Below are 144,179 nucleotides of genomic sequence, written 5' to 3'. Positions count from 1 at the left end.
TCCACTGAAGCAGGATATAATCTACATCAAAAAATAGCCAATAGCAGATGGTGAAGATGATATCAGTAGCATGGGTATTACCAACTTTTTGGCCTGAGTTTGCCATTGTCTTCTTTCTAAATATAAATTTACCATCACCAGTTAATTCCGGACCAGTAGCTTACTTGTGTACTATTTATCATGCAATTTGTCTTTCCTGGTTTAGTACCTGGATCCAAATAGCAGATTGATAGCCTACATCAAATTTATTTTTGGGGCATATTACACTCGATCGAAAAGTGTGAGCGAAAAGAATATAGCAGCGGGTTAGGCCCACCATACTAATCTAACTTCTCGCCAGAGGCCTAAATTTAACAAATCCCTGTCGTTGGATATTTTGTAACCTTAACATACACAGTAGAATCAGGTATTTTTGTCTTATCCTGGCTTAGTCTACACATAGTGGTTAAAGGTTTAGAATCTAAACCTTTAGATGACGTGGACGGATAGGCATGGAAGCAAATCTTCATGCCCATCACGCTAGCGATCAAGCGTGTTGCCAAAGATAGGCTACAACTAATGGTTCCAATTTGGGACACAATTTTAAAATCTGGGTAATTGAGAAACAAAGACAATGTCGTCTACATTTTTGAGGAGAGTTCAAGACAACGTTTAAAATCACTCCAAAAGCAGTGGATTTAGAAAAGGTTTCTGCTCTTTCCACTCTATTGCCTATCTTTGGTCGACTGTTCCGTGTGAGTGTAATATGAGTTGAGGTAGGCTACCACACACTTCCTAATGGCTGCCGAAATTTGAGATAACCTGTAAGGCATCGTCTTTTCGTTTTTAGGGATCAGGTTGAAGATTCAAATCAGGTGAACGGGAAAGCAAGAAATTCAGTCTTTGGATTAACCTTCAAGGAAAACGACATTTAATCATAAGCACTTGGATAAGCTTGGTGATGCCAAAAAAAAAACAAAAAAAACAAGAAAACTTTATATTATGCCGTATATTGTGCTAACCTGAAAGCATATGTAATCGCCGGGCATGTAGGCTGTGGGCACCATCACCATGCAAAGATGACGGATGAAGTTCTCTGGGCAGCCTGCAAACAATTCCATGCTATGAACCATGTCCCCGCAAATTTGACTGAAGATATCAGCTTGTAAACTGAAATTGAAAAAAGTGTAGATCTTATCAATTTTTTTTTAGAAAGGTGAGAGTTGAGGTTTATTTTGCAGTTAAATGCACTCACTCACTAGGGGGAGAGTGGTGGGGCACAACTGGACAAAAATACTATAACAGAAACCCCGTCTTTATTAAAAGTCCAACAAAGTTCAACTTTTTTACAACAAAGTACCACACTGAGACAGTTAAACAACACTTCAGTGATGCATACAAAATGCCATAGTTAATTGAAAATAGTATTGTTTGTGTCCAACTGTGCCCCGGTAATAGGGCACAATTGAAACTTTAAACCAACACAAAAGTCATCAAGGAATAGACAATGACTGTAACAAATAGTATTTACTTGTGAATAGCAGTAGAATAAGGGACGTAGCCACGGGGGGAAGGTGGTCTGGAAAAGCAATCGACCTCACCCTCCTAAAATTTTATTTTGTCCCCTCCGAAATGAGTTTGCTATTATAGCGTTTGAATGAGATTTTATAGGACTACCATGAAATATCAAAAGAACTATTCCTACGGTTTGACCACGCCACCACTACCATATATAAGTGTGTTACTGTCCAATCAGAGCCACTTCAATTGTAAGCTTACTCCAAAAACTGTGTCCAATTATGCCTCTTACACCAATATCGATTCAAAATTGGGCAGTGACAACCTGTTATAAAAGCCAGCTCAAGTCAAAGGTAATCAAAAGACACTTCACTGTAGCCTACATGGTTTGGACAAAAAGAGAAAGAAACCACAATTCTTAGCCTACTTTGTATAATAAAAATTACAATTGAAACAAAAACCGCAAAAAAAGTAGCCTACTGTACAGTTGCTAAAAGACTTCCCACAGTCAAACTCAACACATGGCCTACACAAACACTTGGGATTTTCATAGTGCAACAACTAATGAGAGACTGATTTTTTTGCCACGGCAAGGACTTCCACACTTTCCAATTTTTTCAATAAAACGTCCAATTAATGCGTCCAATCATGCCCCACTTCTAGGCAAGTTACATCATCCGACCTGCTCCAGGTGAAATGAACTTTGCAGGCTGCTATACGTGTCGCATGACCTTGTCACTTACGATATCACAATGCACACATTGAATTAGCGTGATAAGAAGAAGTTCAAAAACGTATGTAGCGTATAAGCCAAAAGCGGATGCAGTTTCGCATTCCCATGATTTACAAGCCCTAGAGGGCCTAGTCGAACATGCATTAAAAAGAGCATTTCCTTTTAACGTTCAGATTTTGGTTCGAAACTTCAATGCATGGGTCATACAAATTTAAGAATATTTTTTCGTTGCAAACATACACCTGAACGAAAGATCGGGAAACAAAGTCATGACATCAACGCCTTGGTTCTTCATCCACATGTACTCGTAATAATGAACAACGTGGTAATACAACTCGCTGTTAAACTTGTGGTCTTTCATGCAACGCTTCACAGCCTGCGTGTATTACAAGAGGTGTAAAAATCAAGTTATTTTGTCATGACAGTGATGATTGATGGTAGCTTGCCTATCAGAATTTGTGAACTTGTGTGAACGCGTGACTTCGTGAAGAAGCTTCAAGATCAAGCGGCACTGGTTCGACTCTCGGGGTGTGTGCTTAAGCAACGCATTCTAAGGACTGCTCTCCATTCAGCAGCATGTAATGGGTGGAATAATTTCCCAGCACAAGCACTTCAACAATCGGAAACTTCATTCTGTCAATCTCGATAACCGGTCAGCTGCGTCAGTGGTTCAAAGCCTCTACAAGTATGGGAAACTGCCAGGAATAAGCTCTCAAAGAAGCTTCCCCAGTCCGAGAATAAAGATTCAATCAAACAAACAAGTGTAGCCTACAGGACAAGAGGCCTTTCAGAGATATGTTTTACACTTTAACACCCAGTTGGCAGAAGCAAATTGGACTCGTGTAGGAACATTATAGACCAATATAGATTATTATGTTATTTTCCCATGAGTACTGAGTAGTTCACACTAATCTCATCTGTTCAAACCATCACAAATCAGTTAATTTTGTGCATTGTCATGATTTCATTTTATCACTCAAGAGCAGTGCTCTTCTATAGGGGTTCCGCGGAACATGTAGTGGGGTTTGTGAGTTTAAAGGGTTCCCAGTTTTTTAGGAAAAATGATTTCTTGTCTCAGTATATTGATGCGTCATTCTAAATTAATGGACCACCACTCGCAGTGACGCATTCACACTCCAAGTTATACAAGAGATTGAGTGCAGCTAACAGCAGAAAAAGAAACGTTGACAATTGTTGCGTCACTTGTTCATTGCTATGCTATTAAGAAAAACGTTATTATTTTAGACTAATATGATTTTTTATCAGTGAAGGTTCCGTGGCAAACGCGAAAGTACATCATGATTTTCGTAATGACAAAAAGATTGAAGAGCGCTGCTCAAGCGTCAAGACTGAGCATACCTGGTCAAATCTGTAGGCACTGTTTTATCTTACTCTTATTATGTCCAAAATAACAGATAACCAATAGCTTACGGGCAGATCCAGGAAGGACGATTTCAACAAAACGCAATGATGAGTAGGTCTGAAATAATTCGACCTTGCAAATACATAGTAAATAATGTTACTTTTCATTGTTTTAAGGGGGGAGATTGTCTCAATCGCCTCCCTGGATCCGCCAATGCCATAGCTAGTTAGCTATGTGGGATATATAGCCCAACGTCTGTTCTATAACGGTAGATTGCAGTATTAATTAAGCAATCAACGGTGCTCACCGATACGTTTTGCTTGTACCAGACCCTCAATCTTTCGTCATTTGCTAAAGTAGCAGCTGCCATGCCAAGCACGTAGCCGATCATCACCTTCCCAACAATCATCACAAAGCAAGCGTAGAGCATTTCAGTTCCAGTCAGAGGTTTAATGTCACCATACCCAGTGGACGTCATAGTGGCGACTGCCCAGTATAAACAGTCAACCAAAGGAATGAGTTGGAATCCGTAAATTTGATTGTTGATATAATCTGCTCAACACAAGGAAATATTACAATTAAATGCGAGAGCAGTTATGCTGATAGTGCCGCTACTGTACTGTAAGCTAAGCAACAAAGCACGTTACGGCGTGTTCAAGACAAAAAAAGTTTCTGGTGCCTCAGAAGTTTCAACGGCTTTAGGGTGGTGAATCCGAATATGGCATTATTTTTTTTTCAAATTTGCTCTACTTTGAAATATTCTAGTTCCAATTTTACAAATATCTGATAATAGAAAACAGCCCTGACTGTGATTGCGAAACCATATTGTTTGTTTTGAATCGCTTGCAAAACTTACTCGTTCCTCCTTTGCCTATCCAAGTTTCATCTTGGCATGATCCATAAGGACAAGCTAGTCCGTACCATACGCTGCTGAGAAGGTTGATTGAAAACGCAACAAATAGCAAGGATTGATACAAACGGACTATGAGTACGCTGCAAGTGGAACACATATTGTGTTAATTTCATTGTGGGGATCTATATTCTCAGACTCAGAGAGCTTCTTTGAGAGTTTAGTTCTTCCAGTTCCGCTCACTTGTAGAGGCCGTGAACCACTGACGCAGGGCCGTCACCGGTCTGACAGAATAAAGTATCCGCTTGTTGAAGTGTTGCTGTATGTGAGCTATTCCATCCGCTTGGTGCCGCTAAATGGAGAACGGTCCACAAACGCGTTGCACAAGCGCTTACCTCGAGCATAGAGACTGCGCTGCTTCATCTTGACCACTGAGTTATCAGGGCAACCGCATATAGACCTACAGCTGTTACTCTTTACTGCTTCCTTACCAACATGCTATAGGAACACGAAAACGGTTTGTCTATAGCAGGGGTCATCAACTTTTTTTGCATGTGGGCCACTTTGGCACTAATGAGAGCTGTGGCGGGCCGCACTAATAAAATTTTAGGTACGTTGACTCTTATGCTAGAAAAGAACGCATTTCGTACCCAGTATCCAGCGTTACATGCTGTTAATATTTATCTTAGAATACCGCAGCAACAACAAAATTAGTCGAACAACGCTACTGCCAGGCCAAGCTCCCTTAACAACACTTTTGACTTCTTTAACAATGCCTAATAAACGAGGCCACTTGTTTTGCGCACTTATAGCGAGGCGAGCGGTTTCATAGGAATATTCATCGTCAAGCAAGAGTGGTGTTGTCACTTTGCTTCACAAAAGATGTCTTGCAATTGACAGTTTCAGTAAACAAGGAAATGTTGTCACAATAGTGACCAATTGATTACGTACTTCTCCGCTTAGCAACTTGAACTCATAATGGCAACTTTCGTAAGGCCGTGTACGTTGTAGTCTACACCTTCTGTGTGATTGCTTCATTGCATATTAGACAGGTTGCTTTACTTTTGTTAGAAGAAAAAAAATAATCATTCGTCCAACTTTTATTAAAACTTCTGCGTTCTTCAGGTAATTTACTCTTCCTACTGTTAGACTGCAACATTTTACTGCGGGCCTGCGCAACAGTAGCCTAACTATTCAACTCAACAACACCCACTCTACCTGTGCCCGAGATTTCCAAAAAAATCAAAATGATTATGACGCTACAAGGAGTTTCGTCCATGTTTTTCAACTGCCCGGAAGCATCATAGTTCCACTTTGTACGCGTTTTAATCAACCACTGGGACAGTGTGACTGGACATCGCATTGGAATAACATTAAGCGACCCCCACCTAGAACTACAATCTGATTGGTCGGCCGGTGGAATCGTATACAAAGCGAAAATATGCTTTCTGGAAAGTATTTTTTGCCTTCATGCTCTTTAACTCCTCAAGAAAAGTATTTTTGGTTATACTTGTACGCTGATAACTTCCGCGGGCCGCATGCTGCCCACAGGCCGCCAGTTGGTGACCCCTGGTCTATAGGCTACACTACAACTACCACTGACAAATGAGCTACAGGCTCATAACGCAACACCAAATGCATGGGACACTGATCTCATTCTGTTTCTAGGAGGGAGGGGGTTTAATTTTAATTTCAACTTTAGCCCAGATTTTAGGATAAAATAGTATATTCTGAGACCTCTGGTATAATTTTTTTTTGAAATTTTTGCCCAAACTACCGCTTCCCACTACCCTGACAATTACTTTTCGCGTTAAGTTGCCTTGTATTGTATGGACGTATTTTTTTGTTTTCGTGAAGTGAAGAGCATGAATATTTCTGTATTATTTGCGTGCAAATATATGTAAAATCTACTCCAGGTCAAAGTCTCTGAAGGTAACATTTTATTGTTTATAATAGGCCTAGCATATTCTCCCAGAATAGAAATAGCCTACTTTCGGACGAAGAATAATTCCCCACAACAAACGTCGGATTCTTTTTTAGGTTTTTAAAAACCTACATTCATTTTACCATGCTATATGTTGTAACAAAAATTACTTTTAGACACTGTAAAAAGTGACAAGGTCCAATGTAGATCAGTAGGCCTAACGTATTCAAATTAGTTATGGTTGTAACTGTTGCTAGAAGAGTTAGTGATGGCAATCGCCTTCTTGTAATTATAAAACAAGTCAAATGTTCATGTATGGATATAGGGTCAAGCTAGTCAATAGCCATCGCGGGCTGGGCTATGGATATTGGGTCAAGCTGGCAGGTCTTCCATAGCTACAGCCTACTGTACACTACAGGTTAACCAAACGCGTGGACCCAAAGTTTTCCATTTTTGGTTTGTGGGACAAAAACAATCTGGGGAATATGGTAGGTTTCAAGAAAAACAGTTCATTCATTAATGTTGCCTGGAGTAAATTGTGAGGGGATTTAAGGAAAGACCTTCTGAAAGTTCACTTCACAGTGTTGGCGCATTGTCTTAGTGTCCTTTTGATGGAGGTTTCTCTACAACCACCTCTAAAGTTCATTCATTGACCACTAGGCCTACAACAACTTTACACTCAATATTGCTGTTGAAGCATCTTGAGCAGCAATTGTCAGGCTGAGGTTCTCAATTGGTAATTACAGCGAGGGTAAGTCGATCTCCGTGATTAAACTGAAACCAGAAGATAGATTAGACAACAAGATGACAGGGTTTAGCACAGAATCTCAGAATGGAAGCCTAAATTGAAAATGCAAAGTAACTTTTTGCAGAAGGCAGCCAAAGACGTTTTATCAGTTATCATAACAAAACAAGCTAATAAATGCAACTTTATTTTTTTAATAGTTTTTGGAGATAGGTTTTGGTCAATTTACGGCGACTTAAATATAACTAGTTTCACACAAACTGTTTGAATGTATGTCACGCTTTTACTAGGGATGGCAGAAGTCCCTAGCTTATATTCTACTGTCCCTAGCTTTTACGCATGTGCATATAGTCATGCGCACAAATTAAAATGATCACTTTACCGTGTTTTACGATGAAGCCAAGATCAGAAAACTGTTTACAGTTGTCTTGCAACATTTTTAACATGTTTTAGTACAGTAGCAAACAATGTTTGAACTTTGAATGTCATGAACAAAAATTGACGTCAATACAATACAAGGCAATTTTATGCGAAAAGCAATTTTCATGGTGGGGGGGGGGGGGGTTTTGGACGGAAATTTTAAATTTTGTTTACCAAGTGTTTTAGAATGTACTGCGGTATCCTAAAATCAAGGCTAAAGTTGAATTAAAAAAAACAAAAAAAAACGATTAAACTCCCTCCTACTGGTACGTTCGTTTCAACTGTTGACACAAAAGCATCAATTCTCTGTTGAAGATAGGCTACTTAGCAACGCTCTTTATACCTCAGCACATCTGAAAGGATATATAAAAGTTTAAGTTTGAGTGTTGCTAAAGATAATGCACTCTAACACATAACCTAACCTTTGGCTTTCAAACTGAGTTATTGCAAACAAACTTCTACGTGTTTAACTATCAAAACACAGCCTACTATACAAAAGAGAGAAAATTTTTATTTCGTCTGTTGCGAGTAGAGTACGGTACGATTATAAACAGCACGAATAAAATAGTATCATAAAAGGCTAGATTCCACAAAAGACAAAAAGCAGTGAAAGCCTAAACAAGACTTGTGACGAAATATTGAAGTAAAGTTTGGTAAAGTTATATAAAAAAATCAAGTGTAATAGGTCCACCAAGGCTGCGCAGTCGTGCGAAAATTATAGGCTACCACTCTGACCCCTCGGTTTATCACTGGGCGACTCCGACTTTAGTGTGGCCAGATTTTTCTTTAATTTTTGTCTATTTTCATATTTTTAAAATATTTCACTTAACTTGTGATTGAAATTGAAACGGCGACTTTCACAAAAAAAACTGACAAGAAAAAACACATGTGTTTTCTGTAAAGTTTTAGAGCGCAAAACGGAGAACAAGAAACAGTAGGCTATTTAAAAAAAAATTGCAAACAAAATTTTTATTGTTCATCGTTTTGCATCCAGCCGGAGTCGGCTTTTTTTAACGACTCCTATTCCGAACATGCCCAACTCCGACTCTACAGCACAGGAGTCTACAATATATCAGTAACTTGAATTCATAAGACCTGATATTTAGCAATCGACTTACTTGTTTCTGATATCTCTTTCCCAAGTGCCGAAAATGCAAACCAATCTGTACATGCGCAACATACGGTTGAGCCTTGAAAAGCACATCAGGGAGAGGCGAAGTCTGAGGTTAGAAGGAAAAAGTGCGAGAAACTCAAAAGGAGCGTTTGCGATAGCATCAAAGAGGAAGAGATCTGACGACTTTGCATAATGAAGGCGGATGACCTTAAGGCTTTCCACGTTTGTACTAAACTGATCGATGAAGCTCACGTGATAGCTGAAGACCATATCTAAGATGAACCTGCAAGAATCAGTACAGTCGTTTAATAATTTTATACAGAACGTTTCAAAAAAATAAAACAATATTTCCTTGTACACAAAGTATTAACCAAAATTGATTTAAGTTTTGTCACCCTGCAACATTTGCCGCAGCAACATATTTACAATGCGAAACATTATTGCTTCAACTCATCACTGCTTCACACAAGAACACAGCCTTTATCATGTTTGAAGCTTTTCGTATAATTTGACTTAAAGTGGAACTCAGGTTTCTTAGATTCAGCTGACACGACCCTAACCAGTTGAACATTGAGCTGGCCCACCACGCTTGAATCTTTTTGATAGTTTCATATTGCACTAAATGCATGTCTCAACATGCGTGGTGCCGGATCAATTTAATCATGTGTTTATGTCAGAAATGTCCAAAGTACGGGTACCCAAGAAGTACAAAGTACCCCCCTCACCCCACATTGTAATATCAAAACTAAAGCTGAAATTTGAAGCCAAAATTGTTGAACGTATAATGTGGGCTCAAGAAGAGTGAAACGATTACCATGCCCAGAAAGCTTTGGACAATACTGGTTAAAATACAATCAAGTTGGATAAAGCTTCTGCTACCCAATTCACGCCCGAAATTGCAATCAATTCACGCCCGAAATTGCAATCAATTCACGCCCGAAATTGCAATTCCTCAGTTTCAACTTTGGTTTAAAAAATAAAATTTGAATTATTTCAAAGGCGGTAGCGCATTTGCAACAAGCAGCAACAGAATCTCTTCCTTTATGGGGAAATGCCATGGTTTCTTGGCCAAAACAACAGAACTCGTTATTTTTACATTGATTCAACGTTTGCAGACGTTAAATCAATGTAACAATGACGGATTTTGCTCTCTGGGTAGTGTGATGTCAGCTAACATAAAGGTATCGATGATCTGTTACCATGCGTCCATGATGTAGCCAACGGCGTATAGAAGAGGAGTGTGGTTGAAGAAGCAGACTTGATAAATCGATATCGAACTGGATGCAAAACCTAATAGAATCGTAGTGTTTTCCCAAATAAAAGCGAAGATTGAATCTTTGTTGATGACTCGAGGCTGAAACGTGCAGTGACGTAAGCGTACATGATGACGTTTGCCTTCTGGATTACTTTACAACTGTTAAAGCGGTTGACCAAAGGCTTGTAATCCTATTTCACACTAAGTAACCAAACTGTCAATATGTATTGTACATAGTATGTAGGTTTGTGATTCGGACGATGTATGGACTATGTGGTTATGTTATGGCACAAATGTAAGGTAGTTACATCTGCAAGGTGACAGCGAAATTACAGTCTTGCACGTCAGGCATTCAATTCACAACAGAAGTTACATTGCTGTAAGATTACAAGGCGGTTATTGGCTGATCTTCCTCCGAAGCATTGATAGTCTTGTTTTAGTAATAAAATACAGCCTGCTTGCTTATCACCACATTAAAACAGAAAAAAATTAAAAATTAATTAAAACTCCACAATAAAAGCATCGCTAGCAAAAACCAGGCTATAGCATCAGGGTTGTAGAGTAGGGTAACAACGTTAACAACGTAACAACGTAAACAAAGTAACATTTTGGGTGACTCGTTTTTGAACTTTTTTTTAAATTTTCTCGGGGTAGTGGGGAAATGGTGCCAATGAGTGAGAAAAAACTCATGATAAAATTTGAGATACGTAACAAACTGTTTTCAGCCTCCTCATGGGGCTCAAAAATCGAAAAATTGGGTCAAAAATGCAATTTTTCTAAAAATATTTTTAGTTTGGGTAGATACAATATTGTTTAGATATATTTTAATTAATCCAAGCAAAAAAAATTGAATTCATTTAATTACTATTCCTTCAGCTTCCTCACAGCTTCTTAAAATTTCCATTTTGCTGAAAATTTCGCATTTTTGTGGGTGGTTACATAATACATAATAGCGTTAGACATTTTGCCAGCTATAAAACGTCATTGTATTTCTCTTTATAGACCTGCCCTGAGCTATTGCGTCATTTTTTAATGAAATTGGGTTGATTTGGTAGGAAAAAGTGACGTCTTTTATTTGAATTTACGTCACTGACGAAGTTTGTAGTTATGTAACCACAAACAAAAATGCGAAATTTTCAACAAAATGGAAATTTTGCTGAAAATGAAAAAAAAAAAAACTTCAATTTTTGAAGGCTGAAAAAAAAAAAAAAGGCTGAAGACAATTTGTTACGAATCTCAAATTTTGTCATGAGTGTTTTCTCACTCATTGGCACCATTTCCCCACTACCCCGACAGAATTAAAAAAAAAGTTCAAAAACGAGCCACCCTATTGTAGAGTTTCAAAAAAAATTGGAAACCTTTCTTGTCCAATCAAGCATTGTTCGAGTGTTAGGCCATAAAACGTTCTATTTGTCAGCCGGCGACCTCAAATTGAAAGAGAAAACACAAATCATCGTCATCGAAAGTGGAAGACTCGGAATTCGCGATTTGGCTGATTTCAGAAATGAAAAAATCGCTACGGAACCTATAAATATTTTCCTCTGGCTATATTCCCACTTCAAGTGGGGCCGCTTGTGCAGATATTACTCTGTCAGCAGCATCTTCTTCCTTCACTCCCACTATTTCCATATTTTCAGCCACACAGTCTCTCCATCTAATTTTCGACTTTCCTCGCTTTCTTTTCCAACTTCCAATTGTCTCATTCTTCTTCCGGCATAGTCTTCGTCTCATTTTACCACGTGACCCAACCATTAAGGCGTGTCTCAGCTTATCTTTCCGTTCTCCGACTTGCATTCGTTTTCTGATCATTTCATTTCTCACTCGGTCCTGCTTAGTCAAACTCAGAGACCATTGCAGTATTTTCACCTCAGCCACTTTCAATTTCCCTTCCTGTGTCTTCGTTAGGGCTAGCGACTGCATCCCATACAACATGGCTGGTCTTACTATTGTTTTATATATGAATAATAATTATTAAAGATAATGTCAAATATATAAAAACAAAAAATCAGCAACCTGTATAAATCAGTTTGTGAAGCCTTCTCTTGCTTCATGAGCCAATCCCGACAGATGTTTATAGGTAGCCTACATCCCCTCGTTTTCTTAATACTGTGATAGTTTTATTAATGGTCGCTCTATAACTGCTAAGGTCTTTTAGCGAAAGAGCTCATTTTCAATTTTATGTCAGGTTTACGAAGTCATCACATTATTACCCGACTTATTCTCACTGCGTTATACAAAAAAGAACACAATCGGTACTGCTGTTTTAAAGGTTTCGGTTTGACCCGACCTGGAATCGATATCAGACCTACTAGCACAAGACAAAGGCGAAACCTCTCGGGCACTGAGTTGGTCTTCTTTTTCTTATAAAAATAAAGCCTGAAGACAATAGACGCCGAGTCCGTAAGTGCAAGTCTGCTTATACACAACTGAACTTCTTCATGCGCTATAATGTTACTTACCATTAGATGATATTTCCTTTCCTTTTTCACATTTATGTTATGTAAAGAGCTAAACTGCCTGGCTAACATACTGGCTTGATGCTCGTAAGTTGCTGACCTGGCCCCATGCAACTTTCGGTCCTAAAACAAAAAAAAAGATTTCAAACAAAGTAACATCAATCTTCAAGAAAGATATAAGAATAAAACAGCAAAAACTAAGCAATAAAACCCAGAGCAGGAAAATACAAAACAGCAATATTTTAGCTAAACCATCAACAGATCGTAATGGAAAAGGATCAAAATCGTACTTGACACCGTATAGTACAATCTCGACGGACGTTCGATTCCCACTCAAATCAAGGTCGTCCACAATTCCCATCAAGTCAAAAGTTCGATTCCCGCTCAAGACAACTTGGATATGCACCACTGATGTCCCAATAGTAGTTTCGCATACGGTACTTGTAGAGGCTTTTGACGCAGGGCCGGTTACCGAGATTGGCAGAGTGAAGTTTTCCGATTATTTAAGTGTTGTAGCCGGGAAATTATTCCATTCACTAAGTGCCGCTGAATGGAGAGCAGTCCTTAACGTGCGTTGCTCAAGCGCACAGCCCGAGAGTTGAACTTGCGCCGCGTGATCTTGAGCCGGGTGCGTAACCACTGAGCTAACGGAGCGGACTCGATCGGGGCCTTAATTACTTGACCAATTTTTGAAAAAATTCAAATTAGCAACACCAGTTAGTTTGTGTTTTTGGTTTCTTTCATAATTATAAATGAAATTTGCCGTAAATACAATAGATTCTCCATTATCCGAGGTTTTCATTTATTTGTTGTTTGAGTAAGGTCTGAAAAGGCGTTGGTGGATAAACGTTGCGACGAAGGTTGGTTGTGAAGAGTGTGGTTATAAAGTAACACAGATGTATGATGTCTGCGAAGTTGACAACCGACCGTTTCATCATATTGTACGGAAACGCTTACTCTACAACTTACTCATCAACAAATAGCCTACCTGTGCTATTGCTGTCATTTTTTCACGAAATTGTGGAAAAACATCTAAAATGGCATCCAAGTCTTTTTTCGAGAGAAGGTTCAGCTCACAGTCTGTGATTGCTCTGATGGTCTTGCCTCTCGGAACGGCAAACAACAAGGCTACCTAAAACCGTATTTCTGCGAATGTCACGAAACCATGTTCAAAGCATCTTTCCGAATAATGTTTATCTCGTAAACGGATTGATTTTGTCACGCTAACAAATGTAAGGCCTTTTATTACGTGGTTGACTCATTGGTTCAAGCTTTGCAAAACTTTAACTTTCCGTTTTCTCAAAAACTCTCTTTTGTGTGAAAAACTCTCATTTTCGTTTACTGTGGTGGATGAAAAAGTCACTAAAAATACTAACAGTGAAGAATCATGAAGCAAATCATCATACCTCACCAAAGTGCTGGCCAGGTCCAAGGATCTTGATTGTAGTTTTATCGTCATCGTCCAATATGGCTACACTGCCTCGTTGTATAAAATACATTTCATTTCCAATGTCATTTCGTCTGAAACAAACCACAAAATGGAACAAAAATTCACAATCTCGTATGGCAGTAGTTACATATCAATATTTAAAGGAGTGATTTTTAATCTTTTAATATGCGGAGAAAAACCTGATGACATTCAATTATCCTCCTTTTAAAAAATAAAAAATGACAACTTGCAATCAGTTGATAAAACTACACCAAAAGCGACGTCATAATTTACATTCCAATGCTCATTAAATTATAAGAAACCCTGGCTTAGACCAGATATTTTTGAACTGTCCTTGAACTCTACGTCGGGAGTTCGCGAAAGTATTTTGAAATTATAATGAACCATCAATGTTTGATGCAACTGAGTAGCCTCTAATTCTAAGCTCCTTTAATTTTTCGACGACCAAGCATAGCCTACCAAAGCTTGGTTTGGTTTTGAATCTTTATCTTCGGACTGACAAAGCCTTGATTGGTTATTCCTGGTAGCTTCGCATACTTGTAGAGGCTTTTGACGCAGGGCCGGTTACCGAGATTGACAGAGTGAAGTTTCCGATTGTTGAAGTCTTGTTGCCGTGGAATTATTCCATTCACTAGGTGCCGCTGAATGGGAGAGCAGTCCTGAAGTGCGTTGCTGAAGCGCATACCCCGCGAGTCGAAACAGAGCCGCGTGTTGTTGAGCCGGGCGCGCAACCACTGAGCAATATTTCTCGTCGGCGTGTGAGAGACTTTGCCTTGTTTGTGAAAAAAGTTTCAAATACCAATGCAGTGGAGAGATGTTGGCTTGTAGAAGCCAGCGACCAAACATGGCTTGTGTTTCTCGGCAGTCGAGTGTAGCAGGAACTCAGCGATGGACACGTGTTTCGCCCATTGAGTGTTCAACTGTTTTATTTGCATCAACAGCGCACGGGTACAAAGGATTGACACGGCGAGAGAGCACAAACAAACATAGCCAGCTCGAAGACTTTCAGAAACCGGCCTGCCACACCCCGCGGCGGCGGGGAGCGGCGTGATTTAGGGGTGACGATGCACCCGGAGGGGTAAGTCCACCAGCTTAGGTCGCGGGGGCCAGGCTGGGGAGTCGAGGTACCTGTGGAAGGAGAGTGTGGATCGAAAACGTTACATGACCCGTCCGCAAATTTAGAATGGCGGAGCGGGCCAGGAAGACAAGCTCTTTCTGCATAGCCCAGAAAGATGGCCTGCGACGGCCGGGCGACCCGTCGCGTGTGGACGCTGGAACCGGCAGTAATTGACCGCCGGGCGGCGCCCACGTCTCCTTCACGCGACCTCGGCGCAGGTACTTGACTCTTAAACCTGGTCTGCCAGTAGGCAGAGCAGATAAAATTGGGGTCTACCACGAGGAAGACAGTCAACTATTTAAAGATAATTTGGCTCTCGTGGCAGACGAAATTCAAATAAAAATGTGGAGCAGAGGCTCGATTAATCAATAGAAACAAAAAAATATAGGTGGGAATGTAATACATACTCACTGGAGAAGAGTAAGCTTTGATTCGGCGAGCACGGATGTGCGCTGGCCAGACGTTGAGGCAGGTTCGCCCAGCTGGGTCGGGGAGGCTAGCGATCAAAACCAGAGGCACTGATAGGCTACATTACCAGGAAAAAGTAGAAAATTGGGGTGGAAATTTTGAGGCTGCATCGAGTTGATCAGGGGATCGTGTTGATCAATGCGTTGAAAGCAGAGCGAGGTTGATCCGAGCGGGCAAGAACAGCGTTACAAGGCGAAGGCAGCGTAAGATAATTCGAAACAATTGATTGATTAATACATAGAGATCTAGTGATGATTGAAGTTACTAAATTGCTGTTAAACCAGTCTCGATTCACAATGTGCATGAGACATTTTATTCCTTTCCTTTGTTCATTTTTGAATGCTTGGGTTTGATGAGATTGGAGTCAGTCAATTGAATTCTTACCTTTGTGGAAAGAAAACAAGAAGCCAACTGTCGCCAAGGATATGCACTGTTAAAAAGGAGCGATCTTCCTGGCGTCAGCACTACCTGACTACTCACTATAGAACAGCGAGCATTGTGTTTCGCTAACCATACCGGTGTAGCCTCCACACTAGCCATCAAGACTTTTCCAAAAACATGTGTTTCTCGGCAGTCGAGTGTAGCAGGAACTCAGCGATAGACACGTGTAGTGACTGACGAGTGAGTAGTCAGAACTATGTATACATATATGTATACATGCATACAGAACTATTTTATTTGCATCAACAGCGCACGGGTACAAAGGATTGACACGGCGAGAGAGCACAAACAAACATAGCCAGCTCGAAGACTTTCAGAAACCGGCCTGCCACACCCCGCGGCGGCGGGGAGCGGCGTGATTTAGGGGTGACGATGCACCCGGAGGGGTAAGTCCACCAGCTTAGGTCGCGGGGGCCAGGCTGGGGAGTCGAGGTACCTGTGGAGGGAGAGTGTGGATCGAAAACGTTACATGACCCGTCCGCAAATTTAGAATGGCGGAGCGGGCCAGGAAGACAAGCTCTTTCTGCATAGCCCAGAAAGATGGCCTGCGACGGCCGGGCGACCCGTCGCGTGTGGACGCTGGAACCGGCAGTTCCATCTTTGGGATAATTCCCTAGAGGTTAACAATCACTTTTCTAAGGATTAAATCAGTGCAAGAAACGTAAGCAATCAACCAAATTTTAAGACATTATAAGTTTACTTTTACATACTGGAAGTTTACGCATTAGAAAAACTGCTTTTCCACTTTGAGATGGAAGAAAATTTTGACGAGATACAAGCCAACAACATTGGTATGTAAACTTACACCAGGTTGAGCAAATCACTGAATGCAAGCTAACCCCTGGTAAGACAAGGTATTTTGTTTCGATAGTGGCTATTCCATACATTAATGTAGCCTAAGTATCCTTGACCCTTGGTGGTCTAACGCCTAATTATCCTCGTCTTGTGCAGCTTGCGTTTGCAATAGCCAGTTTCTTAATTGAAAATGAACATATTTGGGTATTTAACTATTTATACATTTAAAGATTTGATAAACAGGCTACTCACCACACTGACAATCAAAGTAAAACTTTTGTTTGATTAAATACTGTTACGACAAGTTTCATTTATTTTATGAGCCCTTTTCAATGCATAGAATAATTTGTCTAGATTCAACAATACCTGCAAACAATCCCCTTCTTCATATACAGAGCTGGTGTGATATGTGTGGACAACAATCTGAAAAATCCTTGCGTTTCTTTGTCAACATATGTGCCTTCATCAAATGCCTCACGAATCATTGGGCCGTACATGCTTTGACACACACTGGTGCGCAATGAGGGTGGCAGGCCGGTGAACAAGCGATCGGGACTCACACCACCAGTTCGATCCCACAAGTAACAATAGTAGTCAAGAACCTGGGTAAAAAATGGCATAATATTTAATCTTGGTTTCTTTCGGTCTATGTACACTAGTCTCCTATCGTCACTGTTATGATCCCAACCAAACTCAATTCATCAAACTAGGTAATAGTTTTACAAGTTGTCTCTAATATCGAGGAAGGATAATAATTTTTTCAATGACGATGTCTAAACTAGGAAATCTTTGTCTTTTTTCCACTGTTTTAAACGTGAACCAAGTATCTCAGCTTTGCCCTTGGTTTACCTCAAATCTCGCCCCAAATCATTCAACATGCTATAAAGTATAATCAATGTGTCCTTTTAAGGTTGCATCTTGAGCAACTGAGAACAGCAGTATCATCACTACTGTTTTGAGAGTTCATTGAAAATTATTGTTAGCATTGTGTTTCGCTGACCATACCGGTGTGGCCTCCACACTAGCCATCAAGACTTTTCCAAAAATATGTGTTTCTCGGCAGTAGAGTGTAGCAAGAATTGACAGCGATAGACACGTGTTTTGCCCATGAGTCTGGGCTCATCAGTATCGCACCACTAATTCATGCCACATAGTTCTCAACCGCTGCTTTTCCTAGGCGACAGTTAGTTTAGTTGTTTTCTTTTCACAAAGATAAGGATTCAATTGATTAACTATATCAGCGACTATTTGGATTCAGCGCCCAAAAGTTACTTTAAAGCGCTCCTCAGATTACCAGATATAAAGTTCTTGTTGAACAGGGAAATTAAGCAGCTGAAACACTGTGTACCTGTGTGCACTGTCACTACATTAACACTGCCATCGACAAACGTTCTGGGCATTGTGATCGGACACATGCGTCTCATACCATTAAAAAATCTCCCTATTCAATATCTCTTAGTCTTGAAATTAATCATTCGAAAGCGAGTACCTGTTCCTGAGTATCTTTGTTCACTTGATACACTTTGAAGAACTTTCTGATATCATCCAGTCGTACTTTATACATTCCTCGACGTTTGTCGTCTGTTTGTACAGCTGCAGCCAATGCTCCAAGAATAAATGAATAAAATACCGTTCCAAAAATCATTGCCACTGTGGCCAGAATCATCTCAGCTGGCTGCCGCGCATGAATGTCACCATAACCAACGCACACCATGGTCGCTGTGGCCCAGTATAAGCTGATTATATATTGGTCGAGGACAGATTCTACAACTCTCAAGGTTGGAAACTGGTCACTTGTTGAAACCGCGGCAACCCATGAAGCGTTGTGACAATACGTAATGGCACCGGAACCATTTAACATGATAACATTCGGTCTCACTTGAAACTGTTCCTCTCTCTGAAATTGTCAATGTTTAGATAGGAAGCGTATTTTGCATTTATAAATTTTCTCTAGAGCAGTTTACATTGAAAAAAATACAGTCTAGAAGTCGAGCCATACATAATTGTGAAATTGCAATGAAAGCAACTACAGTCTTGCAGGTCTCTCTATCTCAAGGGTAGAAAATCCTGTTCACTCCGATAGCTCAGTAGATGGACACCTGGCTTTGTGAAGACAAAAATGACAAAACCAAACAACAATCGTTCAACTTCCGGGGTGTGTGTATATAAGTTAATCACTTCAAGGAAAGCTCCATTCAGTGGTATCTGAATGAATAAAATGGTGTATAAGCAACATTTTAACAGCTAAAGCATCTGTTTACCTCGGTGATGAGGCCTGTATGAGGGGGTTAAAGAACCTGCAAGTATGCAAAACTGCGAGGGTTAAGCTTAGGATCGTACTGTATTTTCCAAGGTACACAATCCATCAACAACGCAACTGGTGGTCTACCACTTCTAGACGAAAAAAGTCTTAGAAAATAACTAAAGTAAGATAAAATTATTTACATTATAACTATCGGGAGGGCAAGCGACCAAGAAAAGCATACATGCAAACCAATGGTGAGCCACAAATCCACACATTGCATATCTGGCTGCTTTTATCCAACCATTCTCAGACCGAATCCCCGACAACCAATAAGCGAAGTATCCTCGGAGCTAAATATTTTATAATTTATTATTGATAAATATTTAGTTGCAGAAAATTGCGATCATATCGTCACTAAGTAGATTAAATAATTTACGAGAAACAACCCCACTAACAAGTGGACTACCATATCGTTAACAATTGTTGTCGAGGACCCCCAAACTGCTGATAATGGTAACTTTAGTCAAACAAGAGCATGACGAATTGCAAAGCTAATTATATTCATAATATACTAAGCAATTGACATCTGACAGAGATAACGTGACATAACACAGCATACAAGCAATAATAAAATTAATTTCAAGGTTTAAAAAAATTCCCACTCCTGAGTCACGTAATGTGGGTTCGACACGACCTCAAGTCATAACAAATACTTTATAAAATTATGCTGAATTTCGTTCTTGCTCAACACTATGCATTGAGCAAATGAATCAAAGTAACAATGTAGGCTACTCATTTTGATGTTGAGGAAACTTAAAAGCACATATAAATATTCAGTAGTCTTCAACAGCGCAAGAGCTTGATTGAATAATCTTAGGCATGCTTCTACCTTGTATATCTGAAGCAATCTTGTAAAGCGGAGTGACGCCAGCAGACGCCATTGTTGCTCCGATTCAATGTCGGGGTCTCTCATGTAAAGTATTAATTCAAATGGGAACCACGACAGGAAATCTACAAAGCAGCTGGTGCGCAGGTATTGAAAGGCCGTTCGCCCGGGATGGGTAACCAGAATACCAGCGTGATTGAAGTAGGCGGTATGAGCTTTGACATACATGTCCAGCATCGAACAGACATCGAGAGCATATTGTAAAAATATCAAGGGAAAGTTTCGTGGTAGAAAAGCAAACTGAAAAAAAAATTGCGATTAATTTTCGATAACACCTTTTGTATTACGTAGGCTACTATAGTAAAAAATGGCCATGATGCAAAACAAGTCAAACTTTGAAATAGCTTCAAATGTGAACATCGTAATTGTTTTTTCACCAAAAAATATCAAATTCAAGCAACGCTGATTCAGTCTTCTTTAATAAAATCGCCATAGTTTGATAACATATCTCAGTTCGAAAAACCATATTAAAAACGGTTTAAGTAACCAATTATTCAATCAAGAAAACCGTCTTTGTTTTAATTTATTCAAAATCTTTGTATCAACAGTATTTTGCATGTTTAGTAGTAATAAGAGTAGTGTTTTGTAACACACCTGAAAAGGTACGATGAATACTGTAACGAAAATTTGGAAAACTCTGATCGTCTCGTAGGTTATGTAACCCGTGCTGAGTGGATGGAAAGCATAAGGGAGCAAAAGAAAAGAAAACACGTTTGAATAAGATCTTGACTCCGGGATATCTTTTTCTGACTGTTTAAGTTTTTTAAAAGTAGAAATTTTCTTGCGCCTTCTTGTGTATATTTTAAATTCCTCATCAAAGTACTCTATGTGATAGGAGGCTGGCATCTTTTTTCTGTAAACATTTTTACAAGTTAAAAAATTATGTAGTTTTTACTCTGTGAGTTTTTATTAAAATAGAAGTCAAGCGACAATTAGACAATTTAAAAAAATGCTGCACTATTTCGAAAATAGCTGAAAACTACAGTTATCTTTAAATCATCGACTCTTTCATGCAGTTGTCAAACCCATTTCAATTAGGCCGAAGTAATAATACCTTCATTCTTCGTACACAAATAATATGACAAATAAAAAAGAGAGCATTATCCCAAAAGGCTGAGTAGGCCTACGTAAATAGCCAACAAATCTTAAAAGGGCAGGTATCTCTTTACATCTAACTTTTGTTGTGCTAAAAGTCGTATAGGTTTATTATGATCATCATCATAATCCATCGTCGGTTTGTTCCCCACTAGTGGGGGTGGCCGATTGTTTCCGCACAGCAATTGTTTTAATCCCTTTTCTCCATTTCAAAAATTTTCAAAACTGGAAAACTTGATTTAGATATAATGATAGGTTACCTTAGTAAATAAAATGCTAAAGATTAAAAGAAACTGCTGGCCACCCTACGACAATAAATATGTTGTTTCAAGTCTGACAATTTTTTTGTTTAAAAAGTTCCGGTCGGCTTGGAGCTGAGGAGTAAGCTAGTATGGAAGAAATCGATGACGCAATATGTGATTCCTGAGTTAATTGCAATATCTCATAGCCACAGTCTTGGTTTTAAACATACTGTGAAAATAGAAAGTTTATTAAGATTTTAGGATCAAAGTGAGAAGTTTTGGAATTCGAGACAGTGGTCCTTCAGGATAAGCTGTTTAGGGCGTGGGGTGTACAATACATCAGATAGAAAAGTACTAACCTACAGCGTAGCAAATATTGGTATATACTGTATTTATGAATTATTTTGACGAGAACGTCATTGTCAGAAACAATTCGCAATATTTGTTAACAACTGCACTTGCTCTTGTGTTAAAGTAAAGTATGCCTTAGAAAATTAACCAAACGGAAAAACAGATTTGCGACTATATTTGTAAGCACTGTTCCATAAAAAAAAACATTGCAAAACACTTATTACCTAACTTAGCTCGCATGAAACCTTGTTTAGCACAACAGTGAATAAATTACAATTCAATCATCAAAATACTTACGCTTCTTCTGGCGGTGTATGGATGCATGCTTTGGTAACCTCCAAAACACGATCTCTGTAAGCCTTGTCTTCTTTTATTTGGCGCATTTGTTCTTGCAGAAGAGGAAAACTCTCCAAGACTTCATCAATGTTTTCTCGTTGCAAAACCAGCAACTCACAAGCTGTTTCAGCAACAACGGTTCTCGGTGAGCTACAGCTAAACAGTACCTAAACATATTACAAGTATGAAAGTTGTTAGAACTAACCTGATGTTGAAGCAAAACACATTTAAAAGTTAAAGATGTACTGTTTTTGTGTGGGTCTAAATGGAAGATATTGGTGCTTCTGATCGACATATCTTGCACAACATGAAATTGACAGACTCCTTTCCTCTAATCAGCAATATCGATTCGTGCATCAACAGTTTTGTATGAAAAACGTAAGGTCTATAGTTTTCCATCGTTTGGTTTGTGCTCAATGTTCCCTCCTGTCGGCTAGAGCAGAAGAGGACAAAAGAACCTTTAAAATAAAGAGAAACTGCCGTTCTAGGTTAGGCCTATATACTTAGTCTTTCAAAAATGAAAATTCTAAGCAAAGCATACGGCATGTTATAACTACAGCGACCAATAGGCTAAACGTAGGCCTTGTTCAGCAAACGTGTGATTCTACAACAATAACTGAAAACCGATGTGGCTTTGATTTTGAACTAGACTAAATTTAGCCTATTTTATATCTTTTTCAAATGATAGTTTTGGGAATCTGAATTGCCAAAGTGTGATCACTGAACCTCAAATCACTTTTAAATACCTATTACCTAGTTTCACTTACAAAATGACAAATCGTTCCCTGTTACCAGTATTGTTAGATGCTTTTCGTATTTCCAACACGTGCCAAAAATCCAGTCCATTATTTATATGGTAAAAATAGCACAAAAGTAACTCAAAATATACACAAAATTGTATTTATTAACTACTACTCAAATCATCAACTATCACCAGCGATTCTGACTGTTATCAAGCACAGCAGATAGGCCTACAGTCAAATTTGAAGCTCTAAAGCAGGGGTTACTGAACTGGCGGACCGCGGTCTGAATCCGGACCTTCTGGGTGTTGATGGTGGACCTTGAGCTTTTGGAAGAATAACCTCATTGCCACGTTTCAGGGCTTCATTAAAAAGATTTCTACTAGGAGGAAGCAATTTTTACTGTTATTATCCTAGTTGCTGGGGGGCTTCGACTCTCAGACTCTCCAAAACACTTTCTCAGAAATCCAATTCGAGTTATATTTTACCTAAAAAAGCGATTTGATACAGTCTAGATAGTTTAATTTTAGTGGTTGCGTGTGAAAAAATTTATTCACCGGACCGCTAAAAATATTCAACTTGTCAAACTGGACCTTTGTTAAGATTAGTTGAGTAACCCTGCTCTAAAGTTTGCATGGCCTGTGTATATAGGTCGCCATGGTTATGACCTATTTAATTTGTTGTGTATACATATGTTTTTCCTACACATCTGTACAAATTTCATTTAAAAAGGAGTAGTAACAGCACCCCATGAACAATTCAGTTGCGGTAAGGACTAAAAGAGTAAAGGGCAGGGATATCTAAAGAAGGGGATACGAAGGGTTTTATCACGTCTGACAATAGAAGGGCTTTTGTTTATTGCAAATATTCTTTGTTTATCGTAAAATAACAATTGGCACCGATAGTAGTTTAATAAATCTTGTTATGTTTGTTTTTGTTATCTTTATCCTGCATTGCGGAAAAGCGGACTTGAGCGCTATGCATCGGTGTACGTCTTCCGACGTGCATCTGACCCACGCTGCAGCCGACAGCAATGTCTGTTTCCGGTTGACTACTCTACTTATGACTTAAATTTGGTACTACCCATTACTCGAAATCGATCACTGGGTAGAGGCAATTATCGTAAAGTTTCTTGCCCAGAGAAACAACAGCAAGTGCGGGTGGCTGGAGTCGAACATGCAGGCTATCGACTGCGAGCCCAACGCGCTAACCACTCGGCCACTGCTGCCGATAACTTGCATTGCGCTATTAGCATCAGGCCTGGATAATCACAGCATGCTCATGGTTGCTTGTTAATTCAACTTCCCGTATAGTTGCTTTATATCTAGCCTACTGCAAAGGCTTTGTTAAAAAAACAGCTTCCTGGTAACTTTTCAACTGTCTTTGTAGATAAGTATTCTTTAAATATGCTCTACGTAACATTTGCTAACTGTCTTGTGTAGCTCATTGTACCAGCTGCACTACAAAACTTTCTGCCATTTAAAAAAGAACCACATGTTTAAAGCACTACAAACTACCGCCCTGGTAGTGTCATGAGAATAAGGCAATCGCTGCGAGCCTTCATATCCCCTTCTCTAGATATCCCTGGTAAAGGGTTAAACTAAAACAAAATATACTTCTAATTGGTACTGCTATTTTGCATTCATCAAATGCTGGCATTTGCACAACAATCTAACCTCTTAGTGCAATTTATTAAGAATCGATTTCGCTATAGTAATAGCACCTTCAGCAAGCATTGGTGAAACCTAATTTTCCTGAAAAGCACAGACATCATTGTGTAATATCAATTACCTCACATTCACCAAAATAATCCCCAGCCGTGAGATGATCCAATTTAGTTTCCAGGTCTTCAGAGACGACTGCGCAATGTCCTTTCTTGATAATGTATAAAGTTTTAGACAAGTCTCCCTAGAAATGATACACAAACGTAATGTAGTCCATAGACAAACTTGCAAGGGTATGGGGTTAGATAGTATGGACATTGGACACGTCAACGAGGGAAGTTTCTCAGAAATGAATTGAATTCGGAAGTGGGTGAAATGAGGAAACGGACTAAAGAACATGGAAAGTCCAAGAACATGAAATTATTAGGTATAGGATGACGCCTGCAAGACTGGACCGAACGAAGAAGATGCGATGGACAGAATGAGATGAAGCAAAGAGGTGAAAAGAATCGGACACCCCGCTAGTGAGGATAAAAATTGATTTTGGATGATGATGAATACAAGCTATATATGCAGTAAAACTTTATCTGATCCACACATTCAATTACGGCAATCGAATTATGGCTTATGCATTGTAACAAAGATGCTCCACTAGTATCGTAGAGTATAATAAGCCAAACTAATATGAGCATGGAAAGTATGTACGCTGTGTGTTATGTAAAGTTTCACAAAGAGTAGGCTATGTTGCTATTACAGTAAACTGCTGACTAAAAAATACGCAAGCAGCCATTGCAGTTTTAGTTACATTAGTTTCTTTTTAACTTATAAATATTATCAGAAAATACTACCTCATAAATAATCATATCTCCATCTGAGTAATGATAAATCTGCATGTGTTTGCACAGCATGGCCACGAATGATGGATCAACATCATGGAAAAGCGGAAAGCATGCCACATATTTATTTAAACTTTCGTAAAAGAGAGCGTTATGTAGAAGATAGGAGAGTTCTTTGCCAATTGTGTCTTGTCCAGGTTTTACTGTTCCGGCGTATCTTTTCCACTCAATTACACGCACGTCCATCACACGATCGATCAAGACATCAGGAACCTGCAATGCAGGGAATAATCTACCGCACAATTAGAAATTTTAAATATTTATCTCAGAAACGAGATAATCACCTATTGATGGAATACCTATTTTTTGTATACATGCTTGTTTATTTTCATGAGAGACCTTATTCGTGAACAAGACCATAAAGATATAAGCCTGCAAAAAACAACAACATATTACAGTTTGAAGTTTTGCAGGTTATAAAATTTAATTTTAATAAAACACAATATATGTTTCAAAAACAATTATACTGTAAAACTTATAGTTCTTATTTAAATTTTCACATTGTTCTTTAGTAACATCAGAACAATCATATTTCTTACATTATTACTGCACAAATTTTTTAAGGTTACAACAATCACCCACCAAATGACCAGCAAGGTAGTTCTTTGTATCTAGCATAGAGCGTACAAACTCAACTTCAGCAGCTTGACTGTTGGAAACAGTAGAAGCAATGATGGCAACAAGCCAACCATACATGACTGTACCAACGATCATAGTAAGCAAAGCAATTACTCTTTCTTCAGTTGTACTAGCTGAAATATCTCCATATCTACATTTCATTAAACAAGTATGCTTAATAATGCTGACACGTATAATTTTATGAAATAGGAGAGAAAATAGCTGTTAGTACAGTATTGTGAGTTAAATTGGAAATTTTGTTTTGATAAATTTATATTCCAACTAATGACTAAACAAAAGATAATAAGATCAAAAGAAGACATTTCCATTCAAATAAATTGCGGCACAACATAAAATTTTATAACAGTTAACATAGATTCTACAACCAAGTACACATGCACTGAATTAGATTAGATCACTGACAAAGCAACCTTCACTGTGGCGAAAGTTTTAATAGCATAGTATGAAGAATTTACCTGCTTTTATTGGACTTTTAATTTGTTAAATGCATGATACTTTTTTTAATTCTGATTTACTTCATGATTTTCCATAACACCGACATGGCTGAACCGAGGTTAAGAGAAACCATCTTTAATTTTGCCACCACACCATATGTTTCATATACCATATTTTATTTTTCATAAAAACAGAACACTTGCATCCAAATTGGAGATGTAGCCAGAGTATAGCACTCACCCAGTACTTGTCATGGTCGTCGAAGCCCAGTACATTGTTTTTACATAATCTTCCGCATCACTTGTAAGATAAGACATGTCAAACACCCATCCCCATGTCCCAAACCGGCACTTGTAGGTTATAGTTTCTAATTCTCTGGATAATGTAAACGAAAAACAACTGTTTTGATTTTTGGTTCAAAAACCAAATCCACGATTGAGATCTGGTCGGGCGCCTCCAGCACTGCTCAGTACAAAATGTAATTAATTTCAGTCATTTATTATCATTTTACAAATGTTTGTTCTTTCGTTTTGTTTATATGAATTAAGTTATTTCCTGACGACGGCACAAAGTCTTACCGAAAACGTTCTAATTTAATATGTTTTTAGTTTTATGTATTGTTTTTGAATTGTGCAATTCTTGTGTTTGCAACTGAAATGCGAAGTGCGCGGTATATAATAAACCAAACCTTTAGGTGAGGAGTCTTCTTTTTCTGATGAAATTTTAAAAAAATGTGGGAGAATCAACGACACCAGAGGTAACAAAAGTCACTGGAAAAACCGCAAAAGATAAGATTGCAGTGTTTTTAAATGTCCTTAAAATTACTGAAAAATTTGCAGTGTTGTATTGTACTTCAACATCAAGCACTGGTTCACGTCATCGCTTTTGAAGTTATTGTCTTATGCCAATTTTTTTAATGGAGAAGCTTCCAGAGGTTGCTTGGGGGTTTCTGAGCAGGCTGCGCAAATGTGAAATATCGTCGTCTATGAAGTAGACCCGCTTTCCACGCCTAACCTACGATTCAATTGTCTAGTAACCCAATGGGAAAAACATGATTGTTACCTCAGGAATAGCAACAAATGGAATATTAACAAAAAATCAATATTAATAATACGAATTATTAACAAAAAATCAATATTAATAATACGGATTATTAACAAAAAATCAATATTAATAATACGAATTATTAACAAAAATCAATATTAATAATACAAATTATTAACAAAAAATCAATATTAATAATACGAATTATTAACAAAAAATCAATATTAATAATACGGATTATTAACAAAAAATCAATATTAATAATACGAATTATTAACAAAAAATCAATATTAATAATACGAATTATTAACAAAAAATCAATATTAATAAGACAAATTATTAACAAAATATCAATATTAATAATACAAATTATTAACAAAAAATCAATATTAATAATACGGATTATTAACAAAAAATCAATATTAATAATACAAGTTATTAACAAAAAATCAATATTCATAATACGGATTATTAACAAAAAATCAATATTAATAATACGAATTATTAACAAAAAATCAATATTAATAATACGGATTATTAACAAAAAATCGATATTAATAGTACGAATTATTAACAAAAAATCAATATTAATAATACAAATTATTAACAAAAAATCAATATTAATAATATGAATTATTAACAAAAAATCAATATTAATAATACGAATTATTAACAAAAAATCAATATTAATAAGACAAATTATTAACAAAATATCAATATTAATAATACAAATTATTAACAAAAAATCAATATTAATAATACGGATTATTAACAAAAAATCAATATTAATAATACAAGTTATTAACAAAAAATCAATATTCATAATACGGATTATTAACAAAAAATCAATATTAATAATACGAATTATTAACAAAAAATCAATATTAATAATACGGATTATTAACAAAAAATCAATATTAATAATACGGATTATTAACAAAAAATCAATATTAATAATACAAATTATTAACAAAAAATCAATATTAATAATATGAATTATTAACAAAAAATCAATATTAATAATACGAATTATTAACAAAAAATCAATATTAATAATACGAATTATTAACAAAATCAATATTAATAATACGGATTATTAACAAAAAATCAATATTAATAATACGAATTATTAACAAAAAATCGAGGAAGCAATCTGTGGAGACTTCACCCCAGAGGAATTCGCCACCGCCCTCCACCTAGTAAAACCACACAAGTCTTCAGGGCCGGATAAGATCTGCCCTGAGCTTGTGGTCCATGCTGGCCATGCCCTAAAGTCCTGGTTACGTAGATTCCTCTCTTCCTGCCTGCACCACCTCACAATCCCAAAATCTGGAGAAGAGCTTTAGTAGTTGCGATCCCTAAGTCTCACAAGCCACCAGAGGACCCAAGAAGTTATCGTCCGATATCCCTCCTCTGTGTTCCTTTCAAGATCCTCGAAAGACTGATCTATGCACGCGTGAACCCAATCATTGACCCGCTCCTTCCAAAAGAGCAAGCTGGGTTTCGGCGCGAAAAATCCACCGTAGATCAGGTCACACTCTTGACCCAAGACATCGAGGACTGCTTTGAGGCAAAAAAGAAGGCCGGCGCTGTCTTTTTAGATCTTACAGCTGCCTATGACACCGTATGGCCAGTGGCGTAGCCAGACCTTCAACATTGAGGGGGGTAAAATATTGACAGTGCAAGACAGTAGCATAGTCAAAAATTTTGAAAGGGGGGGTGTTGACAGCCGGCGGGCGCAGCCCGATGGCGTGTTTGCCGAAGGCGACACTTAGCGGCGGGGGGTCTGGGGGGCCTCCCCCAGAAAATTTTGAAAAATTACTTTCAGCTTGGTGCATTCTGAGAGCATTTTCAACAAAATTGTGGGTATGAATATTTCTGTAAAATGGTGCTGTCCGGTGGCATAGCAAAAGGATAAGATCATGTTTTCTTCGGCATTTTTCGAAAATAAAGCTAAGTCTCTATGTTTTCTTGTTGCTAATTCCAGACTGAGATATTTGAATGTTTGGTATTGGCAAAACTCGCTCTTTTAATGCAGTTTCGTTTAAAATTAGGCAAACTTTGTTTTAGAGACATAGGTTGATTGCTTTTTTTTGCGAGATTATTACAGTTTTATTATTTATCAATTTTCTCCTTGGTTGATTCAAAAAACGATCTTATTCCGGTAAGTCACTAACTTTTATGCTCTGAAGTCAACCCAAAGTTTAGAAAATGTAACGTCATGGAGGTCATACATCTTGATGAGTGTCAAGTTACTTTAGGCTATTTCTGATATATTCAAGTTTTGTATAACGAATAGCTGTTTAGATGTTAATCTAGATCGAACAAGCGATCTCAGCAGTTGCAGATGGCTTGCATCCTTGCACAGTTTGACGAGAAATTACATCATAGGCTAAAACTTTTCTTGTAAACAATGTATTAACATCCGTAAATTCAATTTGAAAGGTTGAAACCCCCGAACCCCCCTCCCTTGACTACGCCACTGGTGCAAGACATGCAAGACAGTGGTATATTATTTAATTTCTCTTGTTTTCTACCAGGGCTGGAAAAAATGTTTAGCTTCCCGGAAATCTGTTTTTTAGAGAAAAAATTTTCTGCGGCTTACAATCACGATAATGAGAACCTTATATTTTACTGATCTCCGGAGCTGACGTAAACCTTAAAAGTCATGTCGACATATTCTTGATGCCCCCCTTATCGAAAATTGTTCTTTGTAGTACCACTTTGAAGGAGGATTACGACTATGAACAAAAGAATAAATTTTAAACTTCATTTTGAATTGAAAAGACATGACGTAATGTCTTCCAACCTTAGTTATATATTTTTTCATTACGTAACGTCTTGTAGGAATAAATTGAAAATCAGTATGATCACTCAAAATGAAAGCAATGGGACTACAAATCGTCACTAAACCAATCAATCAATGGTCTTGTTGGACTGAAGATGACAACCTTATATTTTACTGATCTCCGGAGCTGACGTAAACCTTAAGGCATAGATCTGTTGACTCAATGCAAACCCTTTAAAGGTTGGGGGTCGGCTGTCAATTCAACTTTTTTGTATCAACAGTTGTATCTCTATAAAACCACTGAGGCTGCGACTACGAGATTTCTTGACTTTTCCTGACTTTTATTCACCTCTATTGAGCTGAAATTTTGAGCGAATAAAGGTTATAAATTGAAAGATATAAGGCATTTCTCAGCACATCCTCTGAAATATTTCATATTCTATTGTGAAACATTTTCCCACCAGCTGGATGAAAGTAATTAATTGGGCCCATGTCTCGTTAATCCTAACTGTTTCACAGCGTGAAGGGCATTGGCTGTATGTGCAAGCTGCAAGGGCCAATGCAAGGGCATTGGCCCTTGCAACTTGAGTTGACTTACTTGAGGTTGGGATCCAAATATTAAAAAAATAATATTAATATGCATTAATAATTTTTTTTTTTTAGAAAGATGATGCCCAAAACATTGGGGGGGCAGCTGCCCCGCCTGCCCCTCCCCCCTGCCGGCGCCACTGCATGGCATCGCGGCCTTACTTGCAAGCTGCTTCGCCTGCTTCCTGACCGACATATGGTTCATATGATTATGGAACTTGTCAGGAATCGAAGCTTCACCCTCACCACTGGTAGCTCACGGCGAAGCAGACTGAAACGCCTGAAAAACGGCGTCCCACAGGGATCGGTCCTGGCTACACTTCTTTTCAACATCTACACCCACCACCTGCCAACTACGGTCTCCGCCAAATATGCTTATGCGGACGACCTGGCAATTCTCCACTCGACAAAGTCGTGGGAAAATCTAGAAGACACCTTAAGCCAGGACATGAAAACTCTCTCAGCATATCTCCAGAACTGGCGACTGAAACTCAGCGAAACCAAAACTGTGGCAGCAGCTTTCCACCTCCACAATCGGGAAGCTGATCGTGAGCTACACGTCCAGAACAACGGAAAATCTCTGTCCTTCTGCCTCGAACCAAGATATCTTGGGGTGACACTGGACAGATCGCTCACATACCGCCACCATTTGGTGTCACTGCGCAAGAAACTCACATCCCGCGCTGCGCTACTCAAGCGCCTGGCAGGCTCTAGCTGGGGGGCGAGGGCTGACACTTTGCGTATAGCAGCCTTAGCCCTTGTCTACTCTTCAGCAGAGTACTGTGCACCTGTTTGGTGCCGCAGTGCTCACTGCCATAACATCGACACTGCCATAAACAGCGCCCTGCGCACAGTGACCGGATGCCTGCGTCTCACACCATTGGACAATCTCCCCATTCTCGCTGGCATCCAACCCGCTGAGCTTCGTCGCAAAGAAGCCACTCTGTCGACGGGCACTGGAGCCTAACCACCTTTTCCACCACAAGATCTCTGCTCTCCCAAACGAGCACCCCCGTCGACTGAAATCAAGACACCATTCGTGCCAGCCGCTCAACTTCTTATTAACGAAGCTGATGTACAAGACATCTCTGCGGCTGCTTGGGCGGACCTTAAATGGAGTTCTGAATGGAAGTCAAACGCCACCAGACTCTATTCGTTCATCCCCGACGCCGACACACGCCCCATCGGTCTAACACTACCAAGACAGGCATGGGTGCGCCTCAACCGTCTCCGTACGGGCGTCGGGCTTTTCCGCTCAACCATGCACCAATGGGGAATGGCCTCTTCCTCCTCCTGTGAATGTGGTGCCGAGGAAGAGACCGCAGACCACATCATCAATGACTGCTCCATCTTCAAGCCACCTAATGGAGTGAAAGGTCTGCGTGTCATGGATGACGAAACAAAAGACTGGCTGCTGTCTAGTAGCCTTCCAGTGTAGTCCGGGAACATCGTGAATCTGGGGTGGTAAAAGGATAGACCCTCGGCCCCAGACGCTCACACGACGACGACGACAAAAAATCAATATTAATAATACAAATTATTAACAAAAATCAATATTAATAATACGAATTATTAACAAAAAATCAATATTAATAATACGGATTATTAACAAAAAATCAAGTTTGACCTGACGATAAATTTTGATCTATTTTACATAATGAATTTAAAACCTCTTGTCGCATCCACCTGGAATTTAGTTTATAGCGGTTTTATAAGCTTTGAACAAGGAAGAAAACGTTTAACTTTTGATTGCCCTAGCTAAACAAAGTAAAGCTAAACAAAACTTTTCCATGAATTCTGTCAACAGAACACACACAAATTTCAAATTATTCAAATACCTTTGTGTGATATAACCACAAGACCAGATGTAGAAAAGGCAAGAACACACGTGAGTGATGGTGTAAATGTAGACCATAAACTTAATCGCCCGAACTCTAAAGATCTTCACATTCAAGCTGTATTCCCATCTTGTGAATGAACTTGGCACGTGGCGAAAGAAATTGAAGACTCGGTTCAATCGTAAAAAGGCGATGGCATGATACGAAACAAGCCGAGAACAACCGATAAAAGGAGCAAAAATTTCGAAAGGAAAAACCGCAAAAACGTCCAGCCAGAGTTTATTCCACTTGTTGTAATTCGCAGCAATGTCTTTAAAACTGGTCAAGAAACCTGAAATTATCATCAACTTTAAGTTGGAATGCCAAGCCTTTCAGATCCAGTCTACTTTCAGTTGATCAACAAAAACGTAGAGATATAATTACTTTTTTTTAATGATTGTTCTCCTTAAAAGAGCAAATTTCAGGTGATAATCTTCTATGAGACGCTTTTATATGACTGCACTTAAAGTTTCAGACGGAAAGCAGACATTGTATAAAATATTTGTTTTCAACTGATCGTTGATATTCAAAAGATAAATTTCGAACGAAAATGGACTTTAGTGCACGTCAACATGACTTCGTTAAGAATTTCACAAGTACAGACCCAAACAACGAAATCCGTCATTTTTACATTGATTCAAAGTTTGCAACCGTTAAATCAATGTAAAAATGACGGATGTTGTTGTCTGGAGAAAACAATCTGTTTTAATCTAATGCTGGGGTTCGCTGTGGTAACAGCGGTTTTTCATAAGCTTTCGGAACACAGTTTCTTAGTTAATGTGCGTTGTGCAATGTACAGTTCCCTTTCAAAAGAACGATACTCTGACTCCAGCACCACCCGTCATTGCACATGACAAGAAGACTATGTTCCGAAAGCTTTACAAAAACTGCTGTTAACACAGCGAAGAGGCAGCATTAGGCTGACAGATTTATCTACACTTGTGAAGTAAGTAACAATCATGCTGCTAAATGCGAAACTCAATCTACAGTATATACAATTAAGACAGTTTGTCTGTTCTGTACTAAAAAACCTAACATTAAAATTATATAAATACCGTTTACAGTAAGAACCCCAGTCCGGAGATGAACCAATATGTTCAAATATAATGGAACGTCTATTAAGAAGATTGAAAACCAGTAATGAAAGCGACTTTGACCGGTTGTGGTACTGTAAGCAGCTAAGCTGATGTCGTATCTTGCAGGTAAACGCACTCTACAATGTATAAAAAATTGTAACAAAAACAAAAAAAATCGGTATTTAAATTCTAAAAACAATTTCAATTGACCCTTTTTATCTAAAATTTAAATAGGCCCGATGGGATCGTTTTATTTAACTTCTTGTGCGGTGATATATTTAAAAAAAAAATGTTTTGGACAAGCGGATAACTTCTGATTTTGTAACAGAAATACAAATGTAAACGTCTTTTGATTTAAGGAAAACGTGCTCATGCAAGCTATTTGATAAGTCACAAGCACATTCTTACTCATATCCACTAGTATCATTTCCAGAAATCCTCCAAGCAAAAGAGCCACCTGCATCTCTCAAGCATTTAACCGTTGCATTGAACGGCCATGCAGGGCAATTGTTGTATAAATCAATTTGAGTGGTATTACATGTGTCTTTAGCCATGACTATGATCTGAGACGCATACAAGTCATCATTTCCCGTGAAAGTATAAACTTTTTCTGGCAAATTAGAAACAACAAGTTTTAATACACGCACAAATTTCATTAAACAAAGGTTAAACATAATCTTACTAGCTACAGTTAAAGGTTTCGACTTTTTCTGAAAGCATGGATTCATCAATTCGACACTTAGATGACTCCTTGGGGTCACCAGAGGATGAAAAAAACAACAACAAATGATTCATAAAAATTAAGAGAATGTGGGGATTTGTAGTCACAAAAGCCCCAATCGAGCACAAATGGAAGACGTCATACTCGAGTTCCAACCGAGCGTTAATCAGTGGTGCACAATCACTGCACATCCATGTGTCTAGAGCGGGCATCGAACTTCCAACTTTGATGAGAATGGTAGACGTCTCCGACTTGAGTGAGAATCGATCAAATGCAATTTTCTAAGTAGTTTTAAGGCTTTTCATTTAGCAACCTTTGCCCAAATAATTATAGCTTGCCCGAATTCGCAATATTTTTGACAACAGGGGGGAGCTGCAGTCACCCACCAACCTCGTAGGCTATGCCCATGATTAAAAACTTACGCTCTCCGGGCGTGGTCGTAAAAAATGCAATGAATGTCGCATAGAGCCCTGCAAGCACACTGACGACAAACAAAAAATCAAGCCAAATGTTGTAGAAGTTTCCTTTCGGATTGATAACCGTTAATTTGAAGAGTTGTCCTCGCCAAGTCGTAGCATCAGGATCCTGTAACAAGAGGAAAACCAAGAAAAATTGAAATAATAAATGATAGTCCGGCGCTAACTAAAACGTAAAAAACAGCTTTCAAATCAAAGTCGGCGCATAACTTCTGTACTTTCTTCACAATGTAAAATACTAACGACCTTTTTTAACCTGATGCTGCGAGTTCGCTATGGTACTAGCAAATTACACTAGCTTTCGGAACACAGTTCCTTAGTCAGTTCAGTTCAGTTTGTTTTTATTTCTGACCATCACAACGAAAAAATAATATATGACAAACATAGCAGAGGTCTAAAAAAAGGTAGAAGCGACAAAACGCGGACGTTATAACGTGCATGACACCAAAGCAGGACAATCAGTTTAAAATATGGCACGGTCGCAACACCTCAGTCACGTGTTATGGTAAAATAATTTGTATCCACTTTGTATACTTTGTTTCCTTACTTTGTATCCAGCACCAACTGGAGCTACTCCCTTCATCTCGTTGTAATTGGCAGTTGTGGCAAATACAGTTGTTCCGTCCTCAAGGTGAGTAGACGAGCGCCCGGTTTTGTGGGTGTTGCCGTGAATAATGAAATCAACCAGCGACGCTTTACTTTCTGAAAGATCAAGATATCATCAAAATGTGGAAATAACGATTAGTCTATAGCAACAGATTTTTGACCATCACGAATTCATTCCAGCCCTGGAATAATGTATCACAATATTATTATTCGAATAATTAAGAGAGTAATGACCAGTTTTTATCATATTTCTTTGTGTTTCTATTTTGTATAAGTGGCTACTTCTTAGAAACTGATCAAAATGCAAGACCAGAGAAGGAAATATGCTAAGGTAGAGCTTTAAGGCTTAAACCAGGGATTCATAAAACAATTTCTACTAGAACTACTTCCATGAACTTCTGGCTTAAACGATAAAAAGTCAGATTAGTAAATTATTATCGTTACAATTTTTATATTAGCCTATCATAGTTGAGTACAAAACCTTGAATATTTCTTTGGTCTAAACAATGTTGAGGTTCTGCATGCAGTGAAACACGAGATAAATCGACGCTAGAATAATTGGTAGAGTGGACAGTTGACAGTCGGCGTGACATCGAAGCAGCACCCGGTTTAGCAGGTTCAAATGCAGAAATACTTTGCAATCGACGTCTAATCTCTCCAGCTTTTCTGTAAGCAATATATAAAATACAAATAGACAAAAATCGACTAAGTTATTTCAGACAGCAAAATTTGCGATTAAATTTACATTCTTTTGTCTCTAAACCTCTTTTTATTACTAAGGGTTGTCGTAACACACCCTCAAAACAGAAATAGTTAATCCACTAGTTTCCCCTTAACAGCAAAAGCCTTTTTCACTTGGTAAAATCATATAATAGTCTGTCGTTGGTTCTTCGTATAGGGCCGAAAAGTATTTTTTGTAATTTTTTTAGTGTTTTGGAGTCATACCATGAAATGTCGATGCGGAAAGAGAAGTCTCTTGTGGAGGTATTTTTTTCGGACAGAAGCAAGTCTTTGAGCTTTCCCAATAGCGAGTTAAAACGTATGTTCATTTAGTTAAACACCCTTATTCCTTCCAGTGTTGCGGTGGAGAGACTTTTCTCGATTGGAAAAGACTTGCTAAACCCAAAGCGGGCAGAACTCAATGACTCGCATTTCGAAAAACTTTTGTTTTTGAAAGATGCATGAAAATAAATTTCACCTAGAACGTGTTTTCTTTAACCACGTTGAAATAGCAGTGTAAACGAATGGTATCATTCGTTTACAAGGTCGTTTTAACTTCACAAGGTACTACAATAGTGTTTCCTGTGTCAGTTTAAGACAAAAGTAGCGAGAGAAGTAGCGGTAGCTAGTTTTGGTCCAAGTAGCGGTAGCGCGCAACTTTTATCGACTGGTATTGGGTAGTGGTAGCAAAGAATTTTGCATCAAATTGGAAAAATGTTCTTCTCAAATTATTCTAGCCAATATTGCAATACATACATATAGAATATACGTTCTTCATAATAAGCAGCCTATATTAGTGTATGTTATAGATCAGTGGTTTTCAACCCTTTTGTCTTGGCGGACCCCTGTAGGTGTCCTCGAAGAAGTCACGGACGCATACAACTTTTTTTTATCTGAAATGCTAGCACTGTATAGGCTGTATGAATCTGCTAATGGAAAAGAATGTTTCATAAGTCTCGAAGCGACACACTTTGAAGAATTTGCTTTAACTCCTGACGCGCTTGTGACGGTTGATGACTTGGACGAAATTATGTTACTTATGAGTTATATGTTGGCACGCAGGATCAAAAATCAGCGATCTATTTGTTGAGTTAATGTTTTTCTACAATATTTATCAAAAATTGATAGAATTTTGGCGACCTTTACAAAAAATTTCCCCTTTTCTCATTTGTAATCAATATTTCGTTGTAATCACAGTCATGGCAAAACTGTGAGTGTTAATAGGCTGCTGATTAACGTTTGCATTTCTAAATTAAGCATTGATCAACCATCTGCTGTGTCAATCGTCCTTGTCATATTTTCTCCACAATTATTTATCCTATTACCCTAAAGCCTCCGTATTCCTTCAAAACCTACGTTGCATATATTTAACATAGGGCACTACAGGGTTCAGTGCAGCCTAAGGTTTCAACACAAGAATTCACCAGCCAAGCAGATAAAGTAAAATACAGTTAAACAATAACAAACTGCCATTTTATGCAAAAATGATGTTAAAAATGCAAAAAAACCTTACGTACTGAAGAGATTGATCGAAATTCGCAGAATTTGGAGGTCCCATTGGCCAGGTTTTTCCAGCGTCGTCACATTTTAAACTGGCAGCTTTTAAAAACTTCGCAGCCGCTTTCGAAAACAAAGTGTTAAGTAAATACACAATCTATAGAAGTCAAATTTAAAACCATTTATATTTAGGCTATTTAATTCAAGAGAACAATCTAATACCGTAGTTTTATATCAGGTCGTCACACCAGGAAGCATATGTAGGCTGGTAGGTAGCTGCACTATGCAGCAGGCCACTGCAAAGTTGTTTATCTTGGTTCATTTTTGCATATTTTTAATTAGATTTTGCGTTTAGATTTGAATTTAACTTTATAAAAAGTCTATACATTCAAGCTAAAGACTGTCTAGTGTTCTATGTCCTAGTTAATGTAAACATTCTATAAAAGTGGTCAAAACTAAACCAATAAGCCAAATAGAAAATAAACAAAAACAAAGTTAAATGAAATATTACTGCCTTTCCCATTTGTACTTTCAATGTTTAGATAACTTGAACGAGACATAACTTAATAGTACTTTTTGGTGTACACTAAGGGTTACCAACAATAAATCATGACATTCATGAGTATAGTGAGCTATATCCCCTGTTAGACCCCAATTAATTTTGTGCATCATTGAAGGAGTGATAAAATAAACACAAAATAAAAATGAAGAACCTACATGCTGGATACTCAGAAAGAATGCTCTTAAAATCACTTTTTGCAAGAACAAATACGTCGCAATTAGTTCTGCACTTGATCGAATTAATTCTGGGAAGATCATAAACCAACATAACTTGACCAAAAAGCTTTCCCGGGTGCATCAATGCAACTACTTCTCTTTCTTGATCGTCTAAAACCTTTTGACGCAGAAAAAGAATCCAATTAGCAAATTTTAACATACGTAAACTAATGTAAGACCAATGTAATGTTCTCACGACAAACAAAATGATCAATTAGAAACATGTCGCTACTGCAACTACTGTACAGTATTATAAAATCAAAGTCAAAATATGCTGAATGGTGCACCACGTGACGTGCGAACTTTTCTTCCACCAAGCTTCGCCATGATCTTCTCATTTCAAATAAGCTCATGTGAAAAACAGCAGTGAAATGTGTGTATTATTGCACTGTGATATCATTATTCTATTTTTTTCTCACATCTTTCCCAGCGCACTACAAAAATTGTTGTCAGTGGAAATGAGCTGTTAGCTGACAAACACATTAATAATAGTCATAACAGTATAAGAGAATTTAGTTATACGACCACAAACGGCAATAATATCATCAATCACATTTATTTTGCGCCCATTGCGACAGCAGACTGCACACTACGAGTACATCTAAGAATAGGAGGCAGCAAGAGGACATAATGGACATACACACAAGTCAGCTACTACCAATGTATTGGCATGCCATTTAGTCTTTTGCCAAATCACAGCCGCGAGGTTTAGAGCGGTATCGAACCGACGTCCTTTCGAGCGTCGAGCAAACGTTTTCACAACTCAGTTACGCAGCTAAGGCAGAAAATCACTGTCATGAAGTGTAAATACAGTATAAGTTTTCTACGTAATTCCATAAACATGATCACCTCAAGAATACCATGGTGAAGGTAGCACATTGTATCACAAATCTCTCCAGATTTTTGAATAAATTGGCCTTCTAAAAAGACCATTGGCTTTGAAACCAGTGAAAGATTTCTTATGAAAGCTGTTTCCGTTCCTTCCAACAGATCAGCCTGAAATACCAAAAGATAAGCTGCGATTAGCGAATCATCATTTTGTACCCATTCACGACACTAGTTCTCAATTTTTTTCCTTGCAACGCTCTTGAAAAAGTTTGCGTAACTTGGGACGCACCTAGCGATAACAATAAAGGAATTTTTTGTTTTTGTTTAGGCACAAACTCCATCAAAACAAACAAAAAGCAACTGCACATGCTGAAAGCACAAAAAACAGCGCAAAAATTCACAAGACATTGACTATGCTAAAAGTTGTGCCAGTAGGCTGCTAAGCTAAGTACAAGAATAAATGTGATCTCAAACTTGTATTTAGAGACAGAGATGGGCACCCGCTACTTTAAAAGTAGCGCGCTACCGCTACTCGGGCTAAAGTAGCGGATGCATATTAGCAAAAGGCGTATGTTGGCTAATGTTATTTGCGTATAGCAGTTCTCTCGAAATTTTCGTTTTAAAGTTTTTAAAGCAAACGTAGTTTTCATCTGAAACCTGTATACAAACACAGCGTCTCTTTGGTCATTTCTATTCATTGAGGCCTGAGTGTCGTTCCTTTATACAATACGGAAAACAAGAAATATTATTTAAAAAAAAATACAAACACAAATTTAGTTGTTCTTCGTTTTGTATCAAGCAGGAGTCGGAGTTGACCTTTTTTATAACGACTCCGATCCTGACGCGCCAAAATTCTACCGACTCCAACTCCACAGTTCTACTTCACACTATGTTTAAAAGTGCATCTACACGAGAAAGTGTTCTTGCTTAACCATTCTTGCTTAAGCTATTTTTAAACTCATTTTGTTCACACTTGCAATCTAAAAAAGGTTTTGCGCTCGTGATTTTTCTACTTTCCTGCTTTTCACAATAAGCATTTTGTCTCAGGTGGCTAAACATTTTCGTGCAATGCTAGATATATATAATTTAATGTAAGTGCAATACAACTGTTAGTGCAATTACTTCAAAATGTGAAAACGCCCAAAAATACCTTATATTTATGAGCAAAATTAATTCTTTGTTTAGTTGAGCATTACTTTATGTTATAATTCAAAAATTCCAATTTTGAAGCTATTTTTTTGGAAAGTAGAATAAAAACCGACTTTCTAACACTTTATTTCAATAAGTTTGTTGGGTAAAAATGTAATTTCTATACGCACAATACACATGACTATTATCTTGTAAAATATTTTGGCTCTGTGATTTTCATAGCTCCCGTTATTAGCGATTAATTAGCAAGGGGCTAAGACAGCCAGTGACGTGCTTTCCTCGTACGTATTAAGCAAGAAAACAGTGATCGTGTAGACTGTAGAGTGCATCCTCACCTTAATTTGGTACGCAGAATAATAAACACTATAAATGTGGTACCAGGACATTTTGCCGAAAGACATTTTGCCGAAACCCATTTTGCCGAAAGACATTTTGCCGAAAGGACTAATTGCCGAAAGGATTACTGTAAATGCCGATTGGACAAATTGCCGAAATTATAAAAATATATTATATGTATTATCATAACCCAATGACACATAAATATCATTCTCAAACAGATTTTACACACAAATTATGTGCGAAAGCGCGTAAATATCCGACAGAGGGGTTATATGTATCGATATTCTCCACAATGTGTTTTAGTCTATCGTTCACAACCTTATATTTTTTGTTTGGTGGCGCCAATTGAACGCCAGCTGATAACTGCTCCACGTGCTCCAGGATTAGTTCGTTGTGTGATTGTTCCTTTATCAACTTTACTGTCAGTCGACGTATCGTGGGGTGTGTGATGGAGACTCGTTGGTCGAAAGCATGGTGCCATCCTTCGATGGAATTGTTAGTACGAGGAAGATCAAAATAATTACCAGTTCAAAGGCACTACTTGCGTAGTAACGAGACTTGATGTCGCTTCAAACTAACTTTTAGGCAAACATAAGTAGCAACGTAATTCTATTTCAAAGGCACTGCTTGCATGGTAACGAGACTTTGTGTCACTTCAAAGTAATTTTTTTCCAAATTGTTTCGGCAATTTGTCCATTCGGCAATTAGTCCTTTCGGCAATTAGTCCATTCGGCAATTAGTCCTTTCGGCAATTTGTCCACTCGGCAAAATGTCCTTCGGCATAATGTCCTTTCGGCAAAATGTCTTTCGGCAAAATGGGTTTCGGCAAAATATCTTTCGGCAAAAGGTCCGCGCACGATAAATGTATAACCGCTTTACTTACTACTCGTAGGCTTTGTAGCTCTTAACATAACACACTTGCCTTGTCTTAACCAGCTCAGTGGCCGAGTGGTTTCGCCTTCGGCTCTGGTGCTGGTAGATCTGAGATCGATTCCAGGTCGGGTCAAACCGAAGACTTTAAAAAACGGTATCGATTGTGTTCTATCCTGCATAGCGCAGTGAGAATGAGTCGGGTAATAATGTGATAACATCGTAAACCTGATATAAATAAAAATGAGCCCTGTCGCTAAAAGACCTTAGCTGTTGTAGAGCGACAATAAATAAAACCATAACATTATTATTATTACTTGCCTTGTCAAAAAACTTCGAAAAACGTGCTTCAGCAAAGCTTGCTCTCAAGCAGTCAGGTAAAATATTCAAAAACCGATTGGCATAGACGTCTTCGCCTTCCCATCTTCGCCAAAGGTGATCAAAATAATTCAAACACATATCTTTGACTTCGTCAGAGACATTCATCCGATTCTAAAATTCATAGTTTCGTGTTTGTACGTAGAAGCAAACTTCGAAAAATCTCTTACCAAACAAACTTACCAAAGAAACCTAATATCTAATCAAAAAATAAAGAGCTTAAAATGTAGATACTAACCTCATGTTTAGCAAACGTTTCAAAAACTATAATGTCTTAATTTTCAGTGCTAGTTCGCTATAAATTATTTCTTTTTATATTAGATCAACCAGGCGTTCCAACCATTTTGCTTCTAAATCTAATATCTTTATGGCAAGTAAAGCACACATACAGTTTTTCACCTAATCTTTTAAACGTTACGATTACCATTCACTGCAGACGTATAGAACATTGTAATTGAACGTCTCACCACTTCTCTTTCAAAAGCTTGGTAACGATGCACAAACTTCGATCTTCTTGCATCAATGTTTGTGAGCATTGACGTCATTCCACCCATAGTCATGCCATACAAAACGGACATTCCTGAGATACAATGATGTTTAATTATATGGTGTTAAATTTTCTTCATTTAACTTCTTTTTATAAGGTAAGGGTTTACGATTCATTATTGCAGGGCAATGCGTTTCTACCACCACACTTTGCGAAACGCTTGAAAGTGACAGATCAGCTTATTTGCTTTCTAAAAAGGCGCAATGTGCTTTATTTTATTTCCCAACATTGAAGTCATTGGTTAGGAATAAAATAAGGTAGGTTATGTTTTTCTGCAGACTACTAATTAATAAACTTATTTCACTTAGTCCAATGATGTAGGCTAAGAAGGCCGGTCTAACCATGTTAAATATATTTTGCCAGCATAGTTGCACACTCTTACTATAATATGTAAGGTACTAATTAAGAACCAGTTTATTCACATCTTGCGTTCATTGTAATTCATTTTTAACGTGGATATTTCAATACAGATAGTGAGAAGCAGCATATATCATTTTTTGTTTTATTGACTTAGATAAATTTCAGTTTGCGTCTTTCATATTACTACTTCACAACATGTCATGGCAAGGATACTCAGAATCATTTATGAAAAGTTTAGTAACCAATGTTTATAAATATGCACTCCAATTTGTCTTTTAGTAGCCTACACAGCTATTAAAATAAAAACCTTATAGACGTATTTTCATATCAAAATGTTCAAAGTTGAGTTAAAAATGGAGCAATTAGATTATTCTAATAACGTGGTAAGTTCTTATGCTATAGTATAGAATAGATTCTAGATAAAGTTTCTGAACTATCACAAAGTGTTGAATCAAACAAAAACCCGTATCCTCAAATAAGTTTTTTTTTCCTTATCTTTCACACAAAGCTCCATTTGGAGTATGATAAGCTCCACTTTAACACCTTCTACTTTTTCTATTAAGCTTCAACTCCAAGGTAAAAATTGATTGATGGGTAGTGAACTGTTGGAGTTTTTATCTGTGAATGGGTGTCACAATCAATGTGCAAGGCCTCACGATGGACTCTGCTTTGTGTCTTGAACGAGCGTGTTGTTTTGATTGTAAAATTCTGGTGCGATGTGTTATTATCGGTTATGACCTGAAGTAACCTTTGATCGCGAATCGTTGTTATGTAACGTAATTCTACATCATTCTGTAAGATGCGAACCTCGAACTTTCTGTTGTTTTCTCACTCACCAAATATCGTCTGTCATGATGTCACAAGGATGTTTACCAATGGATCTCTGATTGCGAAATTATTATTATGCAATGTATTTTCTAGAATCATTTTCCCTACGTGACAATCTAGAGGCTTCGGCTTGTTTACGATTTTAATGCAACTTGACAGAACCATGAGTCCCATGATGTAACATTACGTAACCTTCTCGAAGTTACTATACCGAAAAACCTTCTATAAATAGTGGTGTAATTTGCGTAATGATTATTATGATGAGTGGATTATGATGAGTTGATTATTATGATGAGTTGGTGATGAGAGATCATTGTTGTAGTAGTAGCAGTTGTTAATAGACGCAAAGATTATTGTTGATCGAGAGTTAAAGTATTGAATACGAGTAAAGCAAAGTTGATGCTAATATAATTTCTGATTGAAATCAGAATCGTATGAGAAACTGTGAGTGGATCACGTTAGACTCGATCAAAAGCCGCAAGCGTTGGAATCTATTGCTGTTTACTGTTACTTTGATTAATTGCTGGAAGTGGTGAACCATTCGTTGGAGTCCTTCAAGCGTTTTCATATATATATCATTTCACTAGTAGAACTATCCGTGAATTTAATTGACTGCTTTTCGGTTTAACCCATTAAATTACGTCATTGAACCTTTCTGAGTCTTTTTCCTGGTAAGAGATAGAAAGAAATCGTGACAATGGGGAAAACTTCTTTTGAAGCTTCATTCTGGCGTCTTTGCATACTTGTGGAGCTTTAAACCACAAACGCAAGCCTGATTTTCGAGAATAACGAAACGAAATTTCCGCTTATTGTTGGAAGTGTTGCCGAGCTGTTCTTGAAGAGCGCTGTTGCCGAGCTGTTCTTGAAGCGCGCACACAAAGTGTTGGATTAAAGATGCTTTGATTTAACACAAGACGAAAGCAACTTTAAATTTGAAGGCAGCTTTAACCGTATCTGTCAGTGGCGTAGACCTTATGGTCTCGCCCTCTGCTAATTCAGAAATTTCACATAGAAGCAGTGACGCTAGAAACCTGAGATTTCTTGACTTTTACTTTTTTTTCTTGCCCCAAATTTTAATCCCGAATATGTTGGTATCAGATAATTGTGAAGTTCACAATAAACCTTTTGTCACAGCCAGTTATGAAATGCAGGAAAATTTTGGGTTTATTCAATAGCTTGATTGACAGTTCACTATTAGCGTGCGGTTTCATTTTGTGCTTGTCAGTCAAACGCGAGGGCGCTAAAATTCTAGGCAGCAAAATCCGTCTTTTTACATTGATTCAACGTCGATTTTGCTGTCTGGGTAGGGAGTCGGTCTCTGGCGCAAAATGAGTCATTCTTTGCTGGCAGACAATAATTAGGAAGGTAATTCGTTATTTGGGCAAATTGCTTTGTAGTGCAAAAAGTGTATGGAATACACTGTTTGCACAGAAACGGAAAAACAAAATTGATGAAATTCTGTGTTCAATACAAGAAGACTTTCAAAATGAAAAGTCAACTGAAAAATTTGACCAAGAAATGGCGAAAATAGGTCTAAAACCGAGTCTTTATCACCTTTTCTACCTAAAATACACAATCACGAATATATTTTGCGAAATAAATTGATTGAAGTGATAGATAAGGCTTTTGACCAACGGCACACTTTTTCCCGGTGTTATTTGATATAAGCCGACGGAGTAATTAGCAATAAGAGAGACGTAGACCTGATGGTCTCGGCCAGCAACTCTTGCCGCCGAAAGGAAGCAGTGACAGATACGGTTAATTTGCAATTGAGTTAATTTTTTTATCACATAGATTTGATGCTTGCAACTTGAACCAAATATAGCAAAAATGGGATGTTGCTTTAATGTAAAACTAACACAAAGATATAAAAATTCTGTTGTTAAAATTTAGTTGATTCTGCTTACCTACTAACATCATAAAAAGAGAGTACACTTTTTCATTTACGGTAAAGGCATGAATGTCTCCATAGCCTGTAGATGTGAGAGTAGCAGATGCCCAATACAAACTAGTTACGTATGTGTTGTGAAGAAAGCTAACTTCACTCGCAACAAGTGTGTTGTTGTCTGTTGAGGCGCTCATTACCCTTTTTAAAATATCTGAAAAATAATATTTTTGTCGCCTTTAATTGTAGCCTATTAGAACACAGTGAAATATTAAAATTCGATTTAATGTGAACTTAAATGCATGAACTTTTGCTTTATCAGCTGCGTCTTGGTTCAGTGATATTGATCATTATTGCAAAAAGATAAACAGCCTTATTGTCATTATTGTTAAATATTGCACATCATACTTTGTGGTAGATATTGAATCCAACTTGTCTGTTGGCACAATTCTAAGGAAAACACAGTTTGGTCTGCTCGTATGCATGCCAATCCGTACCATCCGCATGCCGCAAAATGAATGGCAAGAGTTGAAAGTAAACAATACTTAGTGGTTCGATAGAAAAGAGTGCTCGAGCTAGATTCCTTTTCGCGCATTTCTGCAAAAATAGAACAGATTATATTAGTGTTTGGCCAGTTAAGTACGCTAATCTTATCGTAACCTCGCTCAAAAAAAAATGTAGGCGTAGTGGTTTTTCTCATTATTTATAGAGAGTTACCACGATCTGGAATCACAAAATTAATAAGGACAACAGGATACGAGGTTTTACTGCGACTATATACGTCAAGTCATTTAGTTGCACCATATTTTTCATCAGAAATTTCTCAAGCAATTTCTTGTTCTTAATGGATTATTCTGTGCATCTCTCCGCAAAAGCTAGCACTAGAAGGACCAAACATGTCAATTGATGCGTTTTTATTTTTAAATGTTGCATTCTGAAAATTTCTATCATTTTTTATTTCCCGACTTTTATATTATATTGACAGATACACTCCGATTCAATGTTGTTATTTTTGGGTCAAAAATTGCACCACCACCTAATACCACAAAATATGTTAAAATGCTTACACCAGCCCATGCAGCAACAGTTTCCCGGCTGATATCATTGTATTTTCCGTTTCTGAATAAGTTTTTCTAGAACGGGTCAGTATCACGTCAAAATACATCTTTTTCATACTTGAGTTTTAGTTTGTTTGCTTAGACTCATTTCTATACTGCATAATCTCGAAATTGCTTTAGATCAAAGGCATACGAGCCAAAGGGCAGGGGGGCAATTACCTCTGTAGTTAAAAAAAAAAAAAAATTTGAAAGCAAAAACCTAAAAATATATGGGCAATAATTGCTATAAAAAATGTTATATAATTGCATAAATAGAAGCAGCGAAGGGAGGAACATATCTTGAAAAAGTATATGTTCGTTTTATTGTTTATGGTCTTCTGCTAATTAATTGCTTCATAATGAACTACTAAATTTTGCGGCCACACATATGAAGTTATTCGCAAACCTTAATAAGTCTTGTCAAATAGTAATAATAAAAATGCAATTACAGAATGAAACTTTCACCGGACATTTGGTTATATAAAATGACTTGAGTTCTTCTGGTGACTATAACGTTCTTTAGTCACCAGAACGCAGGTCACTTTATAATAAAAATGCAGTTACAACACTGATCACAATTTTTTCTTGTTTAAAAAGATTTGATAACTTACATTCAATCTTCCATAAAACTACAACGCTTATTTATTGTATCCATGTTTGACCGACGAATTTAATCCTGACCAAACGACCTACATAACTAAGCATGCGAGGGTTTTCGCTAAGCATCTTCCAGGTTGTTCGGTCAACTTTACCCAATTACAGCTAAACCAATTGTTATACATATATAAAACAACATAAGAATATACGAAAAAATAGCAAATACAGCGCATATTGCTCGTTGATTCGGGTTTTTGGCATTTCTTTAGTCAAAATGACTAACTTTATCAAGGATGTTGAAACAGGTAAAAGCTATCTGTTCAGCAGCAGAGGCACAACAGAGAAACGTAATTGGCAAAAAAAAAAGATTTACAAATGCAAAGTTTAAAAACGCATAAAATTGCAGCCCAATTTGATTGACAAGGCAGAAGATGCTTCAAAACAATAAGCTACTGTCCAGCAGCCAGTAAAATTTGTCTATCTATTCCAGGGGTGTCCAACCTTTTTGGCCAAAGGGGCACATGTAGTTTACGAATGGTTGCGCGGGCCACTTGAGTATTTACTGCTAATTTGTAATCTTAAAAATGACAGTCTGATAATTTCTAATTAAAACCCTCACACCCAAATTCTAATCTTAGAAATGTGTTTGTACATTTTATGGGTTATATAAAAAGAGTGAAGTTGGTTTTAAAGTGGTTTAAGGTTTTTAGTTGAAAGCAAGGCAGCAGCAAAGCGTAAAAAATGTCAAATTGGCAATTGACACTTCTGATGTTGCCGGAACAACGGAGTTGCGCGTCCCGTAATGTATTGTCCGGCTGTCCCTAGGTTCATCCACGAAAAACTTGCTCGCACAAGTAAGTGCTACCGGATAATGATGTCACGAAAACTGCCAATCTATGAATCCTCTGATCTTTCTCTTAAGAAACAATTTTTTTGTAAAATTTTAGCAATAGAAAGTTTTGAACTTCTCTCGCTAAAAGCAAGAAATATTGCTGATTGACTGACTCTTGAAGCACCAGTACTATTGTGTGGAAAAGGGTGGACGTAACAATGTGGAAAATGTGATGCGTAACAATGTGCATTGTGATACAATAAAATTAACTTGAACAGTTGCGCACCCCATGCTCTATTCTAGGGATTATAGAGTAATAGAGAAAGAAAGCAAACAATAAATGCCAATTTATCGGAATGTAAGTTCGCCATAAATTATGTTGGCGATTGAGTTGATTATATAATATATGTCATTTTGAAAAATATCACGCGGGCCACTCAGAACCTTCTCGCGGGCCACATGTGGCCCGCGGGCCACGGGTTGGACGCCCCTGATCTATTCTATGGCTCAACGTCAAGAAACGTTCAAGTTGAATTTAAGTGAGAACGTAGGAAATTGGTCATATTTGCGCGTTTAGGTAGACGCACAAATATGTCAATCATTTTTGGCAGTTGCAGGTTATGGTAACGTTGATTCCTTTAATTTCCTATTATTTCAAATCGACTTCAATAGAATAAATACTCTTTTTATTTCAAAACATCCTGCAACACTGACCATGCCCAGTTTGCCCACCAATGGATATTTAGAGAGATAGGCTACCCGTTTTTACCTGTTTCAGCATTCTTGATAAATCGTTCCGACTGTAGAAACGTCAGAAACTTTTTTGTTTTTGATAAAGGTTAATTGCGACACAACAATTAAAATTACAATTGGTAGTGAGGTATCCAAATGACAATGTTGCCAGATGGAGAAGCAAGAAGCACGTGCTTTTTTCAATCAACGATGGGAACAAGAAAGTTTGATTGAAAAATTTTTAAAATCTTAGCCAAGGACGAGCCGAAAATTAAATCAATACTGCAAATCAGAAAATAAAGGAGAAATCTTTTCAGAAAGGTGTTGAAACCTGTGAATAAAATTGGAAAATTTTTGAAGCAGTAGTGGAAAAACTTACTTGGCGGCGTCTAGCAACACTGTTTTAGCATTGTTTACTGAAAACAAGACAAAAGAAGAATTAAGAAAGTACAAAACAAGTTAGTTCCATTTCTTAGAAATGGTACAGTGGACTTTTTTGACACACTGTCGGTCGAAATGAGAAGTCTTTTTGTGGTAACCCTGTTCATAGGTCTATTTTCGAGTCTGCCTAAAATTTAGGCTAGGCAGCTTCATCCAACATGGCAAAATATTAAAACTGAAATCATCAACCAAAATAATTATTTGCGTACGCTATGGCTGCAAGCTACAATAAAAGTAACACCACTATCATCAAAATTAAAAAAACTATGTACTTACCTAAGTAGAATAAAATGTAGTGCAAGCGCAAAACAATAGTTTGACGATTCAAAGCAAAAAAGACCTGATCATACTTTGTGAATGGCCAAAGGAGTTGTGCTAACGGTAAGTAAGTAATCAAGTCAAGTATGAATGCTGGGCTAGTTTGATATCGTCGCCGAACTTTCAACAAATTCTTCTCTTCAACCCCGTCGACCATGTAGCTTGTTCTTGATCGAAATAACATGACACAAAAGTATATCATGTCACAAACCGTGTTCAAATAAAAAATAACGGCACTTGCTTTGTAAAAGTATAGATAAGGAGCAAGGAATATGCAAGCGGTCGTAAACAGACAACTAAACGTTTGAAAACACTTCAAACCTGAGTTGTACCATGAAATCATTGCTCCGCAAAAAGAATCTTGCTGATGATAACTTTGCAGCTTATATGCGCTGTTGGCCATCTCATAGTCTGACTCTGCAGACCAAAGCTTGATACTTGGTCGTCTGTGCTTATTTAATGAAGCCTTTTTAACCTTTTTTTCTGATTTCATTTCTACTTTCAGTTGATCCATCCCCTTTTTCTGATTCATTGCTCTTGATCTTCAGCCCTAGTAGGCCTAACTGTCATAAAAGTCTGTAATTGAATCAATAGGCAATTTATCGCAACGTCGACAATTCACGGCTTGATGAATCTGTGCCTTCAGCTTTATTTGAATATCAACTAAACACATTGCCTTTTTCTGGTATTTTATTCACGGTTAACTTATCCGAATGCATTGATTTGGTTTTGACCGAACTACATAAAGATATGCTTTCGCCTTTGAATTTCTTTCTACTGGCAACTTAGAAGCTCTCTCTTAGGCCCACCTAGCCAGCCAGCCTAGAACAGTAGAACTTGGGTTTGGGTATTGGAGTCTGGAGATTGGCTTTAAAATGTTTGCAGTGTTGCCGAATTCAAACGTGCATTTTCGTCTCAAACAAGTTGTGAATATGACTAAACAAGATATGATTTTAGGACTTTAGGCTGTGTTTCTAACGATTAAAATATTTGTTCAAATGTTATATTCTTTTAAACGTAGGGAAATTTTATACTAAAAATACATTTACTTAAATAAAATAGCAATGCATTTTCAAAATTTCACACAGCTTGTAAAGCTTTGAAGCACTTTTGTGACTTAAATCACGTAATATGCTCAACACAACAGGACGAGACTAATGATAAGAGACAGTCAACCGCTTCAAGTGGACAGTTCGCTGGATGGTTTACAAAAAACAGAAAAGTTTTATTAGTCAATTAAATCACGTAAGGCCGTATTTTCCGCTTACAAAACCCCCTGTCAGGGGATACCTCTGTTTAGGCACGGTTTAGGGCCCCGTCTACATTTAGTTGTTTCAGCGTTTTTGGCTATTAAAAAAAAAAGTGAAAATACTGCAACCAAAGTTCGACATTTTATAGCTTAGGCTGCATCAAGGGAGGTTTGTACTGGCGATCATCATTGGGAATGACTATTTTAAATCAACTAAACCAGTAAATCTGCGCTATTTTGTAAGAGTTTATACCGAGAGTTTATGCAGACAAAGATAGCATCTGTGGGCAAGGCATAGTTTTACTATGGATTTAGACTGAAAGTATTCTTAAAATGCGCAATTTTGAGGTATTCTTTTTTCAAATTTTTTGGAGAAGGCCTCCAGACTCCCTCTGGCGGTGCTTTGCTTTTTCTAATTTGTTGCCCAACTGACTGACAAGAACAATAATACTTGTTTGCCCCCCGAAACTTTTTGCTGGCTACGCCTCTATTTGTGGGATGGTTGGTGTTGCATCTTGGTCACAAGTTTTTTTATGAGTGGCGGTATTGTTACGAGACCACACCATCTTGCTCAACTATTATTTTATAGAAAACAAATCAATATGAATTGTTCGTCAATCCCAGCAATGATAAAAGGCCAGTCTCACAGTGACAAGACACAGATTTTAAAAAAATGATAAATTTATTTCTTGTTATGTTGGGGTAGGCTAAAACATAGAAAAACTAATAATAGAGAGATAGGTAAGGTTTGAAGGATTGTTAAACAGGCTATACCGTACTCGATTTGGTATTGTCATCAAGCCGCACATTTTCGGCCTCTTCAATAGACTCGTTTATCATAAGACACATTCTTCCCATTATCATCTTTCTTGAAGTTCCAGTTTCACCTGGAAGTTTCGACTTTGGCAATGGTGATAATTCAGCCCACCCAAGTTTGAATCAAAGAATGTGGTTTTACTTTAAATGTGTTTTATCAAATTGTTTTGTTTAAGACTGATATACTGTATAGAAACATAATTTAGTTAGCTACAATATTTAGCTATACTGACTAGCTACAAATTACCATTACTTTACCATTACACAATATTTCTATTTTTCTTGCTTTTAATCGCATTTTTTCTGTTGGTCTTCATTGCTTCGAATTTATGTTAATTGTTGGAAGTTTTTACGTAATTTAACGTGGAAAGTAACTGCTCACACATCATTGGCCAATCTTTAAAATATTGTGTGTTTTATTTTTTCTTGCCTTCAATCGCACTACAGTCAGAGATGGGCAAGATCACCAGTATTGGTGATCTTGAAGATCAAGATCACCAAGAATAGGTGATCTTAAAGATCAAGATCATCAAACTATGTAATCTTGAAGATCAAGATCGTGATCTTGAAGATCAAGATCACTTTCAAGATCACTTTTTGTGTAGCCTACTTGAAAAAAAAATAAAGTTTTTGATCAATGATGTTGCAAAAAATACATAATTACTATAAGCAACCTGGGTAAAGGTATATAGTTGGTATTGCTAACCTTTACTATAACTACTCGATCGCTGGCCATTGTAATTAGTTAGTGACTGTTGCTATTAGGCCTATCAATTGTTGACGTAGTTTGCGTAAAATCGCAACGTCACACCCAAAGCCGAGGTTAATTACATAGTGCTGAAAAAGTCGCAAAATTTGCAATTAGTTTTATACTTTTTGTTTATAATAAATAAATAAAAATAAATTTTGAACTGCATCATTTTTTACCAAATTTTTGTCTGGTTCATTTGGGAGTTTTCGTACGTGTTACTACTTACCAGGTAGTTTTAACTTTCACTGTATTATGTCAATGTTTATTGCACCATATATCCATCTGGCAACTTTGATGCTGTTGTCTGCTATCAAAAAAGTTCAGAGGTTTGCGGTCAGACAAACCGCTCCATACTCAGACCCTAAGCAAGTCTTGGTCTGGTTGATTTGCTGCAATAAACCACTTTACATGGCCAAAATCGGCTAGAGTCCAGATTTTTTAACACCACCATTCTAGACTTTTGAAACATCTAAAATTGGGTCAAAGAAAGTAAACATTTCTTTAAAATTCACACATGGAGATTGTGAACAAAGCTGAATCATTTTTATTATAAGTCAACATAAAGTACACGAAACTTGACTTCTTTATTATGACCAACACAGAAAACTTTTTTCAATTTTGAAATGGCAACACTGCCAAGATCAGGTGGAGACTGGAGACTTTAAATCGTCTTTCGTTGGACACATATCATATTAACAGTGGCTTAATGTTAGTAGTTGCCACTAACTACTTTGTACAGTACAAGTTCTAAAAAAATGCCTCTTTCTAGTAAGTGAACTTCAATTTTAAAGTGATCTTGATCTTATTGTTCTTCAAGAGTTAAGTGAGGCTTCCCGTGACGCACCGAGTATTGAACGCGGGCCGGTAGAGTGAGGCACCACTCCACTGACCGCTACGCCACTCAATACTCTTGCTCTTTGCTATGAGCTAAACGCATCAAGACGTGTTCCCCTTACGACCATCAGCACTCTTGATAACGCACCATGGCCGATCTTCATAGCAACTGTCCATACAAATCTTCAATATATCAGCTAAAGTTATGTAGGCTAATAAAGTTATAGCCTATATATGTTTATTTGTTTTGTAACATTTTTTATTTTTTTATTTCCCCTTTATATCTTAAATTTTTCTGAAGGTGTTGCGACCGTGCCAAATTTTTTTCAACTCAATAACTTACTTCGATCACAAGCACGTTTTAACGTTCGCGTTTTGTCGCTTCTACCTTTTTCTTGAACTTTGCTATGTTGATGTGTATTGTTTTGATATGATGGTCAGAAATAAAAAAACAACTGAACTGAACTGAACTGAACTGAAGATCACACAAAAAAAGTGATCTTAGATCAAGATCAAGATCACCAAAAAAAAAGTGATCTTCAACATCAAGATCACGCCCATCTCTGACTACAGTATATAGCCTAACTTTGTGAAATTTTATTTAATATGTTATTAGGTCTGAGGATGAGCATTGTCATGGTGCGCGAAACGTTAGTGAAGCAATAAACCATCCTGTTTATTGTTGCTTTTACTTTCAATTTCATCAGATGAACGTTGCAACTAGTGCTAGAAACGATAATTGTCCTGATGAACACCCAAACTTTTCAGTATACCTATTATGTCAAGTTCGTGTCACAGAAACAAATGAACTCATAAACTATGTTGGAACCAAGAGACTGGGGAACGGGAGATTTCAGCGAAAAATATCTACTAATTTTAAAGGTTTAATTGTAGAGTCCAAAAATGTTTCTAAAGAGTATTCACGTGTACCAATCATTGACACTACTGGTCTAACAGGGTTTTCATCTTTATGGACTTTTTAACAAGATTTAGCCTACTGCATTTTTTATATTTCATTATTAAAAGTGCTTGCAACCCCTAAAAAAGAAAAACGATTCACACGGGGTCGCGATCCCCCGGTTGAAAACTATCGATCTAAATCAATAAAATCTTTTTGAAAGTCAGAAAACATAACTTTCCCAATACTTGCCAAACGTTGCAAAAAATCTGTGAGATTTAAAAAACATACGTCTCGTTTACGCATGGTAAGCCTACTTCTTTATTTCCCACTTTAAGTTCACAATTGCAAAAGATTTCACCTCTTTGTAGGCCTAGGTCAGCATTTTGTAGAACAACCAAGAAAACTCATATGTCTGCATAATGCACTGATCATTGAAAGCATGGAAATGAAACTTTCGACGGACTTACCGATTGATACAGGTTTGTGGGATATGTGACATCATTCTTTTTTTTATTACGAAAAGGGAAAAAGAAATAAATATCATGTAACTTATGATTCCAAATGACGTTGAAACTACGTTCTTCAAGCTTTTGAGAGAGTAGTCTTCTTCATGATTGCGACAGCCTTAGGAATTATCTGCATGAGAAAAAATCGCCTACAGTTTGAATATAAATAGTTTGTTAGGCTATAGGCTACTGTAGCCTACATAAGGGCTAACATGTTCATCGCCATCAGTCCTGTTTACATAAGACCTCGGCAGCCGTAATTCTCCACAACGATCGATTGTCCATTGTTCTTCCATCGATCGTCCATCGTCCAGGTTTACAAAGTCCTTATTACTCCATGTTGCAGGGTTTTCAAAAAATTTCAGATGTAGGCAATCTCGGTGTCTCTGATCAAGAAGTCGCTTCATCCATCATTACTAAATGCTCAATTCCAAGCGTGCAATAGACAATCCCAATAAATGCTATTTGCTTTTTCATGATATTTCAAGACAGGATTTCCGGACGCCAGGTAAGCCAAGAGCGTTTCCAACACTTCTTCGAAAGTGATCTTATCAATCCAGTTTATTCCCATAATTCTTCATACGAATCAAATTTCAGCAACTGTTAATATTCTTATCTATCTTCGGGCATACTGTAGTAGTAGGCTAAATTACATGTTATGCTGTTGTTCATAAAGTTGTTGTTTAGACCAGGGCTTCCCAAACTGAGGGTCGCGACCCCGCAAGGGGTCGCGTAACGAACTTCAGGGGTCGCAGAGAGTATACCAATTTTGCATAAAGTACTGCATATTATCCTGTGGTACTTTTCAGACGTTTATTTTACAACGCAGTTGTTGAAGCTGATGTAACTGTTCAAAACATTGTTCTTAACTGATTTGTGGATTCTGCGTAAATAGGCCTAGCCCTGGTAGTGGGCTAGCTTGAGGACTGCATGCTAGTGGCTAAATATTGAAAAAGTAAAACTAATCGAATCAATTGACAGCTGGTTAAAAAAAATTGAACGGTAGCGATAATTTCGTCAATTTTTGCACGGAAGTGGAGCTATTTGGAAGGACTGTGTTGGCAGGTCTACTGAGGGAGCTTCTGCAATGGCAGGACATACAGCTGCATTGACAGGACATACAGAAAGGACAGGACATTCTGCAATGACATGACAGGACATACAGGGTTTCATGCAAAAGTGCGATTTGCGAGTGATAGGCCTACAGTAGACATATTGCATTTACACACTATAGGCTATGATTCATTGCGAGACCTTAATAGCTAAAAAGAATATATCCTTATCGAAATGCTATTGTGCAAGATGCTGTGAAAATATTAACTTTATTAAGAGTCGCGCACTCAATACCAGTATTTTTGCAAGTTTATAGCCTATGGTGAAATGTAATAAGAGTTCTTCCCTTTTACTGCATTGTGAAGTAGGCTAAGATGGTTCTCGAAAACAAAACTTTAAAAATGCATTGAAGATTTGAAGTCGTGGGTTTTTCCAACGGAAAAAAATCAAACTTGGTCCATCATTTCTGCAATGACATTTGACTTTCAAAATTATGCTACTGTAAGTTATTTGTAAGATTTACTTGAAAAATGGAAAGAACTTAATTTATCCATCTAAGGAAAAAACACCAGTGTTTTTACATTGAAATCAAGAAATCAAAAACTTAAAGCGTTCGTTAAAAATTTAATCATCTAGAAAGAAGAAGTTGAAAATGATTCATTTGAAATTTTTTATCAACTGTAGAGTTTTTGACTAACAGTGATGTGGAACCAAATGTTTAAGCCTTTGGTTATCGACCACTTATCAAATCTGTTGAAACAGTTTTAAAAGTATTTCTTCCAGAATAAAACAATGCCAAATTAGATTGGATCCAAAACCTATTTGCAATACAAAAACAAAATACCGAGCACCTCTCTTCCAAATCTCAAGAATAACTGATCTATTTTCTGACTCTACGTTGCGGCTTGAATTTTCTGAAAAAAGTTTCACACTTTTTGTCTGGTTAAAGCGGAATATTTATAGACCTAATAATCTCACTCAGCGGGAACTGCACTCTTGCCGTTTGTGTTCACGCGTCTGTGCGAGTCAACGCAGGGCCGGATTGAGGGTACTGTAGGCCTAAGGCTGTTTACGAGAGAAGGGCCTAAGTTTGCAAACCAAGCTACAAAAAGTAATAAACATACATGAAAAATTGAAATTATTTACTACAAAATAACATAAACATAACAGAAAAATTTCTAATGATGGTGCGTAATTGGTTTTGGAAACAAACGCAATTTTTAGTGCTTAATTTGAAGCAGATGGAAAAGATTTAGGAAAGGAAGAAATGGATAGTAGGTACCGTACCTATGGTAATACTCTATCTAATGACACTCTAAAGCAAGGGTTTTCAACCTTTTTTCACCGCAAACCCCTCAGAGCAATCAATGTAGGCCTAGTCTCGCGACCCCCCATAAACGTATTCAACAAAAGCATATTTAATGCAAAATTTAACCAAATTTGTTTCATGCCGACATCCAGTTACGTTTAGTTTTGCTGTTCCAACGTAAACTTCTGAAACGAAAAACGATTTTTACGCCGTTATTACGGCTTTTATGACTTTTCCTCCGATTGTTATTTCCATTTTCTATCAAGCTTAGCTAGATATAATTGGAGAAAAAATAATGAGAATAATCTACGTTTGCGCACTTTCACCGGTTGAGTTTATTGCAATCTTTTATGGATTTATTTAAATCAATTTCAGTGAGATGGTTGGCGCTGCATATTTTTAACTAAACTTACTAGGTTTGTCAATGCGTGCACCTGTTGCTGAAAGAACTTTCAAACAAAATAGCAGACACTAATTTTTTTCAATGCCATTAGAAACGATACTGAGAAATCTATATTTTGCATAGGATTCTACATAATTATGCTTTTTTATCATAGCGTGGTTATTGGTTAACTTTAGTCTGCACTCTGCACACAGCAACGTACAAGAACTTGGTGAAAAATATCGAATGCTTTCCTATCGTTAAAGCGTTGCAACATCTGAAAGCTTAAACGATACAATAACCTCAAGTAGAGGAATGGTCGATTGCGAAAAAAACACAGTTTTAAATCTTTTCTGGCAAAAAAGAACTGAAAACAATCCACTGGAATTTCAAGCGCCTCGTGACCCTCCAAAAACGGCTCGCGACCCCCAGGTTGAAAAGCCTTGCTCTAAACTAAATTTCTGTAAAAGTGGCGCCTACGTGGTTTTGGAAATGGGCTCTTCATATGTATTGACTCAACTCAGTCATTCCTTTTCAAGCAAAAACTCTACTGGATGTGTATCACTATCAGCCTTACAAAAATTTAACTTTAAAAAACTTGAGGGCCGAGTTTTTCCAGGGCTTAAGGCTATAGCCTTATTAGCCTTAATGGTTAATCTGGCCCTGAGTCAACGTTATCAAAGTTGACGACAATCGCAAGAAAATACCGTTCGAAACTAAGCAACATTGAAACCACCTTGAGACCAGCAGTAACAAACATTGTGCAACGACAGGATTTGCTTTGCAGCAGAAAGCAGTCGCACTCATCGCACTGCATAAATGTGTTTTCGGTAGTGTTTTGTTTCCCATAGGCTACGTGTAAAGTAGCAGGTTTCGAGTATCGGTAGCTTGATGCTACTCTAGTTTCGTTCGAATTAAGAATCACTGGACAACAATTTTTTGGTAAAATTTTGTTTATCATAATTTTAGAGTGTTTTTGTATGTTTTTTGGGTCGCTGATTTCAAAAATGACATTAAAATGTTTGTAATGTCAATGGTTCTGTCACAAATTCTATTTTTATGAAATCATGATTTCAAGTTAACATGTATTACAAGTAGATCTTACATGCCGTAAAAATTGCGTACCGGTACCCCGGGGCCGGTACCACATTTAATAAAACACAATAAAACATAGTAAGAAAAACAGTATGGGCACCTAGTCAAAAATACACAATAGACAGAGTGATTCGTTTGTATGTTGTGTAAACCTCCCGTAACGAACTTCTAATGTAATTTCCCATCATTTCATCCCACCTCCCTTGGTATTGTTTTTCCAAACTAAAATGTCATGATAAAATCGTTCACCATGCTCCTCGCTTACATCGCCCAAGTTATCACGGAAAAATATCAAATGAAAATGCAAAAAGTGCACTAAGGGGCAAGGGCATGCGGCATCCAAGCTTTTGGTACCTTTCAATCAAATTTAACACAACCATAACGTGGTCTTCTCTTCTATAGTTACCAAGAAATCCTTTCACTACCATTGCAAAAGTTAGCCATGCACTTTTTTTCAAAGCAGTCATTCATTTCTCCAGATTGTTTGATGGCAACATTTTCTTTATTTGGGGCCCAACAAATATCCCACCCTTATACTTTAGCTTCAGAAAGGTTAGGAAACATTGAGCGAATGTGTTCAAAGACACAAACTTGCTGGACCCAATGCTTTTACAAGTGTTTAGCAAGCCCAAGTTTTATATGTGAAGGTGGCAAGAATACTTCACTCCATTCAATGAGAGGTACGTTTTTGGCATTGTGGTAGCTTGGGGTGAGTTCTTTGCAGACTGACCAGTCTTTTATCAAGTAGGGCTGCTCATCTGCTCTTTTATTCCACAATTAAACAAGAATGTTTGGTATAGCCGCCTTGCAAACCAAACAAGAAAGCAATCATATAAAAATTTCCACATACGTCCTGATTGTGGTTCTTGTATTGTGTCAAGTCCAGCAATATTTTCACAGATTCGCGATCTTTCATTTAAACAGAATGTGCAATTTAGTGGCTAAAACCATCCAGCTTGAGCCACTGGGGCGCTTCATTTGCTTTTATAATTTTTTCTTACCAAATTATCTATTTCAAAACATGCTTACCTTATTAACTACACACTGTAAACTCAACTGGTTACTAACGTCCGTATCGTCAACGTCTGACTATGATATAAATAACAAAGACTTAGCCACTGGCCCAACTCTCCAAAAAAATGTGGCCAGTTGTAACCAGCCAAAATTTTAACCTATTAGGTGTTGAAAATTTCCACGTTGCAAGTTTGTAGCTTTTCACCGTCATCTAGCAAAGAGATAAAAAGGAATAATAAATGACTTAAGCAGGTTGTATGATATCTAACAGCAATTTAAAGAAAATTATAACCCCAATTAATGCACAATGTTTTGACAAATTTTCAAATATCAGTGAAAATGTGTTTTTGCAAATATTTTCCAAACCATTGACACTAGACAAAAACTAGCACCAAATTTGGCATCAGCGACCCAAAAAACATATAGAAACACTGAATATAACAGATAAACAAAAAATTGTTGTCTTGTGAAACAAATGTAGCCTATATTTCGCACTGTTTATCATGTCAACTGTAAAGGGTCGCGGAAAATTTTAGGAGATTAAAAGGGGTCGCCAGCAAAAAAGTTTGGGAAGCCCTGGTTTAGACTGTTGTTTTATAGCTTAGGGCGCTACATGTTAAGCTGTTCAAAAAGATAATAGTTTTACGAAAAGTTGGAATTAACACAAACTCTTTTGTACTAAACACACAACCACTCCAACATTTTTTGTGATTCCTTTTTTTATTACTCACAACACAGAAAAGTTTGTTTTTTAAAAACAAATAAAACCAAGATAAGAAATTCTGATTGGAGGCCGCCATGAGATGTGCGCACTGTTAAGTATTGCAATACTTGTTTTGTTGCATCATAAACACCATTTCTAGTGTAACTGTTACTTAATAAATGGTGTAAAAAATTGGATGTCAATGTAGAAATCCAAATTTTCTTGAAAAAAAAACGAAGTTACAAGACAAGAATTTCTGCAGCCGCAAGTATTTTTAAGACGTACAAGTGTTTGGGTGCTTGTATAGCACTAAGACCATCTTTAACAATTGATATGAACGCATGAACAATTTTGCTCTGAAAAATTGCTTGGCACATGTTACTGTAATTAATGGTGTAATGCAAAACAACTGCTTAAAAATATTTAAAAACTTTATATGCAAAAGTTATAAAATTAATTTTTTTGACTTCATTTTTGGAACGAAATAAGGCTTGTTACGTCATGGAAGAAGTAAAACAAGTACAGGACGAAAGAAGCGACAGTGTGCAATTTCAAAAGCAACTGCAGAGTGCCAGAAAGGCTAGTCTTGCCAGATCAATGTACGAGCGGGAATCTACTCACAGCGGCTTTGAACTGCAAGACCATGGCAATCCTTATTCCTTTTGTAGCTATACTATTTCTCGTTACAATGAGTTTTTACGGGCTTACTTTTCCTTTGTCATAATTTATCATACTATTACTCTCTGCTCTGACTCCTACATATTTTTTTTTCAAACTTCCGTGACCTTATACACAATTAACACCAGCTCAGATCTGTTGTATATGATTGTAGTCATACTAAGGGCAAGAATGGGTAATATTTGCAACGGAGTGGAAGAAAGAAACTTGATAAAAGTCAGGGTTATTTATTACAAAAGTTTTGCTATAATATTGGATATGATAACCTTTCTGCCTCTCGGTCAACTTTATTGGATACTACCTGGAAGCGACGAGCTGTATCAATCAATTGGTCGACAAAAGCAGTTCTTGCGACTACATTTCATCTTGTGGTATATAGGTGAGTAACTTTCAAATCGATTAGAAGTAAAGCGTTTGCTTACTCGAACTGATTGAAACAAAACTACTGTATAATTTCGAAATATTACTTTTAGCCGAAACAATTTCCTTGTCTTGGCAATGGTTTTTATCAATATAAAATTGATTTTTTTTGATTAATAACTCGTAAGGAAAACAAAATGTAGGCCTATAGGAGAATTTCAAACTAGAAGCATTCCACAATTTTGAGGCCTTATCGCTTTAGCAGGTGTTTTTCAATAACTTACCAAGTTACATGAAAAAATACAAAAAATCGACGATTTACATGATCATTCATGCTTACAGCTAATTGCTGGTCAACACGTAATTTGGAAATGCATAGGTTAGTCAGCAGCCTAGTAGCATTCATATAGTTTTGCCATAACTGTGACAACGAGATATTGAATAAAAATAAACAATGTAAGAAATTCCTCTCAAAAATTATACTTTCAACTTTTGATAAAATTTACAGAAAAACATTGACTTATTACGGTAGATTACACAACTTTTCTAATGCGCATCTATGTCATCAATCGTCATAAGTGTGTCGTGAGTTCAGTAAATTTTAGAAAAAAAAAATCGAGAACTACTGGCCATGGAACAGAATTTTTTGTGCGGCTAAAAAGTGAGAAAGTAATTTAACATTCCAAGTAAACACGTTGTTTACTCACTGGTTATACATAACTAGCCTCCAGTGTTAATAGAATTATGAGATGAAATATGTCTTGAATACTAACCTATAGAAAAATGTGGAGACACTTAGGAAATATTGTTGGAATTTCCCTGTTATGCAACAGCAGTGGCGTTGACATGGGGGGAAAAAAATTTGAAATTTAATTTTAAACTAAACCTTATTGTACTCTAACCTCTACAAAATCTACTTTTAAATTTGATGATTTTGGTCAAATACAAAGTGCTCGTCACGAAATGAAAAGTGTATTGTACTTGTACCACATATAGTGTACAAAGAGCGAATAAAACAAGGCAAAATTTGTCAACAATTTTTAGAGGCAAGCCTCTAAATCTCTTATACCACATAGCTTCATTTTCGCACTTTAATTTTATTAGTGTTGATTCAAATTAGAATTTTTGCTTATCTGAAGCTCTACTGCCTCCTCAAAATCTATCTTTAGATCTTTTCCTGGGCTACCTTTTAATTGAGCCATAAATTGACACAATTTTGTGCTTTTTCAAATTACGTGTTGATGTTTGTCAGAGCATTATAAAAGTAAGAAAAAGGCAGTTGTTTTAAGCATTTTTAAGCTTAAAGCATATCTACAGTAAGCATTTTTGTTTTTCCCTGCACTTGATTGACAGGTTTGAGAGAGAAAGAGCCAGGTTCCAGCACATTTCTTTTTCGTTCGATCAAGTATTGCATCTTATCAGTTCTAACTATACAACTTTTGGCTGGGGGATGGTTCTTCCTGGCTTGTCGTCGCGCTGACGAAGAAGCCTTTAGTTTGAGTCAATGCATGAACTCAAGTTGGATATTTCAGCTACCAGAAAGTAAGTAAACCAGTGAAGCATTTTTTTAAAATGCAAGTCTTTTCCATCTACATGTGTGAGTCTGATTGTTTTTCCTTTTTTGTCAATAAAGATTAAAATTAAAAACACAGCAGCAGTCGAGGATGTTCTTCATCAATAAAAGTGCCACTCACTAAAGCTTGTTACCAAGATGCAGCACCACTTAATCAACTTACTTACGCTATAGACATTGTTTGGGTTGCAAGAATAAATATATTGAAATGAATAGATTACTAATTTTGACCTAGGCCATGTGTACCCCAAACCCTGATCTCCGATCGGGAGAGGAGCACTGTCATTGAAGGGCTTACTCATTTTTGCATTTCAGCTTCTGTTGACCTGAAACTATGCATTACTGCTAAATAGGTTGTCAATGCGTAATATTTACCAGAGATGTCCGGATTTTAAAATTTTTAAATCAGTTTTCAACTTAATCTAAAGCGAAGTTAAAATCCGGATAAGCATTGTAAAATCTAAATTTGGTTAAATCCGACAATAAGTTAACATTATAGGATAACTCTAACAGTAAAATTTTCCATTTGTGGCACGCAAAGAGCCACAAACTGGTACTTTCGCCAACCTTACCAAAGCGTGAGCAGTGAGCTATGCCCAATGCAACAGCAAGGTGTCTCCAGTAAAGTGCGCAATCGGCATAAGCCAAGAGCGTCCATAACTGCAGACAGTGGCACACCGTTTCGGCCTTACAACCTCTGAGCCTCATCGCTGCACGAGGTACACTGGATGTGACCACGAAAGTATGTACCCTTGCCTCGCGATTTTACAATTCGTATGTAGTTTGTTTAAATTGTAAAAAATGTATTTACAATGTTTCAACAGATGTTTTGGAAAGGGTCTGGGGTCAAAATTTTGACAGAGAAGTTGTTTTGGACAGCGAAGTAAGTTTTCTACGCAACCCTTACGTCACAAGTTTGTATTGGTCATCGGCCACAGCTACATCCACTGGCTACGGAGATATCCACGCTATTACGGTGGCTGAAAAGATCTATTCTATCTTTGCCATGATAGTTGGTATGCTGGAGCCTTAATTGTTTCTTTAGTAAAATATCTTATGGTACGGTAACTTACCAAATGTAGATACTAACGATCTGTTTTAGCCTGATGCTGCTAGTTTGCGGTGGTAGTAGCAGTAGTTGTGAAGTAAGCAACGATCATGCCGCTAAAAGTGAAACCCAGTCACACAGCGAACTAGCAGCATCAGGCTAAAACAGATCGTTATTACAGTATCTGCATTTGTGAAGTAAGCAACGATCATGCTGGTAAAAGCGAAACTGAATCTATCGAATTCTTATGGTAATTGTTAAATGGGATATTGTCAATAACGTCTTCACAAATTTGATGTACGAGGGATTGCAGAATCTATCATACATGATGATGAGGAGTTTATCTTACTTGGCCATTTATGGTTGCGACATCAACAGATTAGTTTATAAACAAAGCCAAAAGAGTAATCGAGAACGTAATGGCACCATTTCGGCATGGTCCAGCCTTGACATATTGCCTACGCTAGTCTAATTAACAATCTTATCAGAAGTAGTTAAAACGAAAAATTTTTGCGGAGACCTTTTAACGTTTCAAATTCTTAATTTTTTGAGAAAGATAGCAAATGCAAAAAATAAATGCGTTTATCAAATTTATCTAGTTAAGGCCATGATTTTCGCGGTTGCTTCTTTGTATTGTTGATAAGACTTAGTAGAATTGTTCGGTTTAATTAGGAATGTCAATTCTGTACGGTATGACCATGGGAGGAATGACGTCAATGCTGACAAATATTGATGCTCAAAGATCCACGTTCATTCATAGATATCAAGCTTTTCAAAACGAAGTAGTAAGTTTTTTGTCTTGTGTACCCTTACAACAAGTCACGCATTGGCATTTTTGAAATATTGTACTAGGTACAGCAGCTTACTGGACAAATTTGTTATTAGCCATTTTGTTTTTCAAATCAAAATTTGTCGCAAAATTCCTAATAAGATGCAGTAATAGTTTATAATGGCTAATCCAATACAATAATATTATGCAAACATCATTTTTATCCTTATAGAAAAAGCATTATTCATAAAGATACAAGAATGAAAGTTGTTTTTAATTTTTGCGCTACACAGTAATCTGTATTTTTAGCTTTAAACGCTTAAAAATAGGACATTTTAGTGATTTAAGTCCCTACAAAAAGGGACAAATGAAGATGCTCTTGTAGAGCACTAGTTTAAAAAAAAAACTGACTTGCAAAGATGCAAAATTTCTCCGCTCCTAATATTGATCAAATTAAAAAGAAAATGAATGATGGTGAAGGTATGGAAACCAAAAAAATTAAAGAGTGGAAGAGAACGCAAAACCTCACCCAGGCTTGATAGGAAGATATTGAAGATACTTCTTGGTGAAAAAAAAGGAGAATTTTTAAGGAAATTTCATCAGTTTTAGTCAGTCAGATATTCTAAGTATCAAAAAGTCAATAGAAAGTTATGTGAAGTTAGTGTGAAAGCGTATCGACCCAGAAAAAAAAACCTTGCCTGACTGACAAGATGAACGCATTTAGTCCTTCATGGCAGTGCCGGTCTTTGGGGTTTGCAAACCGTGCGATCGCACAGGGCCCGCAAATTAGGGGGCCGCAATTTACTCAGAAAATGCAGTAATGCAGTAAAATGTAGTAATCCGAAAAATGCCAAAGAAAACATGATCTTATCCTTTTGCTATGCCACCGGACAACACCATTTTACAGTATCACTGATTTCCCTAACCACGAATTTTTTTCCTAAACACGAAATATTTTTTTTCACCCACTCTAATTCTGAATATATATATTTTTGGTTGTAATCACTTCTAGCTACTTGCGTCTACTTTACAAAAAATTAATTTCAGCTGAAAACTGGGACAACTTCAAACATACTGACAAAAATCGTGATTGAGAGCAAGGATTTAGCGGTTTACGGAAAAATCCATAATGCGTAATTGCACAGTTGGAGAAATTCGTGGATACTAGGCTACAAATCTTTCAATTGCATGTTTATTTTGAAATAAATTTAATTACATTTGACATTGTTAGCTCCTCAATACCTATTGATTATTTTCAGATAGTTTCATCTAAAATACCCACCAAACCTTGGCGTAGTGGATCCCAAAAACGATGTTGGTCCATGGGACAATATAAATTACCACGGGATCTGCAATTTTCCTAATTCTTCAAATATCTTGATTCGCTCTGCATGACTAAAACTCTATCAAGCTAACTAACTCTATCAGGCTTGAACAACCATAGATGTGAAGTGAGGTTTTGCATGCCAAATTAAAAAAAGCCAGTAACCACTCGCCTACCTCTCTTGTCTTGCGCAATCAATTTCCCGAACCGCAAAACTTACTATTTCCATCTAGCGGTTGCTTTTTTGAACTTTTATTTGTCACATGGCGCTAGAGTATTACTTCCCGATTCCATTGCTATTTCACTGGTTATAGTAGGCTCACCAGAAGAGAATTTACAGCAAAGTTAGTGCAGACGGTCAGAAGTTTTCAATTTGATTTGCGAAAGGTTTTTGGGCCTAAGTCAAACATTTGCTGATTGTTGAAATCTGAAAAGCGATTTTAGTCCAATTTTTAGTGCAGAAATAGCGATAGCAATTTTCTTACCTATGCCAATTCAGTTTTTGAATTTAAACAAACATTAGCCTGTTTATGTTGAAATTCGTGTTTCGAGTTATTTCACTAAATATTCGTGGTTAGGAAAATCACATATAATATTCATACACAAATTTTTGTTGCACATGCTCTCAGAATGCACCAAATTCAAAGTAATTTATCAAAAATTTCTGGGGGATGCCCCCCAGACCCCCGCCGCTGGGTGTCGCTTACGGCGATCACGCTGTCAGGCTTCGCCCGCTGGCTGTCAAATCCCCCTTCCCTTTCAAAGTAGGCTACCTAGCTACGCTACTGAATTGGATCATTGTCATTGGGGGCCGCAAAACATATTCCGCACAGGGCCCGAAATACGCTAAGACCGGCACTGTTCATGGGATGCTCATATGGTGATTGGACTGTACAGGATTGGGAATGGGTACTGGTACAGTGATACTGGTACAGTACCACAGTATTAATTTTGCACCACTGTATTTCAAACCAACTGCAATGTTCGTTCTTTTAAGGTAGAATTTTTGATAAATATCTTGAGCTGTTCTGGATAACACAGTTCAAAGAGAAGGGACAAGCATTGAAGTTAGATTTTTGACCTACCCGTATGAGACCAACAGTCCCAAAAAAAAAGAAAAAATGGTGTGGGGTGCTATTTCCATTCATGGTCTCAGCAGTGTTTAGTGTTAAAGGAAGCTATATTAATTATTATTATATAATTAAGTTTATATAATATTAAGTTTTATTAGCCTAACTAATTCTTTTTCAGAAACGAATGAAAGTGTCAGACAATGTGAAAGATATGTGTTTAAGTTACTTTGAATATATTTGGTATCGATGGGAGGGGGAAGACATCTACGCCAGTGGATTTTTAGAACTTTTACCGGAGTCTTTAAGAGCCAGTTTTGCCGAGGCCACTTTTCACACCTTGCTACACAAAGTGAGACTTTATTGCTAGTGACTAACAGATTATTTCAATTGCTCTGTGATGATATTACATTCGAGGTTAAATGAAACGGTATCAGCGCGTCTTGTATTCTTTCCCCAAACCCGTAAATGCACGCCTAAACCCGCCTTGAATCTAAAATGAATCCTACAACGTAGGTCTAACTCTAAGACCTAACGTTAACTACAATTCTACATTACCCGGATTGACTTGTCAGACGTTAGTAGTATGATGCCAAAAAGACTAGATAAAACCAAGGACGTATCATGTTATAGTAATAAGCCCGTGTCATTGCCCCACAGTTTTAAAACGTGTAAGCTGATTTATGATGTGACGTTTCAGGCTGATTTGTTGCAAAATACTGGAGATGCATTTTACAGAAACCTTGCTTTAGTTTCAAGGCCAATGGTTTATCTGGAAAACCAGTTTGTTCAGAAGTCTGGGGAAATTGCCGACGAAATGTGCTATCTACAAAATGGAAGTGTTGAGGTGTTGTATCAGATTTAGAATAAAGCTTAGCATTGGATTATAAAATATTATGGTTAAAATGACATAATTGCAATCGCCTTTTCCGCTTATCAGTTGTCATGTTAAGTTGAACATACAGTAAATGCTCAGCCTTTTAAACCCGTAGCAGTTGTAAAAAATATCTTAATGCGCAAAACAAAGTTGTATATATTGACAATAACACCTTCAAGCTGGAAAGATTAAGCCAAAATCAGTAGTTTTACCTTCTAAACACCATGTTCTTTTTGCATTGCAACATTTCCACCAGGTCTTGGATTCTGACGAACAAGGCGTGATTGCGCTTATGCATCCTGGAAAGTTGTTTGGACAAATTCTTCTTGCATTTGATTTACCTCGCATCAATTCTATCAAATGCAAAACTAATTGCGATGTATTTGTTCTCAACAAGCATGATTTCCGACAAGTTCTCTCTCAATACCCCGAATGTAAGCATGAGATTGAGATATCGTTAAATTGGCAGAAGTTTGTAGGCCTACTGTAGAAAAGTGGATATTGTTGATCAATTTTACTACAAATTAAAATCATACAAAAAGCTTAAAAACAAATATACACAAAATAGCCTGATCAATCTTCTATCAAGCATCGAAAAACAATTTTACAATTGTGGTGGAGTATTACTGCAGTTGAGGTCAGAGTTTAATTGCTTCTAACGGCAGCCCATTCTCTGTGCAATCCATACAACTTCATCTTGGAGTAGTAAGAAAAAAAACCTGGAAAAACTAGGCGGGACAAACGTATGACACTTGATTTAACCAAAATTGCAAAGAAAATAGGTTAATGATTGCGTTATCTACAGCCTTGTGCCTTATGTTGAGAAGTTTTGGATAAATAATCATTCAAGCAAAAGTAGTGGTCTATGTTTACCGCCTCGTTAGCTCAGTGGTTACGCGCCTGGCTCAAGATCACGCGGCGCTGGTTCGACTCTCGGGGCGTGCGCTTGAGCAACGCAGGTCAAGGACTGCTCTCCATTCAGCGGCATCTAATGGATGGAATAATTCTCCGTCAACAAGACTTCAACAATCGGAACTTCACTCTGTCAATCTCGGTGACCGGGACTGCGTCAGTGATTCAAAGCCTCTACAAGTATGCGAAACTCCCAAGATTAAGCTTTGCAAGAAGTTTTCTTCCCAGTCCGAGGATAAAGATTCAATCAATCAATCAATCACTGTTCGTTGTTATAGATGGCGTTGATTGGGTACAGCGTTGCAAATGAATCAAAGGTTATCAGTAGCAGATCTGACAATAAGTTTAAGAGGCACCATAACTTTGTTTAAAGGGCGGGGAAACCCAAATTAACTTTGCGAGTTTTTTGTTTCAGCGTGATGTCATTGTGTACAACATGCGTTTTAGCAATAAAAAAATCCAAATTTTGTTGCCCTCGTCTCGCTAAGGCCTCTTTTGCTTGATACCCGTTTGCGAGGTCTCGTTGCGCATCAAGCTGTGATTCTGTTCGCTGTGACGTCACAAGGTACATATAGTTGTGGCCAAAAGTTTAAGACCAGACTTGATTTATGACGATTTTTGCATTACTTCAAAATACTGCATCAGATATAAGATGATGCATAAAGATGATGCAACTGAAACAATATATGATGCAGTATTTTGAAGTAATGCAAAAATCGTCATAAATCAAGTCTGGTCTTAAACTTTTGGCCACAACTATATGTACCTTGTGACGTCACAGCGAACAGAATCACAGCTTGATGCGCAACGAGACCTCGCAAACGGGTATCAAACAAAAGCGGCCTTAGCGAGACGAGGGCAACAAAATTTGGACTTTTTTATTGCTAAAACGCATGTTGTACACAATGACATCACGCTGAAACAAAAAACTCGCAAAAAGTGAATTTGGGTTTCCCCGCCCTTTAAGTATTCATTACAGGAGAGAATAGACGGGACAAATGTTGTGTCTCACAAAGGCAAACGACTTAGCTAGCAGCTGGGAGATATCTTGACCCAGCGTTTCTTCGTATGAAAAAAGCTCCATGAACTCGTAATTTGTCGTGTTTATTGTTCGGCTGGACGTAGAGATACAGATTTTTACACAGTTTGAGATACATCTCTAGCGTTGAATCCATCACAAAAGGGCCTATATTCTGTCAGCTACAGTACCCAAAATATTAAAATTTTATTGCGACCATACCAAATTGTTATTAGGTTATTATCCAATTTTTGTTTCAAGCACATCTAAAAGTTCACGCTTTGTCGTTTTTACCTTTTTCTAGACCGCTGTGCTAGGGCGATGGGCCTATGTATTGTTTTCGCTGTATTGGTCAGAATTAAAAACAAACTGCATTGAACCAAACCAAAACAACTGAACTAGAATGAGTTAATGCAATTAACAATTTCATATGTAAAATAAGCCAAGCAAATAGAACGTTTAAAATCTAGTTTTAAAGTTAAATTTGAAGAAATACCTAACTAATCAAGGAAGCGATACGTATTTAAAACTTATAGCAATGTGGTGGTTTGGTTTTGTTGGTTTTGAATCTTTATCCTCGGACTGACAAAGTCTTAACTCTTGATAGGTTATACCTGGTAGCAGTGGCGGCTCGTCATAAGGGACTGCGGGACTGCAGCCCCCCCCCAACATTTTTGTGCATATGTGAGTTATATTACATATAGATAGTTTTGCCATGTTTTTTTAATTTATTTCGCTTGAAGAATTAAAAAACTCTTAATACTAATTTTTTTTTGTAAAAAAAAAAATTGTGTTACAAAAATTAATTGGCAACTCTAGGTCTGCAAATTCTGCAGGTCCGGTGTTGCTTGTTCTTTTTTTATGACGTAGGTTTTTCAGAAAAAAGTTTTCTAGCGTCACTGAACAAGCGCTGTAGGGACTGCAAATAGAACAGACCCTGGTCAGGTATTCCAACTTTGGTTCTCGTAAATCTTTAGGGTAAGCGTGTGGAAGCTATCGGTGATTAGGTGAAGGGATCTTAGATTACTTTACTTGATCTGTGTTTTGAGAAGTCACTGAGACAGACTAGTTTTGATGTGAAGTAAAGCCAATTACTGTAATTATTGGTGCTCTTTCACAATTCGTCATTTTGGGATGATGACGTCATCAAACGTCACACATTTTGGAATGGACTATTATAAAGGAGGAAGTATGGGGTGGAAATGCACAGAAAAACACCTGAAGGAAATGTCTCCCATTTATTCATTTGTTGTTCAATTTCAACAAATTTGCTATGGTTGGAAAGCACAAGCATAGATCTAACCAACTAAGTCAATAGCAAGTCCCAAAATAGTACTAGCTTTATCTGGTGACCACCTAAACTTGACCAAATTCAAGCCATTATCAAAAGTTTACTTTGAATGATAAAAACATTAAACCACAGCCAATTAAAAGAACATGTTACTGTGTTACTATTTACTAACCCTAACTCAGTGCATATATAACTCAGTCCGGTACAGGTTTATAATTATTTATATTAGGTTAGCCTACTGGTTGATGCAGCCCCCCCATGTTTTGAGACCACGAGCCGCCACTGCCTGGTAGTTTCGCGTAGCCTACTTGTAGAGGTTTTTGACGCATGGCCGGTTACCGAGATTGGCAAAGTGAAGTATCTGATTTGTTAAAGAGTTGTTGCCGGGGAATTATTCCATCTATTAGGTGCCGCTGAATATAGAGCAGTGCTTAGAATGCGTTACTCAAGCGCACACCCCGAGAGTCGAACCAGCGCCACTTCATCTTAAAGTTTCTTTGTTCACGCAGTCACGCGCTAACCAACTGAGCTATCGGGGCGTATTTAGTTGTTGTGACTGTTACCAGCTTGCTTCTCAAAGATAGTAATCTAATTTAAATCAATGAATAATTATTATTATTTATAAAACACCAAAAGAAGCTACGGATGAGCTTCCTGTTAGATGAGCGACTGAACGTGCTATGCGACTGAACAATGTTTTTGATGAATGTTATTGCATCATATACCAGCAGGAATACTAAGCAATGTCATTCTTAAACAATGACCCTATTGATTGTTTTACACAATGCTTGCAGGTGCCAAGAAATTTGTTGACGCAGTCAGTCAGAAGTGCAAAGGCACGACAAAGGTTTGGCCAATGGAAGCACCTAAATTCGACGACTTTTTCAACTTCATTGAGAAGTAATATTGCTTTTGATTATTAGGCCTAGGCAATCATTTGTCAACAAATCGTCTCATTACAGTTTTGACAAGGCTTTTATTGCCCGGTATCTGGTAATTTTTACGTTTGAACTTAGGGTTGTGTGCAACAACAATTACTTTTTAAAAATTAAACTGTCGTAAGTGCTGTGATGATATCTAGAATGCCATTTAGTATTGTTTAAGGTTTAAGTAGCCTATGTTAGTTACCGTACTAATTTTCTCAGTACTAAAACAATAAAAATTGCTATTGAAAACTGTTATATATCCTTATAGCAAATAGACCGCCGCGGAGACGTTCAGCAAACACATTTGACCGACAATGAGTAGAAAATTTGGTGGGCTTGCTCAGGGAATATAGGATTCTTTTGTTCACCTTGCTTGTAAAAGACTTAACAAATTATGCGTTACTTTACAAAATTACATTTTAGAGATGATTCTGTTTTGTTATGAAATATTTTGCGTTTAAATCGATGTCGTTTGTATGAAAGCCAATGTAGTCTTTGACAAACTATAGATTAGAATCTATAGATGCTGAACTCGTGAATTTTTTCAGCATTTCCTATTGTCACAATCAATATGCGTAGTCTCACGTAATCCGACTATACAATTTTTGTTCTAGAATGGGTGAATTATTTTATTGCATAACTTTGTTGTGGTGTTTTGATGATTATTGACCGATAGTAACCTTTTCTTACGCAATCTGTTATCGTGAAATCTGATTCTAGAAAGTTTATGTGTATGTAACATTCTGGAAACTTCTTATTATTGATCAAAACAAATGTTGACCAGAAGATAAAATATTACTTGTGATGTAATATTACCCTAGTTTCTGGAAGCTTCTGATCCAAGCAAACTTGTTATAAATAGCTGCATGATTTGTTTACAATTCATTACTACTGTAGAGTTATTGCTAGAGTTGTGTATTATGAAGATCAGAAGTTGTAATGAAAAGAATATTGAAAACGATTGTAGAGTTTCAGCCGATATTGAATGGATTGTAAAAGGCGAAGTTATTGCCTCTTGTAAAGTAGCTGTTGCAAGTAGTAGGTTAGTGTATATTTATTTTGACATCAAATTCTGTACAGCAAACGATTGCGTTGGTTTCATAATAAATCATTTAAAATATATTAAATAATCTAAAGTTTTTGGACTTCTTTCCATTAAATGGACAGAAAGATCTTTCGAATAGGCCAAGGACTCTGTAAACTGCTCCTTAACTATAAGATTGCCAATCCATCTAGTGATTGTTCAACCCCCAAAAGTTCAAACCATTTTAGCAAAAGGCTTCATATACGTTCAATAAACTGACCTGTGCTTTCACGTTGTTCAGGCTTTGCTTCACGGAATCTCTGTCGATGTCCGTACTCGATAAAATCATAACGTCTAAACAGAGCTAACTTCAATCTGTCGTAGTCCATTGCATCTTCTTGCAAAATTTTGAATATACATCTAGGGCTTGACCCGTTAATACCATGCTTAACTGAGTAGCCCACTTTGGCTTCGGCTTCTCCAACTTTGCTATTCCAGCATATCGTTCAAATCTTAATAAATAGCTTTCTAAATCATCTTTTTCATCGACAAACGACGGAAAATCTGGTCGTCTAACTGGTGCCATATTAACATTTTCACCATTATCGTTTACAGTCATAGATCGCTCAACGATATCCAGCTTCTTGCTTTCGAAATCTCCTCTTAATTTTTCTAAATCAAGTTGTGCTCTTCTCTTTTCAGCTTCTTTTTGTGCTTTGTTCTCATCAGCTTCTGCTTGTCTTGGTGTTTTTTTTCTCTTCAGGTTCTGCTTCTCTTTGTGCTCTTTTCTCTTTTGCTTCACTTCGTTCTTTTTTCTTCAGCTTCTGCTTCGTGTTGAGGTATTTTCTCTTCAGCTTCTGCTTCACACTGTAGTCTTTTCTCTTTAGCTTCTAGTTGCGCTCTCTTCTCTACTCAGCTTCACGTTGGAGTCTTTTCTCTTCAGCGTCTAATTGCGCTGTTCTTTTTTCAGCCTCTAGTTCAGCTTTGCTTATTTCACGAGCGGCTCTTTTTTCTTCTCTTTAGTCAGTTTATCGCTGAGTTTTTTGGTTCATTATCTTGCAATATTCTTCTACCGTAAATTGGGACTTCTCGCTATTCAGGCTCATTTGTTCGGCCATGCTCTGTAGATCTTTAATCATCTCAGTTTTGACAATATCTGTCATTTTGACTGCTTGTTATTGATTTTCCTTGAATTTATCTTCAGTAATCCTGGACGAGCCCCAGAATGTCACAATTTCTTCTAGTTCTTAAACGTAAAGAATTTCGGCAGGATTGATGACGTAGTTTATTGGGATAATCAAGCTTTCAACAATCAAATAAATGGTCGAACAATTTTATTTATAATCAAAAATTTGATTTTATTATGTACCGTACTAGAAATGGTGAACTATTCGTCAGTTTAAGCATTTTCATCTATCATTTTACAAGTAGAACTATTCGACCATTTATTTGATTGTTTAAAGTCTGATTATCCCAATAACCTACGTCATCAATCCTTACAAAGTCTCTTTACGTGTAAAAACTATAAGAAATTGTAACACCTATGTCGTGCAATGTCTCAAAGTTTACTTGATTTATTCTTCTGTAAATACGTTAAACACAGTCCTTTGTTTTAAGTTTGAACATTCAAAAAATATCTACTAAAATACACATGGTTTAAAATAACTGCACACAAATTTATGATAAATCAGCAAGTGAACTACACCTGCACAAAAACAAGACAGTAGACTTAACTTACTTGATCATTGTATTTTTTATACAAGTTTGCTGTGACTTTCTCATGAGTTATAAAATAAAAGCAAACTTTATAAGATAAAACTTGTTCTATTTTTTAGGAAAGACAGGCTTGCAAAAGATGTCATGGCTTCACTTCCTAGACAATCTATTGCTGCTAGATCTGCAACATCGCCAAGCATATTCTCTTTAACTGGGAAAATAACTCGACGGATGACAACAGTTTCTTCAACCCAATACAAAGGAGTGGCATTACCTCGTCTCGAAATGTTTGGAATAAAAAAACAAACCAGTGTTTCTTCCAAAGCAACTTGCATGACAGGTAGAAATATCGTTTATTCTAATTGCTTAACCGCTAAATAACCTATCCTGCTCTGTAAATGAAGAACGGGCAAGAGAACGCAAAGACAGTTTGGCTGTCAGTATGTAGAGCCATGCACCAGGTTTCACACATTTCCATGCAGTGACATCTAAAGAGTAGAATGTATTGCAGACAACGCCACTTTAACTGCTAGTGGAATTTTCAGCTGCTAAACTACATGACCGGTCAGCATCAGCATCCTTATTTGAAACTCTTAATGCTCTGCCCTAACCAACCTATACTAAGCCTTGAAATTTCATAAATTGAATAGTTTTCCTTAGAAAATGACAGTTTTCATCCAGCAATATTTGCGTTGCTATGGTGAAGTCGCCGCCTTCTTTATTGGAAAGCCCAAACAAAGAATTTCTAATCCGGTGCGGAGACTGGAATGGACATGTAGGGGGAAGCTGCTGCTGTCTACGAGAAAGTACATGCTGGGCGTTCTTATGGTACACGTAACACAAGGAGAGAACGCATAGGCTACTTGAGTTTGCCACTGTTCACAGTTTATAATTTGTGGTTCAGGAAGAGGGATAGTCAGCTGATAACCTACGAGTCTTGTGGAGCTAAAACACAGCTGGACTACATTCTTGTGAGGAGAAAGAACCTGAAACGAGTTGACATAAAAGTGATCCCCGGTAGAGAATGCGCCCTCCAGAATCCCCTTCTGATAATATGCGACTTATCAATCGTCATTCTTCACTCAACTAGGCACAAATTTAAGCCCAGGTTGAGAACTTGCAAATTGAAGAACCCAAAGTTTAATAGAAATTCCATCACGCCTTCGTGGAAGAACTGGATGATGCACATCCCGAAACTATAGATGAGCGCTGGTGCAAACTGAAGAAGGGACTCGATAATGCCGCAAGCAGAGTATGCGGCTACTTACAGAACTGATAATGGCACAGATAAACCTGGTGGTAGAATGCTGACGTCAACATAGCTGTTGCAGAAAAAGCGATGTTTCAGGCAGTGGAAAAAAGGAGACAGGAAACAAGACTACATTGAAGCCAAAAGTATAGCCAAACAAATCATATATCGAGCAAAAAAATCCACATTTAAACAAAAAATTAAACGATTTAGATATCAAAAGTGACCAAATGTTTTGCCTAGCTAAACAGATGTAAAAAGAAAATGAAGATGTCATTAGTGATAAATGCATAAGGGATGATGACGGTAACCTCTTGCTTGATGACAAGAGTAAGAATTTAGCTTGGAAGCGATATTACGAAAAGCTACTTAATTGAAGAATTATCTTGGAACCGTAACAACTTGTTCTCGGAACTTTCTGTCCAAGGTCCATCCATATACATCACTAAAGAGATGATCATTAAGGCACTCAAAAATATGAAAACTAGAAAGGCAGCTGGCCCATCTGGCATCATAGCTGAAATGCTCAAAGCATCCGGCGACACAGGCATCCAACATCATGGCTCTAGCCATTGGTATTATCAGAGAGGGTGCAGTACCAGAAGATTGGGAGGAGAGCATCATCAACTGATACAAAGGTAAAGGAGATTCCTTACAAAGAGGTAACTACACAGGCTTGAAACTATTAGACCGAGCAACGAAAGTGATTGAGAGGGTTTTCGACAGCATTATCAGATACACAGTAGGCTATCCATTGACCACATGCAGTTCGGTTTCATGCCAAAACGAGGCTCTACCGACGACACCTTCATTGTCCGACAACTGCAGAAGAAATTTCTCGGTGCAGACAACAAACTCCATTTTGCCTTTACCTGAAGACTTTGACCGGGTCCTAAGAGAAATTTTCTGGTGGTCCATAAGGAAGCTCGGAGTGAATGGGTGGATTGTTGAACTCGTTCAGAGTATATATAGGCGAACTAAATACAAGGTACGTCTAGAACACAGTCACAATGACGACCTACACGTATATTGCATTTAATTCGCCTATGATGAGATGGATCTGCAACATCAGACCACAAGAGATCCAGTACACTAGCTCAGACAGCCTTCTTGCTAGGCAGGGCTTGCCAAAGATTGAGGATATCCTTCACTTTAACCGTCTCCGCTGTAACCGCTGGATTGGACATGTTTAAAGGAGCGGCAATGGATCATTGCTGAGGTGTTCCATTTCCAACAAAAAAAAAAACCTGACCTGGGTTGATACAATAAATGATGACAGGAAGCGGTGGCAGATGACCAACACTACCCCCTAGATCGTGATGAGTGGAGGCTGTGTATGTGCCTTGCCAGACTCCGTCCTACCCCGACTCCGAGAAAAGGAGGAGAAGGAGAAGAAGAAGGAAAAATAGAAAAGGGGAAGAAGGAGAAAAAAGAGAAGAAAGAGAAAAAGAAAGGATTTTTGTCTGCCTTGTCCTTTTCAAGATTTTGCCAAATTTTTTGGTAATCAGAGTGAAATAATCAAAAATCACATTTTAACATATTTTTCCTTCCTTCCGTTGGTTACACAATGAGTTTCAACATCACAAGGATAGAAAAAAACAAAGAAAATTTGATTCAGAAAACTTTAATGGCAATCTGTTGTTTTATGATCAGGATTTTAAATTAATACAACTACATTCACTCCCAAATATGACTGATATGAATTAAAGTTTAGTTTTTATTGATTTATTTTCGAAATATGTATTATTATGTTTGCCACTCAGTCTGATTGACGTTTTTTTAACATACTTTTCTCCATGTTTTACTGCGTCGCCAAGCCAACAAAAAGCTTTAATATTATTACGTGTCATCAAAAAAAGAAAACGTCTGATGAGTCAGCGAATAGAGAATAGACAATTAAAGATATAGGTCAGCGAACAAAAAGCTTTAATATTATTACGTGTCATCAAAATAAAAAAAATATGATTTTTAGAAAATTTCAGACAGACAGATCGTAAAAATCTGCTAAATGTGACAAACCAAATCGCATCTCAAAGTAGCCATCCAATGAGATACTGAAAATTAATTCAAAGTGGTCTACTTTTTGCAGTATCAGATCCATCGTTAGTGGAATTTTTTGAACAAAATCATCCTCGAAACAGAAAGAGGCACACAATTGCGTCTGGCTACACTCCAGGAAGCGTTGTGAGAGATCTGAAGTTTAAGGAGAAGGTTGCCGTAAGTAAATTTTACATGGACATTGTACAGTGTACACTTGCTCCTAAATCATTTTAGTTAACAATTAAGGCTATGGAATATCATAGACAATTAAAGATATAGGTCAGCGAAGTAAGATTGATTTTGTGAAAATTTTTAACTAGTTGTTAATTGTCACTTCCATTTTTCTAATAATTTTTTAAGTAAGTTAGGTCTAATACAGTAGGACTACTTAATCATCATTAATGTTTCAATGTTTCTTCTAGCAACGATAGTGAGAAATATAGCATGCTGCGTAATAATATCACAAAGTCGTTGACGCACAACGCAAGAGAAAATGGTTCAACTATCATCGTCACTGTATAGAATATTTCAATAATCTTGTAAAATATCAAAAGACATTGAGGATGATACGTTTCTTGTGTGATATTTCATCACAGTGACCTTGTAGTTAGTGTAAAGCATCCTTTGTATACTTTCACCTTAGCTTTTATTTGCAGGAAGCAAACGAAAATGTTTGGATGAAATGGCTTATAAAAAATACGACAATAAACCCTAAAGGACAATTTTATGGGATTTGGAAGGTCTATATATTCTTGCTCAGCATTGTATCTGCACTATTTGGCACTTTGATGGCTTCGTTCGGCACCGTGGTTGGACAAGGTAGGTTTATCAAGACACTTACTTACTGCAACGACGATAGAGGTCGGCTTCACAAAATCAGCTACGGGTCGTCTCTTACCGTGTGACAAGATGGTTCAGATTTCAGGGCAGGTGATGGAAAGCCAGCTGAATGTAGCTTCGTCCAGTGCTGCTATACCATACATTCCATTTAGTGCCTTGGAAATAAGACATTCATGAACGACATGGTCAACCGTTCATTCCTTCGAGCTGCATTCGGAGGCCAATGAGGGAGTCCAACCGTCACCTCAAGCTCAATAGAATTCGAAAAAGAGTCAACCGCTTCCATTTCAATATGCACAAGCGGGGTTGATGGAAGCGATTGACTCTTTTTCGAATTCTATTGAGCTTGATGCAAGGCTTCCGGGGCAGGTTCATACCAGGGGACGCGCCACCGGGTGAGGTATAAAACCATATAGTCTGGTGTCGGTGGCACACCATACTGCATTCTAAGTGTCTTCTATGCAATGTGCTACGCTGGTGGTATGGTTGTATCACTAAATGGTTCTACCAATTCAAAATCAGTTGGTACAAAGGGGTGCTTTTTAATGCCTTTTAATGTAAAGTTTTGTCGCAGAACGAACTTACACTGGAAGAGCTGTAGAAGATCTTGACCTATTGGACATTGCAATCGACGTATGCAACAGTACGCTGAGAAACGAAGTCTTGGCAACTTGTTCTTCTCGGTTTTCCTTTAATCAAACAGCTTTATGCCTTCAAAGTCTTAACACCACGTTTGGAAGAAATATTCTAGGAAATACTGTAGACGGATTTACGTGCGTATTTCATCGATTTAATGTTTTCAATAAAATAAAGGTTTTGTTTTCATCATTAATAAAACACTAGGAGACAGATTTTCAACATTTGTCTGACTGAGTCACTCCCATGAATCCCAATAAAATATTTTTAATAATAAAGCAAAAATACATCAGCTTGAAAGCTTTTAACAACTCATAAAACCATGTAACGGCACAAGACAGGCTTCGTTGTTTGTTGCAGCGCTCGCTGTATATGAATAGTAGGGTGATTCAAAAAAAACAAATTTTTTTTTTCATCATTCTCACCCCTTAGATATGTGATGCATCATGCAAAAACATGTATTCCAACAGATTTTTGAAATCAGACATCATTTAGAGGTGGCACAGCCCATGCAAAATTTTCATAGTTTTCCTATATTCGTTACACTACCAATCTACCATCGTTTTGACCAGAACCACAGAAATTCTTGGTCAAGATGCTACTGTAGAATATATCAAAAACTGGGTAAATATTACAAGCACATGGCAGTAATTTCGTAAACCAGAAGAAAGAGTGCCTGAAAAAGTCATCACCTGGTCTTGCAGCTGCGTTAGATCGCACAGGGGTCACTGACATGAGAGCTGTGTAATATATCAGCAGAAACAGTGGCGGGGGTGGGTGGAGACCCTGCTCAATTCAGGCTAAGTTCTTCTACCATAAGACACCATTGACAAAAGTATCGACTAAACATTAATTATGAATGAAATAAAAGATCAGTTCCATTCTAAAATCCTAATGAGCCATTAAAAGTGCATTGGGATGGCAAGCTCCTCGAAGATCTGGTAGGCAAGCAGCATGTGGACCATTTACCAATACCAGTTTCCGGTCACAGCATTTCCAAGCTTCTCTGGGTACCGAAACTTGCTTCAGGAACTGGAGACATAATGGCAACTGCTGTTTTTAATGCACTTGAAGAATGGGAAGTTAGTGCGAAAGTGAGGGCCATGTGCTTTGACACCACTGCCTCAAACACCGGCCAACACGCTGGTGCATGCACTCTTGGAGCAAAAACTTAGGAAAAGTTGCTTCACTTTGCTTGCAGATATCACATTATGGAACTTATTTTGAAAAGCACATTTGAAACAAAATTTGATATGTCCTCTGCTCCAGGCATCAGCCTCTTCAAGCGGTTTCACGAAAAATGGAACTTTATTGATCAATCCAATTACCAGCCAGGCCCAACTGATGCACATGTCAATAACTTCATCTAGCCAGTTTGTGCAGATCTGTTGACATTTGCAAATGAACAATTGTCTGTAAGACACCCACGAGATTATTACCGAGACCTGCTGGAATTGCTTATAACTTTTTTAGGAGAACAACCTCACAATGGGGTTGCCTTCCGCTGTCCAGGTGCATTCCACCACACTCGATGGATGTCCAAGCCCAAGGTATTGTACTGTTAAAAGATTTGGCTTTTTCGCAGCCAATTTAAGCTGACTCTTTGCTTCATTAGTATATGTGAAAGCATGGATTACTTGCATTTTGCCAAGTGAAGCTCCACGACAAGATCTTAATTTAATGAAATAGCTCTTAGTCTTAGGGTATAAACATATCTGCTCAGGTCTTTCAAAAGCTACTTCAAACAAACTTTCACACCACATATGGTACGGTACGTGTCAGAAGAATTAGTAGCTCTGGCTTTTTTTAATACCTCGGTGAGCTTGGAAACCAAGAGGAAAATGATGAGCTCTCTCAGAATGCAACAAAACCTGGAGGGCAAAAACAACCTCCGTCCAGAATTGCTGAAAAAGAGCTGCAGGACTTTATGTCAAAAGACACTATGGAATTTTTCCATAAGCCAGACATTTCACATGAGCTCCTTTCATTAGATCCGATTACTTAGGATGACAGAGATGATTATGCCAAAGCTAAAACACAGGTGTTGGCTCTAAAAGTGGCTAACGATCATGTCGAACGAGGTGTGGCCCTGGTACAGCGATTTAACAAGCTGCTTTCGGAGACTGAAGAGCAATTTCAGTTTCTTCTTCAAGAGGTGACTGAGCAACAAAAAAATTTCCAGACAGTGTAAGAATACCGTTGTGAGCCAGATTGAAAAACAATAATGTGCATTAACTTTGTGATAACGCTGAACACATATCTACCGTACATTACAAAATAACATTTCTGCATTCATTGAATCTTTGTAAATATTTGATGATTTTTTAAGACAGTGTTTTTGATATTTATCAAGTATTATTGATCCAAGAAAAACGCGAATTTTTTGTTGTTTGTTTTGTGTGTGTTAATTTGTCAGGTTGTATTCTAGCTTTGATAGCTTTTTTTAGCATGTATTTGTGTTTTAGGTGTTGTTCTTCCTTTGTGGAATAATGTGAATCAGTAAATCTACCATTTCAATGACATAATAATAATTATGTTATTTTTTAATAAATTTCATCCAATTTGCAAAAATTGAAACTGGATGTGCCACCACTAATCCTTTAGGTAGGACAAAATTTTTTTAATGTATCATATTATTGCTTTACTCATCACACTTTTAGGGGGTGAGAGTTAAATATTTCAAAAAAAAATTTTTTTTCATCAATTTTGAATCACCCTAATGAATAGGCTATGCATATGGCTGATAGCTGTTTTACCCCTCCTTTCTTGAGTAGAACTTACCCAATGAGAACAACATTAAAGTATCACAGCATGGATACATGGATATTGAGCAGAAGTATAAGTAAACGTGCAGAAAAACGAAAGTTTATTAAGTCATTCAAAGCGTGACATGCAACAAGCAATACAGCAACATTAATGTTTTCTATTGAATTCTTTCGTAGAATTACTGTTCCAGCTACGTACGACCTGACAACGGCGCCTTACAACTCTAGAACAACCGAAGGTCTCATATATATAATTTTTTCATATTTGGTGATTGACTTATCTTTTCTCATTGGAATATTCATTCGATGCAGAAAAGCTCGTTTGACTCCAAATGGTATGTTATAATATTCTTTTCATATTAATTATGAATCTATTATATTGCTATTTTTAAACATAATTCAACTCTACTGTAGCCTATAATAGCTTTGTTTCAAGTATCACTCCACGTGTCCAATAAAATTCAATTGTTGGAAGTAAAATAGTTTATGTTATTTACATGTGTTCTTACGGTCGAAAGTTCTACAAATCCAATAGTGTGAAAATCGTATGGAAAAAAGCTAAGGTATAAGTATTAAGCAGCCTATTGTATAATAATATGAACCCTTAACATGGAAGATCAAGCCTTTCAAAATTATTATTTTATTTTAAGGTACAATCAGCAACTATAAAGAGATCTTCAATCATTATAACAAATGGAATCGTCTATGGTTGGACGTGCTCTGTATTTGTCCGTTTGAGATCTTTTTCTTTGCTTATGGATGCTACCGGATACAACATTACAACGCGATTTGCTTCTTGAGGCTGAATCGAGCTTTCATGTTCTTGCGATGCGTTCCGTCATCTTTTCAACACTGGGAAAGGCGTTTGCATGTGAAGATTGTACGGATCCGTACTTTGAAGTTTGTCATATACATCTACTTCATCACTCACATTTGTGCGTGTGCGCTATTTATTACAGCGTGTGGATTCTTTCAACAATTGTAAGTACACTATAAGAGTCATTATGCCTGCATGACGATGTTTGAATACTTACTGTAAACTTATTGTCACTTTAAAGTTGAAAATTACCTAATACATCCATGCACACACCAGCGGCTGAGATTGCAAAAATCTTTGATCAAAAAGATGACAGCAAGGCGAATGATTGTCCAAAAGAAATCTTTAGATAGTTTGCAGAGTTATTATGAATTTAACTCCACAGAATTGAGCTTGCTGCCGAGCAAGGTGAATTGATTGTTGCAATAAAAAGATAGTAATATTTTAAGCTTATTATATGATACTATATCTATAAAATTACAGACTATGAACTACTTACTGATTAATTTATTAACTCTTTTAAACAATTAGCCTACGTTATATTTCATGTTATTACATCAAAAATATGCATAGTAGAACGACAGAATATAATTCGTTAGTAACTCTAAGTTAATAATTGTAAGCTGGATTACTTCAAAAATTATAATTAAACATTGCTTAAATGTAGTATCAACCGGGTAAACCGTGGCATCAACTTCAATTATTAATTACTTACATCAGTGGTTCCCAACTCGTTTTTAAGGCGACCCATTTAAAAAAAAAATTCAGTTCGGTAAAATCTTGCGACCTAAGCAAATTGTCGTAATATTTTAAAAGCCATACAAGATTGTGTTGCAAACAAACAGCACTACAAAAGCAGTAACTTTTTCCGAAAATATTATGTTTATCAAATCACTAATGAGATAGCTGTGCTGGCTTGCTGTCAGTGAGTTTTTGAAATCGAGGCGTTATTTTGCTTAGGCATAGCCGCATGTCGGCTTTAACTTCCAGCCGGTTTTGCTGTTCAGTTTTCAATACACACATGGCGCTAAATCCAATCTTACAAAGCCAAGTTGTTGCAAATGGAATCTGTTTTTGAATCCCTAATTGTGAAACTGTGGGATACATTTTGTACATGGAAGCCCAAAAGTAGATGTTTGCAGAATCTTTGGGGTATTTGTCTTTGAAGGACGCAAAGGAAATACGGCTTGCTACTTCTGTAGTTATGTCCATAAACTGTTCTGCAACATGAATGGAAAGTTGAGGCAGATCTTTTCCAACAAATGGATCAATTATCCAATCATTTTGGTTATTAAGTGTTAGAGATTCTCCATAGTAGTGCACAAACTTTTTGGCAAACTGTTCCAGGTGTCTAATTATCGCTTGCTCAATATCAACTTCATTACCACAGATATATTGCGTTAGCTGAGGAAATTTATCGCACTCATCTCTGGTGACATAATTTTTCCAGAATATGAGTTTTTTGTAGTAAGCAGAAACTTTTACGGCGCGATCAATCACGGTAAAACCGTTGCCTTGCATATATATAAATTTAGAGAATTCAGAGAGTCAAATATATCGGCAAGGTAAGCAACTTTTGTCTTGAAATCTTCTTGCAAAAACTTCTCGGCTAATCTCACACAGTTCTGTTGCCTCAGGAAGATAGCAATCTCTTCTCGCAAATTAAAAACTTGCTTCAAGACACGACCTCGTGACAACTATCGCACTTCTGCGTGCAACAACAATGCTTGTCACTTGATAATAATCAGAATTCCCAAAGACGAAAACAAATGCCGATTTAGTGGACTGGTTTTGATGAAGTTTACTCACTTCACATCATTCAACACTTCGTGCAGCTTTTTTGCAGCAAAGGCCTCTCTGTGGAGAAAGCAATGAGTCCATACAGCACTTGGGGCTTTGTCTTTGATGCGTTTTACCACACCAGACTATGCGTGGTCCAACGTGTGGAAAACTTTGTCATAGTTTGTCCGACATAGCGTTCGTGACATATAGTGCACGTTACAATATATATCCCGTAACTTTGTCAAGTTAATTTATGTTTGAGACTGAAAGTTTTGTTGGGTTTACATTTAATAATAATAATAACAATAATAAAAGCGAAAATTGTTAAAACTTCTTGCACTATACGATCATGCTACGAAGCTTTCCGATGTCTCGACATGAAACGCTTCATGACTTGTGTTTATATTTTCCAGTTTTTTGATTGATCTCATCATGTTTTAAATTTTTCTTTTTATTGTTATTTTTTTTCGCCTAAGATACAATATGCATGAAAAACAAGCGACCCAAAAAAATTACCAGGCGACCCAACTTTGGGTCGCGACCCATGAGTTGGAATCACTGACTTACATTATTCAACAATAAATTGTAAACTAAAAATTTACAGAAAAGACTGTTATGAAGGTTTAGTTAACTATCGCATGGTGGTGTAGGCCTGCTAATATAAAACGCCATGTAGACTAGTCTAATACTGTCGTAATGCAATTTTTATTTTGTATCAAAATTATACAGGCCTACGTGGGTGCTTGCTTGAAACATCGTGCACTATAAAACAAAATTTAGATAAAATTTCCAAACAACCTAAAAAAGAATTGTAAAAGCTTCAATTTAGGATTGTGATGTTTTTTGGCTTGTAATTATTATTATCGTGATTGAATTTTTTTTGTAAAAAAATAAGCAAAAATATTTCACTCAAGTTTGCTTCGTTGTGCTACTTGATATTTATTTCTGCTCTTTGTAACTTACTATTAGATCTCGATAAAATCTAGTTGAAAGACATGTTCTGCTGCTTGGAATCATCAACAATTTTTCCATATGCTTTTCAGAGGAAGACAAAAGATCACGTCCAAATGCAGATTTGCTACATGGGCATGGGTGTATGACATCTCATTTAACACAACCCGTTATCAGGACTACATAATAACAATGTACTGGACATCAACAACGATGACAAGCACTGGGTATATGAAGAGAAAACGTTGCTTTATTCTCGGGGAAAAACTGATAGAAACTTTTAAAAAATAAATAAGACTGTTCACTAGACGTTTAATTCAATAACATGATACGCTTTTCTGGTATAATACAAGCTAAAGTATGTAGTGTTTAGCTTATGAAAACTTTCAAGTTAGGTTAATTTTAAGCTTTAAAACTAAAAATATGCGACATGTTGTAATGGAAAGGACCCCACAATAAGGCACAAACAAAAACAAAGTTTGCATTCATTTACTGTTGAGTTACAAACTAAGATATTCAATTCCGCCGTCCAAATAACAGTTGAACGATAAAATAGGTTTGAAGATGTTTGTGAAAAAACATTTGGTTGGTTTCATCTTTCGTTGCATTTTTTTTCCAATTTGTGATTAAACGGCTTCGTGTATTTGGTTTTGTTAGGTTGAAATAAGACTGAGGTGGTTGTTAGAGTGCATCGATGTTTTGGGTGGCTGTTCATGTTTTGTTTTTTCAAACTGCACTCATAACATTGAATCGTTCTCTTGATTTAATGCTGCTGCAAAAATTCTTGCAAGGTTTGCTTTTTTGCAGTTTACAGAATTTAATTTCGCTTTGTTTAAAATAATTTTGTTGAAAATGCTATCAGGTATGGCGATATTGCAGCGAGCACAACACAGGGAAGGATTTTTGCACTAATTACAATGATCGTGGGTACTATTATGTACGGATGGCTGGTCGCTGTTATAGCATCCACGCTATCGAACCACAGCAGTGCGAGAGTAAGCTTCAGCAACTCAATGTTGGACATGGAACGGCATCTCAACATACACGCGGTGAAATATTGAAACTATTATAGAATTTTTATTAAACAAGAAACCACGAATCTAAATTGTTTTTATCAATGTTTGTATTTGTACATATCCACGTTGAGAACTGACGGTGCTGTAAGAGTGAAATGCTCTTTTTCATCAAGAAACCTGAGCTATTAAATTGATGCTGTTCGGCAATGTAGCAATCTGTTGTTTTATGGTCAGGATTTTAAATTAATACAATTACATTCAATCCCAAATACGACTGATATAGATTAAAGTTTAGTTTTTATTGATTTAATTTCGAAACATGCATTATTATGTTTTAAATGTTACATCCATGTGCCATCTTCAAATTTTGTTAGATTCTTTAAATGATGGTGATCGTGATCAATACTGAGTAGGCTATGGCCGAAAACGTTTGTAATTTTAGGTTAATTTCATGTTATTATGTTAAATGCCGCCTGGTTGTTAGGTTTTATTTGTCTATGGTTAAAAAAATCACCTCTCTACCAAAATTTTTTAAATATTTTGTACAATGTGTGCGTCTATGGTGCACCACATTTTAGGTGGTCGCAGGAAGATGAAAACATTAACTTACTTTGATTTGATTGCGTCGATTGCCGTTGCAGCCGGTCGATGGGTTAACCACGTTAGCCACCTTGAGGTTATCTAAGTCAATCGACTTTTCATGTGCAGCTTAGTCAAATAGTTTGTTTGTCTTTTAATTTTCTCTTTTTTCATGATAAGCCAACGTATATCCAGCTTAGAAACTATAACGTGGTGAGATATCATGTCAACTCTGGGGGTATGCCACTGAACAACGCATTTTAAGGACATCTCTCAGCTAACACCAGTAGGTAGAATAATTCACAGGCAACATCATTTCAGCAACAGGCGTGCTGTCAACCTTAGTGACCGGGCCTGGTTTAGCAGTTCAAAGACTCTACGTACATGTACACAAACCTTCCCAAGTCCCAAGCCTGTGGCACTCCCTCCTCAATCAATACTCACACAATTTTGTCTGTAAATCCGATGGTGTATCACACTGAATCTGTGCAAAGTCTGCATCTGATGAAGCTTTGTTGCTCAAGTAGAATGCTAAATGAAATCGCTTGAGATATGAAACCATTCATTCATCAGGTTCCAAAAGCTTTGGTTGATCGAGCATTGAACGTCCGTAGCCTGGAATGGCATCGATATGCTGGCACTGCGATTCCAGGAAAGACAACAATAGGACAAGAACTGTCCGAAAAGCTGAGGAACGTGTTGCTGTATGAATGCGTCAACAAATACATTCAAGGTCTTCCTTTCTTTTACGGAGTGGATGCATCTTTCGTTGCGATGCTATCCGCCCATGTTCAAATCTATCACTATTGTGAAGGTGATGTCATAATCTACGAGGTAAATTTAGTTTCTGTGAAAAAAAGTGTATACATTTTTTATTACTTTTTCTTGCTTCAGAGCGTGCTGTAAAGAGCGTTGTGCAAAAACAACATTCAAATTTACATTTGTTTTCTTTTCTTTTCCTTAAAACTCTTGTTTTTAAAAAATATTACTGTTGTCTTTAATATTAACTTCTGTATAGTGTATATAACCTCAGTATATACTGTATATAATCTCTAACATCTACGCACAAAGCAAGTATGCTACTAGCTATGTGTCTTGTTTTGCTTTGTTCCAAAAGACCAATGATTGAAAAAATGCAACGCAACCGATTGCTGATGCCACTTTAGAAAGAAATGATTGAAGATTTTGCTCGATGATCGCTTCTCATACTCTGGTAGTTACCATAACGTCTTGACAGGGTGATCTTTCCAGAAACTTGTACATTGTCAAAGATGGGAGTTGCTTTATTGTAACTCAAGATTTAAAAGAAGTCATTGATCAACTGCAGCCTGGAGATTATTTTGGAGAGTGTGAGGTATCCAAGTGAAAAAGTAGCTTAAGTAAAAAACGGGATAGTTCATTTAATCAAATCTTATGATTTATCTTACCTTTACTTTTCTTAACTTATGGTAGGTCCACTTATTATTCACCTGACTTACGTTTTTAAAAAAAAACTTTACAATCATAAAAATGGGATGGCGCAGTGTAAAAGGCGCTGGCTTTGCAATTATGCAATCCTGGTTCGACTCCCGTCTCCAGCCAGTTGTTGAAAAACGCCGCTCACCTCTACCCAGGATGTAATGAATGGGGTGGGGGTAGTTGCTGAAAGAAAGGCGGCCGAGAGAAAGGAACTGGCCATCCTACCCTCGTTAGTGCCAAATGCTTAGTAGGTATTGAGAATCTTATCTTCTCATCCCCGATGCTTGGATCAAGTATGGGACTCACCTTTTTTACATAACAAATATTTTTGATTTTCAAGGATACTTCAAATAATTCACATCATTTAAAATGTTAAGGCTCAAACTAACTTCAGGAGAATTTAGTTTTATTGCTGCTTTTTTCAAGTTTGCTGTTCCATGAAAACTCTTTCCAATGCATATCTAGTTTGGAAACGTTTTATTCAGAAAAACGTAACTAATATCAAATACTCCACTTTTCAAGACATTGTTTAATTGCGCGTCGCCTCGGACAGTTGTGGCGGAAACAACCTGTGAACTCCTTGTTCTCCAACGGAGTGACATTGACATGGTTTTGGAGTCCTTTCCATACTTACAGTCGCAAATGTCAATAATAGGGGAAGACACCGTACACAAAAACCTTGTGTTGGAAGCCATTCGGCACCGTAAAAAAAATAAACGATTGGGGTGAGTTTTTAATTGGCAGCTTTAATGATGGACAGACATGTGCAAATCAATACCAATACATTTAGCGTACTATTCGGGACAAAGGGTGAGTTTGGACAACCATCTGAATTTATTTGTAGAAATGACTTGTTAGAATCCCATCTTTCATTTCATCTTTAACGTACCTCGGCCTCAGAAGGAAATATAGCTTGGTGGTGGCTTATTCGACTGAAGTTCAATTGGTCCCTGGTTCAAATCCCGGTGTCCCCAAACAAGTTTTGTTGATTATGGAAGCATATCTTAGATTATATCTTATGATAGCATATATTAATTGAAGTAATGGCTTGCAAAAGGATCATTTTCTTGTTAAAAAGACCTCATAGCGGCCATAGCCTATTGTAATATTTCACTTGTTTTCTTATCTTACTGTACAACTCAAATCTTTTCAAAAAATCTGCAAAAATGACCGTATCTCAAATAAAGTGACACAGCCGATACTGTATTAACACAGTTTGTTTTAACGAGTTATAATTATCTGCTGTAGTAGGCTACCAGCTAATGAAAATGAAGTAAATATCATACGTTACATACATATACGCTTCTACAAGTAGAACATATGATTATTATGTCAAAACATATTTTTAGACTTGTCATGTCAGAACATTACGTAATTGAACCACTCGACAATGGGATATATGTTTATGGAAAAAAGAAGAAAAGCAACTCTTGGATTGTTCCATTGGCTGAAAATGACGATGCACTTACATCGATGCTAGTCAACCACAGCATATTTGAAAAGATACTTTCTTTGCTTCTTCTTCCTTTCACTTTTGACCCTACAACCAAAGGATATTTGATATATGAAACTTTCAGATCATTCCAAATCTCTGCTACCATAATGATTGTCCCACTTCAGGTAGACATTTGTCTATCATACATGATCTGCTTTTCAAGTAGTTGTACAATATAGTTACTATACCAGGATAGTTTGTTGGAGACGTTATTATTAACACAACAGCACCAAAAATTGAAGTACCGTTATCTGTGCATGCACCTAATTATGGCTCCAATATAGTAGGTTAACCCTTTGCTTTTCAACGTTTTTTTGGAAGTTAACTGCTCAAGGGGGGGCCGTTTTTGGATCAAATTCAATCAGCTGTTACGAGTTATCCGCTGATGCTATTTCAACAGAAGTTGCACTGGTGTGAAAGCAAATCACTTGTCTATAAGTTTGAAAACTCATTATTTTAAAATTTTATATGTTAAACTTGATATTTCAATTTTTGCAAAGGTACCCAAAAACGACAATTTTGATTTAACTTGCCGCCTTTAATTAACCGTGCTAATCCGATTTCATGCAAACTTCTAAATAACAAAGAGCTCGATCGAACGCACGAAGTGTGTGTGCGGTGTGCCGAATCATTGCATTGATTTGAATTTACGACTTGCGAGCAAATCTTGTTGTAAGCTACTTACTGATTCTAAAATAGTTACAATCAGAGTAATATTGTTACACGAATTTGAAAAAAACAAAATTGCGTTTGTTGTCTTACATTTTTATCCTAAACTAATGCATTCCGAAACTCATGGCTAGCTTCTAGTTTTATGGAACCAAATTTCTCATAAGTAACACCTTAGCCTGCTTGAATAGCTCTTTACATCTTCGTTTGTGTATTTTAGGTCTACAATTGAGTTTGTAGTATGAATATTTTTAGTAGAGAGAAGACAATTGAACAAGTTGTTGAAATAATCTGAAATTTCTAAGTTCAAATTAGGTGCTTTTGAAATTGTGGATTTGTGTCAAGTCGCATCACAAATATCATGCAGGCCACATCATAAGTCATTTCGCTTACGGGTGTTTATAAACATGACTCATAAATTACATCCACAAAAAATACAGCATTTACATCAACAAAGCTAAGTTCGAAGCTCACTTTTTATTGAAGATTGTGTCAATCAATTTGAAAATACATTTTTAGTCAGCCAGCGTCGAAATAATGCAACAGCGAATTGAGGAACATGCGTAAACAAAGGAAATGTGAAATAACCCACAGTCAGCAAATCTACATAAATTTAACGTTTACAAATGTTGAATCAATGTAAAAGGACTGGATTGCTGACTGGGTCCTTATTGTTTGAAGCACTAAAAATACGCGTAAAAGGGACAACGTCAGCAAGGCAGTGATTATGTTTCTGGCCAAAAAAAAATAACGTTTGACTTCAAAGATAAAAATGATTATAACGAAGCTTCAAAGTTTGTCGTAAAACATTTTACTGAGATACAATAAACATAATCATTTTGTGCCAGATTGTGAGAAGACTTCCTAGATTCTTTCCAACCATTTGCATGATTGCAAATTATTTTCTATAACTTTACACTGCTAAACAATGGCTTCTTTGTTGAAACAACGTGGCTACAATTCTATAAAAAATTCTTAGGCCTACTACATTGAAGTAATGAAATTTTTTTTGTGATTTTGCTGATGACGTTTTACCATATCCGAGAAGTAAAAAATAATAATGATGAATTATTTTACAAAACCGTGGTTTGCAAGTGCTTCACAAAAAATTGTTGGGGGAAAATTTACTATTAGACGTAAAACGTTTGTAAAAGAAAATTGTCGGTTTACGTATTTATGATGTTTATTGCGCTGTTATCGAATTATAAACTGCCTGTAGGCTATTGTCTACCTTTGTGGTTGCCGGCCAGCTTAGAGCAGCATGCAAACTAAGCGTTTATGGTATTTGCATCGTGTTATGATTCTCGAAAATTTCCCACAAGGTCTTTATTTTTATCGTGATATTTTGTGCCTCTTCTGTCCTAAACTTGAAGTTATTGTGCAGCACTATCCACATCGGTTTTTAGACTCAGTCTTCATTGAAAATCTTTTGTGTGGTGCATCATTTCAAGTAGTGTCTTTCCCTAAACTGTTACACAAATCGCCCAGAACCAGGTTGATTATTATGTATCTTACAGCAGTTGAGAGCCCGTTATTGTATGTGTGGAATTATTACTGTAGATGTCTGACTAAATTCATGCCAAAGTCGAGCAAATTCTGCTTTCGGGATCCTTGCCGTTATTTACTGTATTTTTTGTTGATAAGTTTAGGCAGCATTTTTCCAAGATAAATGAAGACATCGGTATTGTTCGTCACTTAGATTTACTTTTCTCAGCATTATTTATTCATTCTTTGATCCACTAGTTTGTCCCACTTTTGGTATAATCGGATCGTTTATAAATGGCGGGTCTTCACAATAGCCGGCCTCTTATACATTGGCGCAACGTATTCAGATGTTGAATCAATGATGAAGAAAGCTGATTTGTTGTTTGTCTTATGTGACGCCTAAATTTATGCCTCGTCTACAGTACAAAATATTTTGTAATGTACATTGTACATTTTGTTTGTAGGCCTACATTACAAAATATTTTGTAATGTAGATGAGGCATTATCATCTTTATTTTGCGCTCTTTGGAACAAAACACAGTGCACTGTGAAACAAAAAATACAGGACATAACAACAAGTAGGCGACATAAAGCAGTGAAGGGACGCCATCGAGTTAGCTGCTACGTGTAAATGGAGCCTATCTCATAATTTTGAGTGTATCTCACAATTACTGTTTGCAAAAACGCTATTTCTCCGGCTTCTCCCAAAAGCATTTGCAGTGATACATTTCCACAATTGCAAGTTTTGTCAATGAGAGCATTTCCATAGAACGTTTATTTCGAAACCAGGTTTTCGTGTCTTTATCCAAGAGAAGGTTTCTTATTGTAACGTTTTTTATTCGTCAATGAATATTATCTGCTTGAAACAACTGTTTTGAATAGTTTGTGGCCTCCATAGCCTACTATTTTGATCGTGGATTGCTATTCTTCTTTGTAGAGCTGATAACGCAAAAAAGCTTGCTATTGTTGTTTCTAATTAACAGCTTTGTGATCACTGGCTTTTCTTTGTAGCATAAGAAATAACGCGCTTTGTATTATTGAGGTCAAACTAAACAAAAGAAAGCAAGAGGATGCTTCTCTCTGCTCGCGCATATCGATGCACGAAGCAATTATGAGCTTATGGCTTGTCATCGCAATGTAATCCATTTCACGCTTTGCTGGAAGTTAGCTAGAAATAGCAAAAATTCACCAAAATCTTGAATTTACAAGAAAACTACACAACTTTTAGCATCAAATTTAATATCATCAGATCCGCCTGGCAATTTTAGGAAAAGTCAAGAAAAACCAAGTGCATGGCGTTACTGTGCTTCAAATAATTAAAGGAAATATGAGGGGGGGGCCAAATCTGGCCTCCCTTTGAGGAGCAAAGTGTTAAATTATTATGTAAATGTTAATATTTACATTGCAGATAAAAATAGAGACTTTTTTAATTTTATTAGCTGAGCTATATTTGAGTAATCCACCGATATCATTGAACCATGACTATGCCATTTTTGCAGTTACAGCATTGGTAAAAACAATCTTTGTTACATTTGTGTGAATATCATCTGTGGACTAAATGATACTAAAACCAGATTTTCACTAATTGCTGCCTTTTTTATGTTTACAGTTCGGATACTTTCCTAACAACACAACACTATTGAGCTTTCAGTACATGTTTGATATCTGCGGCTTGCTCAACCAATATGTCAAAGCTCACACCTGTTATATTAATGAGAAAGATATATTTATATCTCATCCTTTGTTGACAGCAAAATATTATCTCCACGCTTCCTGTCTTTTAGACTTTTTGTCATGGTTCCCTTTTGAGCTAATTGCTTATTCTTTCTTGCCAGCTCCTCTAAACCAAGCGCAATTTCGCTTTGTATGCATGCTCAGGATAAGTCGGCTGCTGCAATTTTATGAGGTAATTCTATTACTATGAATGGAAGCATAACGGATTATTATAGTGAAAATGTATAAATAGTAAAAGCTAAAGATTTGTATTTAAATTTTGCTGTTATCCTTGATAGGCTATACATTCACAATGATTATTATGTATGTACGCATAACGATGTGGAGAATTCCTCAATGCCTTTCCCTATGCTGTTTTGTTGTTGTTTCTTTGAAAACTTCAAGAACCATTTTTCATTTTGAAAGATGACAAACATTGCAGCCCATAAACCTAATAGGCCTATGTTAATTCATTATGCTATTTTTTTCTGGAAGGACACCTATCTTTCTATTATTAAACATAACTAAAAAGCAGAATCTTTGATTAGGAAATAGTTGAAGAAGTTTATACCTTTAAAAATGTGTCCATACCGCAGATAAATAAAAATTATGTTTACTGCAGTTACGTGGATACTTCCATTATTGGTTATCAAACATCCGTTTGCCCAACCGGTTAATACACAAAGTGAGGAGTGTCATATACGGAATATTCATCCATCATTGGCTAGCCTGTCTTTTATTTCTATCATCTCCCTTTAGCAGTTTATACAATGTAAGTAAATATGATAAACGCTTTCATACATATGCAGTGCTGCAGCAAAACGTTTGTGCCAGGTATAAGCTCATCTCAGCTGGCCTCAGCTTACAAATTTCATAATTTAACAAAGCACGTTGCAAAAGGAAGATCCAGTTATTATACCTGTCTCCTCATTCCTGGTATAGACAGCAACAGGACTTTGAGTCTGTTAAAAAGACAAAATCTTGTCTCAATGTCAATCAATTAAGGATTAATTTGATGCTTGATACTATGCTTAGTACAAGACCTTTTGAAAAGGTACAGTGGATTGTTAAATTTCGAAGACGATTCGAAAAGTCAGTTGTTTCACTTTCATTTTATCCAAATACCTTCATGATGTACAAAATTTGTAAAATATAAACTTGAAACTTTTAAATATGAGTTCAATTAGTAATAGTAGTATTAATATTTCTAATTAGGCTACAATATAACAATAGAAAAATACTCAAGACATCTAAATTTATCATGATATGCTACAGAACGACGCTCGTTACTCTTCTCGTTCCGACATGATCCCAATCTATTCCTCCGGTTCGGCCACATACGTCTACAACAACAGCTGGGTGGGGAAGATTATTGTCAATAAAGAATTCCCTGCTTTGGACCTTGTCAACTCGGTCTGGGACCAATACATTATCTCTTTCTACTTTGCTACCACTACTTTAGTGTGTACTGGATATGGAGATATTCATGCAAGGCAATACAGAGAAATGTTCGCAACTACTGTAGTCATGATCGTTGGTACAATATTTTATTCCAGCATTCTTGGACATACATCTGCCTACATTCAAACGGATGATATTAGGCGAGGTCATTACAAAGGAAGAATTTCCGATATTCAAAAGCTATTTAAAGTATTTTATGTGAAGAAGTTCACTCAGCAACAGGTAAACTTTGTTTGGTTACGACACACTCAGTAACGTACAGTCTTTACAAACATGTTTCTCAAAAGTAAAGTTTAGCTTGTTTTGCATTGAAAGTTGAAACGGTGATCGTGATTGATCAAGCCCAAGACCTCAACGTCTTTAATACGTCAGATGCTTAGATTATATAACTTCATTGAACTTCATTCTTCGCTTGATTGAGGTTTTCACAATGTTTGTTTCTAATGTAAGCTAACTCAATGAAACTCTGATTATATCAACAATACTGTAACTGCTGTGTAGGTATTGAGTTACTATTATTACTTATGGGATCGCACAAGAGGTGTTAGCCCTGACTTTCTGTTACGTGGACTTCCACCTTCCATTCGTACAAATGTGTGCCAATCCATGTACAACGCAATGATACGAGAGGCTTTCGAAGAAACTGGAAATATTGACCAAGAAATGCAGGGATTTTTTAGACTGGTTTCCACTCACATCAAACCATCACTGTTCTTAAAAAACAGTGTGATTTACAGGTATATTTTCCTGCTATGTTTGAAGTAGAAAAGCAGTTCAATATAACTGAATTAGGTCAATTAGTGCTCTTTGGTGGATGGTGCATGGCAACATTTAAACAGTGCATTCAAACGGTGTTAGTTGACTCTCTGAGTGTGCGCTTGAGCACCGCATTTCAAGGATTGCTCTCCATTCAGCGGCATCTTGTGGATCGAATAATTTATGGAATAAGCGTTCATAGAAATTAATGAATACGAGTCTGTACTCTGTAGACAAGCAAAAATGGCAGCATCAAAAAACGGATGGTTCAAGGCTCGGCATGTGAAGTAAAGAAGCAAACTTTGGTGACAATGGAAGTCTTGTGGTTGAAACTCTTTGGTACATAAAACATTTCAACTACAAGCAAAAAAGTTCATATGGCCAGCCTCGATGACATCGGTTGTTTGTGGTTGTCGATCAGTTGTTGTCACGATTTCTTTCTATCTCTTACCAGGAAAAAGACTTGGAAAGATTCAATGACGTAGTTTAATGGGTCAAACCGAAAAGCAGTCAATTAAATGTCGAATAATTCTACTAGTGAAATGATAATCTGACTTCTTGAAGAACTTTAACGAACGGCTTCTCAAATAACTCTAAATTCGAACACAATTTATATCAGCACCAATTCTCATCTACTTGTATTCAATTACTTCAAGTCTCAATCACCAATAATTTCTGCATCAACTACCAATCCACAACTCATAACACAACTCTCATAACCAACTCAATAATAATCATCATAATAATAATTACACAAACTACACCACTATTTATAGTTGGTTGTTCAGTCCAGTAACTTCGAGAAGGTTACGTAATGTCACATTGTTCTGTCAAGTTGCAATAATGTCAACAAGCAGAAGCTTAAAGAAGTCTAAAGAATGTCACGTAGGAGTAGAGGATTGTTACATAATACAGATTTCGTAATCAGAGGTCCATTCGTAAACAACCTTGTGACATCATGACAAACGATATTGGCAATTGTGAAAACAACAGAACGTTCCAGATACAGAATGATCTAGAATTACGTTACAGAACACAGATTTCTCGTACAAAGGTTACTTCAGGTCATAACCGATAATAACACACCGCACCAGAATTCCATAACGAAAACAGCACATTCTGTCAAGACGCAAAGCAGCCCGACGCGAGGCATTGCACATTGATTGTGACATACGCCCCCCCTTAGAATATTGTTGCAAACAATATAACAACACAATCAATACAAAACACACCACCAAACAATTAATTACTCATAAGTCCATCGTTGCATGATCTACCAACGATAGCTTTTCTCAAAACAATAGTCACGTTTTCTTCGAAAGTTTCCATCGTCCTCAATGACTTCAGTGCATCGGCGAGCGAGATGACCCATCTTCTTACATCGGAAACACCTCCTCTCCGGACAGTCCTTGGCGAGATGACCTTCTTTATGACAGTTGTAGCAAGCCTTTTCATCAAAAGGGCAGCTCCTGGCTATGTGTCCAATCTCTCCACATCGGTAGCAGTGGTTGTCACGGCAACGTCTGTTTTCCGAATGTCCACCATCAGCAACGCACTCCCTGGCGAAATGTCCGCGTCTACCGCATCTATAGCAAACTCCAAATGGTCGTCGCCTGCCTCTTCTCCTCGGTTCTTCGCGCTCATTGTATCCATGACCGTGAGATCGTCGCTGATTATCTGCAGAACAATCTCGAGCAAAGTGACCATTCTTGCCACAAGAATAACAAGTTACTTCAGAATTTCTCTCAATAACATTTCCGATTATAAGATCAACTAAAGAGTTTTGTAAACATAACGCTTTCACAGTCCCACTACAATATGGGGTTTCGATATATATCCTTGCTAACGGTCCTTGGATTGAAGTGTTATTTATTGACATCACAATTCCAGTTTTTCCCGTTAATTGACTGTCTTTAACCAAATCTCTCCTCACCATTATACCCGTAGAACCAGAATCACGTAAAACTTTTACCTTTTTGTTTCCAACTGTTCCATCCACTACTGGCAGGCAGGGCCGGATTAAGGTTTTGATGGACCTGGGGCTATATGGTAATCTGAGGCCTATATTTCATTCCCCTCATTGTACCAATCACCATTAAAATGAAATAGCCTAACAAAAATTATACCCGAACTACAGTATTTACTTATTAAACACATTCAAAGGACATGTTTTCTGGATTTAGATAAAGCAAAGAGCTTTACATTCCTTAGCTCTACTCTGCATTGAAAACAAAGTTTTGGAAATAAAATAGACACCAATGAAGTTATTCCGAGCTGTGGAATGCAACCTTTTCTGGCCCATGGATGAACGCAGTTGATTCTTTACTCTTTTAAGCACTGAAAATGAGCGCTCAGCACCTGAGCAATTAGAAATCCTCAGACAAAGATACATTCTTAGTAGGCTACAACAGATAGGCCTCCGTTAGGAAATGCATACATCAACTCATTTTCATTAATAAATCTAAACATTTGAGTTTCTATCTTGCACCGCTGTTAAAATGGAGTTGTTTTAGCAGTGCAGAAAAATGAATCATCTCTTCAGGCAGTAATTCTTCTAGATCATCTGGATAATTGCGAAGCAATGTTTTTGCACTCTCTTCAATGTTTCAGTTAGACATGGTGTTTAATTCCGCCAGAAACGAAAATCTTAGTTGAAGACGATCGTATGCTGCAATTCGGGATTTCATACAAAAAATAATTTGGTCAATGATTGGCAAATATGAGTCTACTTTGAATCTGCTCGATGGATCAAGTAATGTGTCTTCAGATCCGCCTTCGCTATCCAAGCATACATTTCTTCTCTTCTTTCTTGAAATTTCTTCAACATAATGATGACAGCCACTTAATACTCTACCCTTTTCTTCGAATTCTTGAAATTGGGATCTTAATGTTTCAACAAAGTAATGTAGACCATGAAGAAAATTTTTTACCTTATTCAAAATAGTCAGACTAGTTTTATGAAACCGTTCCATTATGCACGACCATAATTAAAGTAAATTAACGATTTTAAGTTGTAGAGCACGTTAGATCTCGCACCCCCCCTTGGAAATTAGCTGATGCCCTCTGGGGAGGCGTACCCCTAAGAACTACTGGTTTACACAGTTAGCATTCGTTCTATGATTCTCGTCCTTTATTCTTCAGATCCTGACAATAAGCATGTCAGTTGCTCTTATTAAGTTGTTATCGGTGGGCCTATTTTCTTGGTGGGCCTGGGGCTGCAGCCCCATCAGCCCCCGCCTTAATCCGGCCCTGCTGGCAGGTAATCTTCAGGTATTATTTTTCCGCAAACATCTTCATCCGGTTTCTCCTCCCCAAGCGTGGGTTTAGGAATCATTAACGCACAACCGCATCGATAAACGTCCTCTGTGTTTTTCTCATTCTTTCCAGACTGATTGGAAAGAGAAAACGACTTGTCCTTGCATTCCTTCGCTTCGTGTCCTTGCCTATTGCAACGATTGCACCACTTCCTCGATTCCTGATGATTTCTGTTAATCTTCCTCCGGCAGTTAACAGATTTATGACCTAAGCCATTACAATTAAAACAACGTACTTCTCTTGGAACCGCACCTCCTTTAAAATTATTTGTTTGCTCCTCGTCATTATCGCATGACCACGTTTCTTCAGTCGACAACTTCTCATCATGAGCAACTAAGTACTGTTCCGCCACACTGGCTAGGTCTTCTAGAGTCTTCGGACTTCTCTCCATTAAATAAACAGACAGATCTTTTGAATATGAATCTGTGAATTGTTCCTTAACTATAAGGTTTGCCAATCCGTCCAATGATTGGTCGGCCCCCGAAAGTTCAAACCATTTTAACAAAAGGTTTCTTAAACGTTCAATAAATTGACCTGGGCTTTCGTGTCGTTCAGGCTTTGCCTCACGGAATGTTTGACGGTATCCATGCTCGGTAAAATTGTATCGCTTTAACAGAGCTAACTTCAATCTGTCGTAGTTCATGGCCTCTTCTTGCGAAAGTCTTGAATATACATCAAGAGCTTGTCCCGATAATAACATGCTTAGCTGGGTAGCCCACGTCGACTTCTCCAATTTGGCTATTGTAGCATATCTTTCAAATCTTAACAAATAACTATCCAACTCATCTTTTTCTTCAACAAATGATGGCAAATCTGGACGTCTAACTTGCGCCACAATAACATCTCGAGCATTATCATTAGTAGAATTAGATCGCTCACCAATGTCCAGCTTTTGTCTTTCTAAATCAAGTCTTATCTTTTCCAATTCATATTGCGCTCTTCTTTCTTCTGCTTCGCGCTGCGCCCGCTTCTCCTCAGCTTCTGCTTCGCGCTGCGCCCGCTTCTCTTCGGCTTCTGCTTCGCGTTCTGCTCGCTTTTCTTCAGCTTCAAGTTCTGCTTTCCTTATTTCACGAGCAGCTCTTTTATCTTCTCTTTCGTCAGCTTCCCGCTGAGCTTTTTGGTCCATTATCTTGTGATACTCTTCCATCACAAACTGAGACTTTTCATTACCAGTCAGCCCCATTCGTTCAGCCATGCTCCCTAAGTCTTCAATCATCTCATGTTTGACAGTATCCGCCATCTTGACATTAATTTATTATTTTTTCAATAAATCTTTGCGGTATTCTTCGGTTTTTCGGTTAATTTTTTTCGGTTTATCCCGGACGAGCCCCCAGAATGTCACGATTTCTTTCTATCTCTTACCAGGAAAAAGACTTGGAAAGATTCAATGACGTAGTTTAATGGGTCAAACCGACAAGCAGTCAATTAAATGTCGAATAATTCTACTAGTGAAATGATAATCTGACTTCTTGAAGAACTTTAACGAACGGCTTCTCAAATAACTCTAAATTCGAACACAATTTATATCAGCACCAATTCTCATCTACTTGTATTCAATTACTTCAAGTCTCAATCACCAATAATTTCTGCATCAACTACCAATCCACAACTCATAACACAACTCTCATAACCAACTCAATAATAATCATCATAATAATAATTACACAAACTACACCACTATTTATAGTTGGTTGTTCAGTCCAGTAACTTCGAAAAGGTTACGTAATGTCACATTGTTCTGTCAAGTTGCAATAATGTCAACAAGCAGAAGCTTAAAGAAGTCTAAAGAATGTCACGTAGGAGTAGAGGACTGTTACATAATACAGATTTCGTAATCAGAGGTCCATTCGTAAACTACCTTGTGACATCATGACAAACGATATTGGCAATTGTGAAAACAACAGAACGTTCCAGATACAGAATGATCTAGAATTACGTTACAGAACACAGATTTCTCATACAAAGGTTACTTCAGGTCATAACCGATAATAACACACCGCACCAGAATTCCATAATGAAAACAGCACATTCTGTCAAGACGCAAAGTAGCCCGACGCGAGGCCTTGCACATTGATTGTGACAGTTGTCTTGCTTGAATTGTTGCATAAAGCACGTACAAGTAAGCTATACTAAGCAAAATGGTTAAGATAAATCGACAGAAGAGCTTTGTTGCGGTCTCTAATAAGTTTTTTTAATCTTAATTGATTACGAGTGAAATTGTCGATAAAGTTGGTAAGCTGACTGAGGTCGTGTTAAGTAGTAGACTGACTGGCGACTACAGCACCTACCGCTAGTGCTTATATATCCAAACCAACTTTGCAGACGAGATGACATCGGTGAAAATATGTATTTCATTCAACGCGGTGAGGTGGCGATGCTTGAAGAAGACGACATGAGCATTTCCACAGTGCTAGATCCCGGCCAACATTTCGGTGAAGTAAGGGTAACATAATTGTTAGGCTGTTGAAACTTGTGACGACTCGTTACTGATATCACAAAGGTATTTGTAATAAAAATAATCTCGAATTATCACCAAACTCCCTGAAGATCTTTTACATCTTGTAGTTTAATTAATTGACTGATTACACCAAACCTCTTTAGAAGCTTAATCCTGGCAGTTTCGCATGCTAGTAAAAGCTTGGAACCACTGACGCAGACCCGACCACAGAGACTAAAAGAGTGAATTTTCCGCTTGTTGTTGAAGTGCGTCAAAACGTGTAGTTCAATTGCACACCTCGAGAGTTGAACCAGCAACGCTTGATGTTTCCGTTTTTGTTCATAGAATCGATAGCTCTACCAACTGGGCCATTTGGGAGAATTTCCATTTGTGCTTGCATAAAAAAAAAGTTCTTGTTTAAAAATATTCTCAATAAAAACGTTATAAATTCTGCGTCATTATGGCAGATTGCTCTCCTACTTGCCGTGCCGAGACATAGAACTGTGAAGGCTTATACAAACTGTGACCTCAATGTGCTGACAAAACCTGATCTTGACGACATTCTGGATAAATTTCCGCGATTTCGCAAAAGAATGACATCTGTTGCAGAGGTGTGTTTTCTATCCATTGCGTTCGTGGCCATTTTCACCAGAAGGCTTGTTTGAAATGACAAAATAAATAAAAAGCACTTTTACTCTGTAGTTTCTAGTAGAACTTACGCGTAGCCTACAACTTATTTTGCCGAAAATTCTCACAAAAGTTGTGACCACAACCAAGCATTTTGAGGAAAGGGACATTGCTTCAATGTTACAGTAGTCCAATATTCTCTGGTTTGCGAGGTTGAAATGTGATGACTGATGAGACACTTGTATTTGGCAATTTTCAGGATCGCAGCCTCAAAGGAACATCATCTGCTAGTTACAAGTCGAGTCATAGTTTCGTTAAAATGATGTCAGGTTACGCTTTAAGTGAAAACGCTCTAAACGCGTTGATCCCAAAGCCTAAACCAAGCAATGACGTAAGTTTCTGTATTGCAAGCAGAATGATTTTTGTAACAATGAGTAGTAGGTTATGGGGTTGGATAAACATAAATTATATTGCACTATTTCACGCCTGTTTAGGACCATCTCCAATGTTGTCTGAATATAATTAAGTCAAAATTGGAAAATGGTCTAAAACAGTGGGTATATGACAAAATAGACTGCCAACCACACCATCTTTGAATGTCCTTATCTGTGCCCCTTTCCACAGAGTGACTGGCCTCAGCGTCCTTATGATTTGACATAAACCGGCTCTAGGTTCTGCCATTGTAATGTAGGCTACATTGAAAAATCAGTGTTCTCTCTAGTTATATAAAGATTGTAAAAAGTGACGTGTTTATTTTAACCTTTCATGGTGATTTTACTCTGATCCATGTAATTAATGATTTTACTTTCCTTTGCACATTCAGGTCATCAACAGAGACTCAGCGCTTGCTTTGACGTGCAATGGAATCACAATTCTTCTTTGTTTCTCGTCGATTTCTCTTGTGATCTATCAAATTTGCTTTTACAATCACTACATAACTTTTTACCTTCTGAGTTATATGATAGATTGCTGGTAATTTTATATAAAACTTATACAAAAATTTAATTTCCTAATTGAAAAATAATATCTTAAAAATAATGATGACAATGAGTCATTCCATAACAAGTGACCCAGAACCATGGCCACCTTGAAGTGCGGCCTGATTTGTCACATTTAGCAGATTTTGATTACAGCTACTGCTAGTGCTTGACTGACATTTTTTGAGATGTTTTTACTTTTTGCGGTTTCCTAATGACCAGTGGTGCCAGCACGGCTTGTGTTTTAGCACAAGATCTTGTGTTTTTACTTTTGATCTTGTGTTCTTGTGCTTTCCGATCGATTTTTGGCTAAATCTTGTGTTTTTAAATCAAAGTGAAATTAACCATTGCTACCATGGTTTGAGTTTGGTAGAGAATTAAGGACTGGCACTGAAAGGTAATGGTAGCTAGGTTTCTGATACCGCACTTAGGCATATTGACCAATTTTACACATTGAGTCAGTGGCGTAGCTAGGGGGGGGGGGGGGGGGGCGGCACTTTCAGACAGAACGTTTTTTTTTTGTTGTTGTTGATAATGCAAAAGTACACGGAAAATAAAAGCAAACAGAATGGCAACGTTCAAAACAGTGGCGTAGCCAAGGGAGAGGAGGGGTTTGGGGGTTACAACTCCTCCTTTGGCACGCGTGTGACGTCACGATATTGAAAATGATGCTTTCAGTCTCTATGTCTCTAAAACAAAGTTTGCCTAATTTTAAACGAAACTCCATTAAAAGAGCGAGTTTTGCCAATACCAAAAATTCAAATATCTCAGCCAGGAATTAGCAACAAGAAAACATAGAGACTTAGCTTTATTAAGTTACCGAAAACTTCCCAAGAAAACATGATCTTATCCTTTTGCTATGCCACCGGACAGCACCGTTTTACAGGAATATTTATACCAGGGGATTTATACCCACATTTTTGTTGAAAATGCTCTCAGAATGCACCAAATCCAAAGTAACTTTTCAAAATTTTCTGCGGGAGGCCCCCCAGACCCCCCGCCGCTGGGTGTTGTCTTTGGAGAGGACGCCGTCGGGCTTCGCCCGCCCGCCCTTAAAACATCCCCTTTCAAAATTACTGGCTACGTTACCGGTTCAAAACATACAATAATTCCACTTTAAGTCAATTAAAAAATTTTCATTTTCACATGCTTTTTCTTGAAGGGGCGGCAAAATCTGAATCCGCCCCGGGCGGCACATTCCCTAGCTACGCCACTGCATTGAGTTATCAAACCTGACAAGATTAGCTAAAAATTTGATCTGAAGAGAGTACAATATGTGCTCATCATCAGACTCAGAGGTTGTGTTGCTACGGTAGATAACAAGAGCAGCGAAAAGAGTGCATCAGCATTTAGCATCAAATAGCCTAATGACAATCATTCACCAAGTCCCAAAACAAAAAAGTGGTATAAACAGCCTTTTAATCTTCAATGGTTGAATGATCCTGATTTTGAAGTTCGATACAAGAAGACAAAACTGATCGATATGTGTCGTTTTGTAAGATTTGTGATGTTAAATTAAAGGCCACGAATTGAAAGAGAACAGTGATTAGTAAGCATGTATCTTCACTAAACTGTTGATTTTAGAGTCGTGTTATTCTTCAAATTGGCACAAAATGGGTCGCAAAGGTTCAATTTTGCAGTCTTGTGCTTTTGTATCCAAATCTTGTGCTTTTTATTCTTAAATCTTGTGCTTTTTTCAAATTTGCAGTGGCAGCATTGCTAATGACATAAAGCTTTTTTGTTGCCTTGGGGAGGCAGTAGAAAATGAGAAAAAGTAAGTTGAAAAACGCAAAATCAGACTGTTATTGAAAATTAACAGTCTGACTAAAATCTACAAAATCAAATTTTCTTTGTTTTTCAACATGTGAGGATGTTAAAACCTATTGTGTCATCTGGGGAAAAGAATAAAGAAAGCGTAAAAAATTAATTTTTAGAAAAATTTATTTAAACGTTCGCCGAAAGTTAGAAGAAACTGAAAATTTCTGCAAAATGTGACAAATCAGGCCGTATCTTTAGGTGGCCATGCCAGAACTAATGATCAAACCATGGAACTTTGGATGGCAATTTGCAAACTAATAGAGCTCACTTACCTGAATTTGAAAAAGTATATATTTTTGAACTTGAACTACTGTAGAATTGGAGAAATTATGAATATTCGAATTTGTCAACATTTAGACTAATTTCAGTTTATGATGCAATTAATTTTTTTAGGCATAAATTAATCCGGTACACAAAACTGTATGAAAATTTTTCCAAACTTTGAACGTTGGGTACGTTGAAAGTCACCCAATTTCCAACGCACTCATGCTGAATGAACTTTCAAGACCCTTATCTCAAAAAGAACAACAGATATTAACCGACTATGTTTTAACTCAAAACTGCAAGAAAAATGTAATATTAAAGAAAAACGTTGAAGTATTTGAAGATTTATGACACTAATTAAACATTTTTTATCTGCACATAAAGTAAGATAAAATTGAGAGAATTCTTCAGCGGCAACCTCTTTTGTTTAGGTTTTTGCCATAGTGACTTGTTTGCGAAAGATGTTGCTGCTGAAGAATTTCCACAATTTTACCCTGTTTTACATGCACATCAAAAATTGTTTAAGTAGTATCATCAATCTTCAAATACTCAATTTATTTTTTTCCCATTATGGATTTATTTTGGTAACAGCTTTGTGTTAAATTAACAGTTAGGTAGATTTTAACATCTACTGTTTCTTGCGATATGGGTCTTGAAATGTTCGTTCAGTGCACTCAAAACGGGGTGATTTAAAAACTTAGTTTAAATACAGTATTTGAATAGTCAGAGTTGGAAAAACTTTACACAACTTTGCGTATCATCTTTAACTTTTCATCTATAAAAAAATTTAAAGCAAAAAGTTTTACAAATGATTATCAAGTTATTAAAATTTTAAATACAGTACTGTATTTCAATCAATCATCAATCATTTTAATTTTCGTCATTAACGCGTCCGGGGCGAAAAAGATACTAACTACAAAATGTTGTATTGTTGAATTTCTGGGAGAAATCACTTTTAAATTGAGTCTAAATATAGGAAGATTAAAATCATCATAATTTCGCCAATTCTTGTCCAGTTTTGAAAATGTAGGCTATATAGTAGAGTCATTTTCAGAGGATCCGTGACCGTGTTGAGGATACCAAAGTTTCTCAGTGGATTTAACAAGGGCAACTGATACTAAAAAAAATAAGCTCCCATATACCTCGCGAAAATGGCGGGAAAGTTGTTATTTTTGACGTTTTTCAAAATGGCCGCCACCGCCATCTTGGAAAACTGATAAAGTTCTATTTCTTGACGTGGATGGCCAAAAATGACAATTTAGATGTCAATTCTCACTAATTTTGGTGTCAGAAACACAATGGAATGGCATAATTCATGATTCAGAGTCCTCTTGACATCAAAATCCAAGATGGCAGACGTATGCGGTCCCCTACTGTATTAAGATTCACTATCACTGCAGGACAAATATGATGCACAGCTGTCAGAATCACTTCCGCTATTATCATCGCTGTTCCCTTTATATAGATGACTTGGAGTTGTTGGAAGTTCCAGGGATGGTTGAAGTGCAGGTTGGGTATAGCGTACTGGGAGGCATATGTCATTTACAAGGTGCCATCCATGGCCAATTGGTAATGGATGATTTTGAAGCTAGAAGTTCTTCTGCAGATATGTGAGGTAATTGGTGCGCTCTAAGTGTGGTGGTAGACTGTCAGAGTCAGGTACCACTCTGATGATCGTCTTTTTCTTGAGTACTGACCACTTTGCTGCTCTCATCTCTCCCAGTGTCTTGTGTTTGCTGTCACGATAGATGTACCGGATAACAAATTTCTGCAAGTCATTGATGATTTCTTGTGTGACCGGGAGGATTGTGCCACAACTCTTAAGGAGGTTGTGAGCTTCTGATGATTGTTCTACACTGTCAACAATAGTTTTCTTGTCTACTTCATAAAAGCCGGAGTTATGATCTCATCCGGTAAGAACATGAAGTGGGATCAAAGACTCCGCCATTGCCTCATCACACAAACATCGAGCATTTATTAGCTGAGATTTGCGCTTCAAGCACAAGAGTCCTGATATTTGCCGAGCCACATAGGCTGCCTGAACATAGTTATCGGTATCCTCAGTGTCTATGACAACCGCTTCTGAATACTCCTCGGATCGCAGTTACCATAGAGTGTGAACAAAGCTGTGTCTGCTTCGGCATGGGCGCATGTGAGATTCTGCAATACTTCATTTGTGGTGAGATTCCTTGCTGGTTTGCCAACAACACAATATATGAGCTGAGTAGTGATTGTAAATGCCCTTTGTTTGAAGGCAGCCTCGATGAATGCTTGAAGGCGAACTTTATTCTCTGGCTTACTAAGAAGAGCATGAAAGTCTCTACTAAAATGAAATTTGTCCTCTGACTTCATAAACACATTGCGAATGGACTGATTTTATTGACGGTGTTGTCGTTCATTATCTTTGATGGAGAAGTCTTGCTCGTACGAGTCATTCACCAAGATAATACGTTCTGCATTCCTATGTCGGTTCAGGACAAAGTTTACACGTTTCTCACCATACTCTCCCCACGTTAACTTGGTTCCATCTGCATTTTCTCTGTCTTCAGTAGTAGGGGTTGTTAGACGCCATATTAGTCCAATGTCTACTATTGATGTGTAAATGTCAGGGTAAGACATGTATGTCCTTGTCAGTTTTTCCTGTAGCTTACTCTTCTGCGTTTTGCGCATAGTACCATTTGCACTAAGTATTGAAAGGCACTCATCTGTTACTCGATGCTGCAATAAGTCTTCGATGTTTAAGTCATCACTTGCCTCAACAAGTTTGATGACAGAGGAAAATGCCTTACTCTGCATTTCTTCAGTTGCCTCAGGTTTTCACGTCCTGTCTTCTCGATTTCTTGAGTTGCAAAATTACCTCTTTTACTACATGGTATTCGAGCAGTAAGGGACTTTGTTTTGGAATAGACTCGGTCTGATCTTCTCATCAAAAGGCTGGTACGGTCTGATCTTCTGGCTTTGGTCTTGTTCCGTCTGCCTTAGCTCGGGCCAATGCATGGATAACACCTCTCATTCTTTGAGGAGCTGTGTCCAGATGTTGTTCATCCGCTACCCTTGGTCTGATGGGTGGTTCACCTGTCACTACGCTTGACTGTTTTCTATGGTTCAACTCTTTGCATCTGGCTCCCAAGTTCTTTGAGACTAGCAGAGAGGTAGGAAGGCAAGGTGGTATTTACAACTGGTCTATCTTCAATCAGCGTGGGTAGATTTAACTCAGGCAGGTCTGGCTGGACAAACATGACATTTGTACGATGTGATTGGCCACTTCCAGTCAAAGTGTCACTTTTGAAGTCATCGTTGTCGACTATACATATTGCGGGTGTTCCTTCAGAAAGTTCAAATGGACACTCAGTTGAATGCTTCAAGTCAGTAACTGACCAGAAATCTCTAAGCATAAGTACATCATTGTAACTGATTCCCAGGCCATCCTTATGTAATATGTCTACCATTTCTCTGCTCTTTGCCATACCATGTAGCAATACAGATAGGTTTGTCTCAAATGCAGTACGTCTTCCAGTGATGTAGCTGGTCAAAATAGATGCAATTGATCTGACTGGGGGCGTGTCATCGACTGCAGACTTGGTGGGGTGCTTTAACCAAGTGATGAGCTTCAAGAGGAGATCATTTAGGTCTTCATTTTCTAACTCATGTATGTATAGAGGAGGCCAAGGAATAGTTTTTGTTTTGATGATCTGATCTCTGAGTCTCCCAGCTACATTTTTCACCAGGTTATCGTCGCTTACACCTAGAGAGGATATTGCAGCCTCAAGATATGTCCCTGCAGCTCTCGTATCATATACCAGTTCACTCACATTCTTCTGACCTCGTTCATGAAATGCTATGTCATTTCCGAATTCCTTGATCAGAATTTCCTTCAAGAACCTGGACTTTGCTGTGGAATAGTATCCATAATTTGAAGTAATGCGTTTGTAATCCATTAGTAGACCTTGCAGTGTACGAATTTCATGATTTTCAAAGATAACTTGACTGTCATGATGAAAGAAGATTGCTTGGGCCTCTTGAAGATTAACCTGTTGCAGATGCTCTGTATTTTCATCAGACAAAGACTTCTTCAGAGGGTTGCTGACATAATTGCGCCAACATCCACGATGATAACGAATTTCCAATCCAAACGCCGTTCGACTGTCTGGGATAGATGCGAGTATAGGGTATTCAATCTTTCTCTTATAAGCTCATCTAACAGACAAACTGTATGCAATTTGAACTGGTTCCACGCGTCTTCTGTTGACAGAAGCAAACGTTTGGATTTGCCAGGATTACTGTTTTTTGTGGTCCCATCATACACCACATACAGAGATTCTTATCATGAACCACCCCAGTACTAGAACGAAGCTTTTTAGGCACATTTTCTGGCAGTTGTTGACTTGAAGTTAATGCTTGAGCTTCTTCTTTGTTCAGTTTTCCGTTTACGATTCTGTGCTTGCTGAATATAGCGATTACTGCTGACCTGGATGTAACATTTACTATGCATGTATAGGCCTTTAGGCCCCTTGTCCCATTCCATTGCTGCATAGGCATGCTGAAATTTATCAAGTTCCTTACACCTAAAAGTCTTGCTTTTCAGATTCTCCCACTTTGTATCAGATGCATTGTCCATACGATCATCAGCTATACACGGTTGTTGAAATAAAATGCATTTTAATTCAAGTACTGGGTTAGGCGCATCACTATTTCTACTATCCATGCTTAATGAATCTTAAGCAATAGACCTGCAAAAAGTAAACAGAAATCTTGATCAGTCAGCATTCTTGGTTTACATTTTAGCTTCAGAGGATCCGTGACCGTGTTTACAATACCAAAGTTTTTCAGTGAATTTAAAAGCATCATATTTGTCCTGCAGTGATAGTGAATCTTAATACAGTAGGGGACCACATACGTCTGCCATCTTGAATTTTATGGTCAAGAGGACTCTGAATCATGAATTATGCTATCCCATTGTGTTTCTGACACCAAAATTAGTGGGAATTGACATCTAAATTGTCATTTTTGGCCATCCACGTCAAGAAATAGAACTTTATCAGTTTTCCAAGATGGCGGTGGCGGCCATTTTGAAAAACGTCAAAAATAACAACTTTCCCGCCATTTTCGCGAGGTATATGGGAGCTTATTTTTTTTAGTATCACTTGCCCTTGTTAAATCCACTGAGAAACTTTGGTATCCTCAACACGGTCACGAATCCTCTGAAAATGACTCTACTAATAGCTTTATGGAATTAGGCTAGTGAGCTCTATAATTTCACCAAATTACAATTTTAAGTGCTATAATGTGATTAAACATTGTTGTTTTTTCTTGATCACTTGGTATGGAGTGACCGCTATATAAATTACTGAAATTCGTGATTTATTAATCTTTGTAGCCTAAAATAAAAGCATTTTTAAGAAAAAATTTTTAAATCGTCAAGCATAAAAAGAAATTGACGTGATTGTGATGGCTTCAGGTTCCTGGTGGATATGCTGATCCAGTTTCGCTCAAGTTTTATCGACCAATTTGGCACAAACATTGTCGACCTGGAAATGACCCGTCTGCTCTATGCTAAGCGTTGGGAACATCTTTGTCTCGATTTACTTGCAAACACTCCTGTAGAAGCCTTAGCCTTCCTGGTGTCTGATACACGTCTCAAACTAAACGTGTTCTTGTTCCTGCGATTGAATCGCCTGATTCGATTATATCGACTTCACTCTATTTTTGAACAATGGGAAAGAGACATCAAGAAGAAGTAAGCAAAATATGCGCTCTTGTTCCCTCAAACCTAAACCACGCACCAGAAGTAGGCTACGGCGTTATGTAAGTTAACCTCATGGCTTATTAATCTGGCCTTTAATCTCCCTGAAAATAGTCACACTGACCAATTGCTAATCTGAGTATGCGTTCTGGACGTTGAACTTTAAAACAAAAGTTCACTGATCTTTTATTTTTGACGCATATTTTGGTAATTTGCTACAACTGCATAGCTTTTCAACAGCACTAGATCAACCCATGCTCAAACTAATGCACTTTTCTCAACACTTCACCGTAACTAAAAGTATGGAAAGCCTTAATCTCAGATAAGGCATCACCCACATAGCAGGTTGAACAAGGTAGCACAAATGTCATGTACTGCAGCTGGAGTCAACAGATGTGTTTAGATGGCATTTGCTCCACCAGGGCAACTTGCCTGTCCTGAGCGCTTTTACGGCAGAAGCAAGTGGCACTTCTTGGAATATCGGTTATAACCTGACGCCAGATGCTGCGTGACAATCGACAAAGCAAACATAAAACATAAAACGAAACAACTTATGCGTAATAACACTGATTAAAGGACATCTGATTGTGGGTCTGATTTCGTAAACAATCAAAATGATCAGATCTGAAAATGATAAAATGTTGCAAACACACAAAAGTTTAAATTTCTTTAAAAGCTGGTTTGAGGTTATTAGCTTACTGGTAGATACTAGCCTACTGGTAGATACTAGCCTACCGGTAGATGCTAGCCTACTGGTAGATACTAGCCTACTAACGTTTGTATAAGCAATCGCCTTTGTATTTTTGCAGCACTTTGTTGATTCGTATGAGCAAGTTTTTCCTTGGAGTTGCTTTCATCATTGGTTTTACGTCGGGACTGTGGTATGTCATTGCTTGTCCTCTCGGAAGGTGTATGAAGAACACATGGGTTTGGGGAGCAAAAACCGGTATGAAATATAGCCAGAGATGTACGTATCAGTGGCGTACGGTGACCACATTTTTGGGTGTGCACATTTCTAAAAAGCTTTATAACACATGCTTGAATTGCATAGTGACTCTTTATATCATATCACTTCACGTCACTTTGATATGATCTAAACAGCTATTGAACCAACTGCAAACTTATAGTGTGTTTAAAGCCTGCTGAAAAAATGTGCACACCCAAAAATGTGGTCACCGTACGCCACTGGTACGTATACGCCGCAAATTGTACGCCGCAGACATGCGGCGTAGACTTTTTGTTTACGCTAACGCTTGCGGCCACATTTTTTTGGATAGTTTGCGCTTGAGGCTACGCCATAAAGTTTTCGCGAATTTTTAGCGCATAGCGTCAACGCATACTTTTTAATGTATTTTTTTTTTGCTACAACACGCCAATACCTTCCAGCGCTGCAGTTGAAAGAATGTTTTCAATGGGCAAAGACATGTTGGAACTAAAACACAGCAAAATGTCAGATGAACACTTTCAGATGCTTGTGTTTTTTCGTAGAAATTCAAAATAAAACTTGTTTGTTTCGAGTGGTTTATACCGTGTGAATGTTTGGCACCTAGCAAACAAAATGAGTTTACGCTAGTGTATGCGCTGACGTTGACGCCGCCAACTTTTTTACAAGTTACGTTGACGCATACGGCGTATAGTTTTTCAAACGTTTGCGTTTACGCTGACGGCGTAAATATATTTGGTATGCGCGTACATCACTAAATATAGCTACGGTACAGTCAAATAAGTTGTCAAATTGGTTAGAATAGGTCGTTTGTATCTACATTTGTGTAGTTACATTTGCTTGGAGGCGAGTTTATGACTGGGCATATGGCTTGTTTTGCATTGAGTGGTACATTCAATAAATATTATTCTCAATAGCTAAACCACTACATCAACGTAGCAAAAAGCAAATAAACCCTTTGCAGGGACTTTCTATTACATTTGAAAACGTTGAAAATGGTTCAGCTTACTATTGGCGTTTATTAACTATAAGCTCACAAGCTGTGATTGCGGCCTAGGCAATATCACAGCTCACAAGCTGTGATAGGCCGCAATCACAATGTGTGATTGCGGCCTAGACAATCAGACAATGAAGCACATCCTCACCAACTGCCCCCTTAGCCCTTCATGTGATGACAACGACCTCAAAAACATCACAAACAATGCTCTTACCTGGCTCCGACACTGGCGTGACAAGCTATGAATGAATGAAGCTCACAAGCTAGTTTGGAATGCGGCGAGAAAAATTTTGACAAAATATCTTAAACTCTTTAAATGCCACGGAGTTTTTAAGAGTTTAAGCCCAAACCCTAAAAAATACACACTTTTTGCAATCACTACAATTCTGGTCCGTTTCCCCAAATTTATGGGTCTTTCTTTCTAAGAAAAAGCAAGACTTGTATTTTTTAACAGTTGAAAAAAAATCACTAGGTTTTCATTTAAGTTTTTGTGGAATTTTCATTCATTTACAGAGATTTTTTATTGTTTTTGCAAAGTAAAGTTTATTCAGTTCTTTCTTACCATAACACAAAACCACCACTGTCACAGCCAAGGCCGTTGAGAGGATATTTTGGGTCTGGTACCAATGAGATCTTTGGGCCTCAAATCAAAACATTTATAAGAACAACACACTGCATCCAAAGAATACGCTGTAGTTCTTCATCTTTCCGCGCTTCTAAAATTATTTCGGGTCCTGGTCTCAAAGTACCCCCTGACCCCCCTCTCCTCCGTTTACGCTACTGGTCACAGCGTTTGAGTAGAAAGCTTGAAGCTTGACTGACATCTAGCGGTTAGGTTTAACGCAGTTTGAAGATTTTTTTGTCGATATTCAAATGTAAACGAATGAAACTTCTCATTTTGATAGTACTTTCAGCCTAAATCAACAGCAATACTTTGTCAAAAAATGTTGTAACAGAGTGTGAAAAGTTCATTTAGGTTACTTAAAAACAAAATAGCTATAAAAATAGCAGGGTTGCAAGTCGATATTGAAAAAAGTATTAAGGATAAATCGATATCGATAGTCAAACAAAAAGTAGAGAAATATCCGATTTCGATAGCCTCCTAAAAAAGTAGAGAATAAAGAATAGGCTAATCGATATTAAACGCAATTCAAAAAATACAAATCAAGTAGCCTATCTGATTTTATACTGCCTACCAATGTTCCTTCTAAGAATTTAGTCAGGGGGACAATCACCTTGTTGGGTTTATTTCCCTACTCCTCTAAATTTGAGTTCTCTGCAGCATGCAGTGCCGCAGTGGTTCCCTAGATATCACGGTTCAAAGTGAACCCTTTTACCCTTACTATTTAAGTGGTAACATATAGTTTAATGAATATTTTGTATTGAAAAGTGTTGTCACAAAAATATTGTGGGTAAAAGAGTCCACTTCAAGACCAAAATATCCTACACGATATTTAGTGCAGAGCAACAAGATTTGCAGTAAAAAACAAACAATTCACATCCTAGGACCTAGGAAAAAGTATGAATCAGCGATTTTCAATCTTAGTTCCTTTCTGCTCAATCATGCATAACTTCAAACAAAATGCTTATCCTTTCAACTCCGCTTAATCGGTATTGTTGAATTACCGTTATTCTCGCATAAAGCGTCAAAATATGCTATGATATCTTTTGTCCGTCGTATGTTATTTAGTAGAATAAAAGGCTTGAAAAAAGTCGCAAAACAATCGAATAAAGAATATCGATTCAGTAAAAAAAAGTAAAGAAAGACCATAAACCAGTGGTTCCCAACCGGGGAGGAATTTCATGAGTTCAGGGGAGGAATTTCAGTTTTTGCCGTTCGTGTGCAAGAGCTACATTTAATAAGTTAATAGCTGTTTATTTGCTAATAAATTTCATACAAATATTACCCTAAAAGTGTTTCCAGAAAGCGCTATAATCCATTATTTTAGTGCAATTTTGCAAAATTTTTCCGGGGGAGCATGCCCCCGGACCCCCTACAATACGCGTGCCTTCGGCACGCTCTAACCTCCCACCAAGTTTATTGCTTCCCTTGCTCAACCGACCAGGATATGCCACTGCACATGAGGTAGCGATGTCTTTAATCAAACACTTTATCGTTCTCTTCGATCATTCAAATATTTGGCCCCCCCAAAAACATTTCTGGCTACGCCACTGGCCAACACGCCACTAAAAAACCTTCACATACCTTGGGTTCCGCTTGCGCAGAATGAGGATGATCGACACGATGGTTTTGATAAGCCAAACCAAAAACTGGCATATCTGGTCATTTTTATAGACCGCCGGCTGTGCGGTCCCTGATCCCGTTTTTACTTCCGATCGGAATGAGGAAAGAGTCTTAGAACCCTAACATAATGGTGTCTATTACAATCTGGGGGAATTCTAGAGAAACCATTTTAGTTAAAATTTTAGGGTTTCTAAAATTTAGGACTCCCTTTTTTTTTTTTTAGTAATATGGGGAGGAATGAATAGTTCCAAAATAGGCAAAGGGAGGAACGCAACAAAAAAGGTTGGGAACCACTGCCATAAACGATATTGGCTGAAAAAAAGAAAAGACTTGGACGTAATCGATATGAAATAAGTAGAGAATAGCGCTATCGAATAGCGATTTGGAACCGATACTTGCAACCCTGAAAATAGTACCTTATAGCCTACTAATGGTTGATTCAAAGGTAGGTTTCTATTTGTCAATAAATGCCTTTCACACAAAACACAAACACCGTAGGCTACTTACCTAATATTTGTATTAGATCTGATGTAGGGGAGACTGGGGTTAGTTGGAAAGTTTTTTTTTTAAGTGGAATTTAAAGCAATTGGTGCATAACCTGACAACTTGAAGCGGCTTAAATTATCGCCTATGTTATCCCCTATCATAGCCTACAACTAAAAATAAGTATCCAGTCAATTTAACTTTTAATGCAAATTTAAAATAAACAAACATAAAATTGATTTTCCTACTAACCCCATGGCTGGGGTTAGTTGCAAAACGTCAGTTTACTGCACGCTAATTAACTGGATAGGCCTACTCTTTTATCAACCAACAAACATTTACATGGGGTTGTAAGCAAATATGTTTACTTGCTTTGAAATCAAAATACAATAAATTCTACACCTAATCACCGTAAAAACGTTTTTAATAAACTCATTCTTAAAACTTGTGATACCGTATATATTGCACTTTCTAAGCTATTCAAATTAAAATTTTACCAGTATATCTGCTTAAAACAAGTACATTGGAGCTTATACTACGTACTACCATACCACGACGATATAGGCTACTCGCATCATATTACATCGTCATACTGGTATCAAAACATCTTCCAACTAACCCCACCCACTATTTTCCAACTAGCCCCATTAGCATATGACAAACTATTTTCCTAAAATATTCAAGCATGGTGCATTTGACTAAAATTTGTTTATTTCTTGGTGTTGTAGAACACCTTCAGCTGACACACACTAAAATACTTCTGCCTATCTTTAACGACATTGACGCAAAAGATGTTTCTTAAAACGCCAAAATTTTACTTCGAAAGTAAGAAAATACAAAATTGTCTGCCAAACAGGCATAACTTGACTCAACAAATCGAAACTAACATGGATTATGTGTTTTTATAAACTACATCACATGGTGGCAGTAAATATTTAAAAAAGTCATCGAGATTTAAAAAAATGATAATTTTTCAACTAACCCCGCCTTCCAACTAACCCCACTCTCCCCTATACGCTTACGTATTAGATACAAACCATTGACATTGCACTAAGCTACCTGTATGCAAAACGTTAAACAACAAAATTGTCTATCACTGCCTCTGACTAGACTATCGGCTACTGTTAGCAACAAAAGTGTTACATTGCTAATGCCGCATAAGTTTCATCAAAAAACTTCATCTTCTTTCATTAAACTTTTCTACAACTTTTCAATTCCATAGCCAAACGATGCAAGTCTGCTAGTCGGTTGCATATACAAAACTTTTGCCGAACAGAAGGGGAAATTGCCCCTTTTGCAAAGCGATTTCAGGCAAACACAAAACTCTTAGCTTACTAGTATCCATCTTAGCCTAATAATGTCAATCAGAAAATAGTATTTAAGTTCGTATCTTTTGTGTGACAGTTTTGGTCGAGGTGCCACTAATTTTATCAGTTTTTAAATGTTATCAATTAACAAGACCTTAGGCTACTTCATACAGATGGACTGCAAACACTGCTCGGTTTTTATCTCGAGTGGACAAGTTAGGGCGAGTTTGTTTCGTGCTTGTGCTTTACTGGTAGTATCAGTAGGCTACAGTATATTTCTATGCTGAGAGTAAATTTTTGAAGGATGTTAAGTTTTCAAGAGCGTATAAGATATCACATCAAACAAGGATAACAAACACCAAAGCAACAGCCTACTTAAAGAAAGCATAGATTTACATGCAGATTAAATACGGTAAGCTAGAATTTGAGTTCAAGAACTAAAGAATTTTAAATTTGGTCGGTTTTCTATTTTGAGCAAATAGAAAGAAAAATAAAACGTCTTAGCTTTTCAGCAGCGAATTTACGATGTGTCATGTCATTTTATTTCGATTGCAAAACTATTGTGTTTGCTAGTAAATTGATTTAGGCTACTACGGAAAGACACATCTTTCTGTAGCTGCATTGTTTACTTTCATTTACCTTCTAACTGCATTTGAACGCCTTGTATACTGTAAAAACATGCACTTTCGCCAATAAGCTTATTGAATTCGACGCTAACCTATTTTCTGAAAAATGTTTATCTGTAGCTTATTTCTCAAACCTGTTTGAAGTATGTATTTGCATCAATCAAACACTTTTTTTATGTAATGAAAAACTTGTTAAAAAAACGTGTAGCCTAATAGCCTACTACATACTTTTTCTTCCCACAATCTGAAGATTTTATTTAAAAATATTGTTTGTTGTGTTAACCGTAAATTTGTATGAGCAAGGTTACGTTCAGTAAGCACAAGCTATAACTTGATTAGAATATTCAATGTGTTGTGAGCGAGGCTTTGTTTTCAAGATTACTACAGCAGGTTATATTGTAGCCTACATCTTTAACAGTAAACTTGCGTCAAAAACATAAATCTTTGTCCAGTGTTTCGATCTGCAGAGCATGTGGATCTCATAGACTCTGATATGAAAACATTGCACCAATTGGGAGATGTCGCCTGAATCGCTGTCTCATAAGCAAGAGGAAACATATTAGCCTACATCTTATGCCTTATTATTAGCTCTGAAGTTGAGCATTACCATTGTGTGTAAAACGTCAGTGAAGTAATGATGCATTGTATTTTCTGCTTGTACTGTAAACATCATTCGTAGAAAATACAATTAATCTCCATATGAAGCATAATTCTAGCTTTGACTAGAGCCACAACCAACAAAGCAGTAGCCTAATTGCGTATGTTCTGTGACGTTATTGCTTTTTTGAATTTATTTCATACAGTACATTTATTACTGTTTTGTTATAACTTATTGGGGCAGTGGTTTCATCATGCAAAGATTGAAAGACATTGTTAAAAGTAAAAAGATGCCTTTATTGATTGAAAGATATCTGAAATTGAATAATTTGATAAATTCGTCAAAAACAATCTCGTCCTAACTTGGGCACCTACGTTATTTTTCTTCCAGTCCATCTTATGAAGCAGTCTATGACAAGACACTCAGATAACAACTGATTCAAGAAAACGTCGGAATAAACGCAGATGATCACCATACGCATTGTGATAGTTTAGCTTAGTTTACACCAGAAGAACGTATCATATTATTGAACTAAATGCCTGATGAACATTTTATTTAATTTTTATTAGAGTATTTGTTGGTTGGCTATTTAGTTAGTATTTATTACCTTCTTATTGCACCCAGATTATGAAAGCAGAGGCATTATTGGACAATCGATTACTCCATGGGTTGATAGCTTATACTGGACAGTTGCTACTATGACGTCAACCGGCTATGGTGATGTAAAGCCAGCAAACCGAACTGAAATGCTCTACGCTTGCTTTGTGATGGTTCTTGGTAAGCTGATGATCGGTTACGTGCTCGGGATGGTGGCGGCTACGTTGGCGAATGACGAAAGCTTGAAGGTGTGGTACGAGAAAAAGGTGTCGGTGAGTTCAATTTGATATTTGTGTCCATGAAAGACAAAATAATTAGCTAGGCTACATGCCTCAACACAGCAACATCTAGAAAATGGTAGAAGCGACAAAACACAAACCAGTGACCAACGCCAAGACGTGTTCGAGACCGAAATAAGACATTATGCAAAAAGGGTTTACCCTATCTGTAGCGACACGGGGTTTTATGAGGACGCCCCATTCTAGTAGTGAAATATTTCCCCGAAACAAATATGCTAAAAATGTGAAATTTCTTTACTTTTAGTTTTTTGCGAATTTTCTAAACCTACAGTGGTAATTTTTCTACCTTCCTGCTTTTCACAATAAGTATTTCGTCTCAGGTGGCTAGACATTTTCGTGCAATGTTAGATATATATAATTTAATGTAGGAGAACCTCCATCAATGGGACAAATTTTGCGTTTTGCTAATTTTTTTAATTTTGTAACGAAATGCAGTGCTTTTTTTTACAACACTTATGCCAATGCACTTTCTTTCAAATAACACTTGGTTTGATTTCATTATCTCCAGTGGTTTAGAAATAACGCACAGTTTTTTAAGGTTACTCAAAACGTCCCATTGTTGAATCTGGCTCCACCGTTGGGACAGGCAATTTCTAACAATGGGACACAATTTATTATCTGTGTAAACGCATATTACAAACTTGATATTCACTTTGTTATTGATTATATTTACTGTAGTGCAATATTACAGTTTTCTAAATTTTTCTCAACTTCATCATTCAAAATCTTTTTGACACCATAATGAGGTTGAAAACTTAGATTGCCTTTAAGATCATTATTTGCTTGGGCTCTTTTGTATGTGTAACCCAATTTTTCAATGTTTGGCTTGGTAAGTCAAATTCACTTGCTACAGGTCTATTTTTTCCGGTTTGTATTGCTTTTTCAACAGCAGTTTTCATAGTTAAAGGATCTGTGTTTGTTTTTTTACGAATAAGTCGAGTTGATTTACAATGTCCCATTGATGGGCAAGACCTGCTGTCCCATTGTAAGATGCCATCCGCAAATGCAAAAAAATCAGCTAATTTCTTAAAAACTATCTCACTGACAACAACGTTTTGTCCTAAGAACTGCCAGACATATAGACTATGCTACCATGCTTTTTCAACCTGCTTCGCCAAGTAGGCTATGTACAAAAATATCTTCAAGACAAGTGACCTATCTTTTTTTACTTTGGGTATCAAAAAACACACTTTCTTTAACAAACCAGCCATGCATGCAAATTGAAGGATCCCACTGTTGGTACAAGCTATAGACTTCATGGCGAATTGAAATTCGTCATATATGTTGTGCTCGCTTGATCAACCAAGCGTGGGAGACCAACTGTCCCATTGTAGAATCGTCCCAATGATGGAGGTTCTCCCTTACTGTAAGTGCAATATAAAAGTTAGTGCAATTAATTTGAAATGTGAAACACCAAAACTTACCTTATATTTATGAGCAAAAGTAACTTTTGTTTAGTTTAACATTATTTTATGTTATAATTCAAAAATTTCAATTTTGAAACTATTTTTGGGAAAGTAAATAAAAACAGATTTTCTGACGTCTTTTCATCTCAAACACTTTATTTCAATAAATTTGTTGAGTAAAAATTTAATTTCTATACGCACAATACACATGGCTATTATCTCGTAAAATATTTTGGCTCTGTGATTTTCATAACTCATGTTATTAGCGATTAATTAACACGGACCTGAGATAACCCGTGACGTGCTTTCCGCGTACGAAAACAGCTCGGTCGCAACACTTTGAAAAAAAAAAAACATAAAAAAGAAAAGAAAACGGGACAAACTGAAAAATCGACTGTTAAAAAACCTTCACAAGAAAACAAATTAAAAATGAAAGCTCGCAGACTCTAACTGTTTTATGCTTAATGTTCAAGGTTTCAAAGTACCGGTAGGCTATAAGCTACAAAAAGTTCTATCGAGTTTGTTTGTTTTGTTTTATTATCTTTATCCTGCATTGCGGGAAAGCGGACTTGAGCGCTACGCATCGGTGTACGCCTTCCGACGTACACCTGACCCACGCTGCAGCCGACTGCAATGTCTGTTTCCGGTTGTCTACTTTACGTATGACTTAAATTTGGTACTACCCATTACTCGAAATCGATCACTGGGTAGAGGCAATTATCGTAAAGTTTCTTGCCCAGAGAAACAACAGCAAGTGCGGGTGGCTGGAGTCGAACATGCAGGCTCTCGACTGCAAGCCCAACGCGCTAACCACTCGGCCAGGCTACTTGGTCTTTTACGCTCGCCGACAAAATATTGACGACCTATTTTTTTTCCAGGCTGTTAGACATTATATGAAAGACCTCAAATTTAAAGACGAAATACACGATCATGTAATCCAGTACTACGACTACGTATGGATGAAGAATCAAGGAGTCAACGTCATGGAATTATTTCCCGATCTTTCTTTCAGGTATAAAACCAATAAGTAGTTATTATTTTATTTAATTTCTAATGATATCCTGAATCATTATTGGCCTATTGAAAAATACTGTTACTGTAATCCTAAAGACACTTTTCTCGCAATCTTGGAATTTCTACCTTGGGTGATGTGATGTCACACCATTTTCAAAATCAAAGGTATGGTTGCAAGGTATTCTAAAAACCTGGCTGAAGCTATGCTGTAGTCACGCCCTTGATAGGCTATCTTCCTCTTATTCTTCACTTCAAATGAAATTTATTTCAAATTAGATTTAGAATATACTTAAAATGTCTTTCTTTAGTTTTCAATAGCTGTTACGGCCAATCTCTGTACAAATCAAACGTCATATAAAACCGTTCAAGTCTACTGAATATTACGTCATGGAAGTTGCTAGAAAATGTGCCAAAATTGCACCATCGTTCATAGACTTGTGTCAAACTTGTTTGGACTTGTTTGGGCCTGTTTAAACAGGAAATATTACATCAGCTTTAAACACCTGTTGGAATGACTTCATAATTGTCTTTCATTTATTGCGTCACAGTTACTTTCTACGTGAATTTGAGATATTGATATCTATTCTGGGCATTCGTAAAATGATTGTTTGAAAGTTGGCCGCACATTTAACTGTTGGCTTAGTGCTTGCTAGCTGGACAAAGGTTCCGTCTTTTATCCAAGTAATCTGTTGTGTAGTGACAGTTTAAGTGGTGTAGGCGTGCACCCCCTCGTTTTCGGTAGCCTCGGGCTAATTTTACAGGAATACACTGTTTGAAAAGAAGTTCAAGTGTGTGTTTCTTCGGTCATTATATACAGACGAACGGATTAGGGAACTTTATGTTAAAATTTTCCCAAGAAGAGATTATGGTTTACCGCTGTGACCAATAGCATTTTATGATTTTCAAACTGAACTGAGTACCTAAACGTGATCGAAGTTTATTTGAGTTCAAGATAGAGCTTTTAAAAATTAGTAGGTTATAGAGTTTGATGGTTTTCTAACAATTGTGACTTGTGTTGGTTGAGACAAGCATTGCCTTTCTTGCCTTTCCGTTTACGGACAATAGGCTATTTGTTACATTCAGACTACGTACTTGTTATTGTGGTATAATCAGGGTATAATCTGTAAATCATTTTACGCAGCTTGCGAGCAGACATTTTTAGCCAGATTTGTGGAGATTTAGTCGAAAAGGTGCCGTTGTTTGAAGGGTGTCCTGAGAATTTCATACGTCACTTATGCATGGTGCTAATACCTTCATGCTACATGCCAGGAGATTACATTTGTTTTCAGGTAGCTAATTAGAAACTAACTTACAAACAAAACGTGCTGGCAAGAAAACTGCATTTTTTAAAAGCGGCCTTGATAAGCAATTTTCTGTGTTCTATTTTAATGCTAGATGAATCCAGACTGATGCCTGTTAGATGAAGATTTTGGTGGAATATATTGTTAAGCGATTCCATGCATTCAACAGCAAACATGTCTTCATGCCAAGAAACGCCTACGTGCTGACGTACAAAATCGATGTCAAGCTTAAATTCTTTCGAGCATTGGTGAAATACTCTCACCACACAAGCAACGTAACGTAGTTGTATTTAATGGCTACGATGTTGCTTTTTTCAGGGAGATATTCGCTTCGAAATGTTTATAATTCACCGTGGCATAGCAGAAACTCTGAAAGTTGTCAAAGGAAAGAAGGTGCCTTTGAAAGTGGTTATGGAAGGAGAAAGCATTTTGGAACAGAGCGTTCTTACCAAGGTTTACTTTACCCGACGTTACATGAAAACTTGTTTTATTGCGATAGATTTTTAGTCAACCTTAAAATTTAGCACAGTAGCGTAAACATTTAGCTCAGGGGTTCTTAAACTTTTTTTAATGCAAACCCCTTAAAAAAAATTAGTTTGCGTGGACCCTCTTTGTGGCCTAGTCCGAAAAACTTTTTTGATCAACATGAATTGGACATAGCGCAATGACATTAAAATGAATTGGTAACAGAGTTTATGTTTTATTAAATTTAAGAAATAGCGAATGCAGATTGTTTTTCCATATCTTCGATTTAACTTCATTAATGTGAAGGATGCTGCTGTTTGTCTTCAACAAGAACATGAAATTGTGGCTTCGTCTTTGATAGGGCAACACACATGTCATCCTTTGCATCCAACCGGTTTCGACTCTTTGTTTTGATAGTTACTAGGGATGAAAATCCTGACTCACATAAATAATGTAGTCGCAAAAGAGATTATAGCAGCCATGGCTCTCTTTGCCACAAGAGGATATGCTTGTGTCAACGAACTCCAAAAATCGCCAATACTTTTCGAATTGAAGGACATTCTTAATTATTCCATTGCCCTTAGTTCAATGAACTCATCTTTTGCAAGGTCCTCATCACTAATAGATTCCAGTTCAACGAGGAAAAGGTAACGTATCCATGCTGTATTTTTAATATCCTCTGCGGCTAAGCAGTAACCTCTGAAAGAGTTTTGCAATGCTTCCAAATGTCTGCACATGTCTGTGTGCAGAGAAGATGGTAGAGCATTACAAACTGCAGTTCCACTTTGAAGCATCAATTCTTCCAACGTTGAGAAATTAGAATAGTTGTTAGTTTCCAATCTCCTTTTCCACAGAGATAACTTGTCCTGAAAAGCTTTAAGTTTTTCAGAAGCGTCCATAATTATAACGGCAGGGCCTTGAATAGAACGATTTACCTCATTCATATGAGTAAAAACATTGGCCAAGTAAGCTCGCCCTTGAATAACTCTTCACTGTCAAACTGTTTTGAGAGTTCAATGTTTTTGTCTCTTAGAAAAAAAGAAACTTCCATTCGAAGTTCAAATAAGCGCTTCAAAACTTGTCCCCTTGACAGCCAGCGAACTTCTGTATGATAGAGGAAAACTTCATGTTCCGCTCCCATTTCTTGACATAACCTCTTGAATATTCGATGGTTCAAAGCACGAGCTCTAATAAAAGTAACGATTTTCACACTACCAGACAAAATTTCTTTCAAATTTGTTGGGAGAGTTTTCGATGCCGATGCATGGCGATGTAAAAAGCAATGAGTAACGATGATCTGAGGAGCTTCTTTCTTTAGCAAAGTGGCAAATCCAGATCTTTGGCCAAGCAATGCAGGTGCTCCATCTGTGCACAAACTACCTATTTTTTTCTTCCATTCAAAGTTTTGCTCAGCAAAAAAATTGTCAATCATTTCAAAGACATCGCAGTAGCTTTCGCATGTTGTAAAAGTGACTCACAAAATAAAAACTCTTCTTTGATCGTGTCACCACAAACATAACGAACAAAGACCAGAAGTTGACAACAATTAGAAATATCTGAACTCTCATCCAGTTGCATACTGAATGGAAAGGGTGTGACTTTCAATTCTTCCATTACTTGCTTTAAAATGTTGGCAGAAATGTCAATGATTCTGGAGTGGACGATGTCATTTGACAAAGGCACTGATTCAAGTTTCTTTCTTTCTTTTACGCCACAAACTAGTTCGACCATTTCTAGGGCACATGGTTTTATCAAGGTTTCTCCAATGGTATGTGATTTTTTTTGCTTAGCAATGCGATAAGCAACCTTATACGATGCTTCGAGATAAAGCTTTTGCATTGTGATAAATCCATGCTTCGGTAAAGTTCCAGCTTTCTCAAATCGAGCTTTTTTCGTGCGTAAGAGATCAATATTGTCAGACGAAATACTGGGATGGACTGACTCGAGATGCTCTCTTAACTTTGAGGGCTTCATACTTTCATTGGCAAGAACCTTCCCACATAGAAAACATTGTGGCTTTTGTGTCCCATCGCGGTGAGTAATGAAAGTAAAACCAAACGAAATATATCCTTCACTGTACTTTTTTTTCTTAAACATTTACTTGATACGGGTTGAATAGATAATTAGATACTAGGCTAATTTTTACTGATAAAAAAACTTTCACAATCTTAATCTAGCCAAGCTGACGTCTAGCTTAGCTGCACCTGATGCAAGCTTTGCAAAAATTGCAATGTTTGAACAGTCGACAGCGGCAAAAACAACAATGTGGAAAGTGACGTAATAAACGTAGCCTAACAAAAAACAGTACAATGCGGTAACAATTATTTGCAAAAGCCAAACTATAAATGATCAGCGTTGTTTGAACTTAATCTCTTTACTTTTGAAAAATTTATTCCTTGTTTGAAATTATACACTAAGATTTCCATTGGGCCTTCATGGACCCCCTAAAACTAGTCCGCGGACCCCAGTTTAAGAACCCCTGATTTAGCCGATTGACTGCTGGATTGGCGTACCCACATTTACTTTTGCAAAGAGTAGGCCTATATATCTACGTTTATTGTGCTTCAAAAATTTCACTCTCAATGCTATTAATTTTTCAAGAACTTAAATATTGCTTGACTACCATTCAAGCTTTAAAATTGGCTGATTCCGTCAACTCGCTACCGTAAGATAGCTTCGCCGATCATCACTCGATCTTTACGCACCAGGGATCCAAAATTGACTGAGTTCCTTTGAATTGTTCCTGAGAATCTTTATTCTCGAACTGACAAACCCTTTTTACTAGCTTATTTGTGGCAATTTTGAATAGGCTACTTTTATTTTGACTGACAAATGTTCTATCACAGAGGTTGACAGAGTGAAGTTTCCGCTTGTTCTTTGTGAAATATTCCAGTCACTAGATGCTGCTGAATAGTTGAACCATGTCTTTTTGATCTCGCCGTGTCTTTGCTCACAAAGTCAAGAGCTCAACCAACTGCACAATTTTTTTGAAAATCTAAGTTATTGCTTTCTTTATTTTAAATTAATGAATTCCAATTTTCTTGCAAGTTCAGTTTTGGTAATTTTCCAACTTCATGTTCAACAAAATACAATTTGTTCTAGAAAATAAAAGCTTTTCAGTAGCCTATGGAATTCCGATCAACTCTCTGACTACCAAACACAAACATAGCCTACACGCAGAAATGTGACCGTTCTCTAAGTTTGCAGTTTGCAACAAAAACACTGGGTTGCAATTGAAGCCGCTGAAGTAAAAACTTTGCTCGCCAAACCAACTCGTAAATAATAACAAAAATATTGTTAGTTGATCTTGTTATCATTCGTTCTCAATTCTTTGTTGCATGTTTACCCACAAAATTACTCATGCTAAAAACATTAAAACAAAATGTTTGTGATTTTTTGAAAACGATTCTTTCTGTGTCATTAATAGGTTGTCTTAATTTCTGAAAAGTAGGCTACATGGCAATGTATCTTTGTTGACTTTCCCAAGCGGTTTAATTGAGATTGCTGTCAAAACTAGCATATTGTCATTCTATTTTTTACTTGATTTGACTGCAGCAGAGATGTATTTTTGTGAAATAAACAGATTAATGAATTAATTGTTTAAATAAAAAAATGACGTCAAACACTAGCAGTAGCTGTAATCAAAATCTGCAAAATGTGACAAATCAGGCCGCATCTCCACTTGGCCATGTGTCACCCAATAAGCTTACCTTGCTTATTTTACATGTGAAACTCTACCCCACAGCAAATAAGAAACAAAAATGTATTTTTCTCAACGTGTCAGCTGTAACTACACGGTTTATGTGAGAAGTGCGGAGCACAGCAAACAGAAAATACGAGGGTAGGCTAATAGGCCATTCGTCAGCGGTTCAAAAGAACCTGCAAAATTGCACCAGGATTAAGTTTACGAAAAGATTTTCTGAGACCTAGTTTTCATATTTTAACAACCAACCATCTAAAAACACAAAACATGTTGTTCTTTATTCAGATGAGTCGCCCCTTTTCGGTACGAGCTCGGACTTATGTTGATACATTCAGCCTCACAATGGTTGGTTTGCAAAGCGTAATGGAATATCATCCGAAAAGTCGGGAGATTGTTCTGGAAAATGCGACAACACTCTTTCCATCGTTAGGTGTACTCTGCTTAGCATGAAATAAGATTTCAGTTGAAAATAAAATTGCCTACGTGCCATTTTACTCCTGTTGAGTTTTAAGTTTAGCTAATAGTTCGTGCTGCGTTTTTCGGCGTGTAGTTTTACATAATAAGGATCAGTGCCGGTCTTTGGGATGTGCAAACCGTGCGATCGCACAGGGCCCGCAAATTAGGGGGCCCGCAATTTACTCAGAAAATGCAGTAATTTTGTCATTTTCAAAGGAAAAATTCAACAAGTGAATTCAGCAAAGGAATTTGCAACAAGAAAACATAGAGACTCAACGAATTCAACCTATTTCGTCGCCTGAATATTTCGTACCCTGAAAAGATCGAGAAAAAAAAACGACATAGCCGAAATCGCTGATCGGAGTTGCCGCAAACATTTCAAAATTTCTCGATCTTTTCAGGGGACGAAATGAGTCGAAATTTAATTTTGTTACACGATTTCAGGGGACGAAATAGGTTGCATCCAGACTCAACATACCGTAGAGACATAGCTTTATTTCCGAAAAATGCCAAAGAAAGCATGATCTTATCCTTTTGCTATGCCACCGGACAGCACCATTTCACAGTAATATTCATACCTAAAATTTTGTTGAACATGCTCTCAGAATGTCCCAAATTCAAAGTAATTTTTACAATTTTTTTGGGGGAGGCCCCCCAGACCCCCGCCGCTGGTTGTCGTCTTTGGCGATCACGCCGCCACCGCCGCCCCTCCCCTTTCAAAGTACCTAGCTACGCCACTGAATTGGATTATTGTCATTGGGGCCCGCAAAAGCATATTCCGCACAGGGCCCGAAAAACCCTAAGACCGGTGTAGCAGTCCAAGAGTTACTGCAGGCCAAAAGTTACAAGGGTTACCAAATATTTCATTTAAATTTTATTTAATTTTGTTTTGAAAAATAATTAAATTTTTAACCTCTTTAAAGGTCAGATTAATAATTATAAGTATTTTGTAATGTTAACTGAAAAGCTTGCATTAGTTTGAGAGCAATAAATTCATTACACTTAGTTGAAACAATTTTCGCTTTTCTATAGATTGCGAAAACGCCGGGCACCCCTTGTAACTTTTGGACTGACAGGAACTTCCAGACTGCAACGAAGCAGAAGCAGCCCAAAAGTTACTGCTATTGTAAGTGGGTGTGCTTTTTCGAAATTCGTTTGGGAAAACTTGTAAATGGACCGAAAATTTTTAAACTTCGCTTGGTCAGTAGAATAAACCTTCTGCAACCAATGCGAAAGATGAATTCCAAGGATAAATATTCTCACCACGAAACCATTATTCTTGACTTTAAAGTTTCGTGCCACGTGTTTTCGATGAAAGACCAACGGAAATTCATTGAAATCTCAAAGTGTTCAATACTTTCGTAAAAGTTAAAGCCTTCCCCGCGTGTGAGACTGTGATAGACTACTCACTGAAGGTTGATGGCGTTTTGACTACCGGTTGGCCTACATGTAGCCTAAGTTACTTTATATTTCTTCAAACCGGTAGTTACGAAAAACCAGACCAAAAATAGGCTTAGTGCTTCATTCACTAGAAAACTTTGGTTTTAATTTTCATGAAATACATTACAATGGGTCATTAGTCAAAGACTATGTTCGTCAACTACAACTCAAGACCAGCGGCTAACAAGTCAGCCTTCAAATGCAAACTTTGCACGATATATTAAGGCCTGTAGCTTATTAAATGCCACCATTTCACGTATAGTGACGATTCAAACTTTGAATTCTTTGGAGCGATGATCAATTAAATTAATAGTTTCAACAGCGCCATATAGCCTACAACGAGTCAATAAAACACTCATAACACTACATTGTGAATCGTAGGTTGCATCATATAGACCGGGAGCCAGGTCGATTTATTTGACTGTCTGGCTCAGTAAGGTTTGACAAGTGTTTCTAGACTGAAATTTTGTGTAGATTTCAAAAATAAACATCTTACTTGCATTAGCCTGACCGTTTTTGTTATATTAAGCATTTTCCGAGATGAAACTTGTCAATATCGCTATATCCGTTATACATATACAAAATACAACAATTTGTTGTATTTTGTTATATCCCGTGGTGGCTAACTGCTCCTGAACCATCAACTGCTCCAAAAAAATGACCAACTGTTCATTCACTCCTTCCTTAATTATCAAGCAATTGATGGTGCCATTGCGGGTGTAGCTCTGAACGGTTTTGGAAAACATATGTGGTATCTAGCAGAAGAGCTTGTACCGTTGGCTTTTTTGAGTCAGAGTGTGAAAACTTCAACCAAAGAACTGATGGCACAAAAAGTGAACTTAGTTAAAAATGACGGTGTGTGCACAAAAAGGTATGGCTCTGGATTTGGAAAACCTTGTTTCCCTGAACTCCCAGCAGACACATATAGGGATCTCCAAGACTATATTGGAGAAGACTCTTGGTCATTTTTTAAAATCTTGAAAATTGACTCAGCATTTTTAAGTGAACCTATCGAAAGCTGGGATGACAATGAGACTTACAAAATTGCAAAAACAATTGTGAATAACATCAGTATGGTTAATGACACAGCAGAGCGAGGAGTCAAACTGGTCCAGGATTTTCATGGGACTGCTGTCAAGGAAGAACGATACCGAAACATTGTACAAGTAGTAGAGAATTCCCGAAAAAAATTACCAAACCAAAGAAATAGGAAAATAGATTCAGCGTCATGGTATCTGACAATCTAATTGCGAGTTTACTGTTTCATTACCTGTGTGACCTTTATGATGTGAAATTCGTGTAAGGTTATTGCTGTACAATATCTATCACAATTACAATAGATGTTGCACTGTTCTTTCTTTGTTTGTTTGTTTGTTTGTTTATCTTTATCCTGCATTGCGGGAAAGCGGACTTGAGCGCTATGCATCGGTGTACGCCTTCCGACGTACACCTGACCCACGCTGCAGCCGACTGCAATGTCTGTTTCCGGTTGTCTACTCTATTTATGACTGAAATTTGGTACTACCCATTACTCGAAATCGATCACTGGGTAGAGGCAAATATCGTAAAGTTTCTTGCCCAGAGAAACAACAGCAAGTGCGGGTGGCTGGAGTCGAACATACAGGCTCTCGACTGCGAGCCCAACGCGCTAACCACTCGGCCACTGCTGCCGTTTGTTTTCAATGATATACATCTCAATGAGTTGCATTTGTTGAAACTTTGCATATTTGAAGTCAAGTCCAAGCGGTTACGTTAGCTTAAACTTATGAAAAGCAGGTTTTCTGCCACTTAGTGGCTAGAATCACTAAAACTAGCAGCAAAAATGAACTCACCACCCTTGAAAATGGGGGGTTAGACACCAGTTTTGCTTCAATTGGATGAACATTTAAGGAGATAATTGTTTTTATGTTTTAGCCAGTAGAGGCAGTATTGCGCTAGGGGAAATCACAAAACTGCCCATATTTCTGCATCCCATTGGCCAATTCAGATAATTTTTTTTTTAATTATGCACAATGAAGAGGGGTATGTTTCCAAAGTAAATATGCAGTTGCATCTTGTAAGCAGCTCCATCTAGTGGCGATGATGTGAAGAAAATGCAGTTAGTCCCCTTAGAAAATGGCCGGGTGGGGGGGGGGGTTAAACTTTGTCCAATCAAAATGAAACTTTGCAAAAGTTGTTTTCTAAGATAACCTCATCAGCAAAAAAATTCAGGCTTTTTGCTGAAGTTGGGGGGGCAAATTGTGCACCCTAACGGATATAGCGATATTGACAAGTTTCATCTCGGAAAATGCTTAATATAACAAAAACGGTCAGGCTAGTGCAAGTAAGAGGTTTATTCTTGAAATCTACACAAAATTTCAGTCTGGAAACACTTGTCAAACCTTACTGAGCCAGACAGTCAAATAAATCGACCTGGCTCCCGGTCTAATAGCACAATCAGGATGACAGCAAAAGATTATAGGCTAAGTGGTCATCTAGACAATCACCTCCCCATGCAAATTTATTTGCCAACGTACGTAAGGCACGGACACAACTTCAAATGGTAATTAATACATACAAATCAGGTTAAAATGATAGCCTACGTAAATTGTTAAGTTACAAATTATAATTACATTCCAATACAGCAACAATTTCTGGTACAAAAGTCATCTTTTAACTTTCATCTTATTTTCGCTTCATTCCCAATTACGTTTCTGCTATAAACCATGTTGTTAAGATGCAATGGTGGATATGTCTTCAAGTTCAACATGTTTCCAATGTTGAAATCATTTATACAAATCTGCTGCAAGCGTCAAATCTGACAACCCTGTTTTTGTAACTCCTGGACTGGCAGTTAACTTTCAGACCGCATATACGCGGTCCAGAAGTTACGGTAACTTTCAGACCGCAGTAACTCCTGGACCGTTACACCGGCACTGATAAGGATGGTCATTTATTTTTTGTTTGGATGCAAAACAAAACGTAGGCTACATCAAACAACACCGTAAAGTGTACATCCAATGCGAGAGTGCGGAGACCGTAGCCCTATAGCCTAAAGGCGTAGGAGTTCGTCGAGTCTGCAGTCTCTCATTCAAACAGTTAGGCTATATGAAAGCAAGTATTGCGTTTTTAAATAGCAAATTGACTCAGGGATGTTGAGCATGCATATTGCATAGTTTCAGAAAGTAGATTAAGAGAACTACAATTTTTTGTGTCCCACAAAAACTAACTAAATGTAAATGATGTAATATTCCAAAGTAAACATTGCTCACTCAAATAGCGTAGTTAACAATTAAATTAATAAATTTCAGTGTTAACGGAGATAGGTCATGAAGTGAAATGTGCTGTGAAAACATTTAATAAGTAAAACGAAGGTGAAGACACCTCAGATAGATTTTCAAGGTTTTATTCTGCTATAGGTTACGCAAAACAAATTTTCAAGAAATAAGTTTTTAAAATCCTTCTGTGGTCGTGAATAAGGTTTTTATGAAACGATAGGCTAACCAAAATTTTAAATCAAACCTTCTACCCAAATCCACTTTTAGTTCGACGAATTCAATTACATACGAAGCGACCAGTCCTATGGTTGCATACAAAATGTCCGCCCCGTTAGCTCAGTCGTTACGCGCCCGGCTCAAGATCACGCGGCGCTGGTTCGACTCTTGGGGTGTGCGATTGAGCAACGCATTTCAGGACTGCTATCCATTCAGCGGCACCTAATGAATGGAATTATTCCTGGCAACAACACTTCAACAATCGGATAACTTCACTTTGTCAATCTCGGTAACCGGCCCTGCGTCAAGAGCCTCTACAAGTATGCGAAACTACCAGGAATAACGTATCAAGGCTTTATCAGTCCGAGGATAAAAATTGAAAAACCAACCAAAATGTGCATTTTGTAAAAAAAAACATCGTTGCACTAAATAATAAAACATGCCTGAAAAGCAACCAAAACATGGTGATAATTTTCTTGGTGGGCAACGCCCCCACGTCCAACATTGGGTGCCTTGGGGCCAGTGTTGTACGTTGACGCTGAGGCTAGCGCCGTCAATTTATTTTTTAGTTGACGGAAGTGATAGCGCCGTCAACTATTTGGCCGATTTTAAGCGTCAAGCGCTATGCGTCATTTTTTGTTTTTATGGAAAATCTCATTTCACAATCAGAGTTTCACAATGTATTCTGGCCATCGCGACTCATTCGAATTACCCGTTTTAGCGTTGGTTGGAATGGCTACCTGGAAAATACAAGCGGAAGAAGTTCGCCAAATGGTGATCACTCATATCGTGAGCAGTATAGAGAAGGAGGGATCAAAGAGAGAAAAAAGAAAATCAATGAATGTCATCGCGGAGGTTGAGCATACATTATTTCAAGAGCTCTATACCCTTGAAAACAACGCTGTTGGTGCAGTAGACCTCGTTAAAAGATTTATATATGCTAAACCATCACAGCACGCTTGGAACAGTGATCCCTTTCCGAGTAAACGTTTTCAAGACATGTTCTTGAAATACAACACACCAATACCATTCAGCGCTAATGTGGAACGCATGTTTTCACTTGGAAAGGACATCATGCGTCCCAAACGCAGCAGATTGTCAGACAAACGTTTTGAAATGCTTGTGTTTCTACAAATAAATAACTAATAAGCTAAGCAACTAATTACAATACCGTCTCAAAACATAAAACCTGCTCTTTATTTATAGCCATTGTTTGCCTAAACTTGGTTGCAATACTTCCGTCTTGTGAGACCCTGGCTAAAATAGCGCTAGAAATTAGCGCTGACGCCGTCAATTTCTTTAGGAGCTTACGCAATACTTTACGCCGTAAAGTTTTTAGGCAATTCGCGCTGACGCCGTCAATTTATTTTATTGACCCGTACAACACTGCTTGAGGCTTGTTAATAGATTTCGGAGGGGGCCAAGATGATGCTCACGTGGCTTCTGGGTGTGCGCTTGAAGAACGTATTTCAGAACTGCTCACCATTCAGCGGCAACTAGTGGATAGTTTAATTCACAGACAACTTCACTCTGTCAAAATCGGTGCCAAAGCTGACCCTGTGTTGGTGGTTTAAAGCCTCTACTTTCTACAAGTAGGGGAGAGTGCCCAACAGTGCCCCGGGTGCCTACAGTGCCCCTCCCATCGTTTTTCACAATCCGTGACAAATTATTCACTCAAGCGTGCATTACCATGGCCACGTGGTCCGTAGAAGCTGCTGAAACTAAGTTAGGCAGAAATAAGTCATTGCTAGGAGTAGGCAGAAGTGAAAGTTTGTTTTAGGTGGTAAAAAGTAAATTTTCAGAACTGTATTACTTTTTTTGTTACAGTTTTTACGGTGGCTTCAGAGATGCTTCACAAGTTTTTTATGTTTGGTCAGTCACTAGACTAGGTTTCAGTAATAACGTTTCAGATCGTAGGCCTGGGTAAAAAAAACTGACGCCATTTTATCTTGTAGGCCCGTGGTTCCAACAGTGCCCCACCCTGAGGTCTCCTACAGTGCCCCGGTGGAGCACTGTTGGAAGCCATGAGATTTTATTAATCAATGTACAGTGCCAAAATGATTATCAACATTTTATGTTCTAAATGGCAGATTGTTAGGTATTTTCTGAATTAAAAAGCTATTTGTGTCCTCTTATCAAGAAATGGCAAGACGTAAGATTGGAAATTGTCCTCCTAAGGACATGAAGGAAGCTTGCAAGTGTGTGCTGAATGGTACTATGAGTCAGCGAAAAGCTGTTAAAAGCTTTGGCGTTAATAGGCGTTCACTGGCACGATACATGAAGAAATGCCAGAGTGGTGGACTGGACGATATGCAGCTGTCCGACTTTGAACCAAACTATGGGGTAAATGCAATATTTTCAGCCACAGAGCAAAAAGCTGTGAGTTGCTATTTCATAAGGACTGCCAAGCTGCATTATGGCTTTACTTTCAAAAATGCAAGACTTTTTGCATATGAGCTTGCTGTTAAATATAATAAGGCAATTCCGCCAAGCTGGACGAGAGAGAAAATGGCTGGAAAAAAATGGCTGAATTCTTTTATGAAAAGACATCCTGAACTATCTTTAAGAAAACCTGAACTGACCAGCTTGTCTCGAGAAACTGGTTTTAACCGCATTGTCGTTAGCGAATTTTTTGACAATCTAAGAAGAGTGTGCGAAAAAAACAACTTTAGTCCAGATCGCATTTACAATGTGGATGAAACTGGGCTAAGCACAGTCCAGAATGCAGGCAGGGTAATTGCAGAAACTGGATCTCGCCAAGTAGGGCAGGTAACCTCTGCAGAAAAGGGGATTACCACTACAGCAATTTGCTGTATTAATGCACTGGGAAATGCCATTCCTCCAGCGATGGTGTTTCCCCGTGTCCATTTTAAAGACCACATGATCAACGGAGCACCAGCAGGAACAATTGGTTTTGCTAACATATCAGGGTGGTCAAACACCGAAATCTTTTCGCAATGGCTACAACATTTTGTGAAATTTTCCCACCCCACTGAGGAAGCTCCAGTCCTTCTTCTCATGGACAACCATGTATCACACATTGGTGTGCAGTCATTGGACTACGCAAAAGAAAACCATGTTGTGCTTTTGACGTTTCCTCCGCATTGCTCACACAAGTTGCAGCCGCTTGATGTTTGTGTGTATGGCCCACTGAAAACTTACTATCACCAAGAGTGCAGCAATTGGATGCTAAACAACCCGTCCAAACGCGTAACTATCTATGAAGTTGGCGAGTTGTTTGCAAGAGCCTATGTCAAAGCATTTAACCAGCAAAATATCACCTCCAGCTTCAGAAAAACTGGATGTTTTCCATTTGCCGATAACATCTTTAGCGACGATGATTTTGCTCCATCTGAAGTTACGAATCAGCCAGCTCCAGAATTCGACTCTGAGGTACAAGCCCCAGCTTCATCCAGTGTTGATGAGCAAGAGGTTGAAGGCAGAATCTCTGAAGGTACAATAGCAACTCTTGAACTGCCCGTTACGTCACCAGTTCAAACTGACTTCACTCCGGAAGTAGTACGGCCGTACCCAAAAGCACAAGCCAGTCTCACAACTACTGAAAAACCCAAAAGAAAGCGAAGAGAAAAGGGAAGATCATTAATTCTCACCAATACTCCCGTCAAGAACAGAATCACTGCGCAGCTTAGTGAAAAGAAAAATCCTCCAGCCAAGAATAAAAAGAAGGAAGCCAATAAGCTGAAGAAGAAACAGAAAACCATCACAAAACCCAAACCTGTTAGACGTGCTCTTTAAGTGGCTTCTATCGATAATGAAGGTGCTTCCTCGACCTCTGATAAAATTTATTTTTGCACTGTTTGCCAAGAACAATACAGTGCAGAAGATCCAGAAGACTGGGTGCAATGCTGTTGTTTTGGTTGCAATGCATGCTCCAATGAAAGATCTTCAAGCAAACATTATTGCACCAATTGGTCGCATGAAATCTGCTTAAACAGCGATGAAACACCCCTGTGTTTTGACTGTGAGGAATCTTCGAGTGCCTGTCCTGGAAACAAGTGAATCTTGTCATTTTTGTGTCATTGCAATATTATAGGTGTTGGGGAGTTTTTGGTATGTTTCTAAATTTCGGCTGTGGAAGAAGCTTCCAGTGCCTGAACTATATGTAGGCTTATTGTTTAGTAATTTTGTCTGTCAGATTTGATTATTTTTCTCCATAAATCAAGCCATTTCTTGTGAACCACATGTCAATATGGGCCTACCAAAGTGTGTTGTGTCTGTATCTTGTGTTAATTATAGCCTACCTTCCATGTTGGCTAAATCAATGATGTCTTTAATTTCTTGCATTGCATGTTCTTTCACTGATTGACTGTTGAATAAACACCTTCCTTGTCATTGCAATTGGTAGTTAGGTCATAACACCAAAGCTTTTAAAAAGGTAATTACAGCTCTGATTAAATCAACTTGAGCTGTTCTATAAGCTACAGCTCAGTGTGTTAGTTTGGTTCCTTGAAACCCATTCGCTATCTTTCGTTTAAGCACAGTCACCACGATGGATAGATAGCATGTCCCACATGTTATGATATTGTTGCTGGTATATTTTGTGTCTGTGATAATTGTGTAGCCTATGTAGCCTACCACTTTTTAAAGGTTTTGTCTTGACCTGACCAGCTCAGTGTCATCCATCATGTGATATACTACCGGTACTAACACAAGTTTTATACCTAGGGTAATCATTGCAAAAAGAGTGGCTCAACATTGCAACTAAACACATCAATTACTTTGATAGGGGCACTGTTGGATCCTACCCGGGGCACTGTTAGATACCATATCCAACAGTGCCCCACTTTGACAGGTGATTTTTAACGCCTGATTATGAAAGTTATGTAAAACTTTTAAACTTTTTTTTATGTGGAAATACTAAAGAAAAGGAGGAATTTTCATAATAGAAAAAAAAAATTTGAAAAATTTTTTTTTTTGATGTCTAAACCTCAATTTTCCAAAAATCGGGGCACTGTTGGTCACTCTCCCCTATACGACAATGCTAGGAATAACCTATCAAAGGCTTTGTCAGTCCGAAGAGATATTAGCGCAGTAAGCTATTTTCGGAAAATTTCCCCCGACAAAAGATGGATTTGAAAAATCTAACATTTTTTTAAAATTTTGTTCTGGCGAAGAAAGCACAACAGATAAGAAGGCTCTGTTGTGGAAACTCTAGGAGTTTTTGAAAGGGAAGAGTTACTCTAACGTATACCTTGGCCTGTAGCGTTACCAACTGTCTGAGCCCCAGCAATAGACAAACATAGCATTATCAGACCCAATAACTCAGTTGGTTAGCGCGTGACTTCGTGAACGAAGAAGCTTCAAGATCACGCAGCATGTTCGTTCGATTCTCGGGGTCTGTGCTTAACCAACGCATTTTAAAACCTGCTCTCCGTTCAACGACATCTTATGGATAGAGTAATTTCCCCACAACACTTTAACAATCTGAAACTTCACTGTCAATCTCAGTGTATTTCACTGTCAATATCTACAAGTATGTGAAATTGCTAGGATTAAGCTCTCAAAGAAGCTTTCCCAGCCCGAGGATGATAAAGATTCAATCAACCAGGGTTATCATATTTGAAACTTGGATGAGTGGTAGACTGAGAAACTCACCCCTGGATGCAGTCCAACGGACAAAGAGGCACCACCCAGTATCAAGGCGTGACACCAAATACGACATGTTTATTTGTTTCACCCAATCGTCTTACCATTAAATTCTGGAGCTTGAGACAAGAGTGAGGTTAATAGAATTCTACACGGCCTTCACTTCAAATCTCTCGCAAGCAGGGACGCCGGAACGATTTTTGAATGGGGAGGGAGCAGAATTATGAAAAAAGGGCACTTTTTTAAGTTTTAAGATAAGATGTAGCCATGATGCTGGGCAGTTCGTTAATCGTTTTCCCCTATTGGCCATATAAATCGAAATGTGAGACAGATGAAGATAAATGAATGAAATATATTGAAATAGCTTGAAGAAGAAACAAAAGATAAATCTCACGTTCATAGCGTCACAATCTGCTGCAAAGTATAAAAATTGTTTGCGGGATAATTTGTATAGGCTACTGTATATGGAAAAGTATCAAACCAATCCAAAGTAGGCCTACATTTTACGCGCGTCGGCTGCTCGAATGAACTCATTTGCAACAGCTTCTAAGTCAATGGTGTACATCACTTGTTTGTAAATAGTCGCAAACATTCGGTTGTTTAAACTGTGTAGGCTTATATGTCATTGTGGTACGAAGCCACATTTTTACTCGCCTCGTGGCGTTAAAACTGCGTTCAGCATTCACCTTTCCCAATTTGACGCTATATCATAACGGCTTACTTACTCTTTCCTTCTAAACAATTTTAACTTCCAGATTCTCACACTCTTTGCTATGCTAAGACGTTTAATCGTTTATATAGGCTACCATTAGGGGTGTTCAATTTCGATTATTTCAATATTCGAAATTCAATTTATTTTCGATTTCCGAATTTCGAATATCACAACTATTCACCAAACTGCAAAATGTGATATTATTGAAAGAAACGACATGAAAATTCGCTAGAAAACGCGAAAAAAAGCCATGAAAATTTGCAAAAAACAAACACAAAATAACGTCTACAGCTCCAGGCCCAAGTTGGTGTTTATGAACACAAGCTGATCGACATGATCACCCGTCAGTCGGGATCTCAGCTTCGTGACGGTCAGGCCAGCTTTTGAAAACGATCGCTCCGCTGGAGCCGAGGTCGCTGGGATCCCAAACACTTCAAGTTCATTTTCACAGCGAGCGATTCACTGCCGCGACATATCACTGCAGAGGTTTCGACTCGAAAGCGACATCGAGTATGTTTGCAAGCGCATAAAGCTAAACGCACGCTCCGTCTACGTAAGCAAATTATGTTGTTTTTGGGTGCATTCAACATCTGATGACACTGAATCGACACAAAATGGTAGATTTTTGCTATGTCCCAGGAAGCAAAATCAGTCATTTTTACATTGATTCAACATCTGCAAACATTAAATCAATGTAAAAATGACAGATTTTGTTGTCTGGTGTTGGATTGTAGCATCGCAACTCGTTCTAGTGATTATTTATCGCGAAGCTGTTGCGGTTTGCATTCAAAAAGTGTTTTCCTGCTGCCGATCGCTAGTTCATCTATTGTTTTATGTATCAATACAGCATAAAAATTTGCCCCCACACAGAAATATGCGCAGTCCCGTAGCCAGCCAGGGGTCAAGGGGGGCCTCCCCCCTGAAAAAAAAATTCGCCCCCCCCCTTGCTCTGCGGTCTGGCTACAGCCCTGCCCCCACGGCTTAGGCGCCTATGGATTCGGTAAAAATGGATAAAACTGCGACAAAGCTCAGCCTACACTTTCTGCTATTGCACAACCTAGCTATCTTCATTCTTAAGAGAAATTTGGCATTAAAAATGCCAACCTGGCATCCCTGGCCGTTGGACCCGCGAGAGCGTGTGATAGTCACGTGATCGACGATGCGCATGCGTCGAAGTCTTTTTTCGCTTGCAAAATGCGACAAGACAGATTTCGCGCCACTCGCGTTACTTTCAACCGCGTTCAGCCGAAAGGGCGGCTATAATTTCGAATATGTCCGATACTAAAAACGAATTTCGAATATCACCTTAATCGAAAATGAACACCCCTAGCTACCATTTCTTTACTACATTTCTGTATCACTCAGATCTTTTTTGTAACTAAAATCAAGACCATGACGAACATTTTCTTTTTTCATAAGTCTGCCATCAACAATATCCCGACCATCCGCCCTACCTTCGGTCCTATGCAATGCAAAACGGTCGTTCGTGGTGCCTCGAATCATTGGCATTTGATTTTCACAGCTGGTGGTAGCATCAAACATAGTTGTGACGAAACTGTCTTTGAAGAAGCATAGGAGTGGTAGAATTTCAATAAATTATGTTGGGAATTATGTGAAGAACTACATACCGGTATACGAAAAACAATAGCACGAAAGGGCATTATGTAACCTCCTGTGATACAGAATTTTGTGTGTGAATATTATTTTGAGGCAAAATGAAAGATTGTAATTAAGCTAAAAGCGAGTAGCAGAAATTGTTATACTGAAAAATGTGCAGTAGCTCACATGACCTTAAAAGGGCACCATTGCCCCCCTTCCAGAAAACTTTGAGGGCAGGGGACGATCGCTCCCCCCCCTGCCTCCCGCGCCCCTGCTCGCAAGACAGGCATCGTTTATATCAAGCAGGATTTTCTGAAATGATTGTGATTCAGTAGAACTCGGTTAATCCGGATTCGATTTGACCGGTGATTCTATCCGGATTAGGCGAAGATCCGGATTAACCGATGACGGTTCTATCAAGCCTGACTCATTTGTACTTCCAGTTTCATCCGGATTAGGCGAAGATCCGGATTAACCGAATCCGGATTAACCGAATCCGGATTAACCGAGTTCTACAAATATGAAAATGCCGATGACAAATAAATCTTACATGGGGCGTGGATGGTAAACCTGTAGCTTAACAAAAGATTCGGTAAATTTCGTAAAATCCCACAGATGACACATCAAATAATACATTCATTTTTATTGTGGAACGGAAAACATATCTTTGATAGCCTAGGTAAACAATTATAAATGTCTTTATTGACTTTTTTTTATCTCTGGTGCATCCACAGTCAAACAAACATAAGTTTAATAACAAACTAGTTGCAAGTTTGAAAATATCCTGAACTTCAAATCAATCCGAACCTTGACTTTGAGTTTTTGCATGTACTAGTTTGGTACATGTCATGTAGTTTTGTTTGTGTTTATTAATATATGAAGTATATTGCCTGAGTGCCAATTCCATTTTCTGATTGTAAATGCAGATCGCAGTAAAGCAAAATACTTTTTGCACGGCAGCACATCCGTATCTTACTAATAGTGAATTCAAAAAACACAAGAGTAATAATTTAAACCAGACAAGAAAACAACCAGCATATTTACATAGCAAAGAACAGCAAATAACGTTTAAGCAGCAAAATTGTCCTGACCATTGTCAGAAAAAAAGATAGACGAGAATATTAAAGGCAGTTTAAATCGACACATTTAGAACGAATTAATCTGTTGTTGAACAATGCTGAGAGATGCAGGATATCTTTCATTGCGTCAAAACGGCGTGGATTATCCAATAGTTTTACTTTTGGATGGAAAGCGATCTTTAGACAAGGATTAATCAACTGGTCGACCGTCTGATCCAAATTTATGAACTTTAGCATTGGCCTTTATCCACGGATGAACCACAACTTCATCTAATGGAAGCCTGTGTTTTGGATTGATTTTTAGCAAACGGCGGATAAGATCTCTAGGCCCCTCAGACACATGTGGAGGAAAATCGTATTGCAAACTAGTAATCCGCTTGTAAGTGTCTTCATTGTTTCGAGACTCAAACGGAGGCTTTCCAACAAGAAACTCATAGCACAAAATTCCCAAAGTCCATAAATCCACATTTGCATCGTGGTTGTTGCCTACGACCATTTCAGGTGGGAGATAATCGAGAGTTCCACAAAGAGTCTGTCGCTTTGATGATGGTGCGTGTACAGACCAACCAAAATCAGCTATCTTAAGTTCACCTCGAAGTCCCATTAGCAGATTTTCTGGTTTTATATCCCGATGTATAACATTTTTGCTGTGACAGTATCTAAGAGCATCTGCCAATTCTGCAATGTATGTCGCAGTCATCTCCTCAGAGAATCGCTTTTGTTTTTGTAGTTCCTTATACATTTCACCGCGTGGCGCATACTCTAAAATAAGGTAGACACGAGTTTCGTCGTGAAAGTATCCATACAGACGGAGAATATGTGGGTGTCGTAAATGAGACTGAATTTCAATTTCTCTGCGCAATTGATGTTCAACATTGCTTTTCACTAGCTGCGACTTGAAAAGAACTTTTAAAGCAACAATAAACTTGCTCTTCTTTTCTCTTGCAAGGTAGACACTACCAAACTTGCCACGCCCCAGTGGCTTGCCAATATCAAAATTTTTCAACGACCATGTTCTATTGGGATCTTTCCCACTTTCTTTGCCACTGGCAGTTGACGCCTTTAGAACATTAGGGGCAACGTTTTCATCATTTGCTTCGCTCATGCCGTTGATGGAAATACATATAACATCAAATTTTAAATAAAAAAATCGAAATACTAACCTGCATGTATTGTAAAAGAGTTTGTAAATACAAGAAAAAACAACAGCAAGTTTTTCACAACCATTTTAAGTTGTTGAATCCATTTAAATCAGTGGTTCCCAAAGTGGGCGCCAGCGCCCCCCTGGGGGCGTTTGCGACCATAAAGGGGGCGCTGGTTACAAAGTGGGCGTTTGGGGGGCGCTGAGAGCAAATCGGGGTAGTTACAAGAAGAGGATTGCAAAGCATTTTTGTCATGTTTCGCTTCAAAGAAGTGCAAAAGAAGACGGTGACTATAAGAGCTCTGTGGCAGATATTGTGGCAATTATGTTGGCAACTTCGCTCCGCAGTAGCCTACCTCACAAGTTAGTTGAGGTCGTAACGTAACGCATGACAATTTGAAGCACTGCGGTTACGCAAATCCGATTTTACAATCCGACAATATTTTGGTCTAGCATTCGTCTTAATTTGTCTATGAAGACTGACATCAAAGCAGTGAATAAAATTAAAGCGCACGCTCTGAATACACGCTCATTCAAACGATTGTGCAATGAGAATGATGAAGCTTTTGAGCGCTTACTACTCCACACCGAAGTACGATCGCTTTCCAAGAGAAATTGCCTTGCACGATTTTATTCCCTGTTTGAAACTATCGTGGAATTTCTAAATAGTTGTGACCCTGGCCTTGCGAATGACGTCCTGGTTGTGAGAAATGATATCGCCTACTTGTCAGACATATTTTCCAATTTTAATGAATTGAAATTATCCTATCAGGGTAACGAAATAAGCTCGTGTTGTATCAGCGAAATTTAGCTAGACGAGAATTTTTCCAATTCTCAAGCTTGCATCAACTTGATACCAGTGACAAAGGCATATCTGATGTTGATATAGACGTACAGTAATCATCTTCAAGAAGTACACAAAGGCATGGGAGTTCGATTCCAGGATGTATTCCAGTTAGAAATCCATGACTGGATAATCGACCTCTTCTGTGATATTTCCGAACATGG

General features: G+C 37.6%; 2 protein-coding genes and 1 pseudogene across 4 annotated transcripts in view; 1 reads left to right on the top strand and 2 right to left on the bottom strand.

Moving 5' to 3' along the window:
* The window catches only part of LOC145769477 (uncharacterized), a 52,314-nt gene extending 1,919 nt beyond the window's left edge, over window positions 1-50,395 (bottom strand). The window contains exons 1-33 of the mRNA XM_082581124.1: window positions 49,547-50,395; window positions 45,980-46,168; window positions 45,594-45,785; window positions 42,419-42,531; window positions 41,895-42,065; window positions 39,237-39,383; window positions 38,328-38,505; window positions 37,631-37,733; window positions 35,875-36,059; window positions 35,335-35,489; window positions 34,734-34,896; window positions 33,999-34,200; window positions 33,570-33,727; window positions 32,476-32,806; window positions 26,458-26,592; window positions 25,726-25,912; window positions 25,096-25,356; window positions 24,375-24,491; window positions 21,805-22,010; window positions 20,414-20,672; window positions 19,763-20,059; window positions 19,074-19,223; window positions 18,118-18,525; window positions 16,995-17,230; window positions 13,764-13,878; window positions 13,346-13,489; window positions 12,361-12,480; window positions 9,846-10,000; window positions 8,651-8,929; window positions 4,450-4,586; window positions 3,901-4,145; window positions 2,473-2,606; window positions 1,002-1,149 (exon numbers count right to left, since the gene is read on the bottom strand). Of these exons, the coding sequence (XP_082437250.1) occupies window positions 1,002-1,149; window positions 2,473-2,606; window positions 3,901-4,145; window positions 4,450-4,586; window positions 8,651-8,929; window positions 9,846-10,000; window positions 12,361-12,480; window positions 13,346-13,489; window positions 13,764-13,878; window positions 16,995-17,230; window positions 18,118-18,525; window positions 19,074-19,223; window positions 19,763-20,059; window positions 20,414-20,672; window positions 21,805-22,010; window positions 24,375-24,491; window positions 25,096-25,356; window positions 25,726-25,912; window positions 26,458-26,592; window positions 32,476-32,806; window positions 33,570-33,727; window positions 33,999-34,200; window positions 34,734-34,896; window positions 35,335-35,489; window positions 35,875-36,059; window positions 37,631-37,733; window positions 38,328-38,505; window positions 39,237-39,383; window positions 41,895-42,065; window positions 42,419-42,531; window positions 45,594-45,785; window positions 45,980-46,168; window positions 49,547-50,120 (6,594 nt within the window). The 5' untranslated portion in view covers window positions 50,121-50,395. The remainder of the gene's footprint in view (window positions 1-1,001; window positions 1,150-2,472; window positions 2,607-3,900; window positions 4,146-4,449; window positions 4,587-8,650; window positions 8,930-9,845; window positions 10,001-12,360; window positions 12,481-13,345; window positions 13,490-13,763; window positions 13,879-16,994; window positions 17,231-18,117; window positions 18,526-19,073; window positions 19,224-19,762; window positions 20,060-20,413; window positions 20,673-21,804; window positions 22,011-24,374; window positions 24,492-25,095; window positions 25,357-25,725; window positions 25,913-26,457; window positions 26,593-32,475; window positions 32,807-33,569; window positions 33,728-33,998; window positions 34,201-34,733; window positions 34,897-35,334; window positions 35,490-35,874; window positions 36,060-37,630; window positions 37,734-38,327; window positions 38,506-39,236; window positions 39,384-41,894; window positions 42,066-42,418; window positions 42,532-45,593; window positions 45,786-45,979; window positions 46,169-49,546) is intronic.
* Window positions 50,396-60,454: 10,059 nt separating this feature from the next.
* Window positions 60,455-134,128, top strand: LOC145768545 (uncharacterized). Of its 3 annotated transcripts, none has more exons than XM_082580058.1 (37): window positions 60,455-61,258; window positions 62,593-62,781; window positions 63,637-63,828; window positions 64,533-64,645; window positions 67,205-67,375; window positions 67,724-67,870; window positions 68,157-68,334; window positions 71,916-72,021; window positions 74,916-75,127; window positions 78,126-78,253; window positions 78,733-78,895; window positions 79,491-79,689; window positions 82,495-82,652; window positions 82,968-83,298; window positions 85,960-86,094; window positions 86,730-86,916; window positions 88,036-88,296; window positions 88,700-88,816; window positions 89,443-89,645; window positions 90,270-90,540; window positions 94,179-94,475; window positions 94,905-95,054; window positions 95,558-95,965; window positions 96,245-96,480; window positions 102,137-102,251; window positions 102,719-102,862; window positions 103,138-103,269; window positions 103,702-103,850; window positions 111,396-111,674; window positions 112,490-112,626; window positions 119,504-119,748; window positions 122,060-122,193; window positions 123,337-123,484; window positions 123,815-123,949; window positions 127,950-128,094; window positions 129,153-129,246; window positions 133,755-134,128. In XM_082580058.1, exons 1-36 carry the CDS (start codon window positions 60,703-60,705, stop codon window positions 129,179-129,181), a joined length of 6,900 nt encoding a protein of 2,299 aa, XP_082436184.1. In that variant the 5' UTR covers window positions 60,455-60,702; the 3' UTR covers window positions 129,182-129,246; window positions 133,755-134,128. The 3 variants fall into 3 exon arrangements, with proteins under 3 accessions (XP_082436184.1, XP_082436182.1, XP_082436183.1); XM_082580056.1 differs by having other exon boundaries at window positions 74,907-75,127; XM_082580057.1 differs by lacking the exons at window positions 129,153-129,246; window positions 133,755-134,128 and having other exon boundaries at window positions 74,907-75,127; window positions 127,950-128,144.
* Window positions 134,129-141,604: 7,476 nt separating this feature from the next.
* LOC145768105 (aurora kinase A pseudogene) lies at window positions 141,605-143,189 on the bottom strand (annotated as a pseudogene).
* Between the last annotated feature and the right edge of the window lie 990 nt (window positions 143,190-144,179).

Source organism: Aplidium turbinatum, chromosome 4, assembly GCF_918807975.1.
Source record: "Aplidium turbinatum chromosome 4, kaAplTurb1.1, whole genome shotgun sequence".
Classification (NCBI taxonomy): Eukaryota; Metazoa; Chordata; class Ascidiacea; order Aplousobranchia; family Polyclinidae; genus Aplidium; species Aplidium turbinatum.
This window is presented reverse-complemented; position numbering and strand designations above follow the sequence as displayed.

Coding starts and splice junctions, on each gene's coding strand:
- LOC145768545 (XM_082580056.1), top strand. CDS start 60,703: ATGGAAGAAGTAAAACAAGTACAGGACGAAAGAAGCGACAGTGTGCAA. Junction 89,646..90,269: donor AAAAAAAATAAACGATTGGG/GTGAGTTTTTAA, acceptor ACATATTTTTAG/ACTTGTCATGTCAGAACATT. Junction 128,095..129,152: donor AACACTCTTTCCATCGTTAG/GTGTACTCTGCT, acceptor GCTTTTCTATAG/ATTGCGAAAACGCCGGGCAC.